A 144,179-nucleotide genomic window follows, 5' to 3' on the forward strand; every position below is an offset into this window, starting at 1 on the left:
GACGCCTTCATTATTTCCAAGATAAGACATGTTCTTGACTAATGCCAGTGGACATCAGCTGTCCCCTACCCCTGTTCTTCACTTAGCATAGATGACCTACTCCTACAAACTCTTGGGTAAATGCTTTTTATACTGTCAGATGATTCTCTCCTGCCATACCTGTTCATCGTTTTAACACAGGTCCTTGAAATTTATTGTTTTCATTTATTTTATAGTGTAAACCACTCAAATAGTTTACATTATAAAAAATGTACCAATTCCCTTGTTACACATAGTCATAATGCTACATTATTATCTTAAAAGAACAAGTTGCAGAGAACTTTGGAGGATGTCAGGAGAGCTGACAGATACTTCTTTTCAATTTGGGCCCAAGTTGGATCAGTCACCATTCTTCTTGCAAGGCGGATGCCCCCACAAACAGCAATAACTAATAAAGAGCATATGAATACATTATCCCATTTTAATGGAATTCTAATTTATTTGATTCTTAACTGTTGGGGAAAATGGAGGAATGGCCTTGTCTGAAAGTTGGCAAATACACTAGGTCCCTGTTTGGGATAAAGGTGGTCATTTAGGGTTTTATGCATTTCTTCCACATTGTTCATTTTCCTTTGGAATTTCCTTTCAGCAGTTTCCCCAATTACATGAAATTCTTCAACCCAAAATGAGTCCATTATACAAATATGATCTATTTCCATATTTCAAAAACCAACCTGGACCCACATTGGCCCAGATGCCAGGTCAGCATCTGTGGAGTAGAAACACTGATGTTACAACTTCCAGCTCTTTTTCTTCTTTTCTTTCTGCTTTACCTATTCTTCTGTTTCTCCATATTATGTTTTGGGATGCCAATGCCTTAGATTTTCCTGTGAGTACTTGTAGTTGGGTAGCTGGCACACTAAACCAAAGAGCTGAATGTCTCCAAATTTGAGTTGTAACTCTCCAGTTAAATTTTTTTTTCTTTGGGATTTATGGCAATGATAGGTTACTAAGATATTGCAATTCTCACAGTATATTTCTGTTTTATTCTAATACTGAGTTTAAAAATATCATGACCTGTTCACATCTATATATCTACATCTGTGTACCTTAAAAGCTCCTAACTCTTGTGTTGTATGGATTGAGCTTTAGAGCAAAATTATTCAATATATATTTATTGTGTGTTTTTATGTATCAGAAATGAGAATACCTTGGTGTTAAAGACAGAAAGTTCTCTGGCCTCTTGGAGAGGGCATTATGGAGCAGAATTGCTCCATAATTTATTTACTCCATAAGTCAGAGAGAAAAAAAGGATGGTAGAAATTGGAAGGGAATAGCATTTGCCATGTTGTATAGCATACCACAGAAAATGAATTGAAAGGAAAAAAATTTCAAAACAAAATATTTCGAATCAGTTACCTCCACTCAGGAAATACATGTTCATTATTTTCTTCAAGCCAGAAATAACTTTATCCCTCCTCTCTTTGAAATTCTCATAAATCTGTTATTATTCGGGGTCTCCATCCAATTTCTCATCAAAATTGCCTTATTTGTAGCTTCCAAACACTAATACCACTATGCGGAAACAGAGCCTATAAAATGCCTTAGGGGCATGAACTGCGTGTGAGGCAGAAATGGTATTTAAGCCCTTAATGAAATTATGAGCTTTGGAACTGTTGCATAGTGGGTTTATAGGATCTTTCCTCCACTTCCCCTGTTTGGGGGACCTGAGGGGGTTCAGGAATATGTATAAACTTTCTTTCTTTTTTTAAAAAAAACTCTCAAAGGGGTTTCTTTCTACTTGCAATAATTTTTTTTTTAACTCTCAAATAGGTTTCTTTCTACTTGCAATAATGTTAATAATGCTCAGGAGCACAAAAGCTAAATACGTCGTTTCTTCAACGACCTTTCTTCAGAATCGTGAAAGTGAAGAAAAAGAGAAGGAGAGGGGGAGGAATGGTAAGGAAATAGTGTAAAGGAGAGAGGAAAGGAAGCAGCAAAAGGGGAAAGGGGAGCGAGAAAATGAAGGAGCACTGGTTTGCGGACGAGCGTTCCCAGAGCAGCCACAGCGCGGAGCCGCCGGCGCCCACTGGTGCTCGGAGCTGCCAATCGGGGTGTAATCCTGTAGGAATTTCTCCCGGCTTTATCTGGGAGCCACACTGCCGCCTTCTCTCCCCCAGTCGCCTGGAGGAGCCCAGAGAGGCAGGCTAGGGAGGGCGGGAGGGAGGGAGCGGGAGCAAAAGAGGAGGAGGAGGAGGAGGACCCGGGAGGAGGTGGCGGCGCGGGAGGAGGAGGAGGAGGGGCGCCGCCGCCAAGCCACTAGCCCCGGCTCCAACGCGCTCCTCTCCAGATACTCCGGGAGCTCCGGCCGCGCGGATCGCGCGCCCCCGCCGCTCTGCCCCCAAACTTAGGCTGCAGCTCCATTTCAAGCCATCGAATTTATTCCTTCAAATCAGGAACTGAACAGCGACGCGGGAGGGAGTCCGCGAAGGAGTAAAACCACAGCCGGTCGAGAAGAGCTCCCGAGAGCCGCCTTTCCGAAGCACGAACTCCGTGTCGGGAGTGCAGAAACCAACAAGTGAGAAGGCGCCGCGTTCCCGGGGCGCAGCGCGGGCGGCCGGAGCAGGCGCAGGAGCAGATAGCGAGCGCCTCCGAGCCCCAAGCCTCAGCCCCCGAGCCCAAGCCGCGGTCGCTGCGGCTGTTCGGCTCCCTCTGCGCGGGCTGTGCCTAGAGCTGGACAAGAGGCTTCGTTTCGCCCTCGTTGCAAGCTGCGGCTGGGAGCAGCCGGTCCCAGGGGAATATGCAGCGTGCGTGGATCTTGCTCACCTTAGGCTTGGTGGCCTGCGTGTCGGCGGAGTCGGTGAGTGGGCCAGGCGGGGGACACGCGCGCTGTTTAGGGTGCCCCGGGCTGAGAGGAGCCTTCGGGAAATCGGGGATCGCCATTCGGGGGTTCCCCCACCCCAGACATCGCACTTGGCCTTTGGGGACCTGCTGGGACTAATGCGATCATTCCTCTACCTCTTTTTCCCCTCCCAAAGAAAAGCGCTAATCACTGGAGTTGCCCTGTTGTACCCAGGGATGGGAACATAAGAAATGCAGTTTTGTTTAACCGCAGAGGCCCCTGAAGTCACTCCCAACTTCCTCGCCCTCCAGGGATCTGGTTGCGTGGTCCAGGAAGGGCGAAGGGGAAAAAGGGTGGCCTGGGTTGCGAGCCCGACTAGGGCCCGCGCGGGATCGGGTGCGCTCCGCGAGCCCCAAGGGCTGACTGCAAACTTCTGGGTCCCTTTCGCCGCAAACCATTCTCGCATTCCAGATTTCCAACTCGACTGAATGCAAGTTCTGATGAAACAGGTCCCAGATTTTAAAAACCTTCGAGTGTCCGGGGAGGAAAGTTTATAAAAGTTCTTTTGTTTGATGCTCCCTGTGACTGGGGCGAGATGCCGACACTTGGTGTAACGCAGTCCGCGGTCCCGCAGGGGGATTCGGGGCTGTGAGGAACCAGATCGAAAATGCGGAGGCGCGGGCCGCTGGAATCCGTCTTTGGCGACCCCTCCTAGTTGAGGGTTGGAGGGCGGCCCGGGGCCTTAAGGGCAGGACGACATTTTAATCAGGATTGCACTGGAGTGCGGCAGGCTGAGCGAGGCGGGGTGCGTGTGACACTGCGCTCTGCCTTGAGTCACCTCGTCACTTCGGGGGCAGAGGCTTCTCTCCTGCCTTACTCACCTTCTCCGGTCCTGGCGGGAGCTTCCCGGCCAGGAGGAATCTCTCCCCGGTCGGGGCCAGTTGTTCTCAACCAGCATCCCTCCCCCCGTGCCTTGGCAGTGGGAACTTGATTTCTCCTTTGGGTCGCGTTTCTGGGGCTGGAGCTAGTTCCTCTGTGTTGCCCAATGAGCGCCCTCTAATGGGAACTGCCTCCTGGGCCTCACCGTGTCCAAGGCTGCCCCTACCTGGGCGCCAAGGGCTCTGTCCAGCCAGGTGGAAGCCCAAGCAGCTAGGCTTTCACCTGTAGCTCTAGTGCTGTCCCTTCTAGTCCCCAGGGTCCTTCTTTTGCCACCTAACAACTTTTCTATTTCTAATTAATTGAACTTTCTTTTAAGAAACAAATTACTGTATGTAATCTTTTGTTGGTTTGTGAGGCTTCTCCCTCCCCCCTTTTTTTCTTTGAGTTGAAGCAGTTTCAGATTGAGAAACTTATTGGGCATGGTGTTTGTGACCAGTGTGGGAGCCTGTGTGCTAGCAGTTCCCCAGGTTGGAGCATATAGAATTGGAAAATGTATAGAAAAAAATGAGTATTTATCTGGGTGCTCATGTTGTAAGAAGCATCTCTCCTTACCAGTATTTCTCATTGACAAATGATGGCTTAATCCTTAGAATTAGTAATCTTCCAGCCAATTATGAACTTTGGCTCCTTGTACACAAAAAGGGAACAGTTCTCTGTTTATTTCAGAAAAACATTATTGCTCATTTTATTGCAAAACAGGGCAAAGGGACAACTTCATCTAATGATTTTCAACAGAAGCTTGCCTAAAAAGCTGTACAGGGTTAGGAGAATATCTCCTTCCCCCCAAGTCCTGCTCAGGGATTTACTAGGAAATGTTACTGTTCGGTAATTCTAGAGAAAGAATAGCCTTCTGGGGTTTTTACTTCTTTTGACTGAGCTCTTAGGAAGTGTTTTGTAGAAACTGTACCTGTCCTCCTCGGGGGACTGCTTCCCCCTGAAATCGGTATCTTTGGGATTCTAATATTTCTCAGGGTGAACCAGAATTGGATGTTTTCTGAGTAAAGGGCTTCATTGTGATAGACACTGTTTTCAGGGGTTGGAATATCCTCCAAAAGGGTGATTAGATATTTTTAAAATGTCAACTTGGAGACTCCAAGCATACAGTCTTTGTTAGGCAGTGAATCTTTCTCAGTAGAAGCTGTTTTGAGACCTAGAATGGCTAATGGTCCATTTAAATTACTTTTGGGTCTCTGTTTGTTTCACATACAGCTACATAAATAGGCACAGACTCAAAAGACTTAATTTTTAGAAGTTTAACTGTCATAAAACATTATTTCCAGCACTTTGCATTTTAATTTGAAAACTGCAACTGTGTCCTGGGATTTAAAAGTAGTGATCCTCTGAGCTTAAAGACTCTTTAAAAGGAAGGAAGAAAAATCATCTACAGTCAGTGAATTCTAGAGTTTTGTACTTAGCTCAGGGGCAGAAAAGGTTCCCAGATTAAGGCTTAAAGTTGTCTGTGGAAAAGAACTGGTGGTCCTTCCCTTGCATATGCTGATAGCCCGGAAACCTGTTTCTAGTGATCCATTCATGCTTTCTTTCCCCTGGCAGGTTTGGACTTTCTCTGCGGGAACACCAGGGCAGGGAAAGACAGACTGAGTGTGGCAGTAGTGATATGCTGCTGTTTTTCTGCCCTTTTTTTACGTGACTGTTTATCTTTAGAAATAATATATTGCAGACTGCTATAAACACATAATTTGAACTGGAAATATGTTTAAGAAAAGGAAGCGTTTTGAACTAGGGGAATTTTATAAACAGGCTTAGATGTCTGTAAATTAAAAGAAACTGTCAAGTCATTTGGAGCCATGTATTACCTCTGGTGCATTATGAAAGGCAGGCTCTGGAGTTTGTAAGAGAAGGGAAAATAAAATTGAAATCATACAGCCTTTTGCAGTTCTTTTAAAGCATGTTGTCTGTTCTAGTAATGATATGAATTATTTTTCTTGGGGAGTTTGATAGAAACAAAGGCTCTTTATTTTTTAGTTGGATATTAGCTGTAGATAGATGTCACTTAAGAAGGAAGTCTCTTATAAGATCAGGCTTACAGAAGAAGATGGGTGGATGTCCAAGAAGGAATTTGAACATGCCTTTTCAACTCCTGCTTCTGGAACCTGGTATATCTAGTTGTTTTAATATTATTTAATGAATAGTAATAGTACTTACATTGTATCCTATGATGTTTTGATGCATGTGTATATATTGTATATATTCAAGTCAGAGTGGTATATCTAGTTTTGATGGTGTGCCCCATTTAAAGAGTGGACTGTATAACATTATCACTCAGATGGCACCTTGGGGAATCCATAGTTTGGAAAAACCTTAAAAAAGTCAACTAGTTTTTCCCAGACGAGAACTAATTTTCAAGTCGCCAGATACCCTAGAGATCTGGCTGACCATCCAGAGGTAGCTTGGGGTCTCCTTAGGTTGGTGAGGCCTCTGAGGCTAACCCAGCCTCATGCAGTCTGACCAGCTCTATCATTAAAGTTTATGGGGAGTCCAGTCAAGCCAATGTGCTGTTGGCGTGTCTGTTGGCCGTGGCCCAGTAGGTCCTGGGAGGAATGCTTCTGAGTTTAGATTCTCACTAACTTGTCCTTCCATTGCCAAAAACCAAATTAGAAGATCTCGCCCATCATTTTCTTCTTCCCAAGGGAGAAAGAAGATCTACCGTTCTTGCCACTGTCAACAGGACATTCCACTATCTCAAAATCACCTAATTCTTTCATGAACTAGAAGCCAAAATAAAGTCTTAGAGAAAAGCCAGAAGTAATGAAGAAGAGCCTTTGCTGAGGACAAGATCTTTTAATTTAACTTTTTTAGTCAACCATGTTGTTTTAATGCTAGTCCTTTGGAAATGAGTCTTAAATAAATCTTGACTCATTCATCCATGCATTTCTCTGTGCCTTCAAAATCCATCTGCTTGCTCATTAAACAGGTGAATATTCCTGCCAGGGAATCAATCAGCAAACCAGGGAAACCCCCTTACCTTCTTGGAGCTTCCATTCTAGTGAGCCAGGTAGCTTTTCTTTCAGTTGTTTTTTTATTTTTATTTTTCTTCCTTCAGACATGCCAGTGGTGCATTTATGTCAGTAGCTTTATAGTTGCTACTCCCAACCCAGATAGATACCTGCCTGCTCTTTAGTTTGTCTCCTACCACTTTGATCATATTGCCCATGGTCCAAAAATGCCTATTTGTCCTTGTTATTGTGGTGTGGAGTCAGTGTGCCTTGGCCAGCTTTATGGGCCACTCTGTAATATTGCTCCTTCCTGGTTCCCCCCGGATCACTCTCCAACACGCGTCCTGGCTCTCGCCTACGGGTGTCACTGTCACGAACACTCCTTGGATATGTGGCCACCTCTTCAGCATTTCTCCTTTGAAATTCTGTTGGTTAAATCCAAGCTCCAAATAGCTTTTCATGACTGATCCAGCCCCATGTCTCTTTTTAATGCTTCCGTAAATAGTAAGGCAGACTGATGATCAAAATCACTGGAACGATGTAGAAGTACAGATTTCAGACCCACTTCATCAGAAGGCTGAATGGGGGTGTAGGATGGAAGAATCTGTATTTTTATAAAACGTCTCAGATGATTCCTGTGAGTCAGCCACACTTGGGAATTACTAGTCTAGATCACATGGGTCACTCCTTAATTATGTGCTGCTCTGTGTCACTTCTAGGATTCTCAGCAGTGGCTGGGGTTAGAGCACCAGGGCTTGGGCTTAGAGGTGGACAAGTCCAGATTGTAGTGCTTGTACCTAGCCACTTACTCAGTATGTCAGCACTCAGACAAGATACTAAAGCTTTGAGCCACTTAAAAAAAATGTGTGTGTATGTGTGTGTGTGTGTGTGTGTGTGTGTGAGAGAGAGAGAGAGAGAGAGAGAGAGAGAGAGAGAGAGAGAGAGAGACTGAAAAGGACAAGAGAATTGGACCTAAGAATGCCTTTATAATTGTTGGAGGGAGCATATGACTGGTGCTTGAGGCCCAGAAAGTGCTGAGTGGTTTTCTTTCTTCCTTCCCCTGGCCTTTGTTTTCTTGGCTGTGAAATAAGGGAGTGATATAAGGTGCTCTTTAAGGCCTCTGACCCGCCTGATGTCTCTCCTAGGAAGTTGGTGCCATCTGAGGGGAGGGGCCGTGTCTCCACACTTCTCTGCTCTGTGCAGTGCCCAGCTCAGATCTGCAGCCGGGTAAATGCTGAGCCTTGAAGCACAGGGCCAGGCCTGCTGGGTACTCCTGCTGACTGCGTTTTCACTGGCATTGCCATCAAAGGCAGAAGCCAGGGGGTCTGCTGAACCCACCAACCCCTGTGGACCAGGCCAGTTTGCCAGTTTTGATTCCTCCTGAACTCAGCCTCATCAACACTGCAGTGCTGGTGTGAAGCATGAGGAGACAGTGATGAGAAGCCCCTGCACATCAGCAGTGGGCACTTGTCCTTCCTCTGGCTTCACTCTGCTCAGTGGAGATCCCTGCAGGTTGGAGGGAGAGAGCTGGGTGTGTCTCATGTGCTGCTGTCCCTCTGGGCATCAAGCATGAGGGGGCGGGGGTAGTGAGTGAATGTGGGGGGCCTGGGAGCTGGTCAAGGGACCATTTTTATGTTTCAGAGTAAACATAACATGGAATGTCTCCTTTTAGCTATTTGAACTTCAGTGTTAAAAAATCTTGATCACGTTTTGACAAGTCTGTTTCTAGGGCAGCATTAGCTTTAGCATCAAGGCTAAAAGGGCAATTGCTTCTGAATAGGAAAGGGCACTGCTGAAGTGGAATTGTGAATATCTGTCTTTCTTGGGCATCAAAGAATCCTTGGGACAGGGAGGGGGGGAAAAAGCCTTGTCGTTGGAGATTTCCTGTTTCCATTTTTTTATATAGGATAATGTTATTAAAGACAAGACATGTTTTCACATTTCTTTCTTCTAATGTTGAAGCTGATTCATGAAAAATGTTGTAAATATATGCAGTAAAAGTACCCTTTACAAAGCATCGTGTTTATTTTTCTTTTCTTTTGATTGTACAGGTATGCAAATACAAATAGTACTGATATAGAACGAGTATGTGCTATTAACAGAATTTAGTCTAATGGTAAAATGACAAATGTAGCATGGTATGTAATTATTAAAGGAAAACGATTTTTTTCAAGCTCTTACAACAAAGGGGAAATGTGTATTTTTGTAGGATTTATTATTAAATACCAAAAAAGTAAAGTCAAGTCCCAACATTTTAAGGCAGGAAAAAAAGTAAGGCTTTGCACAAGTGTAATTAACTATCTTATCCCCTGTGGGGCCATCTATATAAATGACAGAGTTGAACTAGAAGGAACTTTCTTGCCTTTAATATTTATTTTTTCTGTTCTTCAGGATGTGATTGGGGAAATGCTAAGATTAACTTAACCAATAAGTCATTATTAAGCTCCTACCAAATACTTCTTTCTTTTGTAAAAAATTATATTTGTTTATTTTTAAATGACAAATGAAGATTGTATAAGAATGTGTAACCCATTGTTTTAAAGGAAATAATTCTGATTTTATTATTCAGGAAAGGAATTTATTCACATTACAGAAAGGTAAGTTGTTTCTCATAGCTGATGGTAATCCGTTAGCTTGAACTGAGTATTTTTTGTGTATTAGGACTCTCTAATTGCTCTGAATATTCATGGACTAATGTCTAAGTATTCTCCCATATGCTTCCTAATATAAACCAGTGTAGCATCAAGACTGGTTGATGTGGTAGTATTCAAGACAATTTGACTGCATGTCATTTAGGGGGCTTTAAAAGGCATAAGTCTCATAAAGTGTTTCAGACCCCTTGTTTGGTTTCTGGCTTGGATCTCCACTTCTGGAGTGGGCCCGTTAACTGGTGCCTTCCATGTCGTTCCCTCTTTAGCACCAGAGCTGAACGTCGTAGAGAGCAAGAATCTAAATGAGCATGCTCAAGTTTGGGTGGCTCAGAGATTGGGCTCTGGAGTCAAGACTGGCCTGGATTAGAGTATGCTTGCTGTGTAATCTTGGGCCAGTTTCTTAACCACTATTTGCTCAGTTTTCTCACCTGTAAAATGGAATATAATAAAATATGTTCTTAGGAGCTTTTAGCAAATGGCATATCCATATGCTATGCCACATATTAGTTATAGTTCCTGGTTTCTGCTTTCCTGCAGGATAGGAGCTTGGCTTACATACACATGGGCTCATCTGATAAGTACCAGTCCAGAGGGTGGCCTAGGATGTGCCTGATTTAGCTTGCTTTTTCATAGCTAGAGCTTTCTCCCTGTTTTGGGGTGGGCTAGCTCTATGTTGAGATATTGGGCGATGTTTATACTCAGCTTTTCTCTAAAAGTGGGTGATGTGAGAAAATATGCTAGTTATTATTTCTTGCTGATGAAAGGTTTCTTACAGGGACTGGATGAATCCATAAGTGTTAGATGTGAAAAGCCCATCTTTTACAGTAATTTTACCTCTGCAAATCTGTCCAAAGGAAATAATCATAGCTGGGCAAACAGAGTTTACAAATGTGTTTATTGAAGCTTTACTTATAATAGTTTGAAAGATGGAAACAACCTAAGTGTGCAGTGACAGAGTAATGGTTAAACAAAGTACTCTGATTCATGTTGAATGTCATATAGCCATTAAAAGTGTGTTTGAAGGATGAGTATAATTTAGGGACTTTAAAATAGAAAAAGTAGGATATAAAACTATGTCTTGTAAGATCTTGGTTATGTTAAATCAGTTTTATATATGAAGATAATATACATACATAGGTCTTCATATGCTTATATAAACACAGAAACCTATATAAAGGTGATGAGTTGTGTAGACCATAAATGACACACATGTGCACCTATACACACCCACACATACATGAACACAAGTAAAGCTGGGAAAATCAGAACAAGATTGATGGATCTAATTAACATTAATAGCCTTGTTGTGATATTTACTATGGTTTTTATAATAATGTTACCATTGGGGAAAACTATCTGAATAGTACAAGAGAAAAATTTCACTTACACCCAGTGGGCTTGGGAGGCTGAGGCCAAAGGATCACAAGTTCAAGGCCAGCCTCATCAACTAATGAAGCCCTAAGCAACTTGTCAAGACCCTGTCTGAAAATTAAAAAAAAAAAATAACAACAAACAAACAAAGAAGATGTGGCTCAGTGGTTAAGTGCCCCTCGAGTTTAGTCCCCTATAAAAAACAACAACAACAAACAAATAAAATTCAATTACAAAAAATGGCACGAGACCTAGATGGTTTTACTGGTAAGTTCTGTCAATCCTTTAAAGAATAGAAACTTCTTGTTCTAGATCTTAGAGAATGGTAGAAGGCCATTCCTTTTCATTTAGAGATTTGCATTGCTCTGTGTCAGAACCAGACATTTCTTGTAAACAAAAACAAATTTATAGGCCTATTTCACTGATGACAGATGGCAGAATTCAAAAAAATTTTTTTCTTTTTGTAGTTGTAGATGGACAGAATGCCTTTATCTTATTTGTTTATTTTTATGTGGTCCTAAGGATCGAACCCAGTGCTTCACCCATGCTAGGCAAGTGCTCTGCCACTGAGCTACAGTCCCAGCCCCAGAAGGCAGAATTTTAAATTGAATATTATCAAATTGAATACAGCCACTTATTAAAAAAATGATGATCCTGAATAGAATTTATGAAGAAAAACAGTGCCTTTACATTAACAACTTAAGGAGGGCTGGGCACAGTGGTGCATACCTGTAATCTCAGCAGGAGGATTATGATCAAAACCAGCCTCAGCAACTTAGCTAGACCCCAAGCAACTCAGTGAGACCCTGTCTCTAAATGAACTATAAAAAAGGGCTGGGGATGGGGCTCAGTGGTTAAGTGCCCCCAGGTTCAATTTCCATTACCCAAAACAAAACAAAACAATAACATAAGGGAGATACCAAGGTGATCATCTCAATGGATGCAGAAAAAGTACTCAATAAAAATGTTAATATAAAGGTCCCTAAATTCTGGGTAACTGAAAGTTTACTATATTAGGTTAGTATATCTGCTGATGACTTAATTCTCTTGACATGTTTAGGAACTAAAAGGCTACTGTTTACCAAGTTGTTAGGCAACAGTCTATAGTTGCAAGGATGACAGGTGTGTGACTGCCTTTCAGAGGATGGGTCATAACACATACAGGTTATAAGTTATAGGGAGTTGTATTAAATGTATAGCATTGCCAGGGCTAATTCTTCTAAATTAAAATTAGGCAAGAGATGATATTTAAGATTATGGAATATGATAAATTAGGATTGAGTTTCTGGTATTACCACTTAAAAGCCATGTAGCTCATGGAATTTTCTCATCTCTGAGTTTGTTTCTTTAATGTAAAACTGGGGCTTGCAATATTTTACTTTTTGGTTAATTGGAAGATGAGCCTCAGTGAAATTGATTGGAAATTTCTAACATAAAACCTGACCTATTGCTATGGGTGTTTGAAACATGTTTCTCTTCTAGCTTTTAATATTGTGATTCTGAATATGTTATATATGTGTGAATGTGAAGGCATATGCTTTGTGTTTCTCACTTGCATTCTGATCCCTGACATGAAGAGACATATATTTTTATGAATTTAGGTCAAGTTTATTTTTTACTGGGCAGGGTGCCATGCTGAATTAAACCTTTTCTTCCTCCATCGCCCATGTTTCCTGATGACATTTAGGTAAGGCACATAATGGACTTGCATACAAGTTGGAAATTTCCTGGAAAACATAGGGTTGTACTTAGTGTTACAATTTTAAAGTGCTTAAAGAAGGTCAACATTGGGGACTTTTAAACATTGATTAAGTTTACTAATAATTTAAAACATTAACCTTAGGTCCTATTTATGAATGCATTTAGATAAGCATGGGGTTTTGGTTTGATTATATGAGATATTGTGACTATCCTGATGAGTTATTGAACTCATTTTTTTGTTTGGTAAGTCAATCAGTAATTGTTAACTATTACTATAGTAATACTATATTGTGCAAAGCCTGTAGCTGGTCTTGAAAATTAAAAAGAAATTATGCCATGGTGCTTATTTTCAAGCTATTATCTACATTTTAATCATTGAGGGCAATTGAAGATAGATAGGACCCATAAATAACATGTATTATATGTAAAATATGAGTATATTTTTGTCTGAATCTGGGTGGACATATCAGAAATTAAAACTGCCTAAAAGTTCCAATGCATAAGGATAAGAAGAGCCCCTCATAGAAGACAAGTCACTGCTTTCCCCAAAAAACAAAATAAACCTTTCCTGAAATGGCACAGTGTGAGATTCAACACACTGGCAGTGTGACTTGGAGAAAAATTAGAATTCTATTAATGACCTGAACACACTTGATTTTCATATTTTTCTTTTTTCCCATCTGCTTTCTAAGGAAAGACTTCCAAAGAGTAAAACGTATAGAAAGTACATTGTTTAGAACCTGAATGGCCTATTATGTTTGCATTAGGGAGAAATAAACCTCATTTTATCCAGTCTAATTTTTTGTACTCTTAGCTTCTGGGCTGTACCTTATTTTGTGTATTCAGTTAAGATCAAATGGTCTTGAAAGAGCTGGGATAATTCTCATTGTACTCTTTTGGATTCTGTTTTTTCAATCCTTGTAACAGTGGATGTTAGAGCTGGAATGGACTTTCAAAAAGGAAAAACATCCAGAGAAGTTAAGCAGATTATCCAAGATGACATACCCAGTTAGTACCAGAGTTTTATGTTGAGCCTAGGCTGTCTAACTTATTAGTATTTTTTATTGCCATAAAACATTCCTTTTCTGGCTTCTTCTTCTCTACCCCCATGTTAATGATGAACACCTAATACACTTGCTTCTGGGTGTAATAGAGAAATGAAGCAACAAATGTAGCAGCACCATATGCAACAAATCGGCATCACTGTAGTTAATGTGTTTTGTGCAGAATGAATAATTTAAGGCAATGTTTAATTTCTCAATTTCTGTACTCCAGCTAATTCCTTTACTTGTTCATGAGCCTTCTGCTAATTGTGGGGGAGAGAGAGCTGAGAGCCCTGAGAATTTGGAAGACCCAGAGAGACCAGAGACTGAAATAAAGTTGATTTGTGAATCTTAGGAAGATTCTGGAGACTTGTAAGCAGAAGAGACAATAAAAGCTTTCTGGAGATAAGAATCAGGACTCAAAGCAAAATCCTCATGAATTTAATGCTGGGTTTTTCTGAGGGTGGAGAGAAGACTGTTAAGGAAGGTTAAGGGATAAAGAGCATTCCTTGGATTTTTTTTTTTTTAGAGAGAGAGAGAGAGAGAGAGAGAGAGAGAGAGAGAGAGAGAGAGAGAGAGAATTTTTTAATATTTATTTTCTAGTTATTGGCGGACACAACATCTTTGTATGAGGTGCTGAGGATCGAACCCGGGCCGCACACATGCCAGGCGAGTGCGCTACCACTTGAGCCACATCCCCAGCCCCTGCTTGGATTTTTATACTAGTAAAATGTCCATATTGCCTAGGAAGAGAGTCTGGGGCCCACATGACCCAGGTAGAATCATGTTTTGTGCCTAGTTCCATTTTGGGTGTAGATCCATTTTTTTTCTTTCAACATTTTTTTCTTGAGTACTGTTTTTATAAATCTTTATATAACCTAAATACATTTGTGACCACCATTTTCAGAAAATAAGTCTGTGAGATGTTTTTGTTTGTTTTTTTAAAAAAGGATTTTATTGAAAGGCAATAACATGATAAATTACTAGTATGATTTCTTACTCTATAGTTAGAATTATGATAGGTACTTTCCATTCCTTATCTATGATTGTCTCACAACTGCCAAGACTATGTTTTATGTGGCCTAACAGAAATTAGGTCTTCAGTTTTTCTAGCTTTTGGCAAACCTGGCATGGTATTATAATTGTTCAAGAGAGCAGCGAAAATATTTGTGTCTTACCATTTTTAATGTAGTTGAAGGACTCCAACCCAGAATAATGAAGTGTCAGATTCTTCATTTGCATTGGTCTGCCTAATACTCCAGGCCACCGATATTCTGATTTCTTTACAAACATTTAATATTTTTCTTTGATGGTTTCTTGGTTCAAGATTCAGTTGGGTAATGGGAAAGCTGAGGGGTGAAATGAATGGGAATCTCCTTATTTTGTTACTTATTTATTTTCGCAGTGCTGAGGATCAAATCCAGGGCAAACAGTGTGTTAGGCAAACAGTTCTACTGTCTTGCTGTACCCTGGCCCCAGTGGGAGTCTCTTTTTGAATCTTGGTTCCTGGCAGTGTGACTTGGGCAGGTTACATAATTTGTCTGTGCCTCAATGTTTGCATCCGTGAAAAGGAGATTGGTCATAGTAGCCACCTTGCAGAGATGCTAGGAGGGTTAATGAGTTAATATTAGCTTGTCAAGTGCTTAGAAGACTGTCGGTCATGGAGTCTGTGGTATCTCAGTGCTGATGATGATTGAAACAGACGGCTCATTCAATGGACTGATCAAAGACAAGATTGTCACATGAGGTTTCCAACCTGAGAGAATGGTGCCATTGATCAGGAGGGAAAGTCAGGGAAAGTATGAGGTTTTTTTCCTCTTTTTTCTCTTCTCTTTGTGGCTATTGGGTTTTGATGGAAGGAAGAGGGTTTCAGCCTCTCTAACCTCTTTGGTTAATGAAAGACATATTCTATTGGTGTTCTCAGCCCTGCCACACACTAAATTCCTCCACGAATAAAATCAATCTAGACAGGTGGCTTTGTAAAGCTCAGGTGAGTCTAACTTCTAGAAGGTCTAGAAACACTGCTTAGGGTGACTTCTTGGTGTCCAGCTTAGAGGGCAGTTTGGAAGATACAATTCTGTTCTTAAAGCCTGGGCTCTGCTGCTTGGGACCAAACCCCTTGGGACGGGGGGCGGGGCATGGGGGTGCTTTGCAGGATCCTGTGAAAGTGCCTGCTCTCCTTCCACCTCGTTTCTTTCCTACCCTTCTGGCCAATATCTTTACTGGCTTGTATTTTATTGATAATTATTTTGTGGACTGTGATACATTCACGAGCTCTTCAGACAAAAGATTATTACCTAGAAATTAAGTTTACCTGAGGATGTCCTAAAAAAAAAAAAGTAAACATTTCTCTTTCCGAAAGAGAGCTTTCCTGAGTAGAACAAAGGACATTTGTCCTCTGGGGCTGGTTGTAGAAAAGAGTGTTTGGTCAGCTTATTAGATTTTCCTGGTTCCTGCTCTGAACAGAGAATTTGTGTTTTACTGATTGGAAATATATTCTAGGACTCAGCTGAATTTGCAGCCCATGTGTAAGGCCTACACATGTGTCCTAACGATGGCTGTCACTCCTGTGGTCACTGCACTTTAGTTCCCCTCCTTGGAACCGGTTCAAGTTGCTTTCATTCCGTGCAGCTCGATTGTTTCCGGTTGAAGTAGGAAGAGAGCGTGCTTCAGGCTGCCCTGGGAACAAGACATCTGAGTTGTCTTTAGTTCTTGCTTAAGAAAAAAGCAGCAGCCCATTATCTAATCTATTCATAGTTTACTTTGTTCACGAATCTAATTTGGGAGCATGTTTGCCCTCACTGAGCTCTAAAAAACACATTTTTCCATCCGTTGAATAAAAGAGGGGATATCTTTAATTGACTCCGAAGGAGGAGGAAAAAAAAAGACCTTGCTTAAGAATTCTGGATTTCTCAAAACTTTTCAAAATTGCTCAGCAGGATAACATTAAAATGCTGACCCTTTAGAAACTGCTACTCAACATGTATCTGTCCTACAGTGGAGTTAGGAGAGGGATTATTCTGAGAAAGCTGTTAAGATGAGCCAGTCACTATGATTCACAGGCTTTTAAACCCAGTAAGTCTGTGATATCTAGAATAAGACTTGACACTACTGTTTATTATTTTGGCAATGATAGGGTTAAATGTGCCTTCCATTAGTTTCTAGTAAGCATGCACAGAAACTGATCTTAGAAATTAATAATGGTATAGAAATGGGAATTCTTCTCTCTTCCTTTCTCAGGCAAGGGTGTCTCTCTGGTGACTGTCCAAGAACATTGATAGAAGCAGTAGGTAGAAGTGTTTTTCTGCAGTGGACACTAAGGTCAGTGAAAAGGAATGACTCTGCAATGGCTTTAGGCCAGTGGTTCTCAAAGTATGGCAGTGTTAGCAGCATCTGTGTCACTCAGGAGCTTGTGCAAAATGGAGATTGTGGCCCTCACTCCAGACCAATGGAGTCAGAAATCCTATAGGTATGGTGGTTCTCACCCTGACAGCAGGGGCAGTATTAAATGAGAGTTCCTGTTTGTTGGACCCTTGATAGTGGTATTTATTTTTGAAGCTGCCTTATGATTCTAATGTGTACTTAGACTTGCTGTTGCTTTGGGGCTTGCTATCTAAAAACGTGGCCTAGACTAGCTAGCAAGGGCATCACCCAGGGGAGCATATTAGAAATCCAGAATCTTGAATCCCACTGAGATTTAATGAATTATAGTTTGCATTTTAGCAAGATTCCTAGTGACTCATAAGCACATCAGAGTTTGTGAAACACCACTTTATTGGAATAGTGAGTTTCCTTTATAGAAGACAGTCCCTAGAAGGCCCTTAATTTGCAATTTTTGTGAAGAGGTAGGACCTGCTGCTTTAGGTTCTGCTGGGCAGTGACTTTGAGGCAATCACTTAGGGAGCAGAGACAGCTTTAGTAGCTGCTGCTTAGAGGAACCAGGGACTATTAGATACAGCAGTAGTCTGTAGCCATCATCAAATGAGGCTCAGAACTTTTTGGCTCAGATAATGCAAAAGTCCAGATGATGCTGTCACCACGTGTGGCTGCATCAAGAAGCATATACGGGCTCATCAAACCTCAGGTTTTATCTATCTCTAGCTGGTCTAAATTAAATGATTTGAATATTTATCTGTCTCCCTGTTAGTCACTCCCTGGTCTTATAGAATTAAGGTAATAGCTAAGCTGTTAAGAAGATATCCTCAAACATAGTGGCTTAACATAGATTTATTTCTCTTTGATGTACCATAGACATGGGTGGTGGGATAGCTCTGCCATGCTCACATGCAGTTCTGACCTGTAGCTCCAAGGTTGAGGTTCCACTTTTCTGTCTCCCAGCCAGGACAAAGAGGCAAGGATAGACATACCCATTCCCTTCAGGAGCATAGCCCAGAAGTGTAATATATCACTCTGTTTATGTCCCATTGGTTGGAACATGGACACACAGCCACACAAGGTGCTGTGCACGCTGAGAAATGCAGTCTCTACATGGTCAACATGTGCCCAGCTAAAATCTGGAGAGTTGACTTCACTAAAGAAGGGAGGGTTTTAGAGATTGATGATGGGTGGTGGCAGGATGGAGCCTGGCAACTCCAGGTTAACAGCTTGACCTCTTGGCAACTGCCGTAGAAAGAGCTGCTCTTCCGTGGTCATTGCAGTAAGAATCCCGGAGTAGTTTCTCATTGACTTTTGGTTTCTGGGTAGCCTGGTCTGATCACATGCATCATCCCTGGAACCACATGTGGAGGAAGCATCACCTGAATCTCAGGGACAAAGATAGAAAAGAAATGGTTCCCCAAAGAGAAATGGAAGGACTTGTTACCTGAGAGACTGGGTGTCACAGGGACGGGATACCCTCTCCTGCAGCTCTTCCCATCACCAGTGCTCTGGCTGCCCCATTGTAACTTCTCTTTACCTTTCAAGTCTGATCTTAACCTTACCTGATTTTCTAAGACAATAATATTGGCACATACAACTGTTCCTCTTGGGCTGACACTCCTGAGGAGCGATCATGGATATGGATTCAGGTGTGGACCTTCGTCTATATCTACATTTCTCTGGCGATCCATTAGATAGCAGGTGTAGTACAGAGTGAGCGTGGCCTCATTCTTAGCTGGTGTGAAAGGGAAGTCGAGAACTTGGAGGACCTAAAGTAGAGGAGTGGGTATTTACTCTGTCAACTGCGGAATATTTGGAGATTATTAGCACATTAGATCAGGCATTAAGGAACAAATTTATTCGTTGAGTTTAGTAAACATAGACTGTAGTAATGTACTTTGAATCTTCTGATCTTTTATTTTAATGTTTGGGAGTTTGAATAAAAGGAAAGATAAATTTGTCCATCTTTGGCACATGCTTTTTAAAAATGATCTAAATTAAATGATTTGAATGTTTAATTGCTAAAGATAGAGCAATATTGAATTGCTAAACATAGAGGCCTGTAGCCTGTCAAACAATGAGTGTTATAGAAACGACTTGAACTTGGGTTTACCATCTCCTTCTCAAAGTTTTGTTCTTTTGACATGTTTTTTGTACTTATTGCACAAAGGATTTGAAGTGATTTCCAAGACCAAAGGCCTTTTCCACAATAAATGATGAAAACAGTTGAATTATATGTGATTGAAACATTTTAAGAGCATAGTATGTAGTAATTTTTTTAATATTTATTTTTTAGTTAATGTTGGACACAATATCTTTATTTTATTTATTTATTTTTATGTGGTGATGATGATCGAACCCAGGGCCTCACACATGCTAGGCAAGTGCTCTACCACTGAGCCACAACCCCAGCCCTGTAATACTTTTTTTTTAAAGAGAGAGAGAGAGATTTTTAAAAAATATTTATTTTTTAGTTTTCGGCGGACACAACATCTTTGTTTGTATGTGGTTCTGAGGATCGAACCCAGCGCCCTGCGCATGCCAGGCGAGCGCACTACTGCTTGAGCCACATCCCCAGCCCTGTAATACTTTTTTTTTAAAAAAAGTTTTGATGTCTTATAATGATGGGAAAATAATACATAACATTCAAATAACATGCCATTTTCAAGCCTCTTAACTGAATGCTTATTGTCTTTTTAATAAAAAAGTGGACAGTAGGCACAGCTGATGTAAATGAACTAAAATTCCATTTGGCAGAACTTGGTGTATTCCAATAAGATTTACCCAAACACTATTGTTGGTTTAATAAATATTAAGAGAGCATTTGTGATATGCCTCCTGGCATTCGCTGTTTCTCCCCTCTGAACATTAACTACTCTTGCGAGTCTTTAGGAGGCTGCTCTTGTTGTTCTGTGCTTTGAGGTATAAATAGAGACAGAGAACCCCGAGGATTCAAACAAATTTCATGCCAGGAACTATTTATGCAAATGCATTCAGAATTTATTGAATAAAACCTTTTAGTTAGTTGAATATAAAAGAATTTTCTTTTAGCACTCCATATGTGCAAGGGGTTTGGATTTTATTTTATTGGAAAATTAAAAAAACAATAATAAAAACATGTCCTGGAAGTATCATCAACTAACAAGGACTTAGGAAGCTATAATGAAGTGACTGGCATCCACCCTTTACCTTGGATCTCATGTTCTTTTGGACAGTCAGGACTGAAAGGGGTGGAGACTGCCCAGTAGATCGGTTTTGATTGGATGAAAGGGAAGAACTCTCTGAAAGGCTGGTGGAGATGGACAGGCTGCTTGGGCAGCAGTGAGGACCTGTACCTGCAGGTGAGCAAACGTGAGACGCAGAGCCATCTAGTTGGACTCTTGAGAGGGGATCATCCTCTGGCTGGGGAGATTAGCTGAACTGACCAGCGTCCTTCTGACTTTAGAAGATATTCTTACAATATTTTGAAATTGCATGCTGAGCAACTTAGAATGCATTTTCTTTCCTGATAACTTGGTCTGAGCGAGTCTAGAAATCTTTTGTTGTCCTCAGATGGAGGAGGGCAGTTTAGGGCTAACTTTGTGTTAAACTGATGGCAAAACTTTTATTTGCCCAATTTAGGGGACTGTGAAGCCATAAGCTTAAAGTGACCCTAATAAGTACTAATCAGGGAGAAGAATCAAATCGACTTTCTGGGGGGAGCCAGAGAGGTGTGTCTCTGTCAGTTTAGGCAAACTTGAGACATAGCGAGGGGCCTTGAGGGGCAAGAGAGCTTCAAAGGGGACAGTCAGGAGGTCAAGCTTTGCCCACTAGAGGAATGTAGAGGGAAGGGTCCCCGTCCAGCCTGTCAGGGGTTTAGGAGGTACTTTTTTTCCCAAGCAATCATTCCTCCACCCTCTACCACAGGTAGCGCTTCTTAGACTGGGTGAGGATGTTCACGTGGTGCCATGTACACCCATGTCTTATGGGCCATTGTGCAAAGCTTTCCTTATGCATCTCACACTACCAGTTGACAATCACCACTGAAACAAATGAGGGGCAGAAGGACCCTAGCTTGTAAATCTCTTTTCTGTTCATTTCCCCAGATAGCACTGACTATCCCTTCTTGTTCTTGGTGAGGTAAGAGAATTCTGGACAGGTAGCTAGCGTAGATGCATGGGGACTGGCCTTTCCCTGCCAATCACCAGCTGTGACTGCTGGCCAATTACTCAACCTCTTTTACCTCCATTTACCTCTTTGTAAAACCTGTTGATCTCTGCAGCCAGACATTTGATAGTTCTATAACGGCAGCACGTTTTTCTTAAGGAAGTTATCCCTCACCCTGTCCCTCGCTTTTTTACCTATGTCTTAGAGTGAAGTTTGGAAAATTCCAGCCTGGAGTTGAACATTGTATTGTTTCTCCTCCTTTCTCTGCCAGACAAGTAAAGTGGTTACAGTTGTCATTTAGAATGCAGTAATCTTTAATGGCTAACCATTTCCTCTATTGAAGATGCCACTTGGTCTAGCTGCCCCAGCTCAGATTTCTTCCTCCCAGATAGGAGGACAGAGGTTGCTTATGATATGGGAAATAGAAGCTGGATTAGGAGGTAAAGTTCTCACTGGAAAGGAAAAATGCTGTCCATCTGTTAGAGACAGGAAACAACTGGGGTGTGAAGGCCAGCTGTCTGTTCCATAGATGAAAATTCCCAGCTGAGTTTTTTCTGCATTTCAGGCTCTGAGTATTATCCACTGGGTATATGGTCTTCTTGTCCTGGTATCTAAGAGTTGTCTTAAAAATGGGCAAGCGAGTGTGCTCCAGAAAGAATCAGGAGGCTGTGAGTATGGCATTCTGAGGGATCTTGAGGTATTGATGCATCTCTTCTTTTAAAGGCAAATGGTTCACCCAGCATTATTAGAATCTTTAAATTTGAAAATCTCCAAAATGTCTATGAAATTGGCAAGAATTATCATAGACAGGCGAGAAATGCTATTCCAGGGTGACCTTGACTTGCCCATCAACCTATGGCCCATTAGCCCCACGGATGGCCTGCGCTCCAGGAGTAGGTCTCTTTGTCCCTGATGTTGTCTTCACACTGCTGAATTAGAATCCTCTTGAGGATGGGCATGATTTGTTAAAAATGCACATTCTTGGTTCCTGTCCTGGATCCTGCATTTTTAATGTGATCTAAACATACTGAAGTTGTAGAATCACTACTTTAAGCTGAGAAACTAAAAAGCTTGGAATGACTTTATGCAGACCTCAACTCTATGCCTACATATTTGGTGTTTTAAATTCCAGGTCTGAGGTTTCCTACAAAATGCAAAATTCAACACTGAGCTTGGGACAAAAAATTTACCTAGCTTTATCTGGACATTATTTATTCCTTTAAAAAATAGTTTAGCCATGCAATTGGTATAATTGCCATATAATATTTTATACTCACAGTTCCTTTGTGTGTGTGTGTGTGTATACATATGTGTATGTGTATACATATACATATATTTAGCATCTTTGTTGATACAAAATTTTATTCATTTAAAGTGTTATTTAGTGGATTTTGGTGTATTCAGAGTTGTGTTCATTAGTCACCATTATAAAATTGTGAGAACATTTTTATCACCCCCCCCCAAACCCTGTACCCCATTAGCAATCAGTTCTTTTCCATCCCCAACCAAATCCTAGGCAACCACTAATTTGCTTTTTATCTCTGTAGATTTTCCTATTCTGGACATTTCATAAAATACATAGTCTTTTGTGATTAACTTCTTTCACTTAGTATGTTTTTATTTATTTATTTACTTAGTATGTTTTTGGTTTATTCTTGTAGTAGAATGTATCACTACTTCATTTCTCTTTATTACCAAATAGTATTTGTGTTGTATTACCAAATAGTATCTGTGTTGAAACTTTTTGGCTAATAACAATTTGTAAGCATTCATATACATATGGGGACATATGTTCATGTTTTCATTTCTCCTGGGTATATTCCTAGGAATAAAATTTCTGGGTCATGTGGTAACTCTATTTAACTTTTTAGGGATTGCCATGCTGTTTTCCAAAGTGGCTGTACCATTTCACATCCCCACCAGCAGTGCACAAGGGTTCTGATTTCTCACCCTCATCCCCATTTGTTACTGTCCTTTTGATTATAGCTGTTCTAGTGGCTGTAAAGTGAGATTTCATTCTAATCTTAATATTCACTTATCTACTGTATTGACTAATGATGAGTAAGTCATCATTTTTTCCTTTTAGCCATTTGTATTTTTTCTTTGAAGAAATGTCTATTCACATCCTTTGCTTACTTTAAAATTGGACTGTTTTCTTATTACTTAGTTTTCAGAGTTCTTTTTGTATTTTGAGTCCAAGTCCCTTATCAGATATAAATATTTTATCTTGTTCTATGGCTTGTCTTTTAGTTCTCTGGATAGTCTCCTTTGAAGCATCAACGTTTTTAATTTTTATGAAGTCCTGTTTATGATTTTTCTTTTGTTGCTTGGGTTGCTAAGGTCTATTTCTATGTATGAAGAGTTTTATGGTTTTAGATCTTACATTTAGGCCTATAATCCATTTTGAATTGAGTTTTGCACATGTTGTTGGGTAGGAATGCAGCTTCAATTTCTTGTTCTTTTTTTTTTTTCCCCCACATGTGGTATCCAGTTGCCCAAGTAACTTTTGTTAAAAAGACAGTTCTCTCCTCACTGAATTGTTTTGGCATCCATGCTGAAAATCAGTTGACCATAAATGCAAGGGTTTATTTCTGGATTCCCAGTTCTAGGAGTCAGTTTTTCTGAATGATTTATATGCAGTACTATATGTACATACTTGCCTCTGTGTGTATGTGAATCTTAAGAACAGACTCAGTTGTGATCAATGTCCTTTTTCCTTTGTCCTTCACTTAGGTGGCATGGGATTCTGGAGTGAAGCATGTTTTAGATCTGTCTGGTCCTTGGCCTACCCTGCCAGTAAGGACTTGGAGTCCTGAGTATCTTTCACCCATCAGTTGCCAACTCACCCAAGTTATTTAGTTTCATTGTATTAAAAAGCCTAGTTGTGAAAATGCCTGACAGAGAGGGAAAACAAAACAAAACAAAACAGGAAAACCCAAAAGTGACACCTCATGCTTCTGCTCTGTGGAAATTGGAAAGACTGATAGCTTTACTTTGAGAGCTGTTCACTATGGAAAAATACGAAAGTTCTTGCAGAAATGTCTTTATTTTATTTTAGGGTCTGTGGGAATTTGGAAATATAGCATAGGTTTTTAATTGTTCACAGCTGGTGCATGAAAAGAGTGGTAATAATAATTAGAAGTCATATGGTTCACCTTGTAAGCTGTTAATTTTAATCCACTCAATGTTTTTGATCTGAAGTCTGGCAGAGTCTTCAAGTGTAACCATTTGGAGGAGCCCCATCCTCGTTCTGTGTCAGGAAGTGATCTGAGTCTCTCTTGTCCTGCCGATTTGTTACAATCAAGCCATCGAAATAATTGTGATGTTTTCCACCCCCAAACACAAAAGCAGCCCATACTCAACAAAATTCATCTAAACATCCTCCCTGCAAGAGCCCTTAGGAGGAAGCAGCAAGTACCCTAAGTGTGTATCCAGCCTGTACAGGGAGCTGGCCGGCCTTGGAAGAAAGGAAAAATATTTAAAAATCCCAGTGGATTTTATATTATTTTTTTAGACATACTAATATAAAATGACCCATATGAACAAGTTGATGGCCTCTTACAATTTATGCTGGCTACTTATTTGACTAATTTAGTAAATAGTTGTTACTCAGAACTGAGGGATTCTCTGAACATTTTTTTCTTCTCTCACTTGAATTTTAGCACAAGATTACTTTTTCTGGCTTTAGTGGACAGAAGAATCTAGCCAAGAAAATTTTGCAGGGACAACATTATTTATTTATTTATTTATTTTGGTACTGGGGATTGAACTTGGGGGCACTGGACCACTGAGCCACATCCCCAGCCCTTTTTTGTATTTTATTTAGAGACAGGTTCTCACTGAGTTGCCTAGTGCCTCACCGTTGCTGAGGCTGGCTTTGAACTCGTGATTCTCCTGTCTCAACCCCCTGAGAGCCGCTGGGATTACAGGCATGTGCCACCACACCTGGCTAACGTTTTTTTACTTTTAAAAGTATGCATTGTAGAATACTCTCTTGAATCTCTAAAAAGAAAGCATTTTATTAAAACTAAGCTCTTTGTCACATCATATTTCCAAGAAAACAAAGCATCATCATTTTCACTTTGGAGGGCCATGGAACTGAAGTAACAACTACAGGGAGACACCAGATCAGAATTAGGAATTAGTGTGAGATCTCTGCATTTAGCAATTTCTAAATTGGTGATCATCACTCGTTTACCCACCTCTGCTCTTTCATTAAATATTGCCTGTCACAGTGAACACAGGAGCAGTAACAATTCCATTAACAGGGAGTCTCACATCCCTGCCCCTTACAGCGCCTTTCCCCATCCCACAGGGTTTGTATATGGTGTTGGGTGTGTGGACACTGTGTGTGCTTCTGTTTGAAGTACTTGCATCTGGAGAGCCAGCTTGAAAAAGCAAAACAGAAAAATCCATTGGCATTTTGAGAGTTGAATCTACAGAAGATGTTGTTTGCAGTGTGCTGAAAACATAAGGTCCCAGCAGCCGGAACAGGCCTGGTGCCAGGCAATTTCACTTCCCGAGAAAGAAGAGGGCTGAGCAGTCCTCTAAGGATTAGCTCCAACTCAGCAGCTGCTGTCTGAGTTTGATTATGCACATCCTGCTCCAGGAGACCTGCGTTAACCCTCGAGCCCCTGGGGAACCTCAGTGCTGTCTTTTAAACAAAAGATTCTTCACTGGGACACCCAAGGGCAAAAGCCAAAACAAAGTGGAGGTTAAAAGAAGGAGGAGCCTCCGGAGACTGGATTTGAGAGAACAATTTTAAGAAGGAAGGCGATGCAGAATTTTGGAATTGCAAGTGTCTCTAAGACCCTTAAATTTTATAGATAAAGCAGAGACTCAGAGAAGTGCAGGAACTTGCCCAAAGAGAACTAGTCAGAACCCAAACCTAGGTCTCCTCATTTCTTAAGGATGTACCATATCCACAAAGATGTGATTCCCACATCAGTATAAACAATATGTTGCATATTTTTTGAAAACTGAGCTGAGAAAAGGATTATGGGTTGTGTGTTAATCATGTTTTATAGATTGTCCAGGAATATTTAGATTTTTCTTTCAAGTATCATGTTATGTGTGTGAACTGAAACAAGCTACCAGTGAATGGATTGTTCTGGTAAATTCTATATATGGTTCTGAAAGGCAGAAGAGGCATCCTGGGAAGGGTTGGGAGGAAAGCTTGAATCCAGAAGCACTGGGCAGGAAGGGTAAGGGAATAGACTTACATTCAGCCCCAGTGGTATGAGCAGCAGGGCTGCAGCCTAGGATTTATGGCCTCCAGTCTGGAGAGGTAGGTGGGCTCACATGATCCCCCGCTTGTTGAATATGTGTGGGGTCTTTGAGCCTAAGGCTGTCCAGGTAACAAAAGGCTTCATGGAAGAAGATGGCTATCTCCAGTTCTTTGAGAGTAATATGTTGCTGTTTATTTCACATCTGTGTTGAGTATGGAGAATTTTCCCTGCTTTGTGGTTGTAACAAGATCCCTGGCTTGCTTCCTTTTAAATTTTGGGGAACTAATTTCTCATAGGAAATAACACATTAAATCCAAGGATCTCACTAAAAATATGCGTGCTTTCTCATTTTGCACATTTAAAGGGTTGAGCCAGTGCAGGTTTGTTTGATATAATGGAATTTATTGAACATTGTTGACTTAAAGAGTTTTGACTAAGCAAGAGAGGGGAAAAAGTCAGGATGCATTTTTCTTGTATTTATTCTTTTTTTCTAGGATTTCAGTATCCCAAATAGGAAGAAAGAGTCTTCTCACAGTGCTGGGAAGTGTTTTTATTTAGTAGCCTCATCAGAACATTGATTGACTGTTGATTGAGCTTTTGAAGTACCTGTTGCCTGAAAGTGAATTTTTCAAATGATTACCTGATTTTTTTCCCCTTCTCTGGCTGGAGAAAAGTTAGGGCAGCTTTGTGTGATTTTGTTGTCCTTCCTTAAAGACATAGTTTAGGGTACTTTGGAAGGAAAAAAGTATCAAAAGGCCCTTAATCCCTTCCTCCTTTGTTTCCTTAATTGGTAGCAGTATCCCTCCACCCTATTGAGAAGCTGTTTCTCAATGCCATTATTATGCTCTTAATGATAGTGGAGGTGGCAACTGACCTGGTCTTTTCTGTAGGCAGTTATTCCAGTTTCTGTTCTGCACTCTCTACCACTTTTGAGAAGATCCTTATTTATACTAGTAAAGTAAGGGAAGTAGCATAAGGAGCTGTGATCTGTATTTGAAATAGTGCTAAGCCATCTAATTGGATTTCTAGAGCAAGACGAGCCATCTTAGGATGTAAGGTGTCAGCTCAGTCCTGTGAACTGCCTCCAAATGCTTCACCTGGGCCACAAGCAGGGCTCTTCAGGTGGCAGTTGCATCTGGGGAGGGCATGTGTCTGTTTCTGGATTAGCTTTACACCAGTGAAGTGTGTTTCCCACCTGCTGTTTTTGCCTGGGCTTGGAATTTTTCCTTTTCACTGCTTGTCATTTGGCCTTTGGTTGGGAATGTGTCCTCCCTTTCAGAGCCAGCAGATTCTGTGTGAATCATCAAGTACCATTTCTCCAAGGAGTTATTAATTCAGTTCTTCCATAGTGAATGCCTCACCCTACAGTGATAAACCTCTGAATCTGAAATCTCCTTAAAGAAACCTTTTGTCCCCCCCACCCCAAAATGCATATGATGGATTGCCAAGTGGCACAAATCCCATATGCTTGTAGCAGTGTCTTTCTTTGGCCATCTCTTTTTAGAGGATTTGGTATTTAAGCTAAACCACATTAATGTGAAGGTAAGACTTTGGAATTATGAAAGTAGTTCAGAAATAATAACGGGGACCTCTTAGATTTCCTTGAAGAAGGCAGTTGAATGTGCAGTGACTGTATGTGAATATCACATTTTTGAAAGTGTTGCATATTAATTTTGGCTGGGAGTTGAACTTGCCCATCTTGGGCTGGACTTTTCCAAGGGAGTTCTAGGTGCCACTGGAGAGGAGCCTTTCATTCTCAGCATTCTGGGGGAGATTTACGCCTGTAAGCCGGATAAAAATACGTGGAAAGGTGATTAGTTTAATTGGCCCACTATTATAATTTTTCAGTAGGAGGTGACTAGGACTGCTATTATAGCTCCAAATGCCTGGTCGGAAGGGGAGGAGAAACTCATTGAAAACAGCAGTAACATTATAAAACGTTGGTTTAAACACACATTTAATAATAAATTACCCTGGCACTTTAAGGACACAGATATAATAATCCATTCAAAAAAAAAAGGAAAGAGAGAAAAGAGGTGACCTTTCTTTTAAGGATAATAATAGGAAATTCTGTTAATGATTTCTTTAGTATGCCCTTAGAATAGTAGGCAGGGAACTGGCTTTAGGGAGAGGTAAACTCAGTGTTTGTAACTTGAAGATTGTCTTTTCCAAAGTTGGTCACTACATTCAGGGTGGCCACAATGGTGGTGTTGTTTTGGCTTCTTAAAAAAAAAAAAAAAAAAAAGTCCAGTTCCCAGTAATGTTGTAAAGTAGAATATTTTTCTTTCACATCAAAAGGCAGGGAATGTTCTACAGACAGTGAGCTAAGAGTCGGGAGCAGGCATTTCAGTCTTTGCATTGGGAAACTATGCGTGGAATGTCATAGTTCATGGACCAGAGACCCTGAAGTGAATCCAGGTGCCTGGGCGGTGTTAAGTTTTCCTGCAGTGAAATGACTGCAGGCAGAAATTGCAGCCAGATGAACCCAAAATAAAATTGATGGCTTTATTGGACATCCTTTTCATGAGATTTAACTTTTTAATGTGCACATATATCACTCTGGGGATGTCATTATAAACGGCTGACCTTTTGTTTGGGGGGACTGCTGCACGTTGACTGTGGAGCTCTGCTCAGCCTGGCTTTGATTCCCACCCACATCTGTTGAGCATGTGAAAATATATATATATATATATATATATATATATATATATATATATATATATATATATATATATATATATATATATATATATCCTCACCCCCCTTCTGTAGCACACTGACAACTGGCTAAAAAAGATTTAATGAAAAGCAGTCAGGACTAATCTCAGTTAGATATTCCAGTTTTAGGTTGGTTCAGAGGTAGAAATTGGGGGCTTCCTGAAAGTCTTTTTTGGAGGGCAGCATTAGGAGTTCTCCTTGGGCAGGGCACTGGGTTTCTTTTTTCTCAACTCCCGGCTGAGGTTAATGATTGTAGGGTGGCTGGGAATAATGAACCATAGCTGCAAAGCTTGTTATCAACAAGGAATATTTAAAAACCGTTCCTCCTTCCTCTTTCCCTTTTCCAATAGGAGTCTGAGTTCCGCTGTGGTTACACCTAATAAATACTGCAGGCTTCGTTGGGCTGTTTAATGGGACCTAATGTAATGTCATTTGTGCACTTCAGTGGGTGGTTCTTGTGTTTGTGTGGTTTTTGCTCAATCCTGGAAAGATGTGAGATTTGAGGACTTACCAGTTACCGACTTCTAGAGAACCAGAATCTCAGAGTGTCAAGACGTTGGCCCTTATTTAACAAGTAACCTGAATTTCCATAAGAGCTTTGAGGATACTGGAGGAATTGGGTCACATTAATATAAAATTGCATTCTGTACTTCTGCTCAGTCCAGGGAGATGATGGGAACTCCTGCTGTCCCTCCCTCCTGTATGCAAATCCCAGTTGTGCTTTCAGCCTCTGCCCAAGTGTCCCTGATGTTCACAGCTGCCTATTTCTCCCTCCCCAGGAGATTCTCTTTTTTATCGTTTGCTAGTCTGGAGGCAAGCAATGGTGATCTTCTGGTCAGTGAGCTTCTGTCATTAAGGGCAGGAGATGGCTTGATCCTGGTCATGCCGGAGAAGCTTGTACCTATACCTTAGAAATCACCCTTCTGAAGGTTTGCTATGGCTTCTTTCCATTCTTCCTGCAGCAGCCAGCCTGCCACCTGTGTTCATTTACTCTAGTGGACCTTGTTTTCTATAGCAAAGGAGGGTAGGGTATGCTTAGGTCCTTGGACCAGTTCCTGATCAGAGTCCCTTTCCCCTTGGGGTGAGGCCACACTGTACTATACCCAGCCTGTGCTTCTGTCCCTTTTTGATTACCATTGATTGTGGTCTGCTTAGGGGACAGCGAGAAGGTTCTTTCCTGGGGACCAGAAATCAGGTTCCATTTCTCTAGTCTTTTTCTTCTGCTATAAAACTCTCTGACAAAAACTTCTTTCAAACTGGTCACCTTCTAAGCAGGTTGATGGAACTCAAGACAAATCAGAAAACCAAATCTGTTAATTTCTGAGGATTTTCTTTTGATTTGTTGGATTTTTCCCTCTGGGGGGGAAAAAAAAAAACTATTGCTTGGGTTCAAGTTTTTCCATATGTAAAATTATAATAAGTCTACTTGCTCATAGAGTTGAAAGGGATGGTCTTAGGAAGGGAATGAAATAATGAGCACTTCCAGACAAAAGTTTCTAAGTTGGCATTTATAGATTTATACCCTTTCCACACATTGTCAGGGTTGATCCTCACTGTAAACCTGTGAGTCAGGTTTGATGTCATTTCACAGATGAGGAAAGTAAGTCTCAGAGAGGTTGAAGGGAGATTTTTCAAAACTGAGCATCTGATCTGAAGTTTCCTAAGCATCAGATGACAGATAGTCATGGCTATTAGACAGGCTGTGGTAGGTGTGTTTTTACCTTGTAGTTCTTTCCTGATGTTCCTGTTCTATAGTCCCCCCAAATGGCTTTGTACTACCCATTTTTGTTATGAGTCTGAGAAGGTTAGAATTCTGTGGATATGTGGTACTTGTTTGTTATTCTGGCTTTAAATATAGATGTTTTTAAAGCTAATCCAACTTAAAAGTTTTGTAGATAATGAAACATCAAAAGTCATTTTTTATAGTCCCTCAATATGTGTTGGGGAACTGATTTCAAGATCACTACAGATACCAAAACCTATGGATCTCTAAGTCCCTTATATGAATGATATGGTACATGTGTATAACCTACACCCACCCTCCCATATACTTAAAAATATCTGTAGTACGTACAATACTTAGTGCAATGTAAATACTTGGTAGATAATTGTTATATGTATTGTTTAGGGAATGACAAGAAAGAGAGTCCATGCATGTTCAGTTTGTATGCAATTTTAAAAAATATTTTCAATCTGCAGTTGGAACAATGGAAGTCCAATTGTATATGTAGGCAAAAGAAAAACTTAGAAGTTTACATGCCTGCAGTACAGAACTGGTTTCTTTCAGGCAGTTATAAAACCACTCAATCACTATATAACAGTGTTTGTTTCTTGTTATACAGCATATTACAGGTAAAAGGCATGAACAAATATGTTATAACAGAAATTTCTTCGCTTCCTGCCATGAAAGACCAGTCTCTAGTCTGTTTTCAACAAAATATGGAAAATAAAGGAAGATCTTTCTAGGTTCCAGGAATGCCAACATTAATTATGCCCTGGAAATCCCTGTTGGCGGGGGGAGGAATTAGATGGTGAGCAAAAAGCAGGAAAAGGTCTTTCCCTTTCCTTTTTGAGAACTTTTAATGGCCTTCATAAGTACTTGGTGTACTTCACAGAGAACAGGCAGGAAAGGTCAAGTCAGAGAATCACAAAACTGGGTTCTGTAGGGACAACCCATATAGCAGTGGCCAGGCTCTGATTTCACTCTGTCTGATGATCCATTTGTAAAACAGGACAGTGATTCACTGTCTGGTGCATGTTAAGCTCCATCTTGTAGGGAGTCAGGGGACCTGGCCTTTGGTCTTCAGGAAATTAGGAAATGCTTCCTGGGGAGGTGGTGGCTTCATACAGTAATCTTTTCTTGATGTCTGGGTGATTCCCACTCCTAATACTTGGATCTGTTTTTTGGAGGTCAGGGTGATACTCTTTATTCTCCACATCAGTTGCTGATATTTTTAACTTTTTTTTTCTTGACATCAGCCCCTCTAAGATTTATTTTAGCAGCTAGCATAGTGCCTGACCCATAGTAGGTGCTTCGTAAATACTAGTATGGACTTTCCCACAGGGGTAAAAGGGGCAGGCACTCTTTGCCTGTTGACATGGAGGGGTTGAGACAGGGCAGGGAGGTGTTCATTCCCCCACCAAGGTTTCCTGCCTATACAAACTGCTTTTGAAGAATTGTTTCCACTGATGACCAGGTTCAGGAGCTGCTGACTCCTCCCCCAAGCTTTCCAGTATCCCACACATGAGCAGTAGAACTGAACTTGACTGGTATCTGACTTTCCTGGGTTAGCAATGGTGAGCACCTCTCTCATCTTTTGGGAGCCTAGCACATACAGACTCAGTATCTGTGTGCAGTGTGCAAACCCCCATGCTAAGAGCAAAGAACTAGCCAAGACACGGGAAGAAATCCTGAGATCACAACAGCTGACGGTGGGCCTGTGCTCGCCCACCCTTTGTGTCTATGTAAACTTTACTCCTTGGATCCTCAGTGAGCAGGCTGGGAACCCTACGCCCCCTGTGCTGTCTCTCATGCTCCAGCACAAGTGCCAATGAAGCCTCATTCAGATGGTATCGCTTGCCTCTGTGTGATTTCTATCTCAAACCGAGCAGAAGAACCTTCAGATGAGGTGGTGACAATGGGAGCTCATGACACCAAAATGAGCAAGCAACATCAAAAAGAGCTGTAATTTCTATCCTGAATTGAGCAAAAGAGTCCCACATCGATGGGTAACAGGGAGAAAGACCACGCTCAGGGGCAGGTCTGAGCTTCATTATTTCTGCCTCTGGAGTGCTTAAATGCACCCTCTATGGCAATAGGGGCAGTGGTGCCATGTCATAAATATCACTAGGATTGTTCTAATGTTCTTTGTTCTCCATCACCCGAGCCTCACCACTGCTGTTGTAGGACAGATACTACAGGAGTCTCCTGGCTGACTAGTGCCTGAATCCTCTACCACAGTTTCCCAGCTGGGATGTGTTGGATGACTGTACTGATATTCTCATGCCCCTCAGCCCTCAAAGAGCTGGCTTGCGCCCAAGTGGAGACCCCAGGCCAGTCACCTGAAGCTAAGAGCATCCATTTGTGTCTTCAAGTGGGCTTTGAAAAAAATACTACCACGGATCACACTCAGTTCAAATCAATGGATGTGTAACTGATGTGATTCTGCAATCTGCATACGGGGTAAAAATGGGAGTTCATAACCCACTTGAATCAAAGTGTGAAATATGATATATTAAAAACTATGTAATGTTTTGAACAACCAACAATAAAAATTAAAAAAAAAAGAATCATTAATGTTATATTTTCTCAAAAAAAAAGTTTTATTCTTAAATTCAAGAGGCAAAAACTAGGTGGGAAAGGACATCATTTCAAATATGTTTATTTCCCACTCAATAATTAGTAGCATGTTAAAAAAAAATGGATGGAAGAAATTACATCAAGATGTTGTCAGTAATTACCTCTGGTGCTTGGCTTATGCGTGACTTTTGTTTTCTTGTTTATAATATCCCATATCTTTAAAATTTCTAGTGGCAATGTGTGTGGTAGGTTTAAAATAAGAAGGAATGATTAAAAACAAATAAGCCCTCACTTGGAACCATTCTTACATTTCAAAATTCCACGAGAACAAGTGACCCTGTTGACTGTCAGGGTTAAGAATCTAACAAACATAAAACACCAAAGGTGAATCCAATTCTAATTATTTCAGTATCCTGGGCATTTTCCTCCCCAGGTGCCTTGCTTAGTGCTTATTGTCAAGGTTGCTTCAAGGTATGAGATATAACCTTTGAGCAGAAGGCTTGTGGGTGGGTTCGAACCCTGCTTCCTTGGGGTACCTTATCTCAGAAGTCTTCTTTTCATTTTTTTCCCCCTTAAATGCCTTCTTCTCTTTTCCCTTCCTTATGATCCCTGGATTTGCTGAATAATTCTTTTCATTCTTTGTTCTTTCCTATCCCCTGTGTGCATAGAGTTAATGTCCCTTGTGCCTACTTTGCTAAGTGACAGAGGTTCTGTTCTTAACTTGTCCCTCATGCAACAGCCTGTCTAGTTCCTTAGTCATCATAGTTTTCCTCTTCTAATCACATCCCTCCCACTCATTTACATCTTTCTGTTAATAAGATGCCTAGAACTTTCTAACCTATTAGTTTAAACCAGATTTCTTAAAAAAAATAAAAATAAAAAAGAGTGGACTGTTTTTCTGCCCTTTGTTGGTTTTTGCTTTGTTTTAAGATAAATACTGTATATGTTAAAGGTGTTTACACCCTAATTTCTCTGACTTCTGAAAAAGTTATCTTTCATTGACATTTTAATTCTCTGAAAGGTGTTTCATCTAAATGGTGGCCCTGAAAGACCTGAGGAATTAGATGAAGGGACATATATTTCTTCAGCAGAATTTTAGAATGATTAATAGCTAGGTCAACATGTTGTGATTACTTACAAATATCAGAATACACCATAATTTTATTACTCATATTTTCTTTTATTTATATAACATTTTTGGATCTTATATCATGTCATGAAATTCTGAGCATAGATAATAAAAATAAGTAATGAAAAATCCCAGTTGGTAGAGTATTAGTTTAAAAAATTGTAACTATTTAATTTTTAGAGTAATGTTGCCTTCTTACAGGATGCCATTGCAGCTTAAGCTACTGTAACAAATTTTTGAATGCCTAGTACATTTAAGTACCATGTTCTGCCTTGCAGATGATACAACCTTGTAGTAGTTGGCCATAGGTATGATGTCAGGAAGTCTCAATCATAGAGTGACAATAAGTCAGAGCTAAAAGGTCACCTAATCTCAGTGTCTCCTGACCATTTTGAAATGATGGCACACATTGGAAAGGGTCTCACAGTGCATTGCTCTCAGCTGGAGGTGAGGGATCTGGGGCCTGCTTTGTGGACTCTGCCCAGGTGCCCTGAGGGCTGAGAGGCTTCAAAATGTAGGCACAGCTGGGCTAGGGCCTTGCACTTGGGAAAGTGTGATCCTTTCCAACTCTCCCATTTGACTAATGAAGCACATTGATGTTTACCCATTGAGACCTGGAGAGGTAGAGCAGCTTGTTCAAGGTCACAGTGAGTTAGTAATTCTGCAAACAGAATCTAAGCATTTCAGAAATTGTTCTTTTATATAAGATGCCCCCATTATGTTGTTCTTCCAGGATATTAAGGGCCATAAAATCCTTTTATAGGGCACATCTCCCCAAAACATTCATTTCTTTGCCATATTTTATGGAGAAGTGTAGTAAATTATCTCTCTTTTGGACAACCCAAAGATTAAACAGTTGTTTTAAAAAAAAAAAAAAATCATGTTCGAATTCAGATTAGGAAACTGCAAATAGTCCAGTAAATGCAAAAACAACCAAAATCACTTTAAATTATTTTATTTACATAAACCAAGAATGTATGCAACATATAAAACCAGTTGCCTCCCTTTTAAACTCAAGAGATACAAAAGTAAGAAAAGGAGATAAAAGTTGATTAAAGTTTTAACTCTTATGATGAAGCAATACTGCTCTCACCCTTAGATATATTAACCATCAACTATTTAAGTCCTTTAAGAATACTAAGAAGCCAGGATTTGCTGGCATGGCTTTATAATTCAGTTCTGGTAACCTTTAAACTGTCTTTCAGCCCCATAATATGATTCACTGATTCTAGGGTAACTGTGGCCTCACATATGTTCACATGTGTGCCAGCCAAGATGCACAACACGGGAACATGGAGTCTTATCTTTGTTTTTTGTCTGAACTACAAACTCTATTTACCAGTTCAGGACAATTTAGAGTGTGCTAGGGCTGTGACATTAGATTGACTTGTTTTACCATTACCTCCAGATGTATGTCTAGACAAGCATTGCCTGCCATTAGCAGCTGTGTGTCCTTAGAGAAGTTCCTTATCTCTCCTGGCCTCCATTTTCATCTGGAACGTGAGGGGTGATATTACCTATCTGTTAGGGATGATGTGCAGATTAAATAAATTAATAAATACAGAGTGTTCAGGATAACATCTGGCACATGGAAGTAAAAACAATAAATGAATAAATAAATGTGAGCTAGTCTCAGCACCATTATTATTAACAGCTACCACGGATTGCCACTGAGTTGGGGCCAGCAAGGGGACCTCTAGGTATAGTTGGGACCTAACCTATTTTGTCAGACTCAAGAGTTATACCTTTTGTAAAACATTAGTCACCTAACTGAGTTCTTGGGGCACTTAGTTGACATTAAATTCTAGTCATTCTTTTGCAGAAATGTTGGCAAATAGAAAAGAGGAATGATGATCTCAACTTTTGGCTCCCCTAAGACTGCATGCATGAATACCTAGACAGCAGTATGGTACTTTTTTAGCTACGCCCCCTGCCACATCTGCAGGAGAGAGCAAGAACTGTGAATTCAGACAGGCTGGGTCTGGTTCTTGTCCACAGTTACAGGCTGAGTGCATCAGGGCCATGTCTTTCCTCTCTTGACAGTCAGTCATCTTCTAGAGGAGCTGTAAGCTACCAGGGACTTGGTGTGACTAGCAAGGTGCCTGGAGCTCAGGCTGTGCTCCATGCTTGTGCCCTTCCTTGTCTGAGTTCATCTTTCCTAAATGATTTTTTTTTCTAAATCAGTTATTTTGAGCAGTATCTTATGGTGGCCCATGATGGATGAGCACAGGAAATATCAATACGAATATTTTTTAAGTGTATCTCATGCACAATTTGGGACATACATAATCTGAAATTCAAATTGAACAGGGCACCTTATATTTTTATAAAGCAACCCTACAAATATCTGACCCAGTTACATTATGAAAATTTTTACCCCCCCAGCAGCATATTTTGGAATTGCAAATGCCAAAAGGAATGAGAGAGGTTCCTAGGTATGTACTAAGGCCCTGTTTTGATTGACTTAAAAAGAAAATGCCTGAAGGTTAATAGGAGATTCTGAAAACACAGAGGTTTTTTTTGTGATTTCAGGGCTTGAGATATGTATACACTTGGATTTGGGAAATCACATGGTAAATGGAGGGTATATATTTTAGGCTGAATGTCAGGCTGGAAATGGGTGAAAGTAAACAGTTTTGTTTTCAGATGCCATTGTACCTCAACTCAAAACCTGGAAAAGTCTTTTTCTTCCTTACATAATTCACAGCCCTAATAATCTGGATTTGAAAAAAACAAAACAGAGAGTCTGCCTTGGAAGATGCTGTGAATGAGCTTTTGGACTTGAGACTTGAGAGACAATATAAAAAGATGGTCATACCAGTTAAGGTTTACACTAGGAAGTTTTATGAAACGTAGAAATGGCTTTTTCATGCAGCTCAAAGGCATGATGTTAAAGAGGGAGAACCAAAGAGGAGTGATTTGTGTTTGTCAACCCACTAACATTTATTAAAATGTCCATAGGGAATACCGAAGTAATTAGATGACACGGACTTGCCCTTCCAGGAATTTAATTTATGGGTGAGAAATTTGAAAAGAGAGTGATTTATCCCAGCCTTCTTTTTCTTCCTTTTGTTTCATCTCTTAATCCCGCCTTCTCCCAGACAGGAATAGGTTCGCTGCAGCAAAGGAGGGGAACAATCCAGTGAAGGTTGTTAGTGACATGGCTCCTCATAGAGATTGCGTGGGTGGTGTGGGGACATTTCTTGGGAACCTACTAGAAGTGGTCATCATCATATCTGAGTGCCTCAATATGCTAGGGATGTGGCCTTGAACAAGACAGGCATAATCCTGGCCCTGAGGTGCTAGTACTATATCATCTATCATGTGGGTTGAGAAGAGGAAGATTGACTGGGTAGGAGGGAATTGTAGCCTGCAGGAGCTGACTGAGGGTTGCTCCCCCAGGCTCTTTCCCACAGTCTGATGTTGGCCAGAATACTGGATACCTGGCAGATATCTGTGCCCTGTTGCTCAGAAAGCCCTCAGACCTGGGATCCCACTCACTGCGGAGATTTTATATCAGAATCTTCAGTAGATAGTCCCAGCCGACAATGGCAAGATTGAGGAAAGCAACTCATCAGTCAGCCATCAATCCACTTCTCTCTCTTTATAAAATAATGAATGCACACTCTTATTTAATGTCAGAATGCCTCCTTAGATTGTACCTTTACAGGGCTCTACTGAGTAAGAGAACTCTTATTTGATCCATGTTAGGGGGCAAACAAGATTGTATTGTGATAAGAATGTTGTTTTTTGCTTTCCATTTATGAATGGTACAGAAAAAGAAGCCTAATGCTTTTGGCAACTTTCATTTTCTTTTTTTCTTTTTTTTTAAGATAATTAGGAAATTTTTTTAAAAACTCCTTATTTCAACTTTTTTTTTGGTACCAGAGATTGAAGCCAAGGGCGTTTAACCACTGAGCCACATCCCCATCTGTTTTTATTTTTTTATCTTGAGATGGGATTTCACTACATTGCTTAGGGCCTTGCTGAATTGCTGAGGCTGGCTTTGAACTTGTAATCCTCCCGCCTCAGCCTCCTGAGCGCGCTTGCCTGGCATGCGTGCGGCCCGGGTTAGATCCTCAGCACCACATACAAACAAAGATGTTGTGTCTGCCGAAAACTGAAAAATAAATATTAAAATTCTAAAAAAAAAAAAAATCTATGGTGTATGAAATATGGTAGTCTGTTAATTGCTGTCAGTTGCTTGACTGCTTAAGAGCTTTGTGAGTTGCTCTGGGATCCCCAGCCTGAAGTTTGTAGGATCTCAGAGTCAAGGAATCTTTGCTGTCACAAAGTTCTCAGAAAACCCTGGAAACAATATATCTAACCAACAAATGCATGCAGTCGAGTATTCTTTAGGGGTAGCATGGGTCTTTGTTGGGGGAAATAGCCAATCAGGCAGTAACAAGATGTTATCAATATGTCCAGAGACTTTTTAGATATGGGTAGCTTTAGGTATACAGAGATGTTAAAATAAATTAATAACTTTCCTTCTGAAAGATTTTTGCTTTGGGACATTTTAGGTATATTTCATTGGTTTCAAATGCTATTTCAATGAGCTCTGCATTTTGTTTATATGCCATTGATTTTAAGGATAACAGAAAAAAAAAGAGATAATTTTCCCCCATTCCTTAAGAGCCAAAGTATTTAAAAATATCTGACAGCTTTGTCTTTAAAATTTTTCTATTACAAGTGACCCCTGACTTCAGGCCTAATTGGTTCCTGCACATTGAGTCTTGAGGCATGGCTTAACACAAACTCTTATTTCCTGTAGACTGTTACATGTAAAGTTTATGTTACATGTTGAACTTCCATTCCTGAAAGTCTGTTCTATAACACAGTAACAAAATGCACTTGAAAATTAAACATACAAATGCACTTTTTGAAAAACAGAATGTTTATTAAACATTTCAATTCAAAGATCCTAAAGATAAAAAAAATTATCTTTAGATAAAATGTTACATTTGGGGAATTTATATTTTTGCTTAGGCTGAATTGACTGAAGCTTTTCAGAGTCCAATGTTAAATCTCCCTAAAGCAAATAAAGGTATTTTCCCCCATTGTTAAGGACCTTCAAATTGTGTTTAAAAAAAAAAACAAGGTCACCTGCTTCAAATTCTGTGGCTGGGGCTGGGGATGTGGCTCAAGCCGTAGCGCGCTTGCCTGGCATGCGTGCGGCCCGGGTTCGATCCTCAGCACCACATACAAACAAAGATGTTGTGTCTGCCGAAAACTGAAAAATAAATATTAAAATTCTAAAAAAAAAAAAAAAAAAAATCTATGGTGTATGAAATATGGTAGTCTGTTAATTGCTGTCAGTTGAAGGAGGGGTAGTTTCTATGGCAACTTCTTCAGCTATCCATGCTCTTACATTTCAGAAAGATCTTCACTGCTGAGCTATGTATGCAGTATTAAGAATTCAGTCAAATCTTTGCAATGTGAAGAGCAATTTCTGAAGAAACTCATTTATTCAAAGCACAGAGCAAGCAGCCAGCTGGGTCTATACTGTTCCCAAGTAGACAGTCCTGCTAGCCCACTGAGCAGTATTACCTTTGGATATAGGTCTCAGTGAGTCTGATCACCATCCAGTTTTTGTCATCCATGTGAAGTCTTAGGAGAGGCAGTCACAGGGTGCTGTCTTTGATTGGGTTGATACCTGAATATCATTAGGATATATACCTTTAACCTGTATATATTTGAAAATGATTTGTTTGGGTATCTCGAAAATAAGCAAAATATGAATTTTGGCTAAAAGACCACAGTTATGTTGTAATCGTTTTCTATTTTAAATTTTATAAGAGAACAAAGCAGGACCTGGCATTATCTTGCATATCTGAGCATAAAATTTTATGTGTCTATGCTACATGAACTGCTGGAGTTCCTGTATGTATGACATTAAAGGAAGATCTTTTATCTCCTATATTTTCAAAGATGAAACACATCTAAGTGTGGATGAGATGATATAAAAGTATTTTCTTCAAACATTTTTGAGTACTTATTTTTTCTTTCTGATCTTCTCAACTAGATTTTGGGCTCTGTAGGACCGCACATATGGTAAAGTATTAAGTATGTGTGGATTCTGGATATAGTGACTCATTAGCTGGTTAAATTTGTGCTTTTAAAAATTATCAAGTTAAGGAAAGAAGATCAACAGCACCCTTGCATTACTGCTAATACTCAAGTAAACATCACTTTTTAAATCAACATATATTAAGTGTAGGAGATGCCTGCCTAGGAGTGCACTCCACAGGGAATCAAGGAATGGTAAGAAATGACCTCTACTTCCTTTAAATTGCCTGGTCTGATTTCCTGACCACTTAGTGGTTTAAAAGCAATATGACATGAATTTAATTAGGTTTTCACTACAATACTGTCTACTCATGTTTATTTCATGCATTATTTCCTATGTCAGATAACATTTTCGGTATTTGTAGTCTTTGGTCATTGCTGTGCCTAAGCTTTCTAATTTTCTAAGGTGTCATTTCTGGAGTGAGGTATAATAACACCCTCTTCTCCTCTTAGGACTCCATATGCTAGAAACAAACAGAAGCTGTCTGACCAAGTAGCTTGGATGGGGAAATGGGGCCATATTGATAGAGGAAATATTTTTAAAGCAAGTCATTATGTTTAGGCTTATTGAAATAATTAAATCAAGCGTCTAAAAAGTTCCAAGGAGTAGGAAGAAAAAAAATCTAATGTTCATTCTGAAACTCAGTTTTGCAATTGTGCTTTTCCGGGGTCTGTTCAGAATCCCTAGATGGGGAAAGAAAGGAAAAAGGAAGTCCCCATAGGTAGAGCCTTGAAAACTATGAGGAACACACAGTAACTTTCAGTTGGGGCCTTCTTGAGTTGGACTCACCATTATTCTGTGAGACAGTAGTTATGCAGAGCTACCCCTCTGTCCCATGCACACTTCTTGATCAAATTTCTCTGACTTATGGAAGTTAGGACTTGAAAAGATTTAGCAGTGTTTATTTCCGTAGTGACTTTCTCTTTCCCAAAAAAAGAGGCTATCCTCTTTGCCTTTGTAGAATAGGTTCTCCTTCAGCACGGAAGTGGAAACATTAAAGCATAAGCTGGTAAAAGCAAGACAGTTTACCAGAAAAGTCTCAGTTCAGCAGGCCAGGTAGGTTATTGAATGGCAGGAAGTAGAAGAGAGCCTTGGGGAAGCATTTTCTTACCTGATTTTTCCCCCTTCCAATTGCCAGTTTTGTGTGTTTCTGTACAAGATTTCAAATATTTAACCTCAAGAGAGAGACTTGAAATTCTCTCAGATTAAAGGAGACTGCATTCTAGTCTCTGACGTTTAATTACTTCATTGATTGAAAAGGTATTTATTATAGATGAACAAAATGTGGTATATCCATAGAGTGGAACATACTTCAGCTTTAAAAAAATGGAGGGAGATCCTGATATGTACAGATGAACCTTGAGGACTTTATAAGGATAAGGAAGCCAGACACAAAATGACAGATAGGGTATGCTTCCACTTACATGGGATACGGAGAATAGTCAACTTCAGAGAGATGGAAGGTGAGATGGTGGCCATCAGGGGCTGATGGAGGGCTATGGAGAGGTGGTGTTTAATGGGTGCAGAGTTTCAGTGTTACAAGATAAAATAGCTCAGGAGATGGACGTGGTAATGGTTGCATGGCAGTGTGGATGTATTTCATGCTCTGCACTGGAGACTTAAAAATCATTAAATGATGAATTCTATGTCATGTGCATTTGACCACAATTAAAGAAATAAGATGTCCCTTGAGCATCATGTTTTTGGTTCTAGTTGTACTCCAGTGATTGGCGTAAGAGCTCCCAGTCCTGAGGGGCCTCCGAGGTCCCTGGTTCAGGGAGCACAAGGTCAGTTCATGGTTAAGGATACTTAAGGTCCTCAATGAACCTAACTGTGAAAGAGGACCAGAAGTGGTTGGTTTTGTTTTGTTAATTCTCAATATGCGGAGCTGCTTCCTTGCTGTATCCCAAAGCCAGTGCCTTGGAATCATTTGAACCAGTTTCTCCTTTAACTGGTTTCCCTTCTCCCATTTCCTGAGGTCTAGTTCTGTTCTTCCTCCTTGGCCAGCACTTTGAAACCCTTTATTTGAGGTATATAGGTATCTCTCATTTGACAGCTCATGTCATTTTCCATCTTGAGTTGTGAATTCAAAGAGGATGTGGGCTCTGCACCTTGACCTTTGTAGCATCCAGCACAGTAAACCGTACTTAATGAATGTTTTGGATGAGGGTGCGGCTCTGGAGTGGGAAGCTGACATGGCTAATGCCTATTTAATTGAAGGTTATCAATGCCTCTTTAGCGTGAAGGATAGTCGACTGTTTATAGCAGAGAATGAATGAGCCCTCAAGCCCTTTCCAGTGGTCCTAAAGAATTCTCAGTTTGGTATTGTCGCAGTACATATTGACTTGGACAGCTTGGGGCAGCTTCCATTGAGGGGCAAGAGTCTTCTCCTTCTTAGCTTCCTGGGTGGGAATTCAGGGCTGGTGTATTAAATATGAGTTTTGCTTTCTCTTCCTCAGTGACTTTTCTGTCTGTCTAGAATCATAGTTGTAAGTAGGGTGCCCATACATCCAGTTTTTCATACATGTTTTCCTGGCTTAATTAATGGTTCCTTCCTTCACTCTAAAAAGTACACTAGCTTGGATGGTAAGTTTTATTGCGATCTCAGTTATAGGGGAAACATGTAGAGAGAGTTGGAGGGCGTGGTTGGAGAAAGAAGAGGAACTTAGGCTGCTAGATTCAAGAGGTGAGGAATTTGAAAAATAGCTGTGTAGTCTGACATGATTGATATTTGGATGGAAAAAAAATTAAGTTTAAGTTATAAGTATGCTATTCTAGTATGTTAACAATTTGGAAGATGTGTGGGTTTCATGGGGTCAAAGGCAGACTTATTTTAATTAGTCATAGTACAGGATCTTTTAGTGCAGGTTAACAGGTTACATATAGCTTTAAACATTTTTATGGCAAATGGTATGACGATACAGACATATGTATCTTACATTTATTTCTTTAACGACAAAAGTGAATTTGTTCAAATTCTGCTTTCCATGTGTATGTTAACTAGATAATTATATAGTGGATATGCAGTACTGATTGCACTTAGCTATTAGGAAGAGCCAAGTTGGTAATGAAGAACATTAGGAAGGGCCACGGTAATTTCTTCGTGTTTGTAAAGGGAACATCATCTAATCTGAGCAAAATAAGTGTTTTAAAAATGAATACCATTGAGGGATTTTTATGTTCTAAGTTTCAGTTTAAGTCAGTTTGAGTTGCTTTTCTATGAAGGAGATGTGTCAGTGTAAGTCAATGGAAAGTCTCGATGCTGCGTCCTTTCAGGGTCGATCCACCCAGCATCCCAGCTGTCCCAGCATGGGCCTGTGTCCTTTCCTTTGTCTGCTGTAGCATCTATTTCAGCATGAGCCTGGTGTCCCCTTGCTGTGGAGGGCATTGTATCATTTGAACTTTCAATGATGATAATGTGTATTTACATGTGGGTAACATGTATGTGTGTGTTACTTGTGTTCTTCAGTAAAATTTAAAAATATTTCCAAAAGTCATCCAGTAATATTGCTTTACATTTTGAAAGAACTTCAAGTTTTAGAAAGGCCCATCCAATCCATCTTGTTGGATCAATGAACGGTTTTACAGGGTGGGAAATTCTTGTTTGTATCTTGCATAGGTAGAAACAGAAATGAGTGGTCTACTGAAGGAAGGTGCGATAGCCGGCAGGAGGAACTGAGACCCAGACCCAGAGCTTCTGGCTTTGTTCATTGTTCTGAGATTGCTTCTGTAAGCTTCTTCTTACCCAATATTTTCAGAAAGAATTATTTTCCTCCGGGGTCTTTTCCATCTAGGCTTCATTTGAGATTGTACACACTGTTCCTTGTTAGGAAATGAACCTCAGTAAGGTGCCTTTGGGATGATTTGCCATTGTTTTACCCATCTGCAAGGTGCACTTACTGATGCAGAGTTATCACCATCCTCCAGGTGTCCCCGAGAGAGGTCGAGGACTCCCAGATCACCCATCCTTTGATCAGGTCTGCCTCAGTTGCCAGCTCATACAGTTGTAGGCAACGCAATTTTCTGTCTGTGCTCTTTAGCTCTTATCCATCCTTCTTGCTCTCTTCTCTGTTCTCATCTCCATCGAAAAGCTTAAGCTCTCCCCTCAAGAACAAGATGTCATGCTGCCCCTCCGTGATGTTGTCTCTTTCTAGTAATTGCTCTTCCTCTTCCTGCGTTTCAGTAGTCCCTCGAATTTCTCTTACTGCCCTTATCGCACACTGCCTTACACTGTAGCTATTTGTCTTTATTATATTCCTCCCTACAACATTGTGGCGAGGTCCTCAAGGGCAGTGGCTGTTTCTCTGTCATCCTGGTGTGCCCGCAGCACTTAGCACAGCGCCACATCCCTGGGAAATTTGTGGCTCTTCTCCCACCCCTTTTATTTTTATTTTTCTCCTTTGTTCAATGAATGGGTTTAGATATGGTTGTACCTGCTCATAAGAGATGAGGCAACTGCAGATTTTGAAGGCATGTGGATTTTACAGGGAACTTCGGATTGGTATAATTGTCACCTGGTTTGTGCATAATTAATCAACATAATTGTATATATTTTATGCAGTAGGTTATCATGTACTGTTTAAAGGCTGCCTTACTTTTTATGGGCCTACCATTTAATGATGATGCATAGGCACTGTGGGAAGTGCTGCTTACTGTGAAGAGGTGTAGAGGTGAGGGCCCTTCCAAAAGCTTGGTGAGCTGACTCCTTGTGTTGTCCTTGTATCCTGTTCGGCAAAGTTGGAGCAGTTGTCCCCACCTAACTAGCTTTGCTCCTGTAGCTCTTGAAGTACATTAGCTGAGAGAAGGGGTTTTAAGATTTTTGACTCTTCTTTACCTAGTATGTGATTCTGGAAATATTTTAGAGGATTTTTGCAAAGTAGAAATTATAGAAATAGACAAGACTGGTTGCCTTTGAGAGTCTATTTTATGTAAATTGTTTTTAAAATGTGGCCATATTTACATTTCCCTCCCTGTTATAATTCTGTAGATCTTTCACTAGTCCTTAGTACTGGCACCAGGAATTGAACTCAAGGGTGTTTGACCACTGAGCCACATTCCCAGACCTATTTTGTATTTTATTTAGAGATAGGGTCTCACTGAGTTGCTTAATGCCTTGCTTTCGCTGAGGCTGGCTTTGAACTCGCCATCCTCCTGCCTCAGCTTCCCCAAGCCTACGGGATGACAGGAGAGCGCCATGGTACCTGGCTCAGAACTGGCGTTTTTAATAACTTCTTCTGCCTCCTCCAAAAAAGTAATTCTGACGTGAGGTGTCAAAAAATTAAACATAAGAGACTTTAGAATAGATTAGTATTGGGAAAAGAAGGACTTTGATGTAGACCTTCCAAAATGCACACGGTGTAGGTAAATGAAAAACTGTTCTGTTGTAGAGGTGAGAAATCGGACAAAGTCCAAGGTGAGGGGGAGCATGTACTACATATTAGGAGCAAGGCTGGGACAAGAGAATTCTAATCAGGTTTCAGTGAAAGGTTGGTAAGAACAGTGTCTTTGAACTGAGCGTATTAGGGCTGTTCAGTGAGCTTGTCAATCATTCAGATTTAGTGGCGCTGTGCTAAGTGCTGCAGGCACATCAGGATGAAAGAGAAACAGCCACTGCCCTTGAGGACCTCACCACAGTGTTGTAGGGAGGAATATAATAAAGACAAATAGCTACAATCATTTCACCCTACCTGAAATTCTGTCACTTGGGATATTCTGTGGGATTATACCACCTGGCCTGGGCATCTGCATTTCTAATAGGCACCCAGCTGAACCTGGGGCAATGGAGCCCTTGCTTTATGATGGAATAAATGAGGCTATGCTGAGGAGCTTGCAGGGCCTACATTTTGGCCATCCTTACAGTTTTGAGTGAGGTCTTTGGATTTAAAGTGGTGAGACTAGAACTCTAGCTGAGAGATCAGTTCTGGGGCGGCCAAATAATCCTAAGAGGTGATTCATGCAGTCAGTGGTGGCAGTCAGGAACTAAAAGTGACCTTTCCCTCAGAAAAAAGGTATGGATAGAAGGGGAGAGGGGGAAGAGTGTGTCCTTCTGTAAAATGCTAAGAAATTGCCGAGAAAAATTCCATTTGTAATCTTTTGAAAAGTTTTAGAAATATAAACTTTTGAATTCACTCCTCCAAGATATCCCAAACTGTCTAAGATCAGAAATTGGTCTAGTTGAAGGATTTGACCCAGGACTCATGAACTCTTGAAGGGGTGTGAAGACCAGAGAACCAACTCCTTGAGATTGGACTTTAGGGTAAGATAATGTAGTATGTGTGTGATGGCTGGCTTGCTTTCTCTCTCCTCCCTTTCTGATAACCCAGAGCAAATTCCTGTTAGTGTAGTGGGGTTGAGGGCCGGGAGTCATGGAGAATTATAGAAGACCCTTCCTACAGAAGACCCTCCACCAGTTTCTATGTGGGTGGGCACACCATCCTTAGTAACTGGGGGGAGTGGGGATGGAAAGTGTTCTGTAGAATGTGTGATGCATTTTTCTGTTCCTCATGGAGCCATTTCATGATTTCAGCTGAAGTTCAAAGACAAGGCTGTTTTAACAGCAAGGAGGTGAATTACTATCAAGTTTGGAGCTGAGAAAAAAGAAAAAAAAAGCTGTTGTGTGAAACAGGACCCTGTGTGAATGGATTTCTCAAGTGTTTCATTAAAGATTGGTCAGAATGGTTAGCCCTCTAACCATGCTACATCCTCTGGCTTCTGATTCCTTTGTGGAATTAAAAATGATTTTAGGAAGAGGAGCTAAATAAGCCTTTTGTTGGGATTTCCCTATATTGATTAATGGACCCAGCAGAGCACCGTGCTGTGAATTCCCTCTCCTGATGGTAGCCGTCACAATGAGCACAGCTTTTCCGAACTGGCACTTTCCACGAAGCCAGTAGGCTGTTGTATTGGGTGTGACAATTTTTAAAAAGCCACAGTGCTAGAATGAAAACCAGGCCATTTCTAAATGGCCCATTGATTTGCAAAGCCTTTTTGTGTCACATTGAATGGTCTCATATCTGAGTTTGGGGAAAAAAATGTAGGTTATTTTCAATTTATTATTGTGTCTTCAAGGTTTAAGTTGACAGCATTTCCGTGGTGATGCTTGCCTCCTGTTGAAAAGTCTGCTTGCATCTCGTGCCTTGGATCTGCATGGAAAGCCCTGGCTCATTAGTTTACACTATAAAGACTTCTGCAGCTCTGCTTATGGTGTGAGTCACAGGCCGTGTGTATGGATCTAGAAGGCCTAATTATGACTCAGGCTCTTCCATGAACTTGGGGACCACCTCCCCACCAACGCTCTTCACTGGGCTATTTATGGAAGAAGTCACCAGGAATTGTTAGGTGGCTTTATGTGCCAGGCCAACAGGGCCTATATTCATGTGCCTCATTATAGTGTTCAATCTTGAAGCCACTCTGAGCTCTTCATGAGAGCTACCGATAGTAATAAACCAGGGTCCCGTTGTTCTACATGGGTAGCATATGCTTTTGCTGTTGACACAGGAGATCAAGGTGGCTCCCTACACAGAAATGTGGCTCTATATTTAAAGGGTGCTTTCCTTGTCTTAATATCTGGGATGACTTAGTATGATCAGGTTCTTGATTGGATTTTTTAACCATTTGAGGCAGCTTTTGTAGATATTTATTAACTTCCAGTATTAATAACAACAATAAATAAATTAAGATAATTGAAATATCTTCTATTTGCCAAGTGTCTCCCTAAACAGGAAGTGTCCAGGAAAAAGAAAATTCTAAGCATCACAGATGCTTTTTGCTGCAGACATGCAATATGATTTATCTTGACAGAGGGGTTCTTCTCATCTGCAGGCAATCTTCAAACTGGAGTGACCAGGTGCCACTTTTTAAACTTGTTTTTAACCTATATTTTACCTCATCATGGCAGTGTCTCTTTCTCCTAGTGGAAGTGGCATGAATCTTAGTGAAGGGTCAGGAGGTACTGGAAATAGCTATGACTGGAAATGGACCAGTGAAATTCCTGATCTGAGCCTACTGTTTAAGCTTTCATTTTTCATATTGAGAGTCTGTGTTGCAATGAATATGAAACAAGGAATTTGCAGAGCTGAGAGTTCTGCATCTCACTGACTTGACGTGAATTTTGATGATAAGTAGGATCAGGGCAGTAAAAAAAGCTTTGACCCCAATTCTGTGTGTGAAACGGAACTTCCTGGCGCATCCTGGCAAACAGTGTACAAGTGGAGTAGATGTCATATTCAATGGGTTTTTGAGGCATAATATTGTATTGTGTAAAATTCCCTCTTACCAGTGTGTGCAGCAAATTGAACTCAAATGTGCCCATGTACCTTTTATCTCGTGTGGCAAATTATATTTGTCAGAAACATTTCTTGAATAGTCTGAGTATAGAATCTCAAAAGTGAGTGTTTCAACAGAATCCTTTTGAATTGAGATACCTTGTTTCTTAAGGAGACATAGGGGAGCGTTTTTTAACAATATATATGTTTTAATATTTCTGAAGTTTCCCCCTATTTTTCTTCCTCCACATTTCTCCCCAACCACAGATCTTAGCTTAGAAATCTCCCTGTCCCCCTTTGTTCCCTACTCTTGAATGACAACCCCCACTGAGCAGCCTGGTGGCATCCAGCTTTCCTACAAGGTATGGGATAGGTTAAGGGTGAAGAGCGTTATCATGCAGATAACCCTGAAGATGGGCCTGAAGTCTATCTCTTTGAGAACTGTGATGGGACTGCTGTCAGTGGAACAGCTTTTTCAGAAATAAATGGCTTCTGAGCAATTGGGCCAGGGGAACGTCTATTCCTAGCAAAAACAACTGGAGGAAGCATTTCTATAGCTGGTTGGTAGAACTGCTCCATTGCCCTTCATGAAATAGGCTAATGGGAGCCAGTAATTTGGGGGATGTTTGTTAATCGGCTCTTTGTTTCTCTTTGTTTAAGGCTGTTATGGCATCTCCCATCAAGAAAATTGTGGTTTTAAAAGTCTTCATATCCGTTTCTCTTCTGAACATACTTAAAACAAAACCAATTTCCTTATTTCAATCAGCCTGGAAATGGTTGTAATACAGCGCACTCCGGTGTTAGCTGACCTTCCTAATTCCTCAGTTTTGAGTGCTGAACACAAAATTCAGCTTCCTTTGGGACTGCTCCCTCTTCTAGGTGTGAAATCTTTCACTTGGCATTTTTGGGTCTCTTAGTAGTATGTAGTACTTCCAAACACAGAGATGTGGCATGGGCTGGCTGGGGATGTCTCTGCTTGTCTGCAAATAGGAACTCAAAAAGTTTGCCAAAGATCTCATATTTATAAGTAAGTATAATGTAAAATATAAGCATTAATTCAAGTTGTTAGAATAAACAGATGGTTGTCTAGTCTCTAGGAGTTTTGAGAACATATTTCTAATCCAAGTGCTTGACATAGTACGCATAGCCATTCCCAGAGGCAGACATTCCATTGAAAAACTTAAATGGCCGACAGTATAGTTATTATTGTTGACTCCACACTTGTCAAAGGTGCTTGTGAAACAGAAGTTTTGATACTCTCCAGTAGCATGTATCCTGTGTCCATTGATTGGGTTGGTTCCCACCAACATGCAGACCCACAGAACCCTGGGGAGGTATAACTCAGTAAGATAGCCCAAAGCAAGAATTCTGTGTTCTCTATCCACAATGTATTAGAAAACAAAAGTGTTCTATTTGAAGGATACTGCAGTGATTCTTAGAAAGCTAGCACAGTTTATGATAGTTCATGCCCTTCTGTGATAGTTTTTTTTAATCAGTATCAGAGCCCCCAGGAACCTTCTGTGTGGGTTCCACCTGTGAGAAGAGAAAAGTCAAATTAATTCCCACTGCTGGGTGCCCTGATCTTTTTTCTTGGCTTAGTATTATTGGCTCTGGTTTCTTCTCACAGTCTAAGTGGTCATCCATCTGGCCCTGGTGGGGTCTGCGCGTGTCCAGAGCATGTTCATAGAATTTGAGGAGGAATTGAAACTTGCCTCCTGTTCAGCCAGTGATTAGCATGTTCATGTAAGTTAGAGAAGCTGGCTCTCCCTGGGGAGGCCTGCCTGGCGCAGGCACTGTGACCTCGTGGCCCACACCTGACCTAGGCAGGTATCTTAAGTGCAGAGATACACCCTTGCCGTGCATTGCATCATTCCTCTTACAAGCCCCAAGAAGTTGGTTCACTTCTCACTACTAAATGCCCATGGTTGTAATTTTCCCTAGTCAAAGCCTGCCTCTTTTTCAATAGGACAGCATAAAGCAGGCACCTTTCTCCAGGAATTATGACTAGTAACTTAACACTTTTGTATTGCATGTTTACTGTGTGCCAAGCACCTCTTCTCAGAAACCTGTGTCTCTCAAGTCATTTGATGCTCACGGAGATCTCACGAGGCAGGCACACTATTATTACCTGCAGTTTACAGGCAAGGAAACCACAGACACACTGCAGTTCAGTAACTTGCCTGGTTGCTGAGCTGGTGGAACCAGGAATCACCCATCTATGCAGCTGCAAGGCCCTGCTCTAAACCACTCATCATTAGGTACGAGGTAATTTCTAGGCAGCTAATTTGAATGCTGGTGGACTTGTCAGGTAACTGAGTTGAATCTCCTGAGAGAGCAGGCAGTTCATTTTTTGAATTGTGGAGATATACCGAGGAGATCTCACAAGATCAGTGTGCTGGACAGGTCTTGGAATCTGGGACTTATCCACTTCCCATTGCTTCCAACCCCTCTGAATCTAGCTGCCAAGTTCTCTTATGTCCATTTCCATTTTCTTGGAATAGGTTTTCTGATAGCTCCATCTTCCGGTTTTCTCTTCCTCCTGCCTTTTTCTTAAACAAGATCAGCCTGTTTTCTCTTGGGGGCAGAGCATATGTCCCCAGGAGTCAGGGATTGGATTTGGCAGGGATAGGTGCTAGCCTTCCTGGAGGCTGGCTTGAATGTCTCCTGATTTGGGCAGAATAACAAATCCTGTTGTTCTGCACCAGAAGCCGGGGCACATTGATGTGTATTGGCTGCTTCTGATTTGATATTGCTCTTCTCTCCCTAGGCTTGGCCAGAACCCCTAGGCTTGGCCAGAATCCTTGCTTTGTCCATATTTTGTTCAAGTTAGCATTTCAGCCTCCAGGTGAAATAAGGAATGAAATAGGGACTCTAGCATCTATTATAGAAGCATAACTTGTTTTGACTTTGAGCTCTGTCTTGGGACCATATTCTATCTAGAGGCTCTGAGGAACTTATTTCTCTCTTTTGTTTTGATATATTAAATTTCTTGAATTATATGCCATGTTATTGATCTTGGCAAGTGTGGGTCTCAAAATTGAGAGAGAAGTAAATGGTGACATATTGTTACCACGCATTTGACTGAATTCTGTCCAACATATAAAGGAAAGGAATTATATCACACTGCAGTGTTTTAACATAAAACGAGTTTATACTTTGCCTTTAAAAAAATTAGATCAACTCAACACATTTGTTGTGTCCCCTATCTAAGAGTTTAGTCTGATTCAGTATCATGATAAAGTCCTAAATTTTGCTTCAACAAAAAATTTTAATAGTATCACTTCAGGCTGTCTTCCTCTGCTTCAAGACTGAAAGGGACAGAGGAGTTTGTAAGTTTTTGTCACTGATTTATAGCATATCATTAATATAGTTTTATGCTATTTTGAAGGCTCAGTTCAGTTTCTTGATGGCCTTATTCTTTAGGGGCATGCAGTTGTTCAGTCTACTTAGTTACCTTTTCACATGGAGGGGACCCTTAGTTAGTGCATTCTGAATGATGAAATTCTTCTGGTGTCTGGAACCATCTTGTTAAGAGAGCAGTGTTCCTTCAATTCATTAAGCTTCTAAGAGTTTTCTGGTATTGAATGAAGAAGAATTGTAGGTATTTCAGGAATTCCTGAATAGCTGTTTTATAATCAGACCCATGAAAAGAAAGCCCTAAGGCATGGGGTTATATGTGATACAAGTTTCAAATTTAAAAAATGACGCAAAAATCTGACACTCTTATTTTACAAAATGTTCCTTTGCATTAAGGGAAATTTGCTGAAAGGCATAAAATATTTTGTTTAATAAATATTGAAGGAGAAATCTGTGAAGCATGACTTTTTTTTTTTTTGGTACAGGGAATTGAGCTTAGAGGTACTTAACCACTGAGCCACATCCCCAGCTTTTAAAAAAATATTTTATTTAGAGACAGGGTCTTGATGAGTTGCTTAGGGACTTGCCAAATTGCTGAGGCTGGCTTTCAACTCATGATCCTCTTGCTTCAGCCTCCTGAACCACTGGGGAAGCACGATTTTTAAAATACTTGAACTCAATAAACCAGTATTTCTGTTGGTACTAACTTCAGAAATTTTTAATTATAGCTATTCCATCTTGATAGCTGATCCATAAATATATATTTTACCCATGAGATTGTGTACAAGAAGGCATTTTACAGAATTTTAATATGATTTTTAAAAAATTTTTAAATTAATTTTTTGAGGATACTTATTATCTGTTATAACAATAAGTGACCTTTAAGTTATCTTTAAAAACCAAATTATAAAAAGTAAAAAATTTTTTGGTTTAATGCGCTATGAGTTTTATTTAATTGATTTAGCATTTTCTTCTGAGGAAAAGATGGCAGGAAGTAATAGAGATAGGCTACTCTTATACTAACAGTTTTAGAGCACATTACTCCTTCCTCCCTCACCTTTTAGTGTTTTTTTTTTTTTTTTGGTAGCAAGAACTACTGCATACACAAATAACAGAGTGGATAATACAGTCATGTATCTATCTTTTCTTTATGCTTTAGTAACATGACTTCTGAATACTGCCTCAGACCCCGAGAGCCACTTGTACTTCAACTTATCTGTCTTTAATATTATACAAAGATTCTTACTCTGTCTGGTTTGGCTCTAAACTCTCTTTATAATAAGGTAATTGACTCATAACATGTAACTCTGGATTTATTTTAGGGATTTTTTTTTCTAAAGAAGTTTCCATGAATATTATTTAAAATGTTGATGCATTGGGAAATATATATGTAAAAATTATGTATATGTAATTTTATAGCCTGCTTCTTTAAAAACTAAATCTTTGGACACATGTTTTTTAATTTGTCTAAAAGGAAAAAAAGTGTTAAGCAGGTTATGGTTTATTTCAACATTTTGTGTTTTATTTTTTTTTTAAACTCTAATCTTACACTGCTGTTATTTGCTGAACACTTTAACTTTGCAAAGCAGATTCACTACTCTATCAAGTTCATTCCTCACATCCACCTCTGAGATAGGTACTGTCACCTTGCACTGATGCCCTGGTGGGACAGAGATCAGCCCTGGGATGCCACTGCGAGGCTAGACTGGGACTTGGGGCTCAAGTTCAGGATGTCTGATCTGGGATCCAGTCCACTTTCTTCTCTGCCAGAAAAACCTTTTTGGTTTTGTCTGTCTTCCTCCCTTCCTCTCTTCCTTCCTACCTCTGTCTGTTTGTCTTTCTTGGTTAAGATAAGGACAAACCCTCAAGCAGGGCTGCAGGTCTGGCTGCTGCCTGCTCTGTCCTCTCACCTATGACCTGCTGCCATCATGGTACAGGCTGATTTACCTCTTCCCTGTGGGCCCAGCTTCCTCCCTCTAGGGACCTTTGCATAAGCTACTATTTCTGATGTTTCCCTTATGGCCTCCTGCTCCTCTTCCTCCCCACCCTTCTTCCCCTAGGTAAGGCCTCATTATCCTTCAGGCCAAAGTCACTGTCTTTCTGATCCACCCTACCTGCCTGCCCTCTGCCTAGCCTCACAATCCCACTCCCCTTTTCTTGCAGGCACTTTTTTCCCCTCTGCAGTTTATTTTTGTGTCACCTGACTGTCTCATTAAACCAACCTCTGGTTTAATAGGGACTTTCTCCAGTTTTCCATTCATTGTATTTTCAGCTCCCAACATAGCACCTGATACATAAGATGTATCCACATATCTGGATGGACAGCTGAATGAATGATGCAAAGCTGATCAGCTATGTGGACTTTGTTTTGTCTCCTTTCTTGGACCATTAGGATTACGGGAGCCCATGGCATTCAGTTAGCATCCGTTAAAAGTAGCTGGTAAGGCACTTGGTTAGATTTGGGCAAATTAGGAATCCTTTGTTTTGTTTAATTGCAACTCCAATCAATTAACCAATATTTATTCAGCGAGAGGGCGTGAAGCACTGTAGTTCTGCCGTCTTCTTTATCTCTCTTAGCATTTGATCATGTTTACAGGGCAACAAAAATGATTCCAGTAGCTGCTAGAAGCTACCAGGTAGAAATGCATAGATAATAAATACCCATCAAGGGGATGTGGACAGGCATCTACACGCAAACTGTACCTCACTGGTGGAATAATAAGCTGTGCTAGATTTAAAGTTTTTCTATTCGGTGTGTGATACATCATGATTTTGAAAGATTTCCGAAAATGGAGCTACTTCTCAATTACTCCAGATAAAACCTACTTTTCAAATATAATATTTTCTGCTCTGGTGTTTTTCCTTTGTTCATCTTTCAAACTCCTTTTATTGACCCTGCAAGTTGAAGCACGTGTGTACAAATCCACATATTTAAAAACTTCTCTTCCTGCTGCAGGGAAGATTTGAGATAATGTAAATTTTTATTTAGTCTTAGAGTCGGTTTCCATCCTGAGTTATAATAAACTGTTAAACTTACTGAAAGCCACACCTTTCAACTTCTTCTTAAAGCTTGACACTAAAATATAGTTTGTTTGGAGTAAATACTCAGAATACTATGCATACACTTGTATCCAAATGTGATTCAATGATGCACTCAAGAGTCAGGCTTGACTAGAACATTTATGGTTTCTATTATTTTTGTAATGTTACTGCCTATTTGCCAACCTTCATTAACTACATATGACCTTTTAATACGATGTTTTATTATATTTTTTTTAAATAAACATGGAAATGATTCCTTCTCTTTGCTTCTTTGACTCCCGCACCATACAATTTTAGGATTTTATTGTTTAAATATTTTGCCATGTGTCTTTATATAATAATGGTGCTCTTTCTTGCTGAGCAATATTTTTTTTTCTCTTCGATGACTTGTCTTGGACCCAAGAACATCATAACTTTGCTGCAAGGTAGGAAAGCCCTTGAATGTCAAGCTGAGTTTGTTTTTAAAGAAGGTACATAAGTACAGGAGGAACACAAGTACATTGAGCTGATCCTGAGGACTCTGATGTTAGGGTGTGCTAAAACCATGTCTCCATTCAGTGAACTTTGTAAAGAAAGCCTGTAATTGGCCCACATGAGTAGTTAGAGCGGCTCTAATTGCATGAACCTGTTTGAGAGAAGAATCCATTCTATTCCTGGTGGTTGAGAAGATTACAAGTGTATGGTAGAGCTCTGTGTCATTTAGAGATGGTTTGCTGGGGTTCAGACATGCTTTTTTTGATGGGTGGAGATGGGGTGAGGAGAAAGGAGCTAGATTTGCCTTGGTTCTTTGGAAAGGAGAAAGGGATTTGTGATTCTGTCTCAAGATTGGGGCAAACAGGATGGATACTAAAGCAGAGGAAATGGCTGTTGGTGGCTTCATGGTAAGCAGCCCACAGGCCTTCATTGACAGGTACATCGCCTGTGCAGGCGTGTGTGTTGGTGTTTTGCTGAGAGCCATAGCCAAGTCCGCCTGGCATTTTTGCCAGAACACCGGAGTGGTTGAGAGGTGATGGGGACGCCAGCAAGCCATTGAAATGATAATGGTTATGTTAAGCTGTGTATATTAGACCCCTGCTGTCCGCCTGGGCCTGCTACTTTGGAGTTCTCCGGGGAATTCCCGGAGAGTTCCCATTGGTTGGGGAAGTGCTGGAGGAGGGATTTCTGGTTGGTGTGTGGTTCCTGGAGGAGCCCTGTGGTGTTCGGGAGAGTTCCGGGGAGCGTGTGTGGTGTGTGCTGGTGGAGTTCAGAAATAAAGTTTGTTCCTGCTTCAGTGGCTCGTGATTTGTGCCCAGCCAGACTGCGGCAGTGTTTGTCTTCAGTTACACTTTGACATGTAGGAGGAAATCCTTGCAAGTTTAAGGTAACAATGAAGAATTTCTGAATCTCATTTGCTGATCATGGTGTGGAATTCTGTGACTAAATTCCTGACATCTAATAAGTATACTTTATTAAATGGACAAATGTGATTTTTTTTAAAATGGAAAAAGTCCATCTAAATCAATATCCACTTTTGAAACATTTTAATGAATCAAAATGTTGGAGGCCCAGTTCTTTTCATGGTGAGTGTGTGACAATGAACTAAGTGACTTACATTAATAAAGCACTTCAACGAACATCTCTTATTAATGTTAGACATCATCTTAAAAGTCACATATAATTTCCAGATTATCTCACCGGTGGCTCCTGGAGGAACTAGCTCATTTTTTAACTGTTTTGTATGACTTACTTGAATGAGAGAATAAATTTATTCACAGTAATTTAATGACTAAGTCATCCACTCAGGATCAGTTCTTGTCTAGGGACTTGCCAGGGAGAATCTCCCCAGGGATTCATGGTGGAATCAAGGCTGCCATATTGGACACAAGAATCAATAGGGATATGATGACACGAGAGAGGAAAGTCAACGCTGAAAGGCCAAAAGGAGGGGAAACTGGAGGTGGAGCTTGGAAGAGTTAGTCAGAGGGAGGAAGGAAGGATTGCCAGAGCATCTCCACTCCCTAGAGATGGAGAAGAGTGACTCACCTTAGGAGGTCATCAGTTGGTAAAAGCTAGGTAAAAGGTTAGATTGTGGGGCCAGAGAGAGTTAATAGGGTTTAATAAAATAAGCCCCAGGAGGCCACTGAAGTTTTCTGATGTAAGAAGTAGAATGAAACTGGGGTTTAAAGAAGTTTGGTTTGCTTCATTCAGGAGTACTTCTCATGACGAGTCTACAGCACGCTGTTTATGAAGCCGCATTCCAGATTTGGCCTCCAATCAATTTTTTCCTGCCTATGTTTTTAGCCTAAATGGAATAACCAGTAATAATTTAGTTTTTATCTTGATTTTTTTTTTAAATACCTCTTTGACTTACAGAGTACAGGAAAGTATTAGAATCCCCATTCTCTAGACGGGTAACTAAATGAAGCTCGAGTTCTTCAGCAGAATTCTAACCAAGTCAAAATCGGTCCAGGAACAGTAAGCTGACTTTTCTCTTCCAGTACCATGGGCCATCCTAATGTGAAACCTACCGTAAATACTTGGAGAGACAAAACACCTAGACTGAAAGTTTTTGAGTCGGTGTTCATTAATTGTTTCAATATTTTCAACAAAATAACAGAAGTTCATTAACCCTCTCAGTCCTCAATTGATTTTTTTTTTAACAGCTTTATGGAAATGTCATTCATACAACATAAGATTCATCCATCTAAAGTATATAATTCAATGGATTGCAGTGTATTGGAGTTGTGTAGTTATCATCACAAGCTAATTTTAGAACATCTTCATAACCTCCCTAACAAACCTGTGTCCACAGTCACCCTCCCTGTGGTCCCCACCTCCTGCTGGCTACCCACTCTTTCCATGTAATCTAAGGTCTGATTCTATAGTCCAACTGGTATCTTTAAAACCTAGTATTTTTGTAGAATGTTGCTGTGAATTTTTCCATCAGAAGACCAGGTTAGTAGAACTATGACTTTGAGAAAAAAATTTTTAACTTTGTAAATTCTCTGTTTTGTAAAACATGGACAAGCATATCTACTTTACAGCTTGTTATGAAGACATTAAGATTATGTTAGACATCATCTTAAAAGTCACATATAATTTGGATATTTCAATGAAAGTGTTTCATTAAATTCTGGGTTAATTGTTTCATAGGAGGTGGGTAACTGATTTTTTCTATTAAATGTTCTCATATTAATCCTTTATGATAGTTGGTGGAGCATAATAAGATGCATAAAAATGTTTGGTTAAGAAGGATTGGCATTTATGTTGTTTAAGGCCATGGTTTTATTATTAATATGACTTTAGGGTTTGATTTTTAAGAGAGAAGGAATTTTTCTAGATTTCCCAGTAGAACTTAGTATAGTAATATTTATGCAAGTTTTGCATCATAAACCCTTTTGGGAATCTGAGGAAAGCTATGTATATACGTTTGATTTTACAAAAAAAAAATTATACCCACAAACACACACACACACATATATATACACACACACACACACACACATACACATGTGTATGTAATTGTGTGTGTGTGTGTGTGTGTGTGTGTGTAATGGGGTTAGAGGAGCCCCTTGGTCTGAAGAAGGAGAAAGTTTCTTTTTAGCGCTGGATGAAGGAAGTCCCACACATTGGCAGGAAAACATAGCTAGTTGGCCAGAGATGTGTTTCTTACCCTCCAGCTTGCAGGATGTTTTGTTGTTCATGTAAGTGTGCCCAGTATATTTTTGCTCAAGCATGGGGGACTTGTGTCGAGGTACAAAATTGTACATATGTCTTAATTACATAGAGAAGACATGAAGTCTGCTACTCATGAAAGACAGAGTTAGTGAGAGGAAAAACAAGCCACTGGAGTACCTTTCCAGTTGTAGCAACATCCCTGGGGCCTGTGCAGTTTAGAACCTTTGTATAAATAAGCATTGGCTTCCCAAAGGGCCCAGGGGAGAGGGACTCACTGCAGCCTTATTGTACAGGGTGTGTGGGGCAGCCCTGACTGACTCCATCCTACAGATAGCTGTTAAACACAGGCCACTTGATACCACTGTTGTTTATTTCATGGTTGCCAACAGGGTGGCATCCGTTGATAAATTTAATGAAGATGTCCTTACCATTTTGAAAAAGCAAGTTTCCTTCTTACCAAACCTATTTCCCAGTTACTTCCCTCAGTTTGAGGTACATTCTTGTGAGAAACATTTGGGTTCCAGTAGTGAAAGAATCCAGCTGAGAACAAAGCTCAGAGGGTTGGGAAAGGAAGAACATACAAGGTGGAGACCTATAAATACTAATTAGCAACAGAATGGTGGGTGACCCCATCAGGTCGCAGGGCAGAGCACTTGACTGTAGTACTTCAAGAGCTCTGTCTTTTGCAACTATTTTTTTCTCCCAGTCTGTCATATCTCCTCATTCTCTTGACAGTGTCTTTTGTAGAGTAGTTTTTTTTTTATTAAAGAGAGAGAGAGAGAGAATTTTTTAATATTTATTTTTTAGTTTTCGGCAGACACAACATCTTTATTTGTATGTGGTGCTGAGGATCGCATACCAGGTGAGCATGCTACCGCTTGAGCCACATCCCCAGCCCCTGTAGTTTTTAATTTTAATGAAGTCTAGCTTATCAATTATTTCTTTCCAGGATCACACTTTTGGTGTTGTATATTCAAAGTCATTGCTATACCCAAGGTCATTTCGATTTTCTCCTATGTTCATCATTCTTAGAGTTTTATATAGCTTTGCCTTTGCATGCAAGTCCATGATCCATCTTAAGTTAATTTTTGTAAAGGATGGAAGGCCTGCATCTGGACTCTTCTGTTTCGTGTTTTTGCATGTAGATGTCTAGTGGCTCAGCACCATTTCTTGAAAGGGCTTTTTTCTCTATCATCTTTGCCTCTGCCTCTTTTTCAAAGATCAGTTGACTATATATGTGTGTGCATCCATTTCTGTGCACACCTTTTAATGACTCACAGGTGGTGTCTTTCTCTGGCCTGTCTCCCCTGCTTGCCTGTGGCAGGATTTCTGAAGGCCGTTTTCATTTTGGGATTCAGGATAGCAGGGATCTGGCACGAACAGCGTTCCCAGTGGGTCATGGTTGCTCTAGGAAGTATCAGCACAGGAGAGAGGCTCTGCACCACCGTAATACCTGGGTCCTTTCTGCATTTTCTCCTCTTCTTCAGGCTCCTCCTCATTCTTAACACATTCCTTCTAATCCATAAGACAGTGAGAGCCAAACTTTGTCTTCACTGCCACAATCAGTATTTCTGCTGAAACAGTTATAACTGGTAATTCTTACTTTCCATCCTTCCGGAAAAACCTAAAATAAAATTAGGGTTATTCTGAAGCAGAGTTTCGTGCTTCGGTCATCACATTTCCCTCTCTGTATCTACAGGTTAACCTAAATTCCATATCCCGTTTGGAGACTTGGATGGAACATTCTCCTGCAGAGGACACGTTTCATTTAGTGAGACACTAGTGACCATGAGAGGGAATGTGTTCACAGTGGAGTTCTCTTCTTCTTTTTATATTCTCCTTGATATTTCCCTCCTGGCAGTACTACCTCACTTATTTGGTGGCCTCTGGCTCATTTTCACACACACATAATCCTAAATTTGCTTGTGTGTTGGCTCTGTGCTCTTCTCTCCAGTTACTGCCCTGACCACCTGACATACATTTTCCCTTGACACCCTGTTGTTACCCACACACCGACCGCAACTCTGTCAGTTTATCTTTTCTATTAATGTCTCTGTGAACAGCATCCGGGCAGGATCTACAGTGCCAAAACTTGTTGCAGGTTCCAGTTTTAAATCTTATAAACCTCTTCCTTGTTACATCATCTTGCTCTAGGTCAGCTTTCCTGAGAGCCTTCCATCTAGTTTCCCTAGTTCTTCTAACCCACCCTTCTAATGATGTCCTTCAAAACTTTTAGAGAACTCTCAATTTCGAGTTAGATAGTCTAGGCCTTCTAGGCTAGCGCTGGGTATCTTGAATTTCCTGGCATGCGTCTGACTTCAATCTTTATTTCTTCATCATCTTTTCTTTCCACATTTGTGTGTGTGTGGTGTGTGTGTGTGTGTGTGTGTGTGCGCGCGCATTAGAGATACACATGATGGTGGGATTTGTTGTTACATATTGGTACATGCACACAGTGTAACTTACAGATGGAAAGAGGTGGTATTAATTTGACCTGTATCACTTTCCCCTCCTAAACCTTGGCCTCTCTTCTCTACTAAGCTCCTTTGATTTTCATGAGGTCCCCGCTCCCCTTCCTCATCTTTGTTTCTTAAATATCCCCCCATGCCCTTTGCTACCTAAGCTGAGTGTTCTCCACATCCCCTTATTTTCTTTAGGTAGGTTGAGGTTTTCTACTTCATGTCTTTTTTCCTCAGACTCCTAAGCTAGTGATTCTTCAACTTCATCATGCCTCAGGGTTATTGGATTGTGCCCAATCTCTAGGTTTTGATTCAGTGTGTCTGAGGTGGGGGCTAAGAATTTATATTCCTAAATAAGTGTCCAGCTGATGCTAATGCTGCTGGCCCAGGAATTTCACCTTGAGAACCTCTCTCATAAGCAGCTCTTAAAGCCACTGTGGAGGTACTAAAGACCATACTTAATACATTTTGGTTAAAAGGTATGTCTAATTCATAAGAGTTTGGATCTGAAATGTCTCCCAAAAGCCCATGTGTTATAAGCTTGGTCTCCAGCTTGGGTTTTATGGGCAATAATGGAACCTTAGGAGGTGGAGCCTAGTGGGAGCAAGTTAGGTCATGGGGGAGTGGCCTTGAAGGGGATATTGGAACCCTGGCTCCTCCTTTTTTGCCTTCTTTGCTTCCCTAACACCCTGAAGTGAGCAGCTTGCTCCACCATGATGTGCTGCCTCACTATAGGCCCAAAGACAATGGGGTTAACTGACCATGGAGTTAAACTTCCCAAACTGAGAGCCAAAATAAACCTCTTCTCTTTTTAAGTTGATTTATCTCAGATATTTGTTACAGTCATAGAAAGCTGACTTAGAAGCCACTAGCTCTTCAGATCTTTGCATTGGATTTTATATACAACAGTGCCTAAAATTGTGTTATGAACTTAAGTACATGCTGACTCCTGCTCTGTGCCAGCTGACAGGCCCTTTGTCTATAAAGGCACTGTTGAATTGAGGGTTATACTTCTGTGTCCTCCCTATATGTTGGGTGAGGGCATTTGCCATATTTAGCTGTGAGCCACTGAGAGTAACCTTCTATCATTACAGACCAACAGGCCCTACAGCCAGTTAACTACTAATTACCAAGCTACGTGCCTAGAGTTTGGAGGTAGTTTTGCCAGGCTGTGCCCACATCTTGGTCATTCCTTCTGTTCTCAGGCTCAGGCATAGTCTTGTAGCTTGGTGGCTTGGTAATTACACCCTTGGAAATGAGACAGATGTCCCCAGTTGTATTGGTGAGAAGGTTACATTTGAGTTTTACTGTTAGATGATAGAGGCCCTTTCTTTGTCTCATTCAAAATGGATGTGTTCACCTGTAGGAGGGAAGAAGAGGGAGGGGGAGGGTTGGGTCAGGGGGGGCGCTATGACTGTGGGCACAGAGGCTCTGCTCCTGGGAAGAAGCTATCAGAGGCATTTTCGTCCATTTAACTTTGTAAGGAGGTGTCTGAAGGTGATTGCAATTTCACTAGGGCATTTGGAACTTTTTTTAGAAGGTAATCAGTACCTAAAAGACTTTTCGCAAGCATTTTGCTTGTCTAGACTGCAGTCTCCCAAGCATGGTGCTGTGCTGGTTGCATGTGGTGCAGTCTCACACAGAGAGGTAAAGGACCTCTAATTTAATGGGACTTCTTTTATGAGGGTTTGTAAAGTGTGAAGAGAGCCCTGTGACTGGTGAATGGACCTGAGGTGATTTCCTTATATGCCCTGGACTTTCAGTATCTGAACTAAATTAAAACTTTCCAAGGAAATGCTTTGAGTTTCCAGCAATTTTTCTGTGGTTCGTCCTACAAATTTTACTACCTTTCACAGGGAAGTGACAGAGTCTTCCCTGGGCACGCTAAAGCAAAGCTCCTTGCCTCGCTGTTTTGGGAGTTGGACTTTGGGATGGTTCTGAAAACTAAATATTGCACTGTTGCATGTAGTCAGTCTTGAACCTTCTCCACTCTGCTCTATAGACTTTGATAAGTTGGCAATGAGCTATCCCTTCCTGCCAGGAGTATTTTTCTTAAAACATTGTACAATATGAGGAAAGAAAAATAATTTGGGGAGGAAATTGCAGTATGTTCAACATGTGAATTAAAGGCATGAAGTGGATCAAGTGTTTTAGTTTATTATCTTCAAGTGAAAATAAGTGTGAATACACTAAACCGGTGTTTCTGAGGCTTGTTTTAGAAATGGGATGACTCTATTCTGAATAAGACAGGCCATATTTACCACTCATCCATCCATTTTTTAAAAGTATTTAAATGCCTCAGAATTTTTTTTCTAGAGGTGAAAATTTTTATCAGAGGTGGTCAAGTCCAATCTCTTGTTTTGTCTGTGAATAAAACAAAGTCCTGACAAATCATGACGATCCCAGAAACCACCCTGAATCGGACTTCATCTTTGATTCAGAAGGTATCTGAAGGTCTTTGAGGATCATTATACTGAAAAAAAAAAATCTTTGTTGCTTCCCTGTGCTGTTGCAATGAATTCAGGTTGAGTCTTAGCTTAATAGGTCTTTGGATAAGTAGTGTGTAACATCCATAAATCCCAATACTATATGTATACATGGTCTTGTATTAGAGACAAGGTGAGAGGACAGAGAATTGAAAATCTGGGACCCAGCAGCAGTTATTTCAGTAACTACTGTGCTGAGTGCGTTGATGTTGTAGCCAAGTCTGGGTGTTCCCTGACGCCAGTCTTGTGTATCTCACAGTTAGGCTAAGAAACACTGTATTCCCTTGGCAAGTTCTAGAATGTCTGATTAGAAAGGCTGCATGGTTAACTGCAGTGAAGGACTTGACAGCAATGTGAATGTAATGGCGTTTCCTCCTGGGGGTGGGAAATGAGGGTCCCAGGGATAGGCAGTGGTCAGTCTTGAACTTGGAAGAGCAGGAGTTGGAGTTCTGCAACCAGCTGAGAGAGCTGACATTGTCACCCCATAGGAGATTCTTACTGTTCTTGAAAAAAGCAGTGGGCATGTGCCCAGAAGAGTGGGCTCCAGTCTTCTTCCTCCTGTGCCTCCCACACTTCTTCTTAGCTGTGTGATCTTGGGCAGGAGTGAGACTTGCAATCCTCTTCCCATCCATGAACTCACTAATGATGGCCACTGCCTGGTCTGCGTCTCCTGGCTCACTGAAATATCTGGTGGTTTCACCATGATCATGATACATGTTGGCTGACTTATTCTGGGCTTCTTAAATGTGTCTCTTAAAAAAAAAAAAGGGAAATTTGTAACTTCTAAATGCATTTTATATAACAACACTGAAATTGACTTTGGTAAATTTATGAACTTCAATACTTAAACCTCTCACAGCTTTTAAATATTTCTTGATTGTTTATGAGTGTTTAATCCATCCTAATGCTATGGAGCTATAAAACCATTAATGGTATGATAGCTCTGGAAGCAAACTCTGTAACTAATTCATTAGAATGGTAAGTAATATCGTGCAAGGATTTTCACATATTCTATTTGCAGTGTAGCTGGGGAAAAAAGTGAAATGTGAACTATCACAGATTTTAATTGGGCATATTTTACGTATCTAAAGAAGCTCAAACTGTCATAATTACTAGTTTTGTGTAAACTATAACTAATAAGTATATATCCCAAATATATATATTTTCTGAGATTGGTGGTCTTTTTTTTAAAAAAATATTCTGACTGCAATTTGAGAAGCATGGGTCTTATTTTTATTCTTTTATTCTCATTTTTTAGCATTTATATTTAGGAAGAAATGTATTTGTGTGTGTGTGTGTGTGTGTGTGTTTTCAAGTATATCTCTGTTTTCTAAAGTTCATGTTAATAATTTATTAGTATGCTTTTGTGGCTCTGATAATTTCGATTCAAATGCAACCAAAGCCCAACCTTAAGAATTCTGATAGCAAAAAGATAGGAAAGATTTCTGATCTCACAATTGCAGTTTGAAGAGAAAATGACATCTTATTATAAACGTTTTAAATATTGGCATGTTCCTCCACCTTTAATCTGAGTAAGAATTCATAAGAATAATTTAGTTGTCATAGATTAATTTTTTGAACTCACTTCTACCATTAAAGCCTCATTACCCATTTCTAAGAAGTGAAGTAAAAATAACATCGATAGAGTATTTGTTAGGTTACAGGCACTGTTAGCCACCTTAGGTTCAGGTGACTTTATAACCACCATGCAGGGTAGTGATATTATTCACACTTTGTAGAAGATAAAACTCATTGATATGTTGTAGTCATTTGAACCCAGACCTGCCATATATTAGATGGTCCATATTTTTTCCTCAGGCTTCCTTAGAGAGACTTCATACTTGTTCTATACCAAGTGTATGGCAGTAAAGCTTATTCTTATGTTTTGGTGTCAATAAACTTAAAGAATTGTCTCAAATTCTGTTGCTTTGTGTTAAAAAGTTATATGAGTTGTGGGCCAGGTAAACCGTCTGTCTCTGGTAAAGCCTGCAGGTTGTTCCTCTCTAATTCAGAAGTTCTTAATTACCCATGGCACAACTGGTGGTGAAGGAACACATCTTGTGGGGGATGGAAAATGAAATGGGAACTATTATGAATAAAATTGTTGGCCAACACAGATAGTTGGTTTAAGCAAAAGGGGAAAGTAGTTTGCACGAATTTGTTCTTTGTAAGGGGCCTTTAAGACATAACCATTCAGAGATGCTAAATGACTGTCCAGTTGCTATAGTGATCATATTGAAAGCTGGTGGTGGATCCCCAAAGTTCTGTCTGTTAGCTAAACAGGCAGGGGAGCTGGGGTGGGGATGATGTATGTGGGTCAAAGAGGCAATCACCTGCTAAAGGGAAAATCTGGAAGTGAAGCTTTCTTGGAGTGCTTGATTGGAAGGGGAAAATAAATACCACAGAGATAGGATTGGTATGCCATCCTTTCCTGTATCTGTGAGTCTGTGAAGTGTGAACTGATCAGATACTGTAAAGGAGCATGGGTCTGCTGAAGCCCACACAGGAGCTGGTTAGTACATCCAGGTCTAAGCCACCATTTTGAAAATGGGGATCTTTACTCCTAAAAGAAACTAGGGGAAAAGTGAATTCATTCATAAGTTGTTTTTTTTTTTTTCCTGCTTTGTGATAGGAAAACAGGTGATTGTGGAACTCTTCAACTGTTTGGGGGAAGGCAGATATAAATCAGATCAATGCAAGCCAGAGGTATGACGAGAAATGAGAAGTTAGTGGGTATTGGGAAAGGGTGAGAAGTTCTGTGGCTGGTGCTTGGATAAGAAGGGTGGAATGTTCTTTCATACTCACTTGGCCTTCTTTTTGTATACTCTCAGCCCAGATATACTTTTTCCATGAAATTCTTTTTCTAACTGCAACCCTCAACCATGCCTGAAACTAGGTTAGATTCCCTTACTGTGGGGTTCTTGGATATAACAGAGCATCTTTCTCCTGGATTGTAACTGACTTTTGTCTCTTGCTTGACCACAAACTCCTGAAAGAGCAAGAGCCATGCAGACACAGTGCCTAGTACATAGTTGGCACTTTAAACAATTTGCTTAATGAATTAAAATGAAGCTATAAAAGTTGGCATCCAGTTATGGAGAGCCTCATAATAATACTAGATGGTATTTATTGAGTGCTTACCATGTATTAGGTATCATAAAACGAGCCTGACATGTATAAGCTCATTTAATTTTTCAGCAATCCAGACAGTGGTTTGTACTGTTATCATTCCATTTTACAGATGAAGAACTGCATGGGAAGCTGAGTGTCTTCTCAAAGGCCACCCACTTTGCCTTTTGTTCCCAGCTTATCCTGCTGAGGAGTTTAGATGGCTCCTGGAGGCAGTGGGGCTGTGGGCTCTGGGAGCAGGGGTGTGTGTGAGCATGTGTGCCCGCACAAGGGCTGGAATCTTGACACTCTTGTACAGATGGACTGTGCAAAGGGAAGAGTCACTAGGAACTGTACAAAGTTGGCAACAGGAGAACATTGTGTGACTTATTAATCCAGTAACTGTATAGGGTACTTACTAAGTGCCAGGCACTCTTCAAAGTGCTTTATGAATATTAATTGATGTTTTTGGCAGCCCTTTGAGGTAGCCACTATTACTGTCATCCCTGTTTTGTAGAAGAGGAACCTGAGCTTCGGAGAGGTCCCACAACTAGCAGGTGGCAAAGTATTTCTGATACAAACATTTAACTGCTACCCTAAACTTCCATTTGGTCTTCCTATACAAAGGGAAAGATTTCTAGTGTCTCCAGTGATGTTTCTCTGCAGATAGTCCAGGATCACTGGGGTATTTTGGAGACAGATCTTTCCATTTCTCAAAGTATTTGCTTTAAAATATTTGTCTAGAAATTTTTACATGATTATAATAAATAATATAATAGACATAAATAATAAAATAGACACAGGTCCTGCCCTTGAGAATTTATATTATGCTGAGATAGAAAAGTCTGCAGACTTATAAAGAAGAAAACAATTTCAGATAGAGAAAGGCAAAGGAAGAAAATAAAACAGTGCCATAACAGACCTGTAGTCCACTGTGATAACCGTTGGCCACATGTGTTCACTGAGCACTTGAAATATGGCCAGGCCACATTGCAGAATGCAGTAGGTCTAAAATACATGCTGGAGTTCAAAAACATAGTATGAACAAAAATATAAAAGAACTCATTAATTTTTACAGTGGTTACATGTTAAAATAAATTTTTATATATTGGATTAAATAGAATATGTTATACATTGTATATTCCTAGTCCAAAAATTTGAAGTGCTCCAAAGGCTGAATTTTTTTTGTGTGTGTGGCTCTTAGGATGCCACAAGTGGAAAATTCCACACCATGAAACTTAAGTGTCATAAACAAAGTTATTAAAAATATTGTAAAAAATGATCTCCAGGCTGTGTATTTAAGGTGCATTTAAGACATTAATGAATTTTGTGTTTAGACTTGGGTCCCATCCCAGGATAGCTGTTATTATCTCTATGCAAATAATTTCAAAAATATCTAAAAAGAAAGAAAGAAAAAAAAATTGGAAACACTTCAGATCCCAAACATTTTGAACAAGAGATATTAATCTGTGTTAAAAATGGATGCTAAGTGAAATAAAGTAGAACAAAAGGAAAGAAGAAATATTGTATTATTGTATTTATATGAGGTACCAGGAATAGTAAAAGTACAATGATGAATACCAGGGGCTGGGGAGAGAGAATATGGACAGAAAAGATCCAGGAGAGACACAGTGGTAGGGGTCCACAACAGTGTAAATGGCCTTAATGCTGCTGAACTGTGTACTTAAAACTGATTAAAATGGTGAACTTTGTCATGTATATTTTACCACAACAAGGAAAATTACAGAATGCTGAAAAAAGAAATCAAAAGAAGTTCCCAGAAAATGAAAAGACCTACCATGTTCATGGATAGGCAGAATTAATGTTGTTGAAATGGCCATACTATCAAAAGTGATCTACAGATTCCGTGTGCAGTCCCTGTCAGAATACCAGTCATATTCTCAGAATTAGAAAAAAACGATCTGAAAATTCATGTGGAAAAACAAAGGACCCATAATAGACAACGCAGTTCTAGGTAAACAAAGACTAAAGTGGGAGGCATCACAATACCCAACTTCAAACTATACTGCAGAGCTGTAGTAACAATAACAACTTGATACTGGTGTAAACAATAGACATATGGACTAATAGAACAGAATGGAAATTGGACAAGCCCACATAGCTACAGTCCTCTGATTCTGAACAAAGGTGCCAAAAACTTTACCTGTGAGAAAAGACAGCTTCTTTAACAAGTGGGGCTGGTAAATTGGATATCCCTATGGAGAAGAATGAAACTAGATCCCTCTTTCTCACTCTGCACAAAAGTTAACTCAAAATGGATCAAAGACCTAGGAATAAGACCAGAAGGTTTGCAAGTGCTAGAAGAAAACACAGGGTTAATACTCCAACATATGTGTAGTCAGTGACTGCCTCAGTAGGACTGTTCAGTAGGCTCAGGAAATAATACCAAGAATTAACAAATGAGATATCATCAAATCAAATAGCTTCTGCACAGCAAAGCAAACAGTTAACACATGAACAGAAAACCTACAGAATGAGAGAAAATCTTGCCGGCAACTCTTATGATACAGGATTACTATCTATTACCAAATGATGTAGCCGTACCACTCCTTGGTATTTATCCAAAAGAAATAAAGTCGGCATACCTCAGAGATACCTGCATTCCCATGTTTATTGCAGCACAATTCACAATAGCCAAGTTATAGAAGCAGCCTAGGTGTCTGTCAGCAGATGAATGGATAAAGAGAGGCGGTATGTACACACAATGGAGTTTTATTGAGCCATAAAGAAGAATGAAATTATGTCATTTGCAGGAAAATGGGTGAAACTAGAAAATGGAGCAAAACAAGCCAGAATAAAAGTCAAGGATTTTCTCTCCTATGCAGAAGCTAGAGAGGAAAAAGAGAAATAAAGAGAGAGAAAGGAGACCGGTATGATTGAGAGAGCGGACCAGGGAAAGGAAGAGGCATGGTCAAGGGGTGGTATTAGGGAGTGAAGTGGTTCTAATTATGTGGTGTGCATATACATTACATGTAGGTCACAGTGAGACCTACTATTCTGTAAAATTAATATTCACTGATAAATTCTAAGAAATGACATGTGGCTCTAATCATATTTCTGTTCAATTACACTGGAATAAAGAGTGATGGGTAAGAGGGTCAGGAGAGGCTTCCTTGAGGGGGTCACATTTGTGTCCTATGCATTGAGAAGGCACTGACCACTCAAGAGGCTTGAGGGAAGAGTTTCAACCAGAGGAAGAGCTGGAGTAAAGTGTTGGGATGGAATCAAGCTTGTGTGTGTGGGGAGTGGGATGAAAGAAGGATGGCAGGAGCAGGGCCAGGGTGAGCTGTCTCTATACTACTGCTCTGCATTAAGCTTGCAATGAAAACAGAGTCATAAAAAATGCAAACTTCTGTACGCGCTAAATCATAACACAAACGCTGACATTTCTCACTTATACAATGGTGATTTCATACGATTCCACCGCATTACTGTGTTTGTGGTTTTAGAACTTGGTTGATCGTTTCCTAGGAATGTGCCCAGTCTACTAGCGAAGAACACACTTAATTGATTTCTAATTATTTGTTTGTTGGTGGGCACCCCACCCTATTGGCTTGCCTAGCATGGAACCTGACAACAAATTGGTGTTGAATGGAAGAAAACCTCACTGTCACCAACTAAAGCTGTCACAAATAATAATAATAAAAAAATCCTGAAGGCGGTACCTTAAACACTTCCAATGTCACAAAGCTCCATCCTTGTCAGCTTGGCGGCTTTTGGAACCCAGAGGGAGAGATAATAGTATCATTAGCACCTTTGGATCTCGGCTCTGTCAAGTCACCGGGTAGTTATTATTATTGCACAGGTAGCCTTTTCCTTCTGGAAAGGTCTCTCGGTTGAGGACAAGTAAATTGAAGGGTTGGCTTTCACGGTAGGGGAGGGTTGTTAGGAAGGTAAATTGGGGTTTGTTTATCCTTCTATTAAAGGGCATCTGAGCTGGCTCAGGCAGTCACCTGGTGGCGGAGGCCACCCTGCTCAGTTTCCAAGTCCACCTTGGTGGCCTCGTTTTGTGTTATTACTGTTTTTCCTGGGACAATGAGCAGCGACCCCATTGGAGGTACTATAGAACAAATCTTTTTCTTAATAGTATTTGACTCCAGAGCCCCTGGTGGAAAATATGGGTGTATATTAAAGGGGAAGATGGTTAATGCCTAAAATCTTTCATTTCATAAAAATATTTTTTGGGATTTGAAACATCTCTGGCCACCTGTGGGGATCACTGAGGCCAGCCAGCAACAGTGCTTCCTGCCTTTTGTGTGATCTTTTGTGGAGGTGTCCTGTGTCATATTGTAACCCCCTGTCACATGGTTCTGGGGGCATCTCAGGTCCTGGGAGTGGGAGAGGTGGCTGGTTCCCCCAAATTATTTTGAGTTTTCAGGTTGATTGGATGCTTTGTGCTTCCCTGGAACAAATAGATATTCCTCATAGCCAAGGTGCTAATTTGCTAAAAACAGCAAAGATTTGTTCTGCCTCATGTTATATAATTATTGATATCTGAGCTTCCACCCAGAACTCGATGCCTAGAAACCGTCTCACAGTTTCTAGATTTCTCGACTGTGCATATACACTGTGGTCCATTACTTCAGGATTGCTCTTTTGTCTTCTTGTGTTTACTGCTAAGTGGTCAACTCCTATAAGCCATTAACAACATTAATTAAACATTTTCCAGCCTCAATGCCTCAAGGAGCTCCTCACCTCATTCAGTTTATCTGAAGGTGGGGTTGGGTTTGGGCTTGGCCCCAGAAACTTTCTCATTTACTTTCGGTCTTGATCAACTTCATTTGTTGGTTTTGTTTTGTTCAAGTCGGGAATAGTTGGATCGTGGTGACCACTCTGCTCCTTTATGAAAAACTGAAAAGACCAGATAACTTCCCTTGACGGGGCTTGAATGCAAGGAATAGTCACTTTCTTAACAGAGGGCTTACCTGCCTAAAAGCAGAGGCATCTACACAAATATAAATGATTGGATTGTTTTCCTTTTGCGGTTTACATTAACTTTCACACATGTCATCTCTTTTAACCTTCCCATGAAACCTGGGAGATTGGCATTATTATTTTCTCATTTTACGGGAAGAAAAACTCAGCATCAGAGTTTTTGTCCAGGTGTATTGAGTTCAGCTTGGATTCTTTTCTCTGCACCTCCCAATTACATGTTGCCTAGCTTTTGGCCAAGTGACCTAAAGGCTACAAGAATCCCAGTCATTCACCTGACGTGGAGAAAATGATCCTCCGTCAAGTATCTTTTCCTGTTTTTACTTTAGTTACCCCTTGTGGCATGTCCTGCTTCTTTCTTCCACCTGTACATAGTAGGCACTCTGTGAATAAACAAATTAACACTTGGCTTCTGTGAATACTGTGTGGAAAGCATCTTTAGCCTAGTGGGTCTCTCAAGTCTCTGGCCTCTGGTTAGAGGGTGTTATGGTTTGGGTATGAGATGTCCCCCAAAAGCTCATGTGTGAGACAATGCAAGAAGGTTCAGAGGAGAAATTATCAGGTTGTAGCCAATCAATAACCTAATCAGTGGATTAATCCCTGATGGGATTAACTTGGGTGATAATTGGAGGCAGGTGGGGTGTGGCTGGAGGAAGTGGTTCATTGGGGGTGTGGCCATAGGGTATATATTTGTATCTGGAGAGTGGAGTCTCTCTCTCTCTGCTTCCTAATCATCAGTGTGAGCTGCTTCCCTCTGCCACCCTCTCCTGCCATGATGTTTTGCCTCACCTTGAGCAGTGAGGAATGGAGCCGGCCTTCTATGGACCGAGACCTCTGAAACTGTGAGCCCTCAAATAAACTTTCCTTCTCTATAGTTGTTCTGGTTGGGTCCTTTTAGTCACTGCAAGAAAAAGAAAAAAACAACTGACTAAAACCAGGGGTTCCGGGGGAGTTGGCAAGGTTGGACACAGCCTAGATCTTGAGGGGAAAACCCTGGGTTAATTAATGGCAGAGCCACCAGGAGACTTGAGATAAGAAAGGAGATCCCTGTCATCAGAAGTCCTCTGCTTTATCAACAGCAAGAATGCCTACCTGTGGTTTTCTCAAACTCAGGTGTTTGTGGCAGCAGCTGTCCCATCAGGAATTTATCTACACCTCTGTTTGACTATTCCAAATTTAAAGCAGAATTGCCTCCTAAAGATGTCCTGAAAAAGCAACTGCCCTCCTCCACAAGCAACAGCCAGATAAGAGTGGACTATCTGTGGTTCCTAGGTGCAAAATCTCCACTGGCTGGAAGGTCACCAGGCGAGGCCTGTTGACTGTCCAGTCTGTAGGACCTTATTCCCTTGTGATGGAATCTCACCTATCATCTGACAGCTGTCTACCAAACGTTTCGAGGCTCTAGTCTAGTGTCACTGTTCTGTGAGAGAGACATTGAACACCTCCCTCCTTATTGTGTGGTGGTAATTCTTGGGAAACCCAATAACTATGGAAATTATATTGCATCACATGCACATGCTAAACAACTAGAAATCTAAGCCTTTCTCCTTTATGGAAACCCTGGGAATTTGCTTTGCCTGCCATAAGGTGCAAAGCTTTCCAAATATTTCCTGAGTGGCTATAGACATTTCTTTGCTTAAATATACAGGTATGCTTAAAAAAGAAGCATGGGATCCACCTGGTGTATGTGTGGTAAATGTCTGTGATTGCATACCTGTATCAAAGGAGAATGCTTACTGACCAGGGAAAAGGGTTTTGTTTTCTAAGACTGAGGTTACTTTCTTTATATTTGTCTATTTTAGTTGACTTTTTATTGAAGTATAACAGCAGAAAAATAAATCCTAAGTGTACAGATTGAATTTTCAAATCATCTTTTTAATATGGTAATGTATAATACTTGAATATTTAGATATTGATGCTATCATCAATTTCTTACTTAATTAAATTGAGTGGTTGGTGAGGGTGGAGGTAGGAGTGAAGTTCTGAATTCCATTATTCTCTCTTCCTTTTTTCTGTACTGGCATTTGAAGCCAGGGCTTCAGGCATGCTAAGCACACACTCAATCACTGAGCACGGAGCTATACCCCCAGTTTGAATTCTGTTCTTTTGACACAACTACTTCATAACTTTCCCTTTCACTTGTTCAAGGAGACACAGTTTTCTTTTCCTGGTGTTAATATCTAAGCCGCTCACAGCCTGTAATTTTTACCTCCAATTTCCTTTCTTCAGTCTTTGAACACATGTATGAATTTCATTTATATACCACATATGTACAATTGTTCTTATTCTGTATGTCAGATTCATGTTTGTTCATTGAAAAAGTACCAGAATGTTTGTTCCACGTGTATTTCTGATAAAGAAGTACCTTACCTTGATTTAATTTATTTTCTCACTTTTTAAAGATGGTTGTTACCCTGTGTTAGTCTGTTTTGTTATTATAATTAAATACCTGAGGCAGGCTGATTTTATAAATAAAAAAGTTTTCTTTAATTCAGTTAATGGAGGTTCACAGGCTTGATGCCAATAGCATTTTGTCTCTGGTGAGGACTTCATGGAGGTGATGGAATGTGTATAATGTGGGAAAGGCGTGTAAGGGGATAGATAATATTGCCAAACAGGAAGCTGGAGAGCAATTCAGGGATTGTGCTTGCTCTACTCAAGAGCTCAGGAGTTCCACAAGAGCTACCTTAAACCCTTCAGAGGGCAGCTCCCCTAGTGACCTAAGGATCATCTCCCATTAAGCCTCATCTCTTAAAGGTTCCATCACCTCTTACATCATGTCACCATACTGGGGACCAACCCTGTAGCATATGAGCACACTTCCAGACCATAGTGTCCTCCTTTCTGTCTTCAGAGAAACCCTTCCCTTTAGTGCAGTAGTTGATCAAGTTCATAGCCACCTTTTATTCTACACCATTATCTGATCGCCCCTCACACACGCCATGCAGTCTTCTGAGGACCCCATTTGTTGCGGCCTAATGAAACACAAGCTAGCATTGATTTTAGTGAAGTTCACCTTACTCCTCTGGTTTCTCTTCAGTGCTTTAGCTCTTTTGTGCCACAACAATTTTGCAAATTCGGCTTGCTCTTTTGCCTGGTATGGTCATGGTGCTTTCTGGTCCCATCAGCCTTACGATCAGCTTTGTGTCACCTGAATTTTTTTTTTAATTGGAATTCATTCCCACCCCCACTTTTTAATGATGAATTCACAAGTAGGAATGTATCCTGCACCTAAATTCAATTATCAGTAGAATGTTATCATATTTCCTTGATTTTCTTATGTTGTTGTTGTTGTTGTTAGTTGTACCATTAATGTTGAGCTGAGTGCAGCAGTGTACACCTGCCATCCAAGCTACTAGGGAAACTGAGATAGAAGGATTACAAGCCCAAGGTCATCTTGGGGAGCAGAGCAAGACCCTGTCAAAAAAAAAAAAAAAGTTAACGTGATCATGAGGGTACTTCACTCCTGAAGACTTTAGCATTCATTCTCTATAATTAAGGACAAGTACAGTCTCACCTAATCAAGTTAGTAATTCCTATAATATTTCCAGCCCATGTTCAGATTTCCCAGTTCTCCCACGAACATTTTTTTTTCAAACCTTTGCTATTTTCTTAAATGGGATCTAATAGAGCTTTTATTCCCTGTAGTTTAGAAATGCATGAAAGATTGTGATGGCTAAGTGGAGGAGATGGTGGTACAACCCACTGTTTAAGACATAGACAAATGAGCCATTTTCCTAGAGCAGACTGTGCTTTCCTGTCTGTGATGTTCTTCCGTTGGATGTAGCAGGGTCAGCAAGAATGAATGAATGAATGAGAATGGATGCATATCGCCCATCACAACTGTGAATGGGGCACTTAATAACTTCTGGAAATGTGGTCACATACTTGCTGATGCTAATTGTGTATAGTGCCATCAAGGTGAGGCAGCTGGGTACACACCCTGTTAGCAACCAAGAACCATCTCCTCTTTGCTAGTTTGCCAAAAATCTATTTTTATGATAGAAGGGACCGTATCTTAAGGTAGAAGGAGGTAGGCCTAAGGAGTTCTCCAGGGATTTGGTTTTGTGATAATTAATAGAACCCTTGTGTAGTTTTATATTGACAAAATAATTGAGCAGGTGATATAAAATGTTCTGTAGAACATTGCTCCCCCTTCCCTGGTTACTGCATACAAATACCCCGTACATTAGAGTGGTACATTTGTTGCAGTGGATGAACCAATATTAATATATTATAGGCTACAGTCTATGATTTAAGGTTCACGCTTTGCATTGTACAGGTCTGTGGTTTTAACAAATTCATAATGCCATGTGTCCACCATGATAGTATCATAGAGAATAGTTTCAGTGATCTAAAATCCTTCATACTTCACTTTATTTATGCCTCACTCTTTTTTTTCTTAAACCATCAGCAATTACAGATCTCTTCCATGTCTTGAGTTTGCCTTTTTCAAAATGCCCTAAACTAGGAATCAGAGTCGCCTGTTCAGATTGGCTTCTTTGGCTTAGCAAGAGGCCGCCTTTCTTTCTCTGTCTCTTGGTGGTTCCCTACTCCTTTCTTTTTATCACTGAATAATATTCCATTCTCTGTACCACATTTTGTCAGTCACAAAAGTTACTTTTATTTTTAAACACAGAGTGGAACATTTCAGCATATATCAATTGTTGAATAAATAGCCACTACATGACCTAGTTCCATAGACGCCTTCATTTTTTTTTCCAGGTATAAAGTGCCAAGGGGGAGTTGAGATGAAGAAGGCAATTAGATTGTTAGGCACTGACTTCTGCTAATGTGCAGTTATTTAAGCAGAGAGTATCTTAACCAGGAGAGGCTTAGCCCAGCAGGAGTAGATGGCTTTGATGTGCTCCGGCTTTGAACTGCAGTTTTAAGAAATCTCTCTGGAAATGCATTGTGTTCAGTAACAGTAGCCACTAGTCACCTGTGACTATTTGAATATAAATTGATTAAAAGTAAACAAAATGAAAGATCTAGCTACATTTCAGCCTCTCTGTAGCCATCTGTGGATGGTGGCTACCATTTTGGACAACACAGATATAGAACATAACCTTCACTGCAGAAAATCTTACTGGACAGCCCTGATTCACATAAAAGCATTCCAGTAGAGGGATAGGATTGAAATTAGTTGACCAGGCTGATTCTGGTTTCTCTTTAATGCTTTAGCTCTTTTGTGCCACGTCAATTTTACAATAGAAGAGATGAAGCCCAGAGATTTGTTTGCTGGAAAAAAAATGTTGCTTAAAATGACTTGCTGGGGATAAAAAGGCTGCCCGGGCCAGTGAAGCTGTGAAATTCCCCCTGTGTGACAGCCCCAGGAGGTATGGCTTGACAACAGTTGAGGCCCTTGATCAGCTAGTGTTAAGGAGTTTTACAGAACTCTTGAGCTCTTGCTAATTTAGTTTGGTTTTTTTTTTTTTTTTTTTTTTTTTAAAAAAAAAGGCTTTCTCTAATTTGAGGGGATGAGGAAGGTGTGGAGAGAGAGTTTTCCCAACTAAAAATTTTACAAATTGTACACCCATCCTTCAGTAAACTCCTGTGGTTGTTGCATACCAGGAATGTGAGACCTGAATGAATATCAGATATTTGCCACAGGAATTGTAGCTCATTCCTTTGAAATTGAAATGACTATTATTTGGGAGCAAAGCAAATAGCAGTTTTCTTTCTTATTTTTTTTTTCCTCTTGCCAACTCTTTGGATTTGGTCAGATATAATTTTGCTCACGTGGTGCGTACCACACTGACGGAAAGTATTACGGGCTGTCAGTTAACTTAGATTTCAGTTCCTTGTTCATTTTATGTATGCCATTTTAATAAAGTCTTCCATATTTTTTTTTTCTAAACAGAAATACCGATAACAAACATTACATTAAATTGGGCTTCGCAGTAGAGTCTAATCTGGAAATTGGCTGTTGACATTGTTGAGGGTTTTTAATATGATTTTTAAATGAAAATGCCAAATTGCTCTGTCTGCACATTGTAGCTTTAAATATTGACTTTTTGCCTTTTGAAATGCTTTGGTTTCTAAGAGGCCTAGTGTGAAAAGGCGAGCCTGACAGAATAATATATCTACCATAATTCCTGTGAAAAGACTTTGCATATTCTGGTATTTGGAGTTCAGTCAGGATGTGACCACTTGGAGTCATAAATGTCTATAAACACAGGCTTAGAATTAATAGTTTTTCTCTAAGAATAGGCACAGAAAACATAGTATATTATCTTGCAAATTAAGAATTGGAAATGCCAGATCTCAAATGAAGACAGATTTCCTGTCACTCTTTAAGCCAGTGTCACCTGCTCAACAACTCTTACAAGAGTTGCTGAGGTTTAATCAGTATTTAATAATAATTGAATATGCTGAACTGACTTTAAAAACAAAAAACAAACATTTTTTTCTCTTGAATTTGAAAAGTGGGATAACGGATGGCTTTCTTATGTCCGCTATGGTTTTTATGTAATTCTAAAAAACGCATTTTAATTTAGATATTGTTTCATGTTAGCCAAGTCCAGGAAAATTGATTACAGTTTCTTAGCATGGGATTGTTTTCTTAAAAGCTGTGAAAGGGAAAAGAATCAATATTAGAGCTTTCCAAATGGAGGCTTTTTACAGAGCCCCCCAGCACGATTGATTACAGCTGCTTTTGTAAAGGATTTAAAAAGAACAATCTGTATTAAAAACATCGTTCTTTGGTATGAGCTTGAGCAGTTCCAAATGGGTTTCCATGGGGGCTGCCCTGCAATGTGACCACTGGAGGGGATTGTGGCCATCACCGGTGGGCCAGGGCAGCGAGGCAGTTAGGTGAGGAGTTACTGACGTGCGTGCCAGAGAGGTTACCCTGACAGCTGCAGTCATTCAGCTTTGCTCTTCAGCCTCCAAAGCAGGAGGGGCCAGAAGCAAGTCATTTTTCTATATGTGGCCCCAAAGGTTAAGCTGCAGGAAGGGAGAATCAGACAGATGTCTTTGTTCCCCAGCACTGGCCAGAGCCAGGTAAGTCCAGTCATAGTTAGGGATAATAATAGCAACAGATTGCTCCCAGTCTCCACATCCTCAGCTGTTCCTCGAACCCAATGGGGAGTGGACATGTCTTCATTTGACATCTTACACGTGAACAAGGCTGACCTCCTTAGTCCCAGGCTGCATGCTGATCTGTACCGAATAATAAACTCCACTCTGAGCAGAGGCATTGTGGAGTCAAGTGTGTCTGCAGCAGTTAAATCTTTTAGAAACTAGACCCGTTCTCACAAGGCATGTGGCAGAGACCATTAATGTGGACTGGACTCCGGGAGTTTAATCCTCAGTAATTCTCTGTGCTCTCTGGGAAATTAAGATGTAACAGGTAGACCAGATGGCCCTCATTCCAAAATGCAGACCTGGCCATTGGTGAGTTTGCCAAAGGCATTTGTAGAAAGGGGGAGCCTTTTAAGGAAGACTGAATATCCTGGAAGATGGGAGTTTTTAGAGAATATTGTTGAGTTATGCATCATCAGTGTTATTCAGTGCCAAGTGCTAAATACCTGCAGAGACCTTTGGCGTGGCTCGATACAAAACTGGTGGAATCAGCTCATAAACTTCTTTTGTTACTGGACTTACGGACTTACTTGGGGAAAAAATATTCCTAGGGATGATCTGCTTTTTGACTTACAATGGTTTGCTTTTATTTTTTTTAATCTCCCATTATTTTTAGAAAATGAAATGTTTCTTTGTTATGAAATGGTGCTTATGAATATGTGTTCCAACTGAGATTTTTAATTATCACTAGTGAATTACCTTTAAGTCAGCCTTCTTTGGGGGCAAACAATGAAATTTGTTTTTTCTTCTAACACTTTCTCCAAAGTGCTTCTTAAATAATATTTTTTGATTGAGCATATTATCTTATCATCTTGCAATTCCTTTTCCCTTCATCTTCCACAACCTTTATATCTTATGGATGAGAATCTATGGATTCATACGTAGATTCTAATGGAGAACAAAGATACAGGGTGGCCCTGGAATGATTTAGGTTACATTTTGAATTTTTTAAGGCTTTTCCATGTATCAGTTTACACAGATGATAGTGTTCATTATCTATATAAAAAAAATTACTGTCCACAGTTTTAAAAAAAAAAATCACTGTCCAGTTTCCTGTCTACCTCTTTGATAAGACCATAAATGTTATTTTCAGATAAAATACTCACATATAACACTTTGTTACACCTGCAGGATCACTTTCTTATTTATTTATTTATTTGTTTATTTTTAGTTATAGTTGGGCACAATATCTTTAATTAATTAATTAATTTTTATGTGGTGCTAAGGAACGAACCCAGTGCCTCGCACATGCTAGGCAAGTGCTATACTGCTGAGCCACAACCCCAGGCTCAGGATCACTTTCTAAAATGTGTTTGCTTTGAGATGACCCAGCCCATGTTGCTATAGATACCTTGCACTTGAAGGGGGTTTCTCTGGCTGGGAGCTCAGGCTCCTGCCTGAAGCATCATGGTACATCTTGGGTAGACTTCCATTTCCTGGGGAATTTTGTGCAGGTCTCTGATGGATTTCGTAATAGAATTTAATAGCTTTAAATTTCTTCCTGGTTACTCTATCAAGAAAACCATTTCTCTAAAAACATCTGGGCCCTCATTTACTTTACTTAGTTAAAAAGTTTGGTCACGAACAGTTCCTGTATAAACAAGAAGAAATATAGGGGTTGGCTATGAATCTTGGGTAGAAAACAGGGTGTTTTTCCAGTAGATTATCAGGAATGCGAATAATCCTTTGGGCACACAGGGCAGCTGCCGCAGTGACTTGGCACTAGGTATTAACTGCCACCATTCAGAACTATTTTTTTTAACTCTAGCTTTGAAATCAGAGTCCATCACCTTTGGATTTATCTCTTCTGTTGCCTTTGTTTAGGTTTTAAATTTATTTAGTTTTTCTTTTTTTTTTTTTTTTGAAGTGTGAACATACTTTCAGTCTTCTAGTAATGTGGAACCAAATGCAAATATCATCTTGTTCATTTGAACAGTCCTCCTAGATCTGTAGTCAGAGTCAACTCAAGGGCTTTCTTGGAATCAGCAGAAGGAGTGGCACCCACTGCAAGTAGGTAGTCTGTGCAATAGAACAGATGCTGAAAGTCAGATACAGTGTAGAACATCCTAGGACACACTGCAAGTCGGCCCTGCAGGTGTGTGTCAGGGTACAGCGCTCTGGGCGGGCAGTGGCCTCTGCTGACTGAGGTCAAGCTGGTAGGAAACTTGTTCCTGAAACTGAGCAGCCTCACCACGATGGGGTGGTTTCCTCTGCTGGAAGTAACCTAGGAGCAAGGAGTGGCTCAGTGAGATGGATAATTAGATCAGGAAGTTTTAGAGCTTGGAATCTTGTGATCAAATACCCATTTTATTAGACCTTTTGTAACCTTAGCTGAAACAGTTCAGAGAGGCCCAAGTACTATTCTGTGATTCTGTGGCAGTTTTCTGAAGTGCAAAGTTTTTTTTTTTTTTTAAATTTACTATCTAGATATTTATATATTCCTATGATGCTTTCTTATATGTTAATATATAAATATATGTGTATAAATCATGTATATGCACATGTATGTGTTTGAACATAATAACTGTTAAATAAGTAATAAATTCATTTTCAGAAGTTCATTTGTATTGTCAACATCTAGAAGCTACTCCCTGGTCATTTGTGAGACTCATTTGTTATGTGCATTCAGTGTGTGTGTGTGTGTGTGTGTGTGTGTGTGTGTGTGTGAAGTATGTCTATATAGCAAAAATGTAACAGTAATACCAGTTAGAGAAATCACCACAAACCCACCAGCCTAACCACTTACCTTTCTTCATTCCCCTTTCAATGCTTGGCCAGATGTATGTGAAATTTTAATTTAGTGGTGATATTAGAAAATATTTTTACAACGTGCTTCTTAAATATAATGTGGTCATAAAATTTTTACTTATTACTCTATGGTATATGATTCTTAGTGGCTATGCTGAGAAAATTAATGTGTGATGCATGATAACATATCACGCCCACAGTTGGTATTTGGGTTATCTTGATGGTTTTTGCTGCCGTATCGTAGTAAACACTCTGGCTTTTCTTCTTTTTAAAATATTTACTTAGGATAATTCCTGAAAGAGGACATATCTGCTCCAATGGTGTAAACATTTTCATAGCTGCTTAAAACACATTGCCGGGGTGATTTCCAAAGGGTCTGTGCCCTTTCTGTAAGTTGGCATCTTTTTAAAATAGTCCAGGTATCTCCCTACAGGCCAGTAGAAGAGTGTCATGTGTTCCTGTTGACATTCAGACTCAGTTCTAGCTCAACTCTGGAACAGCTCAGTTGGCTACCCATTCATCACCGCTGCAAGCCCCAGAACCCCACTTCTTCCCCAGCATTGGTCGCAGTCTGGAAAGGTGTGGTCTGCCCCAGGAATCAAGGTCATTCCCATTTTCCTATCCCATAGGCTTTCTGTGGCCTTATGTCAACCCTCCAGTAGGGTGGAGAATATATGTAGACCTAGAATTGTAGCAGTTGAAAATCCTTAGAGTGAATTATGAAATCTAAACCAGAGCCTGGTGGCTTCCTGTGCTTGACTTGGAGTCTGTTCTCTGATGGTAGTTTTTACAAAACACTTCTGAATAAGAAATAAATTCCAAATATCTTTTTCCCCCGCTGTCCTGCCAAACTCCACCAGGAAACAGCATCTCATTACTTGAGTTAGAATTTATTAATCCCGACCCTCTTCAGCACTTGGAACTTTTCAGGTTGGGCTCACATGGCTTCTATTTTTACTTTAGTCTAAACTGTGGTTGTATGGATAGCAAAAGAAATATAGCAATATTCTAACTTGGGAGGGGGAGAGGCAACAATGCTTATAATAACATAACTGCAAACTCTTGCTTCCTCTGTTTGATAGTCCAAAAAAGGAAGAAAGCACCGTGTGGTGCACATCTGTAAGTAATGAACATTTTCCTTTTGTGTGTCATGCATATTCAGCGTCATCCCACTCAAAGTCTCGGGCGTTGTTCTAATATACACCGCCTCCTAGATCCCTGTCTTTGTTGCCAGCAAATTTAATGCAACCCAAAGGTTACTTCCTTTCTCTCTTTGGATCAGGAATCTGAACCCATGACCACAAGCAGAGGTACGAATTGTCCATGTGTTCTGCTTATGTTTTTGTTTTTCCCCCCCTGGTCACCTTTTGCTTAAGGACCTTTTTTTGTTTGTTTGTTTAGTAGGAGCAATAAACCAATTAATTTTAAGAAGGTTTTCTTTTCTCTCTTTTTTTTTAAGTATTAATTGAATTTTGTAAGGCAGTGTTTTTGAAATCTAGATGTTACAAAGGGGCATCAAGTGAAAATTCTCTCCATTTGGGATATTTTGCTTTTAATTAGTTGTCTTTAATTATTCTAGGTTCCCAAGTATGAGATATGTCAAGAATTTGGGCACAGTTTAGATTCTTTCCGCTCGGTTTCTTTGGTTAAGGGCTCTTTATCATGAGATGGTGGCTTGTAAAAACGGAGGGATTTGGATCACAAGGTTTGTAGAATGATATGACTGTTGGCAGATGAGCATATTCTCAGAGAATGTGTGTGATCAGGACTGTTTATTGTTACCACATTCTGGATTAAGAAGTGAAACTGGGGGATAGGCATCCTACTCTGTTTTGTGTGTTGTAGTACTTGGGGTTAGGGGAAGGGTCCATCTTTTATTTAAATAAGCATACAAGATCTTTGTGGATCACCAAATCTGAGATGCTGTTTTAAATATAATCAACAACTCATTTATTGAGCCAGGTACTGTTCTGTAGAATCAATAAATGTCGTAGGAAGAAAAATAGTTTAGCCTGTAGCACCAGTTTTAGCAGCACACATGCAGCGAGGCACCTTTTCTGCAAATGACATTGATTATTTCAAATCATTTATAGATGAGCCACATAATCCTCTAGCAAGATTTTTTTGAGGGGTGGTATTGAGAGGGGTTAATGTGCTGATTATTGCAAGGAACATTTTATTAAATAAAGATTTTATCTGAACTTTGCCGGCTTGGGAAATCTAACTACTTTGAACCAAATATAGTCTTTTTTTAAACAGACGAAAATATCCACAGTTAATGCTGTACACTAACTCTGTGTTACTTTTTGTAACACTTTCCAGCCATTTCCATGTTCTCCCAAGACCAGGGTTGTCGGAGGCCTTTTTAATGAGTTGGAAGTTTCTTCCAAGGTCACGCTTACCTTCCCTGGCCATGCTTCTCACAGTGCAAGGCTGGATTCTAGCTGGCCCTTTTGTAGAGAGACCAGGTAAGGGAATGCTGGTCTATTCAACATCAGCGCTTCAAAAAAATCTGACCTGCTGTCTGCTGATCCTTTTCCACATACTGGTCCCTGGACCATGTTGATAGGCAGTGGAGAGGACGGAGAAGACGTCTGAGCTGGCCCTGCTGCTTGGACTTCTTTAAGGAGCACTTATTCTAAGGGGTGAGATAAGACTCCCTCTCTGTGTGAGGCTTCCAACAGGAAAATTCAGCGTCAGTGGTAAGTTCCAAATGAATAGTTCAGACTTGAAGGACTATAAATAAATGCAGTTAGAAATTCTCCCAGGCTTTGGTTTGTTCAAAAGCTTTATGGAACTAGGAGGATTTTTTTTTTCCAAATTGCCTATAATGTGCAATTTTCATGACCAGTTCATTCATCCTTGGGTCTCACGTCACACCCAAACAGGATTCTACCTTCATATTGCGAATTGAGTTTATTTTCCTAATATGCATGAGTAAATATTTTAAAGTCATTGCCCACTTTGTGCAAGGTATTTTGAAGAGTTTCTTAAAGAGATTTTATTAGCTTTTTGTATAATTAATTAAGGGCTATTAAAGCTATTCGAAGCAGTTCTGAACTAAAGACTTTTACTATGAGTTTCTTTAAAAGGGATTTAAGAATTTTTTTTTTTTTCACATATGACCTCACCTTTCACTTTGCCCCTCTGCCCCATGGATGATTTGAATATATATACAAACCCTTGAAAAATGCTTGTAAATACAACACTATGGTTTGTACTTCAGCCATATCTAACATATGCAGGGGGTATCTTTTTCTAATAATAAACATAGAGTTCTTTCCTTCTGTTACATTTGCAACTTGGATGGGGCACCTGTTTGTTCCAGATGAAGGTGTTACTAAAAATTAACTAACTGCAATTCATGCCCATGGCTCTAGGCATCGTCTGTGTAGGGAATTTGCAGGATGTTAGGCAGAGAAGAGGCTATCGAGCTGGAAATTTAGACTCTTTTTTTTTTTCCCATCAGTGATGCCAAGAATGCTAGTTCTGAAAGATGTTAAATACATGTTCTGGTGCAGAAAATTTCCACAGTCAAGACTTGAAAATGCTGCCGCATTGAGCAGAGTTCAACATAGTGTATTACTGCAGTTTTTCTCAGGTCCTTTATTATGATTATGTGTGAATCATGAGAAAAGGAGGCTGGAGGTAAACACAGCACGTTAACAGTCTCAGTGACACACACTCTGAAGTCACCTCTGCGCTCTGAGCTGTATGACTTCAGGCAGGCTCAACTGCTTGGTCTGCCTTGGAGATTGTTGAGAGGATTAGATGAGCCAATGCTTATAAAACACTTAGCACAAATGCCCAGCACATAATAAACACTTAACAGTTAGCTACAACTAATCCTTTTGAACCTGAGGCTGAATGGTCTGATGTCATTTATATTGTGGGACAATTGTGGGTACAGCAAAAGAAGCCCAGAATAAGGTGTCAAGAGCTTTGGGCTCCCCTATGACCACCAACTGGATCAGGTGATTTTGAGCTACTTTGTCATCACAGGGCCAATTTTGAAATAAATAGATGACCTTGATATCTGAAAAGTCCAGTCAGACTCTTAAAAGTATGTGTTCCTTTGGGCTACACCCAAGCCAGAATTGGCAAGTTTAGCTTCAGGACAAGTATGTCATCTCTGAGCAACTGTGTATGTGAGAGAGAATTTTAGCTAATTATTATTACCTTTACAATGTATGTAAGCCAGGAACAAAATAGTTTACTAAGTCAACCATGGTAAGATAAGCTGAAGTTACAGCCTGTTTGGTACCTGTAATTACCATAAAAGTTAATATACATTTGAGTCTAAATCAGGGCTAGACATTCCTTTATCATAAAATTAAGGGGCATCATCTAGGTGTTTGTTTTGTCTGATGAGATACAGAAATGTTTCATTAGGCCATATGGAGCTTTTATTTTTATGTTGGAAGATTAATTTTCTGATGGTAGGGACTGGGGTACCCATAATTAGTTAGGTTTTCTACCTTCTAATGTGTTGTGAAGTCAATTTAAGTGATAAAGTGAACTGCTTTGAGCTTTAATTTTCTTGTTCCACTGTATGGGTTGCACTAATTTCAAAGCATTTGAAAGACATTTTGCAGTAGATATCTTTCAAGGAACGCCACCGATTTCAAAATAACAGATTTTCACACTGGTGATTTGAAACATGTATTTATTTGTTCAATGTAGGCTATTCCCACATGAGAAAAATCCAACAAGTAGATTTGTTCAGTTGTTATCCCACAAATTGTCTTTACTGAGAAAATGGACAGGGATGCCAAGACTACTGGTACACTTGATCGTGTGTGTATTAAATCAACAGTTTCTCTTCATTTTTTTACAGACACTATATTGGGCTCAATCATTCTGTTAAAATCTAGTTTTTATCATAAGGTATGGAAGTGGAGCTCACCGTTGCTTTCACAGTTTTTCATCTGTAAAGGAGTTTATTTCCTCTTTGGGATTTATATGAAGGAAATTGATGTCATTGATGTTTGCTCCATGGTGATTTTGCTCCTGGGTTTGGGTGGAGGAAGTGGGAGTAGCTGACACTGGAAATGCAGGTGAGGCCATGTGGCTAGAGAGCTTCCTTCTAGGCCAAGGAAATTTTATGTCATCCTAGTAGTGACAGGGAGCCAAGGCAGGGTGTTTCACAGGGCAGATGGTGTGGTTACATTTGAGCTTAAGAATGGTCCTTCTGCAAAGAAAGACTGTAAAGACAAAGACCTGGGCTATGGCCAAGTTGGGTGGCCCTAGGAATGGTCTAGGCCCAGTGCAATAAGGTTGCTGAAATCCCAGGTCCAGAGAAGGAGGAATGGAGTTGAGACAAATCTGTGTCTTGCCTTCCTTCTAGTCATTGTGGGTTACAAAAATTGCACCAGATGTGCCTTCTTCTCCAGAAGGTCAGTCTGCTGGAGGTGTTGTGCTTCCGTCTTCCTGGCTGAACGTGGCATGAAGTGGATCTCTTTCTCTCTGTGCAGTACGTTTTCCTCTTTATGTTACCCCATCCTTTCCATGGCTAACCCTTTGTCTCCTATATTCCTATATTGCATCATCCAAGGGGGAGAAGTCTGATGACCAGCTTTGTTTTTCTTCCAGCTTGTACTCTGAACACGATTAGCCAACAGTATTGGCACCACCTCACAGCCACGGTCAGTCCCAAAGTAAATGACCTCATTACGAAATCCTACAGTCAGGCTGCAGCTATGTGCCTCTGTGCATTTCTTTCCAGTTGCTTCCATCTACTTGCTCTGTCCCATTAAGCAAGTGAGGGTATGCAGAATATATACCATCCTGGGGTTTTCTGTGCAGCAAGACTGACTACATTTGGCCAGGTATAAAATCAATTTTTTGATGCACATCTTATTGTCTTAAAGGGATGTTGTTGTATAATTTACTTCCCTCTCCAAGCAGGAAATAGCAAAATCCTTACCTGCACAAGAGTGTGGAGTCTTCATAAAAGGAATTTGGCTTGTTTTTGGAAGTTTTTTTTTTTTTTGAGGGGGGAACAGTGGAGATATTTTTGGAGCATTATCTGCTACAAAATGAAAAGAGCCCTGCTTGCAATTAAATTGGACTCTACAGAAAGATATTAATAATTCTCCCTGTGTTCTTGATGTCTCTGAAATCAGAATGGGAGAGAACTTGTTGCAGTTTGATGTCAAAATTATTTGCACCGCAGTAAAACAAATATTTTGGGCTGCCCTCAAATACAGTAAGCATCCCATCAGTCCTGGGGCCACCCTGGAGTCCTGCATGCCCCAAGTGGCTGAGGACAAACAACCTGTTTCTCTAGACTAGTTCTGGCCTTCACCCCAAGTCTTGCAGTAATACAGGGCTCACGGGTACTTCTTAAGAAGTCAGGCTGCCCAGTGTGGATGAAGTGTGAGGTGGATAGGATTCTCTGGGAGAAGTTTTTGGCCCACCTGCCTATTAGTGTGACAAATATGCTAGTCCCAACAACCAGGTCATCTAATGAACAGAAATTCAATTTACACATAGGGATTAAGTATCTCAGTGTTAACCTTTGCCACATCAAATTTCTTTGACAGAGCCAAGAGGAAAATGAGAGCCATTTAATATTAAGGAATGGGAAACCAGTTTCTAAAATATAAAGGGAATCTTTTTCTTCCTTTTAAGACTCTGGGTTACACAAGTAGATGGCAATGCAAGGAATGGGAAGTTTGGGGCAAATGATCTTTTATCTTTAAGATCAAGAGACTTTTAACTATAGGAATTCTGAAGGTCTTGGGACATATGTTATCTCGAAACCTGAGTCAAAGGTTACTTAAGTCAATTTGGTTTAAGTAATCTCAGTTGACAGATACTTATTGAGTACCCATATACTTGGAGGAGGACAGAGAGCAAGTTCACAGGGTATTCAGGGCCTGCATCAACAAACTGTTCTCCAAGGGAACTAGACAAACACATATGTACTAACTAGAAATAATGTGAGAATGTATGTCTTCGCTGTTCATAAGCTGCAAAATCTGAAATAGCTCAGACTACAACTAAGGGCTGGAGAAGTCAGAGCCTATTTTGAAAAGTAGAAAGGGTTTGACAGTGAATAAGAGTGTCCTCTGGTAAAGTTTAGAGGACAAGTTTTAATACAGGCGAGACTGAGAGTAGCTATTAGGTGAGAGTGCAGTGTTTACTGAGCACCTGCTGTAGACCAGGCTTTCTGATTTGATGGGGAGCTGGGAGGTTAAAAACAAATAGGGTACATCAGACCTCAGCATCCATGGAAGACTGATCTGGTACTTGCCTTGGATACCAAAATCCATAGACGCTCAAGTCCCTTACATAAAATGGCATAGTATTTTCACATAAGCTATACACACCTTCCTATATACTTTGAATCACCTCTAGATTACTAATAATACCTAATATAGCATAAATGCTGTATAATTAATTGTTATGCCATATTGTTTAGGGAATGATGATGAGCAAAAACATTTCTACATGCTCGGTACAGACTTAGTGTTTTAAAATGTATTTTCAGTCCCCAGTTGGTTGAATCCATGGATGCAGAACCCACAGGTGTGGCTGGCTGGCTCTACACTCCTCTCCCTCAAGGGAGCTGTGAGTCTAGTGGGGGTCAGTTAGGCTGGGTATAGAGCCATGGAATGCTGGACTCCCTGTTCAGTTTGTAAGTTTAGGGATTGCAGCCTGGAATGGTGATGGCCTTAGAAACCGTGTCATGCAAGACCACTTTGGATCATAGAGGTATAAGCTCTGACCATTTGGGCAGAAAAGTTCTGACACACTGTTGGCTCGGCTCACTCAGAGCCTGCAAGCCAGGCCACTGGAACACCAATCCCTAAGGTTTCAGCCCTCAGAATCTGCCAGTGTGATAGCTCAAACAAAATGATTGCCATATTTTCCTGTCAGTTGGCACCCAGGCCTGGGAGGAATGTAGCTCAGGTTTAAAATACGTAGGCCTCTCTAGCCAGCGCTGAAACTTGAGAGAATAAAGCAGCGCTGTTAGACTGGTCCTGTTCACCCACCCCAGGAGGTGCTGTCTGTAATGACTGCTAAAAGAAAAAAAAAAAATTATTTTCAGAAGAAATCCAATGAAAACCAACAGTGTAAGGGAAACATTTTTTTTTATAAATTCCTGTTAGGAACAAACATTCAATTCCATCTTTTAAAATAGGCTAATAATGAGTGTTGCCTATTCCAAATAAGAACTTTGCTTAGAGGTCTTAGAGGTTGCCAGTCCGAGATACTGGTGATAAAATATCAATTTACTAAAACCTTTAACAAACCAAAAAAATAAATAAATAAATAAATAATGAATTTCTGCTTCTGCTGTGTCTCCAGTTCATGCAAGTGACTCCTTTGGCAGGATTAGGTTGAATTTTAATACTCGACTCTTCTTGAAGAGCTCAGAAGCTGTAGAACTGGTATACTTTGTGACTGATCCCTCTGCGTATTAAGCCTGTGGTTTGCTATTACCAAGTGCCAGTAATACATATTTTAAAAAGTGCTCTTGTGGGTTTATCTGTGTTTGTCATTAAGGCTCTGCTAAGCCAGTAAACCCTAGAAGTGGGCTCGCAGTGGGATCCCGGCCTTGGCAGATGAGCCCCATAGGTCCCCGCTCCACATGGGGCCCCGCCTGACATCATCATGGATCTGGACTGTGGCAGAAAGCTCTGGATTGCCTGGGTGGCTGAGGAGCTCCCATCTGCAGTGATAAAGCTGAGCATGGCCAGGCCTGTAAGCATTTGGTGTGCCTTGGTGGATCCCCAGGTGATTATTTATCCTAAGCACTGTAATACCTTTAAGTGCAACCCAAGAAAGACAAGCGACTAGTGTGTTTGTAGTTTTTTACAGTAAAGGCACCTCATTTGTGAAGAAAAGAATGCTTGAGACTGCTTATCACTATCATCAGGATGACTGAAATTCTGACAAGTTTAGTGGAATGGAACAAAATAAGCCCGTGAGAGGTGCTTAGGTCTCTGCACTGTCTTCATTCTACTGGATTAGGCTAGTATTGGCTTCTCTTGGGGGCATTAGTCCATGATCAGCCCTTGATTTAATACAGGTTGTCGAGTGTCCTGAGTAAGGAGAAAGCTAAGCTAGGCATGTAGATTCAAAAGAACAGAGGAGAGGGAGGGCCAGTCACCACTGTGTAAATCTAAACACTAAGATAAATAAGCACATTTTAAAATCTCTCCTCATTTTAAAATCTCTCATCCTGAATGCCTTGTCTTTTCTTTCTCAGAGAGCAGAGCTGACATCTGATAAAGACATGTACCTTGACAACAGCTCCATTGAAGAAGCTTCGGGAGTGTATCCTATTGATGATGACGACTATGCTTCTGCATCCGGCTCGGGTAAGGCCGCTGCTGTAGGCCTTTCTCTGTGCATGTGCACACACAATTTCACTGTGCTAGACAGGCAGCGTGCAGGGCAGTTACGAGCATGGTCTTTGCATCTGAAGTGTATGTGTGTGAATTCCAGCTTGTGAGAGCTTGGGGATTTATTGAGCTATGCTGAGCCTCAGTTTCCTCATTTATAAAAAAAAGAAAGCCATAATCATCTTTAGCACATAGAGCTGTTGTGAGGATTAAAGGAGTTGACACATAAGCTTAAACTTTTATTATTAAGACTTTCAGGGTGATGTCATAGAAACCACCCTTAAAGAAATCCCTCAAGCACAAGTTTCATAAAACTGCCTGCCCCATGTTAAAGATTATAGATGAGACCAAGAAGTTTTTTTTTTTTTTTCCCTCCCTAGTCTATTGCTTAAAAGTAGGAGGGAAAATGAGCAAGCAGCCAAGTAAAATAGCTTCCTTGGTATATAAGTTATCTGTCATTTCCATGATGCTGTGTGACAAATCACCCCAACACTGAGTGATGGAGGGCAGCTAGCGTTCATTTACTTTATTCCTCAGCAGGTCAGCAAGTTAGGGCTGTTGCCTCAAGTGTCAGTGGTCAGCCATAGGCTGGGCCTGCAGCTTGGCTGTCTTGACTGGACTCTATCATCTCTCTGGGGCACCTGGGCAGACTTGGCTCTGGTTCACACAGTCTGTCATCCTCCAGGAGTCCAGCCATTTGTTCACAGGGAAGAGCAGAGATCCCAACCAAGGCAGCGTGTAGAAATGTGCAGAGCTTCCTGCATCCTAGGCTTATAACTTGGTACTGCATTACTTATGCCACATTTTATTGGTCAAAGCAAGTCAGAAGGCTAGCTCAGACTTCACTTTTTTGGTGCATGGGGGCAGTACTGTGGACTGAACTTAGGTCCTCATGCATGCTAGGCAAATGCTTTACCACTGAGCTACACCCCCAGCCTAACTCTATCTCTTGAGTTACAGTCACGTTGTAGACAACATAGGTCCAAGGAGGAATAAAGGAACCTACCATTTTTTAATCTACCTTATCTGGTAAATGTTTCATCTGTGTCAGGAATAGCCCCCATGAAACTGAGAACAAGAAGTATCTGGTGTACATATATATAAATTTTAAATATACATTTTTAATTGTTGATGGAATTTTATTTATTTATTTATTTATATGCAGTGCTGAGAATCAAGCCCAGTGCCTCACACATGCTAGGCAAGTACTCTACCACTGAGCCACACCCAGCCCCCTTGTGCATATATTTAATGGACAACTCAGAAATTTGAGGTCAGCAGCTTGCAAGAAAAATCTTATCCATGCCTTTTGCTTAGGATTTATTGTAGATTCAACAAATGGTAAAAGTTATGCTGAATATAGATGTGTGATAATCAGATTGGTCTAGGCTTCAGAATGATCCAGAGCAAATTCAAATCAATTGTGTCTTTGGTAAAGATCTGTCCATATAAGAGTGTTTTAAGTTGGAGAATGGCAAGTCTGAGAAATATAGGAGAGGTGGTGCTGACCTAGTAACAACACACTTACAATGTAATCCTAATGTAAAAATAGCCCCAGTTATTCTTAGGAGGGTGCTGTATATCACACACGCAGAATGAGTGTGAAGAGAGTTGTTCTCCATAGCCCACAACTCTATTAATATCTTTCACTCATGGCACCTCTTTTTTTCTCAGAGAGAGAGAGAGAGAAAGAAAGAGCGAGTGCACCTCAAAAGTGTTTTGTAACTGTCATTTTCAAAATGTTGCAGAATATAATAAATACGGACATTTTTGCCCCCATTTCACAGATCTTAGGATACAACAGTTGTTAGGGATCTGTAAAGAGTTGTCCAGGTCATTTTGCTGACTTCTGCCAAGATTGTCCTTAATTTAAAGAAAACAGGTGTACGGTTCTGCTCATCTGCTCTCCCTACTCACCCAGGTGAAAGGCAGTTGGAGTGTGTCATTTGAAATCCTGAACCCACGAATCAGATCAAGATAGATTAGATGGATAAATGTGGCCCAGTTGCTTCAGCTAAGTTCTACCTTTAGGCAAATCATTGCTGTAAAACAATAAACAAACAAAAAAAAAAAACATTGTTCTTGACTTTGGAAACCACCTTGTATTGTGCTGTGGATATTGTTTTTCAGCTTAAAGGTGGTAGTAGCAGTCATAACTAAAGTTTGTGAAGCACTTGCTTTTGTGGGGCAGGGGGCTACTGCTCCAATCCTTATAACATCCCTGTAAAAGTAGATTCTGTTATGGTTCCATTTTTCACATGAGAAAACCAGAGGTATAGAGAGATTAAAGAACTTGCCTCCAGTCATACTGTCAGAAAGTAATGGAGCTGGGGCAAGGGATGGGCGTGGGGCAGGAGAATGTTCCATTCCAGTCCCTTACCTTACTGTCTCCTTGTGTCATAAAACCCCATTCTTGAATTAAGAAGCCTTGCCCAGTCTCAGCTGGAAATACCAGGAATCCCCAAGTTTTGGCCAATGTACCATCTGGCCTAAATCCTATTAGGCTATCCAGTAGAAAAGCAGATGTCCCGGAAGAGAATGTCTAATGGCCCAGAGGGTACTTCTCAGGCAAGGAGATGGGCTCACATTATTTACTAGACTCAGAATAGGCATTAGCAAACACAAGCACATTCTTGTGTATTTACTGTGTGCCATACATGATGCCATATTCTTGGAACACACATGGGAAAGACTTGGTTCCCATCCCCAAGAGACCAACCAAGAATCTAATGAGAGAAATGTTGAATGAGGAAAAAAAATATTTTGCAACACCATGTGATAGGTGACATAATGTAGGAAAGTGTTATCCAACAAAAATTTAAGAGTTCAATATTAGACCTTTGGTTAAAGATAACAGGTTGAATGCACATGCCTTCCAGGACCCAGCTAAATTGATAATAAAGGAATTGGTCGTAAACTTACAAGGATAAACAAGACAGTCAAGGAGACAAAAGCCACAGGGTTTTGAAAGCCGGGAAACAGATGGACTGATAGTAACAGTCTAAGAAGACTTGAGAAGATCCAGTTAGCCAACAAAGGGGAGAGCCAAGGGGCAAACCAGTCAATGTAGCAGAATCCCCTGGGGGTTCAGGAATCAGTGGCACTAAATGGAAAGTGATAATAAATTTAGGGCATTCTCTTGAAGATATCTTTAAGAAGCAAGTAGTTCCTTTGATTTCTTCCCTTTATCATGCAACAAAAATCAGAGAAAAACTGGAGGTATGTTATTTGGAATAAAACATAGAGTCTTTGGGCTGGAGAGACTGTATTTAAAGTGATAATAAGTTCTTTGGTGAAGAGTTATTTAATGCTGAGATATTCCCAGTTGTCGATTTCTCCCAATCATTTCCCAGAACACTGGCTATCTGTCCTTTACCTTTTAGGTAGGGGACTGTGAGATTCCTTTTTGTGATATTGGACCAACTCAAAAAAAAAAAACTCAAAGATAGCATCATTGGGAACTTTCCAACAAAACACATGTCTCTTAACTGGTGATGCTGACATTTGACAAACTTCTCCTATCTGATCAGAGTTTCCAGGCAGATTTTCTGTGTGTGAATATGAAAGACAATTATAGCTCCCTAGGCATTTTTGAAAAACTTTTAACATGAAAAATAGAGATTTCTTCAACCCCCAAATGGAGAGAGGACAGAAAATCACAGAACAAAGAGAACTTACGGAAAAAAAAAAAAAAAAAAAACCTTGTTAACGTCAAGGAGATTTTATAACTGTGAAGCAAGAACAGGACACCATAAAACAGGAACATGCTGAGAGCCCTAGAGTTCTTGGTGTCCAAGTGGGAAAACTCATTAGAAGACAAGAAGAGCCTATTCATTCATTCATAAACGAGCATTTATTACCCATCTATAACGTGAAGGAACAGTAGGCATTCTAGGAACACTCCAGTATGTAAAATTTAACAAAGCGTTCTCTGCTGGGGTGGATTAATTCTCTTTATTCCTTTGTGTAGTTCATCTGTGAATATATATTCATTTTTTTTAAATGTTTTTTATAAGTTGCCTTAGTCCATTTGGGCAGCTATAACAAAGTACTTTAGATGAAGTAATTTATAAATAGCATAAATTATTAGGTCACAGTTATGGAGGCCAGGAAGTAAAAAATCAAGGGCCATCAGGTTTGGTGTTTGTGAAGGCTTGCTTTCCTTCATAGATGATGCTTTCTTGCTGCATTCTCAAATGACATAGGGGCAAACCAACTTCCCTGAGTTTCTTTAATTAGGCACTAATTCCATTCATGAGGGCCTTCATGACCTTATCCACCTCCTAAAGTCTCTACCTCTTATTGTATTGGGGGTTAGGTTTCAATATGTGAATTTTGAAGGGGCTCAAACATTCAGACCATATCATAGTAGAGAAGAAGTTTTTGTTTGTTTGTTTGTTTGTTTTTTAAAAAAGGAGGAGGAGATATAGTGAGCAGTGGGAACATACAGATAGAAGTCCATAATGAAGAGGTCACAGAAGACTTCAGAGAGGATATGATATCATTGCTGAGTGAGATAATATATACAGGGGTTTGTCAAGTGGAAAAAGACTCTGGGGTGGAGTATCCCACGTTGGAAGAATAGCAAGAGCCAAAAATCAGGGAGGTCATCAAAGGGGATCCCTGATTTCTTTTGGTTAAGAGTTTCTTTTCATTAAAAAAAAATAAATAAAAACCGTAGCTGAGGCAGGTTCCTCATCTGTCTCCACCTTCAGAAGTACTGGTTTGAAGGGGTTTTGTGCTTTGCAGATCTTTTCTCTCACACAGCTTCTCCCCACTCCTATCTGGTGACTCACATTTTTTGGAATTCTCATGAAACATGGGGATCTTGAAAGCCCTTTAATTGAAACTTTTTATTTCTCGTTGAAATTCTATTCTTTGTAAGAAAATGATTCATCATAGTAACAAATCAAGTGTATTGGATGTAAAACTTTGATGGATAATCAGGTAGGCTGATATAAAAGCACAGTGTAATTCTGGAACTATCATTAATGACTTATTTTTCCATGACACTTTATACGTACAGGCTGCTTCCCAATATGTAGCACATCTGTGATTAATATATACTCATGTACCCCAGCATGATACTTTGGTTGGTAATGGACTGAATATACATATCCGTGGTCCCATAAGATTAGAAGGAGCTAAAAAAATTTAAAAAAAAACCTATTGCCTAGTGACGTTGTAGCTGTCACCATGTCACAGCACAATACACTACTCACATGTCTGTAAAGAAACCTACTGTGCTAGCAGTTGTGTAAAAATATAGAATGTATAATTGTTCACGTACTTGACAGTGATAATGAACAAACCAGGTTACTGGCTTTTGTATTGACTGTGCTATACTCTTTATCATTATTTTAAAGGGTGCTTCTATTTATAAAAGAAAAATGTTTACTGTAATCTACTATTATTCCAAAAGCAGCCTCATACATCTTGTGTTTACTGCATCTCTGTGGATTACATTGTTTTCTTTTGTGCTTGATTTTGATTTTTGTTTTGTTCATTGCAGCCCTGGGAACAATAGGTTATATTATATAAATAAATATATACACATATTGATAGATGAGAGAGAGAAAGAGAGAAAGTTTGATTGATTTCACATCATACAGCCCACGTGCATCGTGGGTGATACCATCTAGGTTTACATAAGCATACTCGATGACGTTAACACTGTGATGAAAATGCTGAATGACGTTTCCTCAGAATCCCGTTGTTAAGTGATGTATGATTGTATATGCACCTCTGAAAACACGTTATTATTTCCATTTTACAGGTGAAGAAATTAATATTAATTGATCAAGGTTACAGAGCTAAAAAAATTCTAGAACCAATAGTAGTTTGGTTGGTTGGTTTTAAGGTATTTATTCCAATATAGCCTGTGAGTTCTTCTCTGGAACAAGTGAGTATGCTCTGCAGGTGAAGGAGGCAGTTGAGACACTGAGAGCGATAGCCATTGCACAATTGCCAGCCTGTGACCTCCTGCTTTCAGAGCTGCCTATTACATGGGTGTGAATATTTCTTCCACATCATGTCAGAGTTCTGGAGAACATATAAACCATATTCTGTGTTCGGTTTGAGTAATTCAGAGGTATTCATCATTCATCCTCATCTGAGGAAGCAGGTTAGTTTCAGTTGTTACAGGGTTTGGGTTATTAACAAACTTGACAAATGATTAACTCTAAAAACAATATTATGTTTGAATGTCAGAAATTCTCAAAATGCTGTTCAAGATGAAAGAAAAGAAAAAAAGGAGGCAAAATAAACAGTAGAGGCCAGATTGGAATCTATATGGCCCCTGACACTGCTGGACACTCAGAGAGCACAAGAGGTGCAATCCCTTAGCTTTATGAACTTTCCAGTTGGTTGGGGGAGACTTCAATCAATAATTACACAAATAAATGTATAATTAGAGATTTTTATAAACACAATTAGGTAAGAAAGTACAAAACATGATTTGGCAAAGAACTCTGACCTGATATGGACGGAATGTCCTCTCTGGGGTCGGGGGTGGATTAGCAGTTAACTAGGGAGGGTTTCTGGCAGAAGGATGAGGAGGGGCATCATGGTTGGAACAGGGGGGACAACAACACTTGAGAGGCAGAAGGGGTAGGCTGGGTGGAAGCATTCACCCCAGGAGCAGAGGGCTGCTGTTGTAGGAGTTTTAAACAGAGGGACGAGGAGGATCACCACCACTTTGTAGACAGTGGACTTCAATCAACTGAAAGGCAGCCTATTAGAAAAAGGCAGGTGTAGGGGTTCCTGAGAAGCTCACAGTGGCTTGGATCAGGGTGGAATCCAGGACTGCAGAAAGGTATCAGAGTAGAGAGACATTAAGAAGGTGACATGGAAAGGACTAGGTGGCAGATTCCATATGGAAGTAAGAAAGAAGAAATCACAGTTCTGGTATGTAGGGATGGGGGTTCCAGTCACTGTGGGGCAACATGGGGAGAAGATTGGGTTATTGGGGTAAAGGAGAAGAGATTGTGAGCTCTGTTTTGGACATGTTAGAAGTCTGTTATTTTTTGAGTCATTCAAGTAAAAATGTCAGGCCATTAGATGTATGGGTCTGAATTTGAGAGGAACAGTAAAACTAGTGATATGAATTTTAAGTATCATCCATATTTAGTTGATGAAGCCATAGGTATAGGTGAGAGAAATGGGAAGATGCCTAGTATTTATCCTCAAGGAACTCTTGATATTTGGCATTCTGGCAGAGGAAGTAAACCTGCAAAGGAAACTTTGAATAGAGAAATAGGGCAAAGCCAGCAAGTTAGGGACACACCCAAAAACGGTATGTTAAGGAGATGGCAGTTGACATTGTCCAGTGGCGCTAGGTGTACGTTGGTCAGCTTTTTGGTACTGTAACAAAATACATGAGATCATCAATTAAAAAGGGGAAAGGTTTATTTTGGCTTATAGTTTTGAAGGTCTTGGCCCATGGTTGGTTGCTTCATTGCTGGGGCCTGTGAGAACACACAGCAGAGAAGCCACTGACTTTGTGGTGGCTGGGAAGCAAAAGAGAGAGATAGAAAGGGTCTACAATATCCCCTTCAAGAGCATTCCTCCAATCACTGGATTTCCATTTGGCCCCACTTCTTCAGTTTTCTACTACCTTCCAATAGTACCGTGAGCTGGGAATCAAGCCGTTAATACACGGACCTTTGGGAAGCACTTTTCCAAATAATCACAGTGAGATTTGATTAGATGAGGACCATTGGCTATGGTAACATGGAGGACATAAGTGACCTTAACCAAAAGCATCAATAGTATAATGACAGAATCAACTGGAGGAGCCAAGCAGAGTGGAGGAGATGGGGAGGATGGGATGAGCTCCTGAAGGTCCAAACCACCCTTGGGAAAGTTCTGGAAGGAGGAGCAGGCGGGGGCCTACCATGAGATGAGGAGTCAGCTGTGGGAGACCCTTCTTTCTTCCTTTTTTTTTTTTTTTTTGTATTTTGTTATGTTTTTAAAAATGAGGAAAGGAACATGTTTCAACATAGAAGGGAAGAAATCTTACTGAGCAGGGCTGCAGGAAAAGGGGCTATCAAGAGTCTTCAGGATAATAACATCACCAAAAAAAAAAAAAATGGCCAGGCTACCCCCAGATCCCCTTTGAAATCCCTTCCCTGCTGTGAAGACCAGGAGGGTTTGCGCTCAATTCTCAAGGGTTGGTATTTTGAAAGAACTCTTTGCCTCTGTTAGTGTCAATGTCAGATACTGTTGCCTGATGATGTGCTCATCCATGTCATGATTCACCTGCCCAGCTCACGTTTGCTGATTTTTTAGGAGGCGATGAGGACATAGAGAGTCCAGAGTTGACGACATCTCGACCTCTTCCAAAGATTCCCTTCACGAGCACTGCTCCCAAAGTGGAAACCACGACGCTGAAGACACAGAAAAAGGTGCCCGCGCAGACCAAGGTGAGTTTAGCTTTGCATCACATTCATGTTACTGTAAATGCCCCTCTTGGTTCACTGTACAGAAGAGTCCTTCTAAGAAACCACCCTTAAATAGTCTTTTTATTATTATGTTATTGTAAGTGGCTCTTTCTTACTCTTCAGGATCATTTTGACATCTGCTCATGTACTACTCTTTTCACCCAGGCCTCTCTTGCATGCAAATGTTTTTGTTTTATTCATGGATTTTTGGTTTTTGTTTGCTGTTGTTTTGGGGTACTAAGGATTTAACCCAGAGACACTTTACCACTGAGCTCTATCCACAGTCCCTTTTATTTTGAGACAGGGTCTAAGTTGCTGAGGGTCTTGCTAATTTGCTGAGACTAAACTGGCCTTGAACTTGTGATCCTCCTGACTCAGCCTTCTGAGTCTCTAGGATTATAGGCATCTATCACCACAACTGACACAAATTTATTTTTACATGGCTGTCTTTCTTAAGGAACTTCTTAAGTCTAGTTAAGCAAAACTGTATTTATTTGGCTTAAGACAAGAATTTTTTTTTTTCATATGGAATGTTCTGAGCTAGAGCTACTGGGAATTTTAAATATGCTAGCAGGTTATGGAATGAGACTCTGGGTCATATCTTGAACTGGTATGAGTCTCAGTGAGTCATTCTCTAGGTCTCCTCAGGCCCAACATTGGTGGTATGTAAACTTGGAACTCTTCCAATGATCATGATGAGCCTGGATACCTCTGACTTATTAAGAATGAGACAGTTGACCTTAGAAAGAGCAAAGTAACTAGCTAATGAAAACTGAGCTCATGAATTTGGCCTTATTAGCATTACATCACAAGTAGTTGACCATTCACTAATAGGTAAGCTATTTAAGTTGGAAAATGCATATTAAAGTCTGGAGAAGGCCTAAGTTTCAAATCCTGGATCCAGTCAAATTTCTTGGGTCATTAAGAAGATGAAATGTGAGTCCACACAGCATGTACTTCTCTAAATGTTAATTGAATTTGGTGGCGCAAAAAGAGACCAAGCCAGTCTACCAAATGAACACACATAATGACTGCAGTGGTAGACTTTGCAGGCACTTCATGGGTAGCATGCTGCTTGCGAAAACTTAGAAACGCAAGTATCCTCTTTGGAGTTCACCTGTCTGTTGATGCTACCAAGCCTTCACAGCAGACAAGATATGGAGGGCTGTTCGTGAAGGTAGTGATATGCCTTCTCTGGAGTAGAAAATACCCCTCTGCAGGTGGAAACACACCTGGGCTTTTCCTACCCTTACCAAAATACCTTTGTATTCCCTCCTCTTCCTCAGTCATCCTGGTACATAGTATAAGGAATGGCACAGTTGGGTGGGTTTTGCCAGGTGTAGGGCAGCCAGGAGATCAGCCCTCTCCAGATGAGCCTGTGCTCTGTAGGCTTATAAAAGGTCAGTTCTTATTTCTAGAAGACAGACTTTGCAAGCCAGGCAACAGGAAAGTAAGGGAAAGCTCCATAGGACTAGGCAGACATATCTAGCATGTTCTGATTTGTGTGTGGAAGCTGCTTAGATTCTTATCAGTGTCTAAGTTGAATGAACAAAAGATGGACAAAGGGAAGAAATGAAAAGAGCAGGTGCAATGATGCTAGGATGGCCAAGGAGTCTCTCATGGTAAGATAGTGCAGTTACCCACTATAGCTCTGGAAATTTCCATCTGGCTGTTACCACATTTTTACTTGACCTCTTCTCAAGACTGAATCATTTGAAGTTAGCAACCATTAAGACTCACTAACTTGAAGCAAGAAACTCTCCAGTGTCGGTTTTAGCTTTTGGTGAAGAAGAGTTCTGTCCTGAGCGAAACATAGTTTGACATAGATTTCTGACCTATTGACAACAGTGGGTTGAAAATTGAGTCAAGCTTCTGAAAATTGACTTAATAATTGAATCATATCAAGATAAAGAATGCAGACATTTGGAAGATGAGTTTAGAAATTAAAGATACGAGGACATTTTAATATTTTTATATTCCTTCTATTATTCATATTCAGAGTAATAATAAAAATTAATACATTCATGGAAGATCTATTCATTATGTGTCAAACATGGCTCTAGGTACTGATAATGATAATATTGATCATGAATAACAATAATAATGATGATTTAATTTTCCATTTTGTAGTTACATTGTACAGCTGAATTAAACATTGCCTCTAGGAGGCCATTAGTGCAGATTTTGCTTTTGAATGGGTCTCGCAGTGGCATTAATGTCACTGTTGCAGATACTCTATCTAGTTGGTTGTAAATTTATGTGCCTAAAAAGTGAAAAGAACAGTTACTTGTTAGTACAGAGCATCCTTTGTAATCTTTTTCTCCATGCCATTCCCGTGGCATCCGAACAACCAGACCTGGATGTGGCAGATCTTTAATAGGCTTCATTTAACCACTGACGCTGCATTTTTGTAATTTCATTTTGCACATATACGTTGAAGAGTTAAGGTATTTCAGATTAGTTCAATACTGTAAAATGGGTTCTGTTTCTATACAATAGAGCTTTTCAATGTAAACAATAAATGTTCCTAAATGCCTTTAGGGTTGTGTGCTTATAGACCATTCCTGTTAAGTGTAGGTGTGACTCCAGTTCTATGGACACCTTCTGTCCCCATATCCTTAGATCCCTAGAATGCTTTTGTTTGTTTGTTGTTTGGTTGGCTTTTTAGTTTTCCCTCTTATTGACTCAGCAGCTGAGTCAAAGGGAGCTGGACAAGTCAACTGTCTTAAATGACTTTAGGAACTCAAACCTCAGGTGAATCCATGTGTTCTGGCATGATCATGGGATAGAGATGTTGTGGATGAGTTAAACTTGGGGTTGAATATTTCAGTAGCTACTATGTCCATTTCTTTTCCCACCAGAGTCTCTCCCTAGACACAAGCCTAAGTGTCTTGTCACTTAGGTTTTCTCTCCCCTTTCCTCACCCCTAATAGCAAAGCGGTGCTCAGGAGCAGTGAAAAGCTTCCTAGATTAGAACTCAGATAATCCGTTCTCTGCTCTGTTGAGTTGTCTGTCCTTCTGCCAGGCAGCCAGTTAGTGATGGGCTTTCCACGAGAAGAAAAATGGAGAAAACTCCAGCAAAATAACTGCCAATGAGCGGCTCTCTTCAGCTTTACTGTGGTCATAAAGGCCTCAGATTTTCTACGATAGTAATGTAGAAAACAGTGACATTTGGGTACACGTACAACAGTGAAATGATATGTTCTATATTCCTCTGTATTTTGTAAGCCATGGCAGGTTGAAGTTTAGGTAGTACGGAACTTCTTGTAGCTTGAAATGCAAAGACAATTCAGTCCATCTATCACACTTTATTGTATGCCGTCTTCAGCAGAAGCCAGTGTGTTCTGATCACTGAGACAGAGACCCACATCTTGCATACCCTGGTATTCAGTTGATCCACCTTGTCTAGCTTGTGGTCCTTTCTAGAAATGAAGGTTTAAAGCAACCCAAGGAGATCACATCTTTTCTTCTTATATTTTTTAACCCTCTCGACTTAAGCAGCAGGCTACCATTTTGAATGAACCCCAACCTTGAAGAAGCAGTCATTCTTTGACCAGGCCATGGCATGTTGGACTGCAGAGTCTTAATGAAGATTGGTGAAACTCTCAGGAAGAATTAAAGAGGGGAAAAAAAAACAACTCATTTTCTTTATAGCCTAACAGAGTTGGCAGTGGTTTTCAACAATAGTATGGGCCAATGAGAGTAGATAACTTATTTGTACAGAACATCTCAAACTACAGGCTTCTCAAACCATAGAATCATCTGGATAGCTTTAAATAAACAGCAATAATAATCAGTGCTACCTCTCCCACCCGAGACCAATTAAAAACAGAATCACTAGTTGTAGGGTCGTTTTATTTCTAATGATTTTCAAGTAATTCAGATTTTCATATTTCAATATAACCTTGTGTGATGTCACACGAGATGGCCAGTGACAATGCTGAACATTAGAAGGGCAACATGTGTTGTGTAGGATTTAAAGTGCTCTCTGGTTTAAGAGAGGTGAATGATCAGAAGAAAAGAAGTGACAAATCTGGACTGAATAGGAGAATTGCATAAGCCAGAGAATGGATTTTAAAATCATTTAGGCTAAATGAGAGGTGGTGGAAATGGATATCAGAATTTTTCTTCTCAAAAGTAAGTGGTGGGCTGGGAGGAAACTAGAACCTACCCAGCATATGCATTTCTCAGGATGTTGTAGGAACTTGGGGTATGAGGTGTTAAAGGCCTGTATGAAGCTGCGGAAATGAGAATCCAAGAAAAAAAAATTTAATTTGAGAGATTGGTAAGAGGCAAATTGACAGGACCATGATATAGGGAGACACTGTATAAAATTTGCTAAAATAGTATGTCTTCCCTCCAAATACGTTACCATTAGTGGAAATAGAAAAGAGGGCTGATCTGATTCAGTGGTAAATTTCTTTCTAAATTTGACAAATAGAGTTCAAAGTGTCACAGCCAAGGGTCAGTGTCCTGTAGGCTGCTGGCTAGGCAGGAATATTGCTAAATGAAACTGAAGCAGTGAGAGTAATTACCATAGACTTTCTCTCTAGCACTGTGGAGTATCCAAGAACCTGGGAGTGTCCTTCATTAGATGGGGAAACTGAGGTCTAGAAAAATCACATGACTTGGTCAGTCCCACAGGAACTACTTGAAGAACCCAGGTCCTTTGAAGTCCTAGTCCAGGGTTCATGGAAGTACTTGGACTAAGTAGAGGGAGGCTGGGGGCTTCTCCCCACAGTGGGAGCAAGAGAACATGGTTGGACACAAGAGAATGCCTGAAAAGGAGCTGTCACACAGTGTCCTGGGTAGCAAAAAGATAGAGGAGTAAGGAGAATCACGGCAATGGTGTTAGGTTAGAGCAGTGGAAGGGAGATGGTGGCCAGAAGTCAGGAGAGTGGTGAGAAAGGAGAAATCTTACAAAATGCCTGCTTACTAAAATGTCATTAGCATTATTATGCACTCACGAAACATCCATCTTGCCTGTTCATGTGATGGGTTTTATGCAAACCCATGAATTACATGGGTCCACCATGGGCCTCGCCCATTGATACAAACATACAAAATGGTAGTTCCAATTATTTCTTAAACTCATTTTTTCTTCTTAAAAAGGAACATTGGAATATACTCACCCATTATTTACTGTTTCCAGCACATTTAATATTGTTATTACTATTTTTTTTTTTTTTTTGCAATGTTGTGGGGTCAAACCTAGGGCCACATGCATCTAGGTAAGCACTATACACTGAGCTACATCCCTGACCCCTGGCATATTTTTTTTTTAATTGACAGTGCCAGGTATGGTGATGCATGCATGTAATCCCAGCAACTACAGAGACAAGTTCAAGGCCAGCCTCAGCAATTTAGCATGGCCCTCAATAACTTAGTAAGACCCTGCCTCAAAATAAAAATTTTAAATTTACAAAAAAGGACTGGGAATGTAGCTCAGAGGTAGCAAGCCCCTGGGTTCAAGGTTCGATCCCCATTTAGCCCAGTACTACAATAAATAAGCAAGCAAATATATTTATATTTTTATATTTATATTTATATGTAAATATAAATTTATGTAAATAAATTATACATGATATATTTATATACATTTATTTATGTATAGCATATATGTTGACTTATAAATAAGCATATACAGGAGCTGGAGTGTGGTTCAGTGGTAGAGCACTTGCCTAGCATGTGTGAGGCACTGGGTTCAATCCCTGGCACCACATAAAAATAAAAACAAATAAAATAAAGGTATTGTGTCCACCTACAACTTAAAAAAATATTTTTAAAAATAAGAGCATATACATATGTACATGTATATGTATGTATGTATATATATATATATATATATATATATATATATATATTGTTTATTACTTAACAGTAATGTTTTTAATTTTTCCCATACCAGTCACCTGAAGAAATTAATAAGGAAGAAGTTCAGAACTCTGACTCAAAAAGGAAAGTGGACTCTACTGATGAGAATACAAATGTGTACACTGAGAAGCACTCAGACAATCTGTTTAAACGGACAGAAGTCCTAGCAGGTGAGTTGTGGGTACGGGTCAGGCGGAAGGATGCTTAAATAGGGCTCTTTTTTTCTTTTTAATATTATTTTTGTTTTAAGTGGACACAGTATCTTTATTTTACATTTGTGTTGTGCTAAGGATCGAACTCTGTGCCTCACGCATGCTAGGTGAGCACTCTACCACTGCGCCACAACCCCAGCCCAGGGCTCTTTTTTTCTAAGTAGTATTCAGAGCTGTAGCAAAGCTTGCTGCCTCACTATTCCCTCCCACTGGAAGCAGTGTTGAGAGCCTTTCATTCCACAGTAAGAGGCAAGAGGCTAGGCACACTGTGTTTTCTGCTAGCTCCCTGAGCCCAGCCCATAGTAGGCCATTGGGTAGAGCCATGGGGGGGAACAGTAAAGATCTGAATAGGACCAGAACAATTTAGAATTGGATGTGTCAGGGTTTGAAGTTCAGTCAGCCTTGCTCCAAATCATCCCTGATATCAAAACAAACTTAGGAGAAGGAAATGTTCTTTGCAGAGAGGACAGTTGATAAGAATACTGCCCAGTTTGAATATCCCTAATCTGAGAATCTGAAATCTGAAATGCATTGAAATCCAAATGCTTTTGAATGCCAACATGATACCACAGTGGAAAATCCCACACCTGACCTTGTATGATGGATTGATGTCAAAAGCTAAGCACAACATGAACTTTGCTCCATGCACAAAATTATTTTAAATATTGTATAAAATTTCCTTTAAGCTATGTATATAAGGTGTCAACGAAACATAAATGCATCTCATATTTAGATTTGGATCCCATCTTCAAGATATCTCGTATGTATGCAAATATTGCAAAATCCATAAAAGTTCATACACTGAAACATTTCTAGACCCAATAAGAGATACTCAACCTGTTCTAACACTTGCTCGTCTTATCTTTTCTTTTTGCATTACTGGGAATTGAACCCAGGGGTACTCTACCTCTGAGCTACAACTCCAACCCTTTTTTATTTTTATCTTGCTAAGTTGCTAAGACTGGTCTTAAACTTGTGATCCTCCTGCCTCAGCTTCCTTAGTAGCTGGGATTACAAGTGTGCACCACAGCACTTGGCTAACATTTGTTTTAAAGAGGAAGATTTGCAAGATTTAAGAACAGCTAATCCTTGAAAGAATAGTCTCACATTCAAGACTAGGAAGAAATTTGCATGCTTTTCTTCATATTTACTCTTTTAAAAAATGATAATTCAATTATATCATGTTTTGTGTTTTCATTGAAAAAGCAATTAGAAGATTAGAATATAAAATGTAAGTACTGAAAAGACAAAAGCCTCTGAAAGTATGGAATTAGTTGAGGTCACAGCCAGATTTTTCTTATTGGGTTTTTGGGTGTTATTAATACTAATCAAAGAAAGTATTGTACCTTCCTAAGGAATGTTAAATTTGCGTAATCACTTTTATTGAATCCAAGCTTTCTTTTTTTTTTAAATGGGTTTTCAAATTAAGCCTTTTACAAAAATGGAAATAGATTAGGTTTGACAAAGCATTTCTGCAACCCTTGAATCCCATCTAAATATAATCTTCCTTTTGGTGGCTTTCAGCTGTCATTGCTGGTGGAGTTATTGGCTTTCTCTTTGCGATTTTCCTTATCCTGCTGTTGGTGTACCGCATGAGAAAGAAGGACGAAGGAAGCTATGATCTTGGGGAACGCAAACCATCCAGTGCTGCTTATCAGAAGGCACCTACTAAGGAGTTTTATGCATAAAACTCACACTTTAGTGTCTCTATTTATGAGATCACTGAACTTTTCAAAATAAAGCTTTTGCATAGAATAATGAAGATCTTTGTTTTTTGTTTTTTTGTTTTTTTTTCATTGAAGAGCCATTCTGGCACTTTAATGACAAAATCCCATTGTATTTAAAACTTTTCATGTATTTCTTTAGAACAACGTAAAATTAAAATTTAACATCTGCAGTGTTCTGTGAATAGCAGTGGCAAAATATTATGTTATGGAAACCCTGGATGTTCATAGAATTGGTTTAAACTTTTATGCACAAATGCAAAATGATTGTTTTTAACCTATGGTTCAAAGATAAAAGCTGTGTCATTTGTGTCAGCATGTCTCAGATGGACCTTACCAAGTTGGTCTTACTTTTGTTAATTTATCTGTTGTACCCTCTTCTCTGCCCTCTCCTCTTGTCCCCTTAAAAACCAAACCAAACCCTATGCCTTTTGTAGCTGTCATGGTGCAATTTGTCTTTGGATGATTCAGATAATGGTAACTTAGTGTACATGTGATTTTTCAAATAATGTAAACTTTAACCTCCACTTTGTATAAATCTTTAAATGTCAGACTATCCATTTTACACTTGCTTTATTTTTCATTACCTGTAGGTTCAGGCAGATTTGCAACAGCAAGTTAATGTGTAAAATTGGATTATTACTACAAAACTGTTTAGTCCTATCTATCTAATCAGATCTTCTTCTGGGAGGATTTGATATGAATTACTGACAAGCCTCAGCAAACCCAAAGATGCTTAACAGTATTTTGAGAAGTTGCTGCAAATTTCTTTGGCCACTGTATTTGTTAATTTCTTGCAATTTGAAGGTACGAGGAGGGGTTTAAAGAAAAAAAAATCAGTTTTTGTTCTTAAAAATGCATTTAAGTTGTAAACATCTTTTTAAGCCTTTGAAGTGCCTATGATTCTATGTAACTCGTCGCAGACTGGTGTTAATGAGTATATATAACAGTTTAAAAAAGTTGGTATTTTATAAGCACAGACAATTCTAATGGTAACTTTTGTAGTCTTATGAATAGACATAAATTGTAATTTGGGAACATAAAAACTACTGAATAAATCATGTGGCCTAATATTGAAAATGTCACTGTTATAAATTCTGTACATTTTCGATCAAATGTACATCTCCCCTTTGCTAACAACCGTCTGCTCTCAAGGATGACGTGGGTTTGATTTCTAAGTGTTTCCACAGTATCTGTAAATCAAGACCAAAGAGCCTGTCAATGAGCTATTTATTACCAAATTTACTTCTGAATTGGCCACAGGAAATCTGAATGTATGATCCTGTGTGTGTCTGGGTACTGATACTAGAAGGCTGCCAGGGAATTTTGACGTTTGCAACCTTTATAGAATAGCTAATGGCAGTACTGAGACAGATGCATAACTTTTAAGACTGTAAATTCCAAAGAACCAAAGGGGGCTTTCTGGAAGGAGGTGTCTCAGGCTTAGTCCTATAGATTGACTTACCTTTGAAACTATTCCTGAAGCTTAACAGAAGAGCCAGTATACAGAACACCACAGGTCACTATATGGAAGGAGGGAAGGGCAGAGAGGCCTTGCGTGTTACAATGAGGACCCTGCTGCTCAGGATTGAAGTTGCTCAAGTGACACTTGAGGATGTGAAGGTCTGAGGGTGCCCTGACTGGTACTTACTGTACTGAACATTTCCTTTTCCTATTTTATCATTCATTTTGTTTTAAACTGAGTTATGGAAGTGGGAAGAAGACAGAAAACAAGTGATTTTTTTTTCCAACATATAACTTTATTTAATAAAGTTCGAATGATTCATTTAGAGAACATTCCCTGGAATTGCCACAGAACTCACTCTAATTTTTTTTTTTTTTGGTTTTGTTTTTAAAGCTACACTTAGAACAGTGTTTGCCTAAATCCTTAATGGCCTTAATTCTCAAATGCCTGCCCCATCACTTCCAGACTCAGTTAACTTTGCTTAGAGTGATTAAAAGGAAATGATAGGCCCTTCTCAAGCCACACAGTCCCCCTCAATCACAGAGATTAAGAATGCAGTGGGTATACCTCTCAATGTGCAAAGCAGAGTGAAATTCTATTCATAGAAAACTTGCTTGGAATATCCGTGCCAGGAAAAGAAATTTTCTGGCAAATATTTTGTCACTGCTGTAAAGCAAAATATTTGTTAAAGTGCCAAAATAAAGTCTGTCATGGCGAAAGTAAATCATTGTATAGACTGACATCCAGTTTTCTTCAACTGTACTGTTTTCTGCTTAGTTTTTTTTTTTCTCTAATTTTTTGGATGCAGAAAATAATACTATAAAAAGCATTAGTAATCATTAGTGAGTTCAGGAAAATTTCAGTAAAATATAAATATTAAAATAAGTGTGAAAAGTTCCTCTTTCCTTAACCACATGCAACTTATTTCCCTTGTGTGAATACAGCTTTGTGTTTGAGAGACTTGTAGTATTTCAACTATCTATTTTTAGCACATCACCTGGTATGGGTGGGAGGGATAATCTCTTTGTTTCCCCCCAGAGTTTTAGTTGCAGGTGTATGGTAAATGAACTTTAAAATTAAAATCTGATTAATATTGAATTTAGATAGAACAAGATTATGGAAATTGCCATCAATTAACGTTAAAAGTCAGTAGTTTCACATCAAGTGTTTAGTGAGTTGATATTTTGGTAATGTACTTTTTTTGCAGATTAGATAAAATGTCCTTGCTAGTTGGGAAACAGTCTTACTTAATAAAGGGTCTAAAAGCTAAATGAGTAGAATGTAATTACCCACTCAGATGGCCCTAAAGAAACTAGTATGTCCTATAGAGGGTGTTGATTCCTTTAAAAACAAGAACTCCACAGTTTCTAGAAGCTTATTCAAAAATCTTAGACATTTTGAAACTTGAAGGAACATTTTTAAGTGAGGAGAAAAATTATAAAACCTAAACATTGCATGATTAATTTCATAAGGTTTTTCTTTATAGCCTTATTACCATTATATAATGAGCTAGTAGAAAAAGTATATTTTAAAACATTTGGTTTAAAAAGTCCATGACTTTAAGCAATACCATGTCTAACATGAGGTTCTAAGTCCTAGGTCCCTAGTAGGCAACAGTGAGACCCTGAGAGGCTCCCAATCAAGCCAGATATAAATGGAGTTGTAAGCATTGAGTGATCCCTAAGACCCTTTTCAATAGTGCTAATATTTTATGCCTATAGTGAAATTTGAGATGTGGCCATTTTTAAGGTTTTAAGTTCAGCCAGCATAGAAACCTGTGAGAGGGGGCAGAACATCTGTGTGCCTTTTAGCCATAGAACAGTATGAAAATGAATTTTGTCCCACTGTCTCCTAACCCTGGGTAACTTTGCTCAGGATTATAAGTTTCCATTTCTTTTATCTGCTATATAGGGACTTCAGCAGAGCCCTTTCTGACCAAGGAACTCTGGCAGCCTTGGGAGCAACTTGGTTTCCTGTGAATTAGCTGGGAGGGTGTGTAACCCTAGCCACGGATCCAGCCCACAAATAACAGAGTGACGCTTTAGACTTTGGTGCTTTGGATATGCTGAGCACAAGGTACATTCGTTCCAGTTTTGTTGTAAAAATAGGGCTCAAGTAACATGTTTCTATGTATAAGTCCAACCAACAAATATTTGCCTACTGACTGCACAGGACACGTGAGGAAGCTGGGAGTATAGGGATGAACTAGGTAGTCAGACCCTGCTCACAAGGAGCCTTCCTGGACTCGTAAGGCGGATGCATAGTGGAAATAAAATCAATAAATGAGACTTAACAAGTGGACATTATCAGTTGGTAAATTCCACAATGGACCTAGTACAGGTTGAGGTAAGAGACTGAAGGATGACCAGTCAGGATGGGCTAGGTATGCTGCAGTAACAGTCAGTCTTAGCAACTTCAAACAGCAAAGATTTCTCTTCTTCAAACTACGTGTCCACAGGCTGGTGGAGAGCTGTGCTCTGGATAATTGTCATCCACACTCCAGGGCTTAGGCCTTTAGAGTAGCCTTTATCTGAAACACTGCAAGCTACTGAGGTAGAAGGAAAAGAGCAGACACACACAGTAAATCTTAAAGTTTGTATCCAGTAGAAATTTGTCACTTCCATCCCAATTTCATTGGTTAAAGCAAGTCATATGGCCCCACTTAAAGTCCAGGGCACAAAGAAGTGCAATCCTGCTTTGTGTCCCAAAGGAGAGAGATGAGAACAGCCATCATAATCACAATGGCCTAGTCTGGAACCATCTCAGAGGGTGAGGCCTGAGTGCTGTGGAGCCATTTGTGCTAAAATCAGGGAAAGTCTTCTAGGCGATGGGAAGGCCCTAAGGAGGGAACAAGTTTGGCATGTTAGAGGAACGAGGAGCAGACCAGTAGCTGGAAAGGAGGGGACAGTGATAGACGAGGTGGGAGAAGAGGATTGAAAAGTACAATCACCTCCTAATCGATCTTCCTTTCTTCTTCTACTTTGGTTACCCTATATTTCATTCCCTACCAGGAAGTCCAGCTGCTCTCAGGGTCTACAGGAACTGCCTCCTGGATGTGCATTGTAAGAGAACACAGTGAGAGGGGAGGGCCAGTTTGGAGGTGATTATAGCCACCTAGGAGAAGAAAGTTGGTGGCCTGGCCTAAGGTGGTCAGCATGGAGATGGAGAGGATCTGTTTGGGGAGGTAGAACCAAGTCTTGCTGAAAGGGTGGTAGGAGTATGGAGCAAGGAAAGAAAGAAATCAAAGGTGACCTCCATATATGTGGCTGAGGAGTGGGTAAATCATCTTCCGAGAAGTGGAACCCCAAGGAGAGTTGGCTGACGGCGATCAAGGGTTCATTCTGTTCTATGTTAAGTTAGGACTATTAGACCCTCAGGTGGAGGTGCCAGGTAAACGAAATGGAAGATTGAGTTCAGAGAAGAGGTCTGAGTTGGAGATATGAATTAAGGGATACGGGCTGGGGTTGTAGCTCAGTAGTAGAGCGCTTGCCTAGCATGTGTGAGGCACTGGGTTCAATCCTCAACACCACATAAAAATAAATAAAGTAAGGATATTGTGTCCATGTACAACTAAAAAATATTTTTTTGAAAAATTAGGGGATCTGTCCATCATGTGTCTCAATTTACTTCAGCTTTTTCTTCTCTGCTCTGAGGGGATGGGGTGGGAAACAGAGGGAGCAAGTGGAGTATTCAAGGTTGACCCAAGCAAACTACATTTCCCAAGCTTCCTTGCCAACTGGCTCCCTGGGAAAGGTTGGCCAATGGAAGACACAGGCAGAAGACCACATTCAGGAAGAAGGGAAAGCCAGAGTACATTTCCCTTCTCTGGGCTGTGTTCCACATCGCTAGCATGGATCCATCTTTTCTGTGGTTTGAATTTCCATAAGGCAGGCCTTCCTTCATGGTTCCAGTTCCCATTACTCCTAAACTCTCATAACCCCACTTTCCCACTGTCTCTCTAGCCCTAGTTAGGGTAGCAGCTTCCTGATGCTGCTATTCTCTAGGTAACTTCACCCACCCTCAGTTTGCCCTTACAGGTTTTCCAACATCTTTGAAAGTGACTGCAGTGTTAAATTATCTACTGCAAAGTCCAATCATGAGTTCTGTGTTCCTTCCTGGACTTTCCCAGCATGAGTTCTGTGTTCCTTCTTGGACTTCCAAATGGTGACACGGGAGTGAACAGCCTGCAGAACAGCCTGCAAAAGCCATGGGACTAGATGAGATTATTTGGAGAGGTAAGAGAGAGAAGGAGGATGGCCTTGGGTCTTCCTTCTAGCAACATCTGACTATCTTTTTAGGAGAACCACTTCCAGATTCACCCCGCAGCTGTGATTTGCCATTTTGACAGATGCTTAGCAAAGAACACAATCTTTAATTTCAAAGAGTAGGGTAGGGGCGATCTCCATAATACACCATAGAGAGCACATTTTTGAGCAAATTAATAAGTATGTAAGGGAAGCCACTTCTGGTGATTAATTACAAAATATTAACTGCTTTTAAAATAGAACAGAGTAATTGGGCATAGAAGTGGGATTTATACAGTGTTTACAGTGTGAACATATCAGCAAAAAAAGCAGCAAGTAATTCCTCTTACTTGTAGCTTTGTCCAGGGGTCATGGAAAGCAAGATTTTTTTTTCTTTGCCTCCCTCATTATATTTGCTTAGGTAAATACCAGCATAAGCTTGTATTTTCTCTGTGAGGCCAATGGCAGGGAAAAACAGTGAAGGTGGTAAAAAGGTAGATGATTTGGTTCTATCAGACCCAGAACTTGGGGATCATGAAAAGTTTTGTTTGTTTTTAGTATTTGTCCATATTTTTATCATTTAGCTCATTTTCTTGTGCTTCCTGGGCACTCATTATTTGCCAGAGTTGGTTCTAGACTCTGGGAAGAGAAAGACAATAAACAATTATGTAGCATAATTAAAGCAAGATAGTGACCCTTGAACAGAGACCAAGGTGAAGAGATATTTGTGCCATGGTGGGTGGGGTGGGGAACTTGGGAATTTAGGGATCTGGGGACATTCCAGGCAGAAGGAGTAGTGAAAGTCAAGGCCTTGGGTGTGGAGAGGGGCAAGTGCATCAAAGAGTAGAGTGGTGAGTATTCAGTGAAGTATCCAGAGGCCAGATTATGCATGTGACCTTGTAGCCATTGCAATGACTTCTTAGAGTCATGGCAGGATTTTGAGATGAGGAGTGGTATGATCAAATTTAGGCTTAAAATTGGTTCTCAAACCTCCACAGGCATGAAAACCACCAGGAGGACTTGTTACAACATAGACTTGGGGGCCCGGCCCTGGAGGTTTTGATTCTGCAGGTGGGTGGAACTGAGAATTTGCATTTTCAATAAATTTCTCAGGTGTAGCTGCTGCTGCTGGTCTGCAGACCCCACTTTAAGAACCACTACTTCACAAGGTTGGCTTTGATTATGATGTTGAGAACAAACTGATCAAGGGTAGTAGGTGTGGGCAAAAATAAAGCAGGGGGCTGGGGATGTGGCTCAAGTGGTAGCACGCTCACCTGGCATGCGCGGGGCGCTGGGCTAGATCCTTAGCACCACATACAAATAAAATAAAGATGTTGTGTCCACCGAAAACTAAAAAATAAATATTAAAAAAAAAATTCTCTCTCTCAAAAAAAAGCAGGGCAACTGTGATGTTACTGTTGTCCACAAGGAGAGAGACAATCATGGTGGACAGAAGTGGTCAGATTCTGCACAGCCATGGTAGTAGCCTCCAAGTCTGGAGACCCAAGGAAATGGATTTGTTGGCGTTCCATTATAATTCCTAATAACTTAATATTTCCTGACTTTATGGCCAGTCCTTTTTGAAGGTATAGCCAACAGGATTTTCTCACAGTTACTTGGTGACACTCTTTTTTTCAGATGGCTACAAGTTCTAGAATCTTCCCCTCAGGAACCACTGTGATCCAAACCCTCAACCTCTCTCCTTTCTCTTTGTCCCTGTAACCTTCAACATAGACCTTCATATGCCTTGTGTTATAGAAGTCCTTACTTTTACCGTCAGTTCTATATGTATAGTAGCCCCTCCCTGCAACCGTCTTATCTGCGGTCTTGCTTTCCATAGTCTCAGCTACCCATGGGCAACTGTGGTCTGAAACTCTTAAGTGGAAAATTCCAGAAATTAATAATCACAAGTTTTAAATAACTTTTTTTTTACAGTATACTGTTATCATTGCTCTATTTTATTATTAGTGACTGTTAATCTTTTATTGCTTCTGACTTATCAGTTAAACTTTAGTATGTGTATATAGGAAAAAGTAAAACAGTCTATATAGGGTCCAGTACTACTCGAAGTTTCAGGTATTCCCTGAGAGTCTTGAAATGTGCGCCCCGCCCCCCCTCATGGAAAAGGGGGGATTATTACATTGAGGACCCAGATCAGCTTTGATTCACTTTGTCACCATTCCCCAACCGCCACTCTCACCCTCAGGACCTAGCTTCGTTCCTAGAGTTGTATACGTCATCAGGCCTCTGTTATTAACCTCTTATTCAATTCCTCTGTGAAATTTGGAAGAGCTTCACATGTCTGGGACCTTCAGCCAAGCAAAACAAAGCAAACAATTTATATGACATCCACTCTAAACAAAATTCAACCAAGTAGGCATCCACAGATATTTGTTAAAAACTTGGGCTTCGATTTCAACTAGTTAAAACATAGAAAGTCCTCTGATGTGTTGATGGTTTCCTTGCAAATCCATTTTAGCATTTTGCAGATAAATATTTAGCATTTATATGGGGAGCTGATTAGTGTTTTCTTCCTTTGTTCTTTCAATATTTCCGTTGTGCTGCATAATCACCATGCTGGGTCCAGGCTGTCCCTGAGATCAAAAACTACCCTTTTTATGACCCCCTCTCTCATTTATGTGAAGGAGGCTGGGCTATAAACATGGTACGAAAAAAATTCTTATATGCCATCTTGATTGCTAACATCTGTTCAAATTTCCATTCATAAATTTAAAATTCAGGCTTCTGCAGCCATCTGTTTTCTCCCAGCAATCTGAAGAGAAGACAAGCCCAAGGCAGATGTGCAGGTGGGAGAAGAACTCCTCCCTGGCAGGGCCCACTTCTGTGAGATTTTACTTTCCTTTTTTTCCCCTTAGTAGGGTAGGCAGGACTTCCTTGGTGGGATTGCAATCCCCGTGTCTCAGTGATTCTAGGATTAGCAAATGGCTTTTTTCTCCTTGTCCCTCCGAGTTTCTTCTCTCTCCCTCCCTGCCACAGTCTATCTCTGTCTATCTCTGTCTTTGCCTCCCCACCATCTGGTGCCTATTTTATGAATAAGACACCAAAACTAAAACCTCTCTGCAGATTTGCTTAAGGTTGCATGGTGATCTCGGCAGACACTGGCGAGCTAGAACCTACTTCTTGCCTGGATCACCAGTAATTTTCTAGCTTGCTGAGCGACGGGGCCTCTCACTGGGAATTTCTCCATGGATTACTTTGGCATGGTTAGTGGATATGATTTGGCAGCTGCAGGACCCAGATGCCAGGCTAGGCAATGGCCCTTTTTTATTTTGCTCTTGGCAGTATCATCTATGTTTAAGGGACTGGGCTTCTTCTAAAGCTGCTTGGCTTCATTCCAGGGGTGCTGTTGCAGCAACTGTGAATGCCTTCGAAAGCTGACAGGACACTTGAGGGGCTGCTGGGCTACAGTGCTCTTTCATATGCAACCCACCTTGGGACTCCCTTTGAGCTTCAAATATTTTTTTTTCCTAGTTTATGTTGAGAAACAAGCCATTAGCAGACCACAGGCAAAGTCTATTTGCCATCCTAATGTCCTCTCTGAAAACCTCAGCAGTATGAGCAAGAATCCACCCATCCCAAACCTTATTTTAACGGTCCAGCCTGTATGCTGGTGGTTTGTGGGACTGCCATGCTGGGTTACAAGCCCTCATTTTCATTCTGCTCTGACATTGCTTTTATATATAACTCATGACTGATGCTTTGGGCCTCACTGTGTGATCTGGAATGAGTCAGTCAACCACCCTGAGCCAACATTTCTCAAAATGCCAATGGAATAGAAGATGTTGATACTTTATATCCCTTATCTCTGCTTGGTACAGTTTGAATATATCCACCAAAGCTCATGTGTCAGAAACTTAATCCCTAAATCATTTTTATTAGTTAGAGGTGGAGACTTTGGGAAGTAATTAATGCCCCAGGAGGGCATTAGTGGCTTTTTAAGAAGAGACACCCAAGCTAGAATGTGCTTGCTTGGCCATATTATGATGCAGCAAGAAGGCCTCACCAAATGCTGGTGCCATGTTTTTTGGACTTCACAGCCTCCAGAACTGTTCTTCATAAATCACCCAGTCTGTGGCATTCAGTTGTAGCAACAGAAAATGGAGTAAGACATTGCTAGTGAATAGATCACCGAGATGATATTTTTGCTGGGTGAGGAAGAGCATGGCAGGCATAATCAATCTCTATATTACCTATATTTCTGTATTCAGAAGCATATTGTCACCCCACAGAGTTGCCCTAGCCATCGATTTCACCAGGCCTCCCACCACTGTCACTGACACCGCCCCTCTCTGCTCTCACAATCTGTACCCTGTCCACTTCCCTGACTCTGTGGACTTCTCAGGGCTTAGGATGGAGAAGTACACCGAGATAAGGTTGCAAACCTAATTTTATAGTTTAGTGTCAGGGATTTAAAAGAATCTAGAGCAGAGATGGCAGATACCTGATTTGGGGGTCTCTCTTTCCTCTTCTCCATTCATGTAGGCATCACTAATTGGTTCTTCCATGCTCTCCTGCTAAGGCCAACCTCAGAATTCTCCAGACAGGGTTTGATGTAACCACAAGTAATTGATTGGAATTGGGTTGGAAGATGAAACCTATTTCACTAACCTTGGCCTAGAGAGACACTAGTCTTGAGGCCATAGTTTTTCTGAATCAGCCATGCCATAAGTTGAATAGGTTTGTTCTGTTAAAATAGGTTAGCCTAAGGAACCGAGCCTAATTTACAATACTATGTTGGGGAAAAATGCATTTGAAACTTGAAATGTTAACTTATAAAGAGGGTTTGGGAAGCAATTGGTACATAAACAGGATCCTGCCTACGGCTGGCTATGTTATAAGCATGGTTGATGTTGAGATTGTGGGCTGCCTGGTTCTCATCCTGGCCCTACCTCCTACTGGCTGTGTATCAGTAGGTGAGTTAATTAACCTCTTTGTAGTTTACTTCCTGCATCTATAAAATGAGGAGGGTCATAATATGACCTTCCTCATAGTATTATTATGATGATTAAAATGCATTATTTTTAAAGTACTGAGAACAGTGCATGGCATTCAGGAAATATGGTGTAAGAATTCATGAACTAAAAGAAATACTAAGTTGTAACCATAACTGGGAGCTGCATCCCTTTCCTTTGTACTCTTCATAAAACAAAAAACAGTGATCATAAATCTTGAATGTATATAAGGTATGTGCTATCATTATCTCTTCATCATTTATCTAACACGCTATAGATATATTAACTCATTTAATCCTCCCAGTAACTTTCTGAGACTCGGTATTTGTCTCCATTTTACAGAAGAAATAACTGAGGCTTTTGTACATCGTATTAAAATGTACTGATTCCGCCATATAAACCCCTTAGGCACCTCTCTGACACACACATCCTCCTTCATTACCCTATGCCTGAGGCAAGGAGAGGCTTCAAAGACTTTGCCCAGATGTCTTTAGAAACACTGACATGTCTCAATTGATAAAAATGTGAGTTGCTGAAGGTAGCGAATGCGGACTTCATTGACATCTTTTCTCAAATTCTGTTATTTAAACTTTACTTTTAAAATGATCTTTTGCGGATTTTAGGAAGATGGCGGCGAGGGGAGTGCATTGCCCCCGTGTGCTGCTTCACTGTGTGGGAGTATGACAAGTCAGGACGGCTAAAGGATATCTTGTTAGGAATTTCCAGCAATAGTGGGGTGCTCCGGAACCTGGAGGAAGGATTTCCATCGCACGAGGATCAGCTACGGGGACTCAAACGCGAGAGGTTTGTCGCACAGAGGGTAACACTGCTTATTCAGCAAATTGCCCAGCGGCTAGAGTCTGCAGCACGCGCTGGGAAACGAGGAGATAGCGACGCAGGGATACAGCGCTGCAGTTTCTGCCAGCCGTGCAAGCACCGTACTCAGGGCTGAATTCTGGGTTCGAGACGGGGGAAGGAAGCGGTCCATCTCGGCTCTCCACACCGGTCAGACCACAGAGGAGGCCAGCAGCCACCATGTTGGAAAGCTGACGTCACCATCCCTGTTTTCGACTGACCGCAGCTCATTCAGCCATAGAACAGGTAATTTCAGGCTGCCATTCGCCTGCGGCTTGCAGACAGATTGCTAGGGTTCAGTGCCTGGGTGCTTCTTAGAACCTGATCTTATCGGAGCGAACACCGAGCACGGGGCGGCCGAGTTCCGGCTCCCGGAACTGAGCCCGCGGGGACTGCTTCTTGGAGCCTACTCTTATAGGAGCTTACACCGAGCACGGAGCGGCCGAGTTCCGGTTCCCGGAACTTCCCTGGCCCAGGGCTAGGAGCCCGCGGAAACTGCTTCTCGGTCCGGGTCCTGCTGAGGGCCGGTCAGGACTCACCCGTTGCTTTGGTTGCCCTGCAAGGGGAACGAAATGCTGCCATTCGCATAGGATACCAACATGGCAGAGATCTGATGTCATCAGAAAGCGGCGGAGGAGAGAACTTCATCAATACCAGCGGCGACATAAACAGTTGGTCTCCTGGTAGGGGGTTGAGGCAAAGACACCCGAGTCTCCTCAATTTGTCGTCGAGCCAGAGGGGAGGAGCCGGGCCGCCGCCAGCGCCCAGAGCAGGCCCAGCGGCTCGCCAGCGTGGTGACCGCATGACCCCAATTGGAGAGGGGGCGGAGCGGAGCCGCCACCCGCACCCGCAAGGTGGGCAGACCCGCGACCCAGTGGTACATGGGCGTGGTAGGAGGGGCAGGGCAGAGCCACCGTTCGTGCTTGCAAGGTAAACAGACCTGTGACAGCCTGGCGGGTCAGGCCCAGTGGCCTGCCAGTGTGGTACACACGTCACCCCAACTGGAGTAGGGGCAGAGCATATCCTTCTCCCACGCCCGGATCAGGCCCTGCCGGTGTGGTGGCCACGTGACCCCAATTGGAGTGGGGGCGGAGAGAAACCGCCACCCGTGCCCTCAGGGTGAGCAGAACTGTGACCAACCTACAGATCAGGCCCAGGGGTCCGCAGGCGTGGTAGGAGGGGCAGGGCAGATCCGCCGCCCGCGCCTCCAAGGTAGGCAGACCTGCAACAGACCTGCGGATCAGGCCAAGGAGCCTGCCGGCGTGGTACACACACCACCATAATTGGAGTAGGGGCAGAGCAGAGTCGCCGCGCGTGCCAGGCACAGGCCCAGCGTCCTGCAGGCGGGGTAGTCACGACACCCCAATTGGAGTAGGGGCAGAGCAGAGCCTCCACCCATGCCCGAAAGGTGGGCAGATCTGCGACCGACCAGCGGGACAGGCCCAGTGACCTGCCGGTACGACAGACACGTCACCCCATTTGGAGTAGGGCAGAGTAGAGCCGCCGCCCGTGCCTGCAGGGTAGGCAAACCTGCAACCGACCGGCAGATCAGGCCCGGTGGCCTGCCGGCGTGGTACACTCGTCACCCCAATTGGAGTAGGGGCAGAACAGAGCTGCCGCCAGCACCCAGAACAGGCCCAGTGACCTGCCGGCGTGGTAGCCACGACACCCCAATTGGAATAAGGAGAGAGCAGAGCCGCCGCCGGCACCTGCAGGAAAGATACGCAAGCAGTATGAAAAGACAAGGAAAGAAAGGACCACAAGCAATGCAGGTCAACGCAACTTTAGAAGAGGTAACAGCTGCAGCAGATGGAATGTCAGATAAAGAATTCAGGATATACATGCTTCAGATGATCTGGAGTATCAAGGAAGACATTAAACAGCAAAATCAGACAATGAAAGATCACTTCGACAATGAATTACGCAAACAAATCCAGGAAGCAAAGGATCAACTATACAGGGAGATAGAGGTTATAAAAAACAAACAAACAGAAATCCTAGAAATGCAGGAAGCAATAAACCAACTTAAAAACTCAATGGAGAATACTACCAGCAGAGTAGAACACTTAGAAGATAGAACATCAGACAATGAAAACACAGTATTTCAACTGGAAAAGAACATAGACAGCTCAGCAAGACTGTTAAGAAACCATGAGCAGAACATCCAAGAAATATGGGATAACATTAAGAGACCAAACTTAAGAGTCATTGGGATACAGGAAGGTACAGAGCTCCAAACCAAAGGAATGAGCAGTCTATTCAATGAAATAATAGGAGAAAACTTCCCAGACTTGAAGAATGAGACAGAATCCCAAATCCTAGAAGCCTACAGGACGCCGAATGTGCAAAATCATAAGAGATCCACACCTAGACACATTATAATGAAGATGCCCAACATACAGAATAAGGAGAGAATTTTAAAAGCTACAAGAGAAAGGAAGCAGATTACATTTAAGGGTAAGCCAATCAGGATAACAGCTGATCTTTCAACACAGACTCTGAAAGCTAGAAGATCCTGGAATAACATATTTCAAACACTGAAAGAAAATGGGTTCCAACCAAGAATTGTGTATCCAGCGAAATTAAGCTTCAGGATGGAAGATGAAATTAAAACCTTCCACGATAAACAAAAGTTTAAAGAATTCGCAGCTAGAAAACCATCTCTTCAAAACATCCTCGCCAAAGCATTACAGGAAGAGGAAATGGAAAATAACAATGAAAACCAACAGTGGGAGGTAGGACAGTAAAGGGGGGGATAATAATCAAAGAGGAAAACAAACCATGTTTAGTAACAGAAATAAACAAATATGGCTGGAACAACAACCCATATCTCAATAATAACCCTAAATGTTAATGGCTTAAACTCACCAATTAAGAGACACAGGCTAGTAGAATGGATCACAAAACAAGACCCAACAATATGCTGCCTACAGGAGACGCATTTGATAGGAAAAGACATACATAGGCTGAAGGTGAAAGGTTGGGAAAAATCATATCACTCATATGGACTTCGGAAACAAGCAGGAGTGTCCATACTCATGTCAAATAAAATAGATTTCAAGCCAAAGTTAATCAAAAGGGATAAAGAGGAACACTACATACTGCTTAAGGGAACCATACACCAACAAGACATAACAATCATAAATATTTATGCCCCAAACAATGGTGCAGCTACGTTCGTCAAACAAACTCTTCTCAAGTTCAAGAGTCTAATAGACCACCGTACCATAATCATGGGAGACTTCAACACACCTCTCTCGCCACTGGACAGATCTTGCCACAGTCTGGCTGGGTACAATCAGGAGCCACTTGTCAAAAGAAACTAACTTTATTTTTAGAACCACACACGCCAAACAAAACAGCCTCTCAGGAAAAACCCTCAGAGCCTCAACTGCCACCACCGGCTTTCCACAAGCCTCTCTCTCCCACACAAGCTTCTCTCCACCTCCCACAATCCTCCTGCTCTTGAGGCCGATTGGCTGGGTCACGTGGGCGGAGCCAAAAAAGTCCCCCAATGAGCAGCTCCGTGGTCTGAAAGGGCAGGGAAACAGCCCAATGAGCATCACCGGAGAGGAGCCAATCAGCTAGATGTTGCTGGGGCCGAGGAGCCAATCAGCTAGATGTTGCTGGGGCCGCTGTGAGCCAATCACCTAGATGTTGCTGGGGCCGCTGTAAGCCAATCATCAGCCGGCAGCTGGAAGTTTGCTGGGGCCCCTTCGGCTGTGGCTCTCAACATCTCCCCCTCTCTGTTTAAACAACAAGCATGTGGCTTAGGGACCGTGCCTGCCTTAGGTTGTCCAATAGTACATATGGTCCTTAGGTTGGTACCATTGCAATTGGATCTTACCCGTCACTGACTACCGGTCCAGTATACAGCCACACCTGTGGAGAGGTCTTTGTACCAGCGGGGGGGTGAGGTTCTTTGCCTCATCTCTATTGGCCCCCAAATTTTAGCTGGATGATCATGACAAGCAGAAGGGAGGAAGATACACCAAGCCAATTGACGGCTCCTTTTGGAAAAATTGTACCACCAATGACATCATCAGCAAAAATACCCCAACACTACCACAAGTCGCTGCACCAACAGATAGTTCACAATGCATACAGGTGAGCTCACAATGTGTCCAGGCAAGTTCTGCAAGCAGTTCAGTGATGGCTATTGTAGAAGCTGTAGATTGGTTTTATCTTTGACTTCACCAGCACTGGGATGAAGATAGGAATTCTGGCAATAATGGCTAAAGAAAAAATTATGTAACATTACAGAAGGCACTAAAAGAAAACAATTTTCTTAACAATTTACATTGTCTTCACCGGCACTGGGATGAAGATAGGAATTCTGGCAATAATGGCTAAAGAAAAAATTATGTAACATTACAGAAGGCACTAAAAGAAAACAATTTTCTTAACAATTTACATTATCTTTAAGAGAATTATTAAATATAATGAAAAGGAAAGGTGAAAGTAAACAAACAGATCTGTTAACCTTCTTTTTTGTTTACATATTAAAACAATCCTCAACAGTTGTTTACCCAATTTAAATTAAACCATATAAATCACGTGAAAAAAAATATTTGGATCCATTTTATCATGAGCGCTCATCATATATGATATATGGACATATGTACATTCAAACATATAACACAAAACACAAGTGTGCACACATAATATAATACATACAACACATAACATTATAGTAAAGGCCTTATAACTTTTTACAGGTGAAATCTCCATTGCAATGTTTAAAAACTCTATAGTCAAAAAATAGAACTGATCAGCAAAACATTAACCTAGGTCTGTATGAGCTCAAAAAACAAAATAGAACTTCATGATATGGCAAAGGCAATAATAAAATAGATATTGAAAAAAGCATCCTGGTTCTGTTGCAGATGTAAGAATAGCCAAACTGGAGTTTTGGATATCAGTTGTTATGGATTTGAGCCAAATCATCTTCTTTTTGGTCTGTAGAAATCGCTTTAGTTAATCTTTCTGGAATCCAAATCGGCTGCTGTTCTCCCTGTGGAAACACATAAACAGACCCCCGACTCCAGACAATCACTGGGTCAGGACCTTGGTTAATCTCTCTGGAATCCAAATCGGCTGCTGTTCTCCCTGTGGAAACACACAAACAGACCCCCAACTCCAGACAATTACTGGGTCAGGACCTTTCCATTGTCCTGTTAGAATATCCTTCCAAAGTACCTTGGGCTTATGCACATTTTTTGGACACATATGCCTTTCCGCAGCACTAAGTCCTGATGAATCCAAATTTAAAAAGTTTAGAGTAAAAAGGGTTATTTTAAGTTTATCTTTGGGGAATATATACCCCTTCCCAATTCCTTCTTTTTGCTTTAATAAGTACATTTTAATAGTTTGATGAGCTCTTTCAACTATGCCTTGTCCCTGTGGATTGTATGGGATTCCTGTTATATGAGTAATGCCAAATGTTGAGCAAAATTGTTTAAAAGAGGTAGAAGTATAACCAGGGGAATTATCTGTTTTTAACTGTTTTGGAACACCCACAGTGGCAAAATTTTGTAAGCAATGAGCTATAACATCTTTAGTTTTTTCTCCGGCATGAAGGGAGCCCATCAAAAATCCAGAAGAAGTATCAACTGTAACATGCAAATATTTTAATTTTCCAAATTCTGGCAAGTGTGTGACGTCCATCTGCCAAATATGGTTAGGTATCAATCCTCTAGGATTGACTCCAAGATTAACTTGTGGTAAAAAGGTCACACAATTTTGACATTGTTTTATTATTTGTCTAGCTTGTTCCTTAGTTATTTTAAAACGCTTTTGTAAAGTATTAGCATTGACATGGAACTTTTTATGAAAATTTATAGCTTCTTCTAGTGTAGAGAAAATATGTATGTCATGTGTAGTTTTATCTGCTAAATCATTGCCCAAACTAAGGGCTCCAGGCAATCCTGTATGTGCCCTGATATGTCCTATAAAGAATGGATCTTTTTCTGTCCCAGATTAGACTTTGTATAATGGAAAGCAAAGAGAAAACAGTAGAAGAAGGGGAAATCCTACCAGCATCTTCAAGAGATACTATAGCATTAACTACATACTGACTATCAGAAAATAAATTAAATACAGAATCTTTAAACATCACAAAAGCTTGTAAAACTGCATTAAGCTCTACCTTTTGAGCTGATTGTTTGGGTACTAAAAATGTAAAAGTTTGATCAGGGGTAACTACTGCTGCTGTACCATATTTGACCCATCAGTGAATATATTTGGAGCATTCATGATAGGTGTTTTTCTTGTCATTTTTGGAAAAACTACAGGATGCGAAGACCAAAAAGACAATAAAGGATTAGATGGTAAGTGGTTATCAAATGAAACATTAGATTTGCACATGATTATTGCCCAAGTATTTAACTCATTAGCTAACTCATCAATTTGATTCATATTATATGGAGTAATAATTTTATTGGGAGAAATTCCAAACACTCCCTTTGCTGCTTTTATTCCTTTGAGTATTAATTGTCCTACAGCCTCAGGATACCTAGTAAGAATAGTGTTAGGAGAATAAGATAAATGAATCCATAATAATGGACCTTCTTGCCAAAATACTCCTGTAGGAATATTTTTTGTTGGTAGTACAATAAATAATAAAGGCAAACTTATATCAATTCTATCCAAATGCATATTTTCCATATATGTTTCAATGATTTTTAATGCCTTTCTTGCTTCAGGCGTTAACATTCGGGGTGAATTTGGATCTGATGGACGTTTTAGGATATCAAATAAAGGTCCCAACTCTCCTGTTGGTATACCTAAATAAGGCCTTATCCAATTTATGTCTCCTAAAAACTTTTGAAAGTCATTAAGTGATTTGAGTTGATCTACTCGTATTTGAATTTTTGGTGGACGGACCATGGTTGAGGATAATAGAACTCCTAAAAAATTAATTGGAAAATTTAATTGTACTTTATCTATTGCTATCTCTAGATTATAATTTTTTAATAAGTTTGTAAGTGTGGCATAACATTCTAGCAATGTGTTTTTATCTTTGTGTGCTAATAATACATCATCCATATAGTGAAATATTTGTAGTTCAGGATTTTGATTTCTAAGTGGCTGGATTACTTTGTTAACATAAATTTGACACATAGTTGGGCTGTTAGCCATCCCTTGAGGGAGTACTTTCCATTCATATCTCTGATCAGGACCTTCATGATTCAGTGCAGGGATAGTAAATGCAAAACATGGACTATCCTCAGGATGAATTGGAATTGAAAAAAAAAACAATCTTTAATATCTATAACTAAAACATACCAGGTTTTTGGCAAAGCAGACAACTGAGGAATCCCTGATTGAGCAGGTCCCATAATAACCATCTCATTATTAATGGCTCTTAAATCTTGCAATAATCTCCATTTACCAGATTTCTTTTTGATGACAAAAATGGGAGTATTATGGGGAGATACAGAAGGTTGTATATGTCCTTCCGCTAATTGTTGTTTGACCAGGTCATGGGCTGCTTGTATCTTTTCTTTAGTCAGGGGCCACTGAGGAACCCATACTGGTCTTTCTGATTTCCAAGTAATTTTTATTGTCTCAGTGACCCTTTCTGAAAATCGAACCCATGTCTTTCTGTTCCTTGATCTATTTGTATTGGTGCTGCTATACCTTGTTCTTGTTTTTCTAATCTTTTTCCTTTCCTAAAACCTTGTCTAGTCATAATAGTGGGTGCATTTTGGTTGATGTTATTTGTTAATGTCAAACCTAATTGATCTAGGACATCTCGTCCCCATAAATTTACGGGAAGATGATCCAATACATATGGCTGTATAGTTCCTTCACATCCTTCAGGATCCTTCCAATCTAATACCATTGCACTTCTGTGGGGATTAGTCGCCACTCCTAGGCCACGAAGCGTTTGAGTGGCTTGTTGTAATGGCCAATGTTTTGGCCATTCTTGACGAGAGATGATGCTAAGGTCTGCACCTGTATCCAGTAGCCCATTAAATTCATGTCCTTGAATATTTAGTTTTAGCATGGGGCGAGAATCTAAATTTAAAGAAAGCATAGCCCAATCTACACCTGTGGAGCCTAATCCCTTGGAACCTCTTTCTACAGTACGACTGGAAAATTTATCATGTAGGCTGGGTATTATTAGTAACTGTGCTATTCTATCTCCTGGTGAAATTACTGATATACCCTTTGGAGAACTGGCTATAATTTTTATTTCACCTTCATAATCGGGATCAATTACCCCAGGACTTATCATAAGTCCTTTTAGAGTAGAAGAGCTGTGTCCCAATAATAAGCCTACTGTTCCTTTGGGAAGAGGTCCTTTCACCCCTGTGGGAATGATTTGAACTCCCATCTCTGGAGTTAGTACTGCTCTGGCGGAGGCGCAGATGTCCAACCCTGCGCTCCCTCTGGTTTGTCTGATGAGGGATCTGATGGACAATGTGTCCTGGGCACTACCCTGATGGAGTTGCTGGGTTCCTCCAGTGCTCCGTATATTTGTGGTTTTGGGCCCCGGAGCATTGGGCCCCCTGTCCATTTTTTGGCAATGGAGCCCGATGCCTTTCTCCACGATATCGTGGATAAACACCTGGTCCTTGTTCGTTTTTTGATAATGGAGTACCCTCTATGGTGGTTTGAGAACGGCATTCATTATCCCAATGTCTCCCTCTACGGCATCGTGGGCAAATACCTGGTATTCTACTCCTTTGATACCTAGTTTTGTTAAACCCTCCTCCAATGGGGCAATTCCTTTTAAAATGTCCTGTTTATTCACAATTGTAGCATGTTCTTGGCCTGGCATCTAAAGCCTGTTTTACTGCAGCTGCCACAATTTGCCCTTGTTCATTAATGTCTCTGGCATCTAAAGCCTGTTTTACTGCAGCTGCCACGACTTGCTCTTGTTCATTAATGTCTCTACATAATTTAATATGTGTGTTTAAATCTTCATGTTTCCATGGTCTAATGATATCTCTGCACCAACGATTCGCTTGCTCATAAGCCAGGTGTTTTAGTAATGGCATTGCTTGTTCTGTATTCCCAAAAACTCTGGTAGCTGTTTGAATAAGCCTATCTACAAATTCAGCATAAGGTTCATTAGCTCCTTGTATTACCTTAGATAATTGACCTTGTAAACCTCCATGTCCTTGTAAAGTCTTCCATGCCTCAATTGCATCTGCAGCAATTTGTGCGTATACGCCAGGATCATATGCAATTTGTTGCTGCTGATCCTCATAAGGTCCCTTTCCTAACAACATATCTAGATTTCTCTGAGGATAACCAGCTGCTGCATTTCGCCTAGCTGTCTCCTTGCAAAATTCCTCATTGGCAACCTTCCATAACAGGTATTGTCCTCCATTTAGCACAGCTTTACACATATTAGCCCAATCTGCTGGCGTCATGTTCAAGTTGTTAATGGATTCGACCATGCTTACAGTGAAGGGTGCTTGAGGACCATAGGTTGTTACAGCCTCTTTTAGCTGCTTCACTGTTTTACCAATATCTTGGTAAAATCGCTGCCCTCCTGCCTCAAATACAGGGCATGTTAATATTTGAGATCTTGTCTCAGGATCCCAACTATCAACTGCGGGGTTTGGGGACCTCCCAGCATATGGAGGTGGCCTTGTTAGTTGGACACTTACGTCCTCTGGTGATAGAAAGGTGTTAGTAGCAGTCTCCTGTTGTAACTTTCCCCCTGATGGCTTTTTCTGTTTTACACTTTCTTTCTCTGTCTGACTAGCTTGAGAGGCCTTCTCTTTTACTTGAATCTTTTCCTCTGTCTGACTAACTTGAGAGACCTTCTCTTTTACTTGAATCATTATGTCTTCTTCTTCCTCTACCATTGTCTGAACTGAAGGCTTTGGACTAAGCAAACAAGATATGAACATCCACAATGGCAATGTGCCAACTGGCAGAGTCCCTGGGCTTTTCTTTTCTATTCTTTTTAAATCTTCACCATGATGGTTCCATTGTGATATATTTAACAACTCCTCCTTAAAAAGCCATGGGCTACATTTTTGTATTGTATCAACGTATGCCCTGATTGTTCTTGATTTTACTGAGATGCCTCCTTCCTCTAACAATTTACTTAACACTCTTTCAGTTTGTTTTTTACTAATTTCTGATCCCGTATTTCTACTATAATACAACCCAACAAGATAACGCCTAACAAAACTGAAACTGAGTGAAACAAAATTGGAACAACACAAAATCATTATAATAGCCTCCTGAAATGTCCATCCGTCCTTTCTCCCTATCTGTTCCTCAGATGTGAGCGGTTTTTCTTCCATCTTACACATCTCCAGGGACAGGCAACTTAAAACAAAAGTGAAACAAAATAACAAAAGAAGAATCTTAAAATGGCTACCCATCCTCTCGCCCTGCCCTCAGGGGCGAGCAGTTCACTTACCCTCAGTCGCTCCCCGTGCGAGCCACCAAATGCCACAGTCTGGCTGGGCACAATCAGGAGCCACTTGTCAAAAGAAACTAACTTTACTTTTAGAACCACACACGCCAAACAAAACAGCCTCTCAGGAAAAACCCTCAGAGCCTCAACTGCCACCACCGGCTTTCCACAAGCCTCTCTCTCCCACACAAGCTTCTCTCCACCTCCCACAATCCTCCTGCTCTTGAGGCCGATTGGCTGGGTCACGTGGGCGGAGCCAAAAAAGTCCCCCAATGAGCAGCTCCGTGGTCTGAAAGGGCAGGGAAACAGCCCAATGAGCATCACCGCAGAGGAGCCAATCAGCTAGATGTTGCTGGGGCCGCTGTGAGACAATCATCAGCCGGCAGCTGGAAGTTTGCTGGGGCCCCTTCGGCTGTGGCTCTCAACAGATCTTCCAAACAAAAGTTGAATAAGGAAACTATAGAACTCAATAACACTATTAATAACCTAGACCTAATTGACATATATAGAGTATACCACCCAACATCAAGCAGTTACACTTTTTTCTCAGCAGCACATGGATCCTTCTCAAAAATAGATCATATATTATGTCACAGGGCAACTCTTAGACAATATAAAGGAGTAGAGACAATACCATGCATCTTATCTGATCATAATGGAATGAAACTGAAAATCAACGATAAAAGAAGGAAGGAAAAAGCATACATCACTTGGAGAATGAACAATAGGTTACTGAATGATCAATGGGTTATAGAAGACATCAAGGAGGAAATTAAAAAATTCTTAGAGATAAATGAAAACACAGACACAACATATCGGAATCTTTGGGACACATTGAAAGCAGTTCTAAGAGGAAAATTCATTGCTTGGAGTTCATTCCTTAAAAAAAGAAAAAACCAACAAATAAATGATCTCATACTTCATCTCAAAATCCTTGAAAAAGAAGAGCAAAACAACAGCAAAAGAAGTAGAAGGCAAGAAATAATTAAAATCAGAGCTGAAATTAATGAAATCGAAACAAAAGAAACAATTGAAAAAATTGACAAAACTAAAAGTTGGTTCTTTGAAAAAATAAACAAAATCGACAGACCCTTAGCGATGCTAGTGAAGAGAAGAAGAGAGAGAACTCAAATTACTAGCATACGGGATGAAAAAGGCAATATCACAACAGACACTTCAGAAATACAGAAGATAATCAAAAACTATTTTGAATCCTTATACTCCAATAAATTAGAAGATAGTGAAGGCATAGATAAATTTCTTAAGTCATATGATCTGCCCAGATTGAGTCAGGAGGATATAGAAAACCTGAACAGACCAATATCAATTGAGGAAATAGAAGAAACCATCAAAAGACTACCAACTAAGAAAAGCCCAGGACCGGATGGGTATACAGCAGAGTTTTACAAAACCTTTAAAGAGGAACTAATACCAATACTTTTCAAGCTACTTCAGGAAATAGAAAAAGAGGGAGAACTTCCAAATTCATTCTATGAGGCCAACATCACCCTGATACCTAAACCAGACAAAGACACTTCAAAGAAAGAAAACTACAGACCAATATCTCTAATGAACCCAGATGCAAAAATCCTCAATAAAATTCTGGCGAATCGGATACAAAAACATATCAAAAAAATTGTACACCATGATCAAGTAGGATTCATCCCTGGGATGCAAGGCTGGTTCAATATACGGAAATCAATAAATGTTATTCACCACATCAATAGACTTAAAAATAAGAACCATATGATCATCTCGATAGATGCAGAAAAAGCATTCGACAAAGTACAGCATCCCTTTATGTTCAAAACTCTAGAAAAACTAGGGATAACAGGAACATACCTCAATATTGTAAAAGCAATCTATACTAAGCCTCAGGCTAGCATCATTCTGAATGGAGAAAAACTGAAGGCATTCCCTCTAAAATCTGGAACAAGACAGGGATGCCCTCTCTCTCCACTTCTGTTCAACATAGTTCTCGAAACACTGGCCAGAGCAATTAGACAGACGAAAGAAATTAAAGGCATCAAAATAGGAAAAGAAGAACTTAAATTATCACTATTTGCAGATGATATGATTCTATACCTAGCAGACCCAAAAGGCTCTACAAAGAAACTATTAGAGCTAATAAATGAATTCAGCAAAGTGGCAGGATATAAAATCAACACGCATAAATCAAAGGCATTCCTGTATATCAGCGACAAATCCTCTGAAATGGAAATGAGGACAACCACTCCATTCACAATATCTTAAAAAAAAAATAAAATACTTGGGAATCAACCTAACAAAAGAGGTGAAAGACTTATACAATGAAAACTACAGAACCCTAAAGAGAGAAATAGAAGAAGATCTTAGAAGATGGAAAAATATACCCTGTTCATGGATAGGCAGAACTAACATCATCAAAATGGCGATATTACCAAAAGTTCTCTATAGGTTTAATGCAATGCCAATCAAAATCCCAACGGCATTTCTTGTAGAAATAGAGAAAGCAATCATGAAATTCATATGGAAAAATAAAAGACCCAGAATAGCAAAAACAATGCTAAGCAAGAAGTGTGAATCAGGCGGTATAGCGATACCAGACTTCAAACTATACTACAGAGCAATAGTAACAAAAACAGCATGGTACTGGTACCAAAACAGGCGGGTGGACCAATGGTACAGAATAGAGGACACAGAAAGCAATCCACAAAACTACAACTATCTTATATTTGATAAAGGGGCTAAAAGCATGCAATGGAGGAAGGATAGCATCTTCAACAAATGGTGCTGGGAAAACTGGAAATCCATATGCAACAAAATGAAACTGAATCCCTTTCTCTCGCCATGCACAAAAGTGAATTCAAAATGGATCAAGGAGCTTGATATCAAATCAGAGACGCGCCGTCTGATAGAAGAAAAAGTTGGCTACGATCTACAGTCGGTGGGGTCGGGCTCCAAATTCCTCAATAGGACACCCATAGCACAAAAGTTAATAACTAGAATCAACAAATGGGACTTACTCAAACTAAAAAGTTTTTTTCTCAGCAAAAGAAACAATAAGAGAGGTAAATAGGGAGCCTACGCCCTGGGAACAAATCTTTACTCCTCACACTTCAGATAGAGCCCTAATATCCAGAGTATACAAAGAACTCAAAAAATTAGACAATAAGAGAACAAACAACCCAATCAACAAATGGGCCAAGGACCTGAACAGACACTTCTCAGAGGAGGACATACAATCAATCAACAAGTATATGAAAAAATGCTCACCATCTCTAGCTGTCAGAGAAATGCAAATCAAAACCACCCTAAGATACCATCTCACTCCAGTAAGATTGGCAGCCATTATGAAGTCAAACAACAACAAGTGCTGGCAAGGATGTGGGGCAAAGGGTACACTTGTACATTGCTGGTGGGACTGCAGATTGGTGCAGCCAATTTGGAAAGCAGTATGGAGATTTCTTGGAAAGCTGGGAATGGAGCCACCATTTGACCCAGCTATTCCCCTTCTTGGTCTGTTCCCTAAAGACCTACAAAGAGCATGCTACAGGGACACTGCTACATGGATGTTCATAGCAGCACAGTTCACAATAATAAGACTGTGGAACCAACCTAGATGCCCTTCAATAGACGAATGGATAAAAAAAATGTGGCATTTATACACAATGGAGTATTACTCTGCATTAAAAAATGACAAAATCATAGAATTTGCAGGGAAATGGATGGCATTAGAGCAGATTATGCTAAGTGAAGCTAGCCAATCCCTAAAAAACAAATGCCAAATGTCTTCTTTGATATAAGGAGAGTAACTAAGATCAGAGTAGGGACGAAGAGCAAGAGAAGAAGATTAACATTTAACAGGGATGAGAGGTGGGAGGTAAAGGGAAGAGTGAAGGGAAATTGCATGGTAATGGAAGGAGACCCTCAGGGTTATACAGTGGAGGGGGTAGAGAGAGAGGAGGGGAGGGGAGGGGAGAGGTGGGGAGGGGGGAGGGGGGAGGATGGGAAAGGCAGAGGAGCACAACAGACACTAGTATGGCAATATGTAAATCAATGGATGTGTAACTGATGTGATTCTGCAATCTGTGTATGGGGTGAAGGTGGGAGTTCATAACCCACTTGAATCAAAGTGTGGAATATGATATGTCAAGAAATTTGTAATGTTTTGAACAACCCACAATAAAAAATTAAAAATAAAAAAAAATAAAAATAAAAAAATAAAAAGATAATTCCCTGAAAAAAAAATAAAAATAAATAAATAGGAGGCTGTAAATTCCTCCCACTATCACCTCAGTAAGAGGCCGTCTCTGTCTATCCACCCAATATCCTTACAGCCTTCAGGAATTGTTCCATCCCTTGACTCTTTTATTCTCTTCCCAATACCTAAAATTATCTAAATTAATTGTACCTATAAATTGTTTACTTGTTAAGATTTGAGCTTTTCTGCCTTTCAAATTAAGTTCCATTGTATATCAGGGACCCTATTTGTATTGTTTCTTATTAAAAAAAAATGATCTTTTGCTAAGATAGAACCAGGACACAAAAAGAACCAGGAGACTATAAAAATATTTCTACTACTCTGTGAGTACCAGTGCTAAGGTGACCATAATCCTTCCTGAACATTATTTGTTTTTCTCTTTTTTTTTCCACCTACAAAATGAAATTGCACAGTGCATACTTCTGTTCTATTACCTACTTTTTTTTCTTTTTTTGTCAATGATCTCCAGTTTTCCATTTCAACACATTTCATCTCATCTAATAATAGACTACAAATATATTTCCCAATTGTCTCTAAAATGTGCTTTATCACTGGTTTATCCAAGCCTGGATCCTATCCAGGACCAGGATTGCATCTGCTTGTTATATCCCATAAGCCTCTTTTAATCTATCCTTTTTTTTCATGACATAGATTTTTTTGAAGAGTCTGAGCCAGTTGCCTTGCATCCTGGACTTTCTTTCTTTTTAATTTGGAAAGGATCCCAAATATGTAGTAAAATTGCTGAACAAATCATTGCTTCCCCCCCACCCCAAAGCATGTGAGTGAAAGTTGCTGAAGTAAAGCCAGATCATTTCCTTTAGAGATAATATTATTCCTAGATATCTAAGTGCATTTCCTACAAAAAAAGGACATTTTCCTGCATAACCTCTATATAATATAGCACTAAAAATAAACATGGAAATAAACATGGCTCCATCACAGGAGAGAGAATACCCTCTAATCCTCAGTTTCTCTAACTCCCTTATAGTGTGTGTGTTTTAGGAAAGATATCCAGTCTAGAATAGTGTATTGGGTTTTCTTGTCATGTCTCTTTAGTATCTTTTAATTTGGTACATTCTTCAATCTTTTCTTGACTTTCATGACCTTGATGCTTGTGAAGATTAAAAACCCCAGTTACTTCATAGAATGTCCCTCACCTTAGATGCGTCTGATGTCTTCTTGAGCACGTTCAAGTTATGCATCTTAGCAGAATTATTAACTGATGCTTTAATACATTGTCATTGCATCCTATTAAGTGGCATAGGATTTAGATTTGTCTCTTTACTGATGATGTTGATATTGATCTTTGATTAAGGTGACATTTTCCAGGCATTCTGCCCTTTATCTTTAGTAAGTATCTTGTGGTTAGCTACTTTGAGTCTGTGTCAATAACCTGTTTCTTATCATATTTTCGATTTGCTCTTTATATCAGTCTGAAGTCATGGATTCTTATTTCATTAAAGGTCTCCCGATCTGTTATTATTGTTATTTATTTTCATGTTTATATTGTTCCATATTTGGCTAGTCAGGGTTCCTTCAAACTGACTTCTGGGTCCTTTTGACATAATTTCTCTCTAAATTCATTTACGCTTTCTTACTTTTAGCACTTATTTGTGTTTTAGAAAAAAAGAAACTTGGGGCTTATCTTGTATTCCCTCTAGCCTGGCTCTGGTATCAACTATTTATCCGAAGATCCTTGGTGACATTTAGTGGAGAATGGAGTTTAAAAACCACAATCCAGTCACTCAGCTTACTCTTTGCTATTGGGGTGTCACTGCTCTTAGACCTTCTCAGTGCATGGAATGTGTATCTGCTATATTTTTTCATTTATTTTCACCTATCTATCTATCATTTATATGACTACCAATCTATCAATTATCCATCTGTATCTTGAAAACTATTAATTTACATCATTGTCTCCATGTATAATCTAGTACCATAAGTTTTATTTTAGTTTCTTCCTTTCCATTTTTGGAACTCCCTTTCCCAAAATGAGATATCTGCTTTCCTATTACTCATTTAATCAATCTTCCTGCAAATAACCAATCATTCACCTGCCCTGCTTATATTACTTGGGTTCTAATACCCCATACTGGGTCAACCTACCGCATGGATGCCCTATGCAATCCACTCAAACCCTCAATCCTATACCAAGCATCCCTCTCTGCATAGACATCCTCATTAACCAACTGGACTCCACTCCATGCCAGCTATTTACCTCCACTCCTCCACCAACATGAATGCTAACCTTCCTTATTCCTTTTGACTTTGACACTCTGCTGAACTGCCTTTGTCATGTGACTGTCCTCCTCAGTCTTCTAAGGATCAACATCCCATACTGTGCTGCACCTCTATGAGAAAGAACACCCTCCTCACCTTGGTCTGGCTTTGACACCTCTCTTAGGGCCACTTTTTCTCCTGAAGACAATCAATACCCCATTCAGCTTCTCAAACCTCACTTGCAGCAACCCTTATACATAAACATCCTCCATACCTTTTTTGGGCCAGGCCACTTCATGCCAAGTCACTGGCTGTTGTAGACACCCTCTTTGTCTCATTTAAGTGTCAGAACCCTCTCAAGGTCACCGGGGTTTCCCGTTACCACCATCACCACCCCAGCACATGTGCGTTTTCTTAGCTCTAATGACACACACACAGCTTTCTTAGCTCTGTCTATGATTGCTGCACAACTTGTTCATGAAGGAGAGAGGAAGGGAAAGAAGATGAGAAGTTTTTGGGTTTTTTTGTACTAGGAATTGAACCAAGGGGTGCTTTACCCTTGAGCTACATCTCAGCCCCTTTTACTTTTTATTTCGAGACAAGGACTCACTAAGTTGCTGGGGGCCTCTCTAAGTAGCTGAGCCTGGCCTCAATTTTACAATCTTTCTGCCTCAGCCTTCCAAGCTGCTAGGATTGCAGGCATTTGCCACACCTGGCTGGCATTTAAGGAATAGAATACACTAGTACTTCATCACTAGCTTCAACTTCCACCGACAACTGAGATAGCAGTTCCATTTCTTAGTCACTGGCTCAGTGAAAAAGTGTGCAGGGATAACTCCACACTTACCATGAATTTGTTTCCTGTGGATAGTGTTGTAGGGAGAGGAATATTTTTGTAGGAAGAGGGAAAGCCAGAGAAAGATTCCTATTGTTCTTTTCCAAAGAATTTGGTGAGGAAAGATGCCAGTTTATAATAATCAGTGGGAAATGATGTTAGTTTGTTGGAGATGCCATAGCAAAGTACCACAGATAGGGTGGCTTAAAAACAGAAATTTATTTTCTACAGTTCTGGAGATCAGGAGTCTGAGTTCTAGGTATTGGCAAGGTTGACTTCTCCTGAGACCTTTCTCCTTGGCTTGTAGATGGCCCTCTTTTCCCTTTGTCTTCATATGACCTTTTATCTGTATATGTTTGTGCCCTGAGTCCTGTTGGATGAGGGCCCACCCTAATGAACCTCATTTAACTTCATTACTGTGTGTGTGTGTGTGTGTGTGTGTGGTGCTAGGGATTGAACCCTGGACTTTGTGCATGCAAGGCAAGCACTCTACCAACTGAGCTATATCCCCAGCCCCTTAACTTCATTACTGCTTTGATAGCTATCTCCAAATACAGTCACATTTCGAGGTGATGGAGGCTAGAAATTCAACGTGATTTGGTGGGGAACAAAGCCCCTAAAAGAAACATACTCCTGGAAAGCAAAACATCTTGTATTGTTCTTTATGTGTTGAGAATGCCTTCTGCAGTTACAGATTTTGAAGACTTCCTTATTTGAATGACTAACCTTCTTATAAATTCTTATTCTTTCTTACTCCTTCCCAGTAAAAATTACTGCCACCAGAGCTAGGAAAATGCTGAACTCTTTGGTGGACTGTACAGGAGGTTTTGACCTTTCGTTTCCTGAATCATGTAAATAAAGGCCAAAGGAAGTGACATTAAAAGAAAATGAATACATATTAAGTGAACCTAGAAGCTCAGAAGCTCACTATAGAACCCGCTTGAGGAGACAGAATGATTCAGTGATTCTTGTTATGAAGTGGTACCTGACCCAGGGGTTATGGTATAGACACAGAAGTCAGAGACACTGCCCCATGAAATAAAAAGGACATATCCTAGACGTTTTGGAGGGACTCTGTTCAAGGAGAAACAGAAGACCAGGTTCAATGCACCGTGAAGCGTCAATCCAAAGATATCCAGGTATCAGGCCACCGGATGAAGTCAAGATAAGGAAACAGAGCAAGAGGGTTTAGCATGGAAAGTACAAAGTGGAACGTGGTGCAATTTTCTGAACCAGTGGGACATAACTGTAGGAACTGTTTGTAGGGCCTCAGCAACTTCAGCCATGGGTGATGAGGAAGTTGTTAGGATAACCAATTCAGGAGCGCTATAAATCAAGACTCTTTTGGAAGGAAGTGACAGAAATGTAAGCTCAAATAAGTCTAAATTTATAAAAAGGAATTTATTTGTGCATATTGTGGCAAAGCAGCAATCTAGCTTCAGGCACAGTTGGATCTTGGGGTTCAGCACTTTTCTTTTATGGTCTGTTCAATTCTATTTCTCTCCTTGGGTTGGCTACATTTTTTTTTTTTTTTTTTTTTTTTTTACTGTTTATGACTTCAGGGATTAGAAGTGTGTTTACGAATAGAACAACTTCCACTTTCCTTCTTCTGTCCTGGAGAATCCACTCTATCTTTGTCTGTGTTCAATTTTAAAGAAGACTTTGGCCCAGTTTGGATCATACACCCAACAGTAAACTAATTACATGGTCAGGAAGAAGGCAGACTGAGTCTGGGGTGGGAAGTAGAAGGTGGGGATTAAGTACCAGAATCATGTGGAAAGGATGAGCCTGAAGATCCCCAGAAGGGTAACAAATTACCAAAAGAGAGAGAGAGAGAGAGAGAGAGAGAGAGAGAGAGAGAGAGAGAGAGAGAGAGAATGAATTGGTGATGGGCAAAACCATCTTTACTAGCATTGGTACCCAAAGTACAAAGCCCTAACATCACATGCAATCCATCCATAACAGACTGATACACCCAAACCAGGGAGTGGATGCATTTCCCATGCTTGGGACATCTTTTTGGAATTATTCGCTGTGCTAGCTCATCCCTAACATGTAGGACAATGACCTCAAGAGAGGAGTTCTGAGATAAGACATCCTGGAGTGTCTTGCTGTGGCAAGTCAGGACATCTATACCTGATATACCAGGGTCCACTCTGACTCACATGTGCTTCTCGTTTTAGTGTCCTCTAAGAGACCAGTAAGCAGTTTGCTTTACTGCAGCACTTGTAGCAGGCAAAGTGCATTCCAGCTCAGCTAAGCAAGGAAATGAATCTTCAGGTCTCTGGTGAGATGACTTCTGCCATAGAGGCCACGGAATGCATCCACCTTTGGAGGAAAAATGTCAGCTTCTTTTATTGCAGTCTCTTCCTTGCTCTCTCTGTTCCTTCATCTTATCCATCCAGCTATATATATCTATTAATCATCTATCATCTGTCATCTATTATCTATGACATAACACTCCCAATTCTAAGTGCTTTGTTTTACAAATACCAACTCCATTATTCTACTTAATCTTCATATCCTCATGGTTCTCTTTGTGTCCCAGCTGAGCAGTTGAGAGGGGTTTCCAGCTGTAGGCTTATGAAAATCCACACGTTGACACTTGTTATGGTTTAGATGTGGTGTCCTCCAAAAGCTCACATGTGAGACAATGCAAGGTTTGGAGGAGAAATTATTGGGTTATAGCCTTAACGTAATTAGTGAATTAATCCCTGATGGGATTAACTGAGTGGTAACTGGAGGCAGGTGGGGTGTGGCTGGAGGAGCACAGTGGTTCATTGGGGGTATGGCTACGGGGTATATATTTTGTATCTGGGGAGTGGAGACCTGTCTTTCTTCCTTCTGATCATCATGTGAGCTGCTTCTCTCTACCACACTGTTCCACCATGATGTTCTGCCTCACCTGGAGCCTCAAGGAGTACAGCCGGCCTTCTTTGGACTAAGACCACTGAAACTGTTAGAACTCAAGTAAACTCTTCCTCCTCTACAATTGTTCTGGTTGGGCCTTTTAATCACAGCAGCAAAAAAGCTAACTAAAACAATCCTGAAGATTTGAAGAGTCAAAGTAATTCATAATTAAAACTAACAGAGAGTAACATAGCTCAGAATAAATCAAGGTTACCCTGGAAGATGAACAAGATGTTACATAAGTATTCACTTGAATGTTTAGTCCCTGGGTCTTTTGAAAATTGTAATTAATTATAATTCAAGTGACTCTTCTGAATTACCTTAATGTAATATAAATAAACTGAATTCAATCAAAGTTATTAAAGTTCTTCATATGTGATAAATACTATGCTAAACTTTTTATGTTTAGTGAATTAGATAGTTTTCTGCTATCATAAAACGTGCTCTCTAGTGAATAATTGTCAAATGTGACAGACTGATAATTATATTTCCATTTATGGCATCCTTCTTCCTATTGCTAATAGAATATCTCAAAGTTTTAGTTGTGTATTTGGTTACCAAACTAGAAACTACTCTTTCCTGTATCCTTTGTGACTAAGTTTAAATATGAAAGTATGTATTGGCCAACCAGCAGTAATACATGTAACTCCCAGTTCATACTGTCTAAAGAATCTTCCTGGTCCTTCTTCTGCTCCATCCTATAGATTGGAGTGTAAGGATTTAGTGCTGGAGTCTAGCTTCAACCAGAGGATAAGGGCTACACTCTAGCACCCTTTCTCAACCAGGGTTCCTATGAGAGAATCAAACTCTACAGAAAATTATTTTAATAGCCATTACTACTATTATAACCATTCATTATTTCAAGGATGCATAGGAAAAAAAGTTAGTTCATGTCCATAATGAACACCTTAAATAACTAAAGCTTAATTCTCTCAAGAAAACCCACGAGGAGGGAGTTGGATGATGGACCAAGATCATAGAAGAAACCTGGACTCCTGTAGCAATGTGGGTATTAAGGAATGTGAGGTTCAAGGAGATATGTATTATGGGCAAGTTAGTTTCAGTCCAAGAAGATAAATAAGAGTACTTTTGCTATTGTCTTTGGCAGCATCCTTCAGCCAAGGGAGGTGATCTGGGCAGAGCAGCAGCAGCAGAGACAGAGAGAACACACTATAGCAAAGCCAGGGGCACTTTTCCCATGTGCCTCTTGCCCAACTTTGCCTTGACCCATCTGGAATACATAACCTCTTATCTAGGAACCAAAAAACTCAAACTGCCGAAGAACAACAACATGTGAAAAAGAATGGTCAGACTAAACACAGATTAATAACTGGCTGCCACTTCTTCTGGGAGGCATGCCTTCCCCCAGAGATAGATGACTGCAGTTGTCAGCAGAGTGGGTGATCATAGACATCTTGAAGAAATGTTGTGTTCTGTGTCCTGTTGGATTTTTGCTTCTCTCCAGTTGGTAACTTTACAGCACTACAAACAAACCATTGATCTCCCTCCTGTAGTGTTTACTAATAAAGTCACGGCATACTAGATGTAGCTAGCAGTTGGACGGTCTTTACTAGCATTGGTACCCAAAACACAAGGCTCCAACATCACAAGTCATTCTTAGCATCACTTATAAGTGAGGAGTTATCAATGTAGACTACAGATGAGAAAACAGAAGTCTGGAGAATTTTAAATAATCTGTGAAGGGTCTACAGTTATTAAATGATGTCTGGCTCCACAGCTGATTCTCTTTCCATTATACAGTGAAAGTTTTAAAATACCGAGTACAATGGCCTCTATGGTAGATTGGATTATTGGCCCTGATTTTCACCTCTCCATGTATCCACACATTTTACAAGTGAGTTTAAAGTTTCTTCTGCTAAAAGTATAATGTACTTCTTGGTTTCTTGACTTTGGACTCAGCTCCATGACTTAGTTTGGGCAATAGAATGTGGGCAGTCACCATGTGCCTTTTTGGAACCTAGCCCTTAAGGGGCATTGCAATTTGTGCCTGCCTTCTGGTTTTCCACCATTGCTACGAGAAGGACATGCCCTGGATATATGCCTTGCTTATAGAAGAATGAGAAGAGCACCCTTGGGTAGTTTAGCCCTTTAGCCTGAGACCCCGAATGAATACCCATGTAGCAGATCTGAGTCCAGCCTATAGCCTAAGCCCAGACAGACCTGCAGATTAAAGCAGAGCAACCATGCTGTGCTCACCCTAGATCAGACTCAGTCAACGTGCAGATACAAGAGTAGGAATCAATGCATTAATAGATACTGAATTTTTAGGATAGTTTGTCATGTATTAATAGCTGACTGAGACAATCTCTTTGATCATTTTTTTTTTAAATATATATAGAGAGGGAATTTTTTAATATTTATTTTTTTAGTTTTCGGCGGACACAACATCTTTGTATGTGGTGCTAAGGATCGAACCCGGGCTGCACGCATGCCAGGCGAGCGCGCTACCGCTTGAGCCACATCCCCAGCCCACACTTTTTAGCCATTTTGGAAATATTATCAAAAATATTGCTATTCCTCTCTTATTCTTTACTGGCTCCCTGTAACTTTTATGATAAAGGCAGTACTGTAACAAATCTCTAGACTGTCTTCATCTGACCCTGGCCTACCTGTCTACTTCACCACCTTCTCTGTGCACCTGTTTCTTTGGGTTTGCACACAGCTCATGCTGTTGTAACCTCCACATCTTTGTGTATTTAGTTCCCTCTTCTGAGAATGCCCCATCACCTTCTGAGTCTCATTAGTTCAAACTGTTTTTTAAGATGAAGCTTTCTCAGCCCTCCCATGTGATTTACACACCCCACCCTCCTTTGATGGACTTTCTTTAGTCTCACCCATATCACACCTTGTTAAAACCATCTTCATACTTGTCTTGTCTCTTCTGCCTGCCTCCAGTATCTAGAAACCAGATAGTGTTTCATTTATTTTGGATTCCTGGAGTCCAGAATAATGCTAATCATAAGATGAACCCCACAGGAAATGGATGAGCCATCAAGTGGTTATTTAAAACCTCCCCTAACTTAAGGTATTGAGCTGTACTCCAGTAAAAGGCTCAGCTCTTTCCCCTAAGAGAAGGCTCTCAACTATAACTGGTCCCCTAGACTCATCATCTTTGTCTACCAAGTACTTAGGGGTCATCACTGGTTTTCGTTTTTAAATTTTTAATTATGATAAAGTACACAAACCATAAAACTCACTGTACTCATCATTTTTAGGTGTATAGTTCAGTGGCATTAAATATATTCTAATTATTGTGCTACTGTCTGCACCATCTATCCATAGAACACTTTTCATTTTGCAAAACTAAATAACTCCCTATTTTCCTCTCCCCAGACTCCCTCAGCCACCTTTCTACTTTGTATCTCTATGACTCTGACTATTCTAGGAACTTTATTTTTTAGGTACTAGGGATTGAACCCAGTGGTATTCTATCACTGAGGTACATCCTGGCTCTTTAAATTTATTTATTTTTTACATTTTGAGACGGATTGGCCTCAAACTTGAATTCTTTTGCCCCAGCCTTCTGAATAGCTGGGATTATGGGTGTGTGCCATCAAGTTGGGCTTACTCTTGTTAATTATGGAAGTATCATCTTAATGATATTTATGACTAGTTTATTTCACTTTACATAAAGTGACTAGCTTATTTCACTTTACATAAAGGTCCTCAAAATTCATCTGTAGGTAGCATAAGTCAAAGTCCCCTTCCTTTTTAATTTCATTGCATATGCAACATTTTGAGGATAGGTTTTTTCCATGATAAGACATGTGTGCTGCCTTTCAGCTATTGCAAATAATGCCACATTAACATGAGTACACAAACAATCTCTTGGAGTCTCTGCTTTCAATTGTTTTGTGTATACACTCAGAAATGGGATTGCTGGATCATATGGTAATTCCATTAGTGCCCAGACTATCTTGAACTCGTGGGCTCAAATTACCCTTCTTCCTCTGTAGTAGGGATTATATGCATGTGTCTCTATGCCTAGACAGTTTTAATTTCTTGATGAATACTACATTATTTTCCATAATGGCTACATCACTTTATATTCTTAACAAAATCTTAACAGCACAAAAAATATGAATCTTCCACAAATTCACTAACATTTTTATTTACTCTGTCTTTTCTCCTTTCCCCCATTTTTTTTTTGTACCGGGGATTAAACCCAGGAGCACGACATTAACTCAGGAGAACCTCATCCCCAGCCCTTTTTTAAATATTCTATTTTGAGACAGATTCTTGCTAAGTTGCTTTGTGCCTCACTGAGTTGCTGAGGTCGACTTTGAAATTTTGATTCTCCTGCCTCAGCCTCCCAAGCTGGTGGGATTACAAACATGTGCCATCATGCCTGGCTCCCTTACTTCCATTTTTAAAACAATAGTAGTCAATCTAATGGGTTTGAGATTGTTGCTACTATGTTTTAAATGAATTCTTATTTGAATTATGGTATACTGTACATAAAGAATGTTCAGAGACAGAAGAGTATTGAAAACAAACATTTATTTGTTTGTTAAACCAGGACCCAATTGGAATCATTTGCTCATGTTATAATGGAATCATATAACACATTTTAAGCAAACCTACAAAACACCCGTCATGGGTTGGGTTTCCCAGGAAGCAAATGCTAAGAAATTACCATGCATAAAGAAGTCAGAGAAGTGACGGAGGGATAAATACCTAAGGAAAGAGAAGGCAAAGAAATAAGCAGGACTAGATAGAAGGTAACTACAGAGGGGGCTCTGAAGCCAGGATGGCCCTTCCGTGTTGTTCTCCTCTTGGGTGTGGTTGTTGGAAGGGAAACTGTTCA

At 40.3% G+C, this 144,179-nt stretch overlaps 1 protein-coding gene across 1 annotated transcript; it reads left to right on the forward strand.

Moving 5' to 3' along the window:
• The first annotated feature begins 2,303 nt into the window (after positions 1-2,303).
• Positions 2,304-109,405, forward strand: Sdc2 (syndecan 2). The gene is made up of 5 exons (XM_046464742.2): positions 2,304-2,839; positions 90,830-90,941; positions 99,255-99,388; positions 105,315-105,450; positions 107,017-109,405. Exons 1-5 carry the CDS (start codon positions 2,780-2,782, stop codon positions 107,178-107,180), a joined length of 606 nt encoding a protein of 201 aa, XP_046320698.1. The 5' UTR covers positions 2,304-2,779; the 3' UTR covers positions 107,181-109,405.
• Positions 109,406-144,179: the final 34,774 nt, after the last annotated feature.

This window comes from Marmota monax, unplaced genomic scaffold (assembly GCF_021218885.2).
Source record: "Marmota monax isolate L192 unplaced genomic scaffold, Marmota_monax_Labrador192_F-V1.1 WCK01_AAM20220418_F8-fsc00003, whole genome shotgun sequence".
Lineage (NCBI taxonomy): Eukaryota > Metazoa > Chordata > Mammalia > Rodentia > Sciuridae > Marmota > Marmota monax.

Excerpts from the sequence above, each read along its gene's own strand:
- Sdc2 (XM_046464742.2), top strand. The coding sequence starts at position 2,780 with ATGCAGCGTGCGTGGATCTTGCTCACCTTAGGCTTGGTGGCCTGCGTG. Across the intron at positions 90,942-99,254 it reads TGCTTCTGCATCCGGCTCGG|GAGGCGATGAGGACATAGAG; the intron begins GTAAGGCCGCTG and ends CTGATTTTTTAG. Across the intron at positions 105,451-107,016 it reads ACGGACAGAAGTCCTAGCAG|CTGTCATTGCTGGTGGAGTT; the intron begins GTGAGTTGTGGG and ends GGTGGCTTTCAG.